The sequence below is a fragment of the Lepidochelys olivacea genome (genome assembly GCF_965140295.1).
Source record: "Lepidochelys olivacea isolate rLepOli2 genome assembly, chromosome: 18".
Taxonomy (NCBI): domain Eukaryota; kingdom Metazoa; phylum Chordata; order Testudines; family Cheloniidae; genus Lepidochelys; species Lepidochelys olivacea.
The window spans coordinates 15574615-15718190 of record NC_140428.1 but is presented as its reverse complement, the minus strand read 5'-3'; the positions used below and the strand labels follow the sequence as shown (position 1 = coordinate 15718190).

General features: G+C 45.0%; 4 protein-coding genes across 9 annotated transcripts; 3 read left to right on the top strand and 1 right to left on the bottom strand.

Moving 5' to 3' along the window:
• Positions 1-14763: 14763 nt before the first annotated feature.
• On the top strand, positions 14764-16421 carry LOC311532704 (basic phospholipase A2 homolog Gln49-PLA2-like; the record flags this gene model as incomplete). Its single annotated transcript, XM_084651408.1, is given in 4 exon segments — positions 14764-14823; positions 14827-14990; positions 15599-15705; positions 16279-16421. Coding segments are annotated over 4 exon segments (474 nt in total).
• A 15770-nt stretch (positions 16422-32191) lies between these two features.
• On the bottom strand, positions 32192-46309 carry OTUD3 (OTU deubiquitinase 3). The gene is made up of 8 exons (XM_084651430.1): positions 46022-46309; positions 44014-44162; positions 42585-42697; positions 38400-38522; positions 37479-37604; positions 36629-36725; positions 35587-35774; positions 32192-34516 (listed from the first exon to the last, which is right to left on the bottom strand). The coding sequence occupies exons 1-8, from the start codon at positions 46240-46242 to the stop codon at positions 34340-34342; spliced, it is 1194 nt and encodes a 397-aa protein (XP_084507556.1). The 5' UTR covers positions 46243-46309; the 3' UTR covers positions 32192-34339.
• A 43-nt stretch (positions 46310-46352) lies between these two features.
• Positions 46353-55743, top strand: RNF186 (ring finger protein 186). Of its 4 annotated transcripts, none has more exons than XM_084651434.1 (4): positions 46353-46499; positions 46906-47025; positions 48413-48832; positions 53996-55743. In XM_084651434.1, the coding sequence occupies exon 4, from the start codon at positions 54629-54631 to the stop codon at positions 55532-55534; it is 906 nt and encodes a 301-aa protein (XP_084507560.1). In that variant the 5' UTR covers positions 46353-46499; positions 46906-47025; positions 48413-48832; positions 53996-54628; the 3' UTR covers positions 55535-55743. The 4 variants fall into 4 exon arrangements, with proteins under 4 accessions (XP_084507560.1, XP_084507558.1, XP_084507559.1 ...); XM_084651432.1 differs by having other exon boundaries at positions 46844-47025; XM_084651433.1 differs by lacking the exon at positions 48413-48832 and having other exon boundaries at positions 46844-47025.
• Positions 55744-60527: 4784 nt separating this feature from the next.
• Positions 60528-141696, top strand: TMCO4 (transmembrane and coiled-coil domains 4). 3 transcript variants are annotated; one of them, XM_084651428.1, is made up of 15 exons: positions 60528-60694; positions 62023-62155; positions 69797-69981; positions 71981-72155; positions 77459-77486; positions 80325-80457; positions 90103-90200; positions 91260-91403; positions 91924-92043; positions 96352-96516; positions 97659-97795; positions 102415-102499; positions 108352-108469; positions 111231-111348; positions 139897-141696. In XM_084651428.1, the coding sequence occupies exons 3-15, from the start codon at positions 69803-69805 to the stop codon at positions 140356-140358; spliced, it is 1962 nt and encodes a 653-aa protein (XP_084507554.1). In that variant the 5' UTR covers positions 60528-60694; positions 62023-62155; positions 69797-69802; the 3' UTR covers positions 140359-141696. The 3 variants fall into 3 exon arrangements, with proteins under 3 accessions (XP_084507554.1, XP_084507553.1, XP_084507555.1); XM_084651427.1 differs by lacking the exon at positions 62023-62155; XM_084651429.1 differs by lacking the exons at positions 60528-60694; positions 62023-62155 and having other exon boundaries at positions 69797-69881.
• The last annotated feature ends 1880 nt before the right edge of the window (positions 141697-143576 follow it).

Here is a 143576-nt window from a genome sequence, read left to right as displayed (position 1 = left end):
AAGCATGTGAGATGGAAGAGTAGCATAACAACTCACCTGAGGAGAGACTGGGTTTTCTGCCAGATCATTGGAAAAGAGGAGAATTCTGGTGGTTAGATTCAGTGGCCACAAACTGCAGGGCTGTTGGGGGGATCAGTGCTGGTGCAGTTACCCTGCTATCAAACGGCAGTAAGCGAAAGGAGAATCAGGCTCCTGGGATCTGTGGCCTACACCCCAGTGAGACTGGCACTGAGTCACTTGTAACCCACAGTCATCCACTGTCCCAGGAGAGAAGACCGGGGGAACTGGTAGAAATTACCTCTTGCACTGCAGTAACTATTCATTTAATTAGGTATTAAAGAACTTGACACTGCTCTAGCTCTTTCCAGACCGAGATCTCAAAACACCTTTCAGTAGCATTATCCCCAATTAAAGAAGGGGAAACTGAGGCACGGATTATGGCCAGGATTTTTCAGATGCCTGCATGGGAGTAATTGGCAGTTCAGGTGGATAGAAAGGTTTGGGATGGGATCCTTTAGTGCAAAAGAGGTTGTCAGTGACCACAAAAGGCCTGACGGACCTTGGGAGGTGGGGGGTCTAGTCAAGGCCATGGCCACTCATCTTGCATTTTCAGAAGGGCCAGACTCTCACTCACACAAGCACGGCAGCTCCATCCGTGCTTCAGGCTAACTGAGCAGGAGCAAATTAACACCTGCATTTATTGGCTCAGATAGATACAGCACACCCCATTGCACACTGAATGCAAAGGTCACCACGCGTGGAGAGAGGAGCATGGAGATGGATGGTGAGCGACGGCAAACGTGCATTACGGGACTGGGGGAGAGGGAATAGGAACTCCCATCTCCTACACGCAGTGTATTCCCCAGCCAGTGGACTCCTTCCCACGCTGTCTTCTCATGGATGGCTATGCCAGGGCCCCTTCTTTCTGCTTCCCTCTATATTTCTCTCTGTGCCACTGTGGTTCACTACTCTGTGTCAGCAGGCCTGACAAACTTACTACACCTGACACGTTGCTGTCATAGTATTTATCTATGAAGAATGTCATGTAAGGGATCAACTAAAAGTTTGTCATGCTGGTCCTCAGCAGCAGCGTTCAGTGTATGTATAGGTGTCATGCAAGAAGTTGAATGTATGTACGAAAAATCTGTTTAGAATCCTGTTTCGAATCTGTGTCCTGGAGTTTTGCCAGACAATGAGATATGGAGTCCCCTATCTGCCCTGTCTCTTATGCAGATTAAGCACTATAAAACCAACACAAAGGAAACTCCATTTGCATATTAGGCCAACAGAAAAACAGGTTGATGGAGTAGCGGTGGGAGGCGGGGAGGGAGGATGTGAAATCAGTATGGGAGACCAAGGCTGGAGGGGTCAAAACAAAGAGTTTTAGGGAAATATAGGGTGAAGCAAAAGAACTGCTGGGGAATTTGTGAAAGAAGAGATTCCCTTCTGAGAGATGTGATTTAACCAGAGCAGTGAAATGTTATTGTTGGGAAGAGCTAAGGTGAGCTGTTTAACACAGCATCATATAGAGATGTTCTGGAACTAAAGACCCTCATGAAACAGGTCAGAGGATGAGGAGAGATCCTTTAAGACCAGAGAACTTCAAATGGATGTTACTGAAAGGCAATAAAGCTGTTGACCGGGAAACTTCAACCTGAGAAGGAACTTGGGGTTGTGCAAAGTTAATCAAAGAGGTTACTTCACCCTGAAATCTTTTTAAAGCCCACAGAGCCATGTATGGCAAAACAAGGGAGTTTGGGGTAGGTGGACATCAGTTACCTAAACCCTAGAAATTTTGAAAGCAGAACTTAGGCTTTAAGTGTAAGAGTCTTGAGACATCTATCAGCTCTGGTACTAAAACGACAGTAACCGTGTGCAATTACAACTGTGGAATTGTCAATGCAAGACCCTGTTTTCTCTGATTGGAATGTGCAAAGGCAGCACTACCTCTTACTCTGATTGGTCCCATTTTCAAAAAACCAATGTTGACCAATCAAATTACAGTCCAGAGAGTAAAAAGAAAAGGAGTACTTGTGGCGCCTTAGAGACTAACCAATTTATTAGAGCATAAGCTTTCGTGAGCTACAGCTCACTTCATCAGTCCAGAGAGTATGGCCAAACATGGACCCCCCGCCCCATTAGAATGGAATAAATAAGCCTAATCATCAGTCTGCTTCCCCATAGCCAACAAGTCTTGGAGCAATACCCTGGATCCATAGGCTGGCTGCTGAGGACTGTCTGTACAGGTAACAAACTAAGACTTATCATAGATAAAAGGCAGAGTTAATAGTATTTTAAAGACAGCAGTGTTAGTAGAACAAGTCTTATAATACTACTGGCTGAGGTCCACTGGTCTTCAGTGGGAAGGAGGTCAAACTAGATTATCCTAGTGGTCCCTTCTTGTGTTAAAATCTGTGAATACTACCTCACATTAAAACAGGCCACTGATGACCTGGAGAGTTCACCTACAGTACCTCCATTTGACAAGTAACAAGAACTTTTATACGGACATTTCTTTTCAGCCAAGTGGCCATTTGCGTAGTCTAAGTTAAATGTGTGAGTTACAAAGTTTGTAAATAACTTAGTTATATGGTGCCATGCAGGGGGGCTGGAACAATTTGTATAGTGGGGATGCTGAGAGCCATTGAACCAAACTGTAAACCCTCTATATGATGGAAACCACTTCAAGCCACAGGGTGTGACCGCACCCCGAGTTCCAGCACCTATGGCATGTCTTGATTCTGTTGAACTCGAGGGAAATTTTGCCACTGATTTCAATGGGGTGAGGATCTGGGCCTTGGTCCATTATGTGTAGTTGTGTGTCACTAACAAGTTTCATCCTAGATTTATTGTGGTTTGATGTCTTGTTGTTATATTTTAACACCCGGAGCCAGATCCTCAATCAGCATTGCTCCATTGACTTCAGTGGAGTTGCACTGATATACACCAGCTAAGGATATGGCCCCCTGTATTAAATTCATTCATTTGAACTCTATAAAGGCCATGTGACCTCTATCATATGACCATGTATATTTTACTCTCAGTAAGTACTGATTTCACTGTACGCTCTCTTTGGATTAATGTATAAACTTACAACAGTTCCTGAGACCACACTTTAACCATGCAAATTCATGAGAAACGCAGTATGGGTAACTGGCTAATTACAAAAAGAAAAGGAGTACTTGTGGCACCTTAGAGACTAACCAATTTATTTGAGCATGAGCTTTCGTGAGCGAAAAGCTCACGAAAGCTCATGCTCAAATAAATTGGTTAGTCTCTAAGGTGCCACAAGTACTCCTTTTCTTTTTGCGAATACAGACTAACACGGCTGTTACTCTGAAACCTGGCTAATTACAGTTGCTTAGTCCTTGTGTATTTTATATAGTATCTGTTTTCAAAGGGCCTCCACCCGTGTTAACAAGGGGTCTCGTGCCCAGCAGTGGAACCATTGGTAAAACCTGTGTAACCCTTCTGCCAGGGCTGAGTTCAATATCTAGGGGTTCCTCTTCAACAATACAACACAGAACTGGCTTGAGCCCTGACCCAGTAACCTGGGAAAATTACACACCGCCCCGGGGTGCCTCTGAGAGGCAATCCTTCCCCTCCTGCAAACACAGAGTCTGAGTGTAGAAAAGAAACTTTTAATGAAAGGAGGGAAGTCGCCTGACATTAATTAGGGAAAATGCCACAAACAGGATTCATAATCATAAAACTGTGAACAGGACGCCCACCCCAGAGTGCGTGGGGCAGAGTCTTCTGTCTCATGTTCTTGAGTTCTACAACCAAGAGTTCCTTTTCCGTGCCCCCCGCTGCTCCCTCATCACACCCCACTCACAGATGTTGTCCTTTGGCAGTGAGGACCCAGGGTTCAGAGGTACAGCTGTGTGAGTTCACCTCCCACCTGGGGAAGAATGCACCTTGCTTCTTCCGCCATCTGAGCACTTGCTCTGGTTGGCCGCCCTGCCAGCAATGGTTCCTCTCCACTGGCCACTCCTGCTCGCCGACTGTCAGTTACCTTCTGCGGCCACCTGTCTCTCTGCTGTGAGGTCTGCATGTCAGTCTGTTATTTTCAGCAGAAACACTGTCCCACCACAAGTGATTTCAGTTCTCATTAAAGTACTTAAAATAACAAAAGTATCAGAGGGGTAGCTGTGTTAGTCTGGATCTGTAAAATCGGCAAAGAGTCCTGTGACACCTTATAGACTAACAGACGTATTGGAGCATAAGCTTTCATGGGTGAATACCCACTTTGTTGGAGTCTGTTAGTCTACAAGGTGCCACAGGACTCTTTTGCTACTTAAAATAACAAAGGCTTCTAATCGAGCCTGTTTAGCGCTATCTTTGAACAACAGTGGAGAGAAACAGGTTAAACCAGGCCGGGGACCCTTAGGGAGAGTCCACACCTTCTGGCTGGGACACCTGTCCCCTCCCCTCTTAGTTTTACAGGGGTCTGGCATTGGAGCCCCTGGCTTAATAAGGTCCTTTCAGCTAAGGGTGACCCCCTCATTTGGTATAGGTTAAGCACAGTTCTGCTCCCCTTTATTCATAGAATAAAGACAATGACATTGATAACAGCATTTCACTACCCCTGCATTCAGCACTAAAGTGATTTGTGACCCAACACCAGCCAAAGTTGATCACTTTGAGCAACACCATTCTATCTGCTAGATAGCTAAGCAGAGTAGGTGTGTTCATGTAAATACAGTTTGCTCCTGATGTGTCTCCCCCTCCCAGCTAGCTGTCAGGGGAGAGTTCATTCAGACCCTGCTTATACTTGCTTCTCTTTCTCTTGTTAACAACAAGTCCCTTACTCCACTAAAAGGCCCATTCAGCTGTGGGAGTTTGCCGGACAAAGCGTTCCAGCATTGGGCCGTATGCCTCACAAAGCATTCCACTGGGCCATATGGAGTAGCCTGTTTTCTAAAGCCTGCGAGAAAACCCCTTGAACAGAAGATCAGGGTGGATTTGTTTTTTCTTCCAGGTCCTGACTAGAGGAAGATGAGGCTTCTCTTGGCATTGGCTGTGCTGTTCTCCTGCAGTAAGTGCTGTAATTTTGCAAACCCTCTAACACGTGCTAATTATCCTGGGCCTGATTCTGATCTCGTTAACACTGGAGGAGATGCCATGTAACTCCATTGAAGTCAGGGCAGTTGTCCCGGGATAGCACTAGGGTGAGAGTAGAACCTGAGGGTCGGATTCTGTGGTGCCTTGCGTTGCTGGTGCAGCCAGCTAGGTGAGGATTGCCACACAGTTAGAGACTCCTCTGGTGGCATAGAGCTAGTGTTGCGGATCCGGTGGCATTCCCTTGCCAGGTGCTCATATAGGGGGTATTGCCCAAGGGGGGGGGCATGCTTCCAGCCTCCTGACCATCCATTACAGACCCTTGTTAGAGCAGATGGGGGAGCATCCTTGTTTGCAGCTAGCCGAGGACGGGGTGGGCTATGAAGGTGTCTACATCTTCTGTTGCATGCACCCCCAGTCCAGCTCCATGCCACGCTCTCCTTTGCTGCTGTTTAGGATTGGGATGTGGTGTTTTGGGGATCCCCCACACCAGTTAGAGGTTCTGTCACCACCTGCCTTGTAACTTGGGTGCCTGAATGCCGTGCGGCTAGGGCTCAGAGCCCTGACACCAATAGCCAGCTGACAAGCGTAAAGGGTCTCACCCTGGCTTCCACTCACCTAGTTACTCCTTGCACAGTGACTCCAACAGCCTTACTACCCCAACTCTCCCCAAATCCATCCCCCCCACAAGTTCTGTAACTACCAGACGCTTGGTTGGACCTTTCCCTTCTGGTTCATCACCCCCGAAGGTGCCACAACAGCCCTCTCAAGCTCATTTTGGTGCCTATGCTCCACATAGTTTGCACCCCCAGAGACCTGCTTGGGGTACAAAATGAAAACAAAAAGTTTATTTAATAGAAAAAAAATCACAGCTTTGAAGATGAGCTCGTGATGAAAAGCAACACCAAACATTACACAGAAAATAAATCTGCAGACACAACTTCAGGTGTTGCACTTCTAGAGCAGATTAAGGTGGGGAGGGATAGCTCAGTGGTTTGAGCATTGGCCTGCTAAACCCAGGGTTGTGAGTTCAATCCTTGAGGGGGCCATTTAGGGATCTGGGGCAAAAAAAAATTGGGGATTAGCCCTGCTTTGAGCAGGGGGTTGGACTAGATGATCTCCTGAGGTCCCTTCCAACTCTGGTAGTCTGAGTCTAAGTCCCTTTTCTAATCTAATGCTCAAATAAATTGGTTAGTCTCTAAATGCTCAAATAAATTGGTTAGTCTCTAAGGTGCCACAAGTACTCCTTTTCTTTTTGCGAATACAGACTAACACGGCTGCTACTCTGAAACTTTTCTAATCTAAAAAAGAAAAGGAGGACTTGTGGCACCTTAGAGACTAACCAATTTATTAGAGCATGAGCTTTCGTGAGCTACAGCTCACTTCCTCAGATGCATATCGTGGAAACTGCAGCAGGCTTTATATATACACAGAGAATATGAAACAATACCTATTCCCACCCCACTGTCCTGCTGGTAATAGCTTATCTAAAGTGATTTCCAGCACAAATCCAGGTTTTCTCACCCTCCACCCCCCACACAAATTCACTCTCCTGCTGGTGATAGCAGGAGAGTGATAGCAGGAGAGTGAATTTGTGTGGGGGGTGGAGGGTGAGAAAACCTGGATTTGTGCTGGAAATCACTTTAGATAAGCTATTACCAGCAGGACAGTGGGGTGGGAATAGGTATTGTTTCATATTCTCTGTGTATATATAAAGCCTGCTGCAGTTTCCACGAGGTACCCCTCCCTGCCCGGTTACTTTACCACCCTGCTGTGAGGTGATGCTGGAGTTGCTCCGTGGTTGGGAGGTACCCCTCCCTGCCCGGTTACTTTACCACCCTGCTGTGAGGTGATGCTGGAGTTGCTCCGTGGTCACAATGCCGTGGTTACAATGTCATGCATTCAGCATTTCCTCACTGTTAAGCAATCAAGTGCTTGACCTTGGATTGGGAATTGCTTCCTATCCAGTGGTTCTTGACAGCTCCCTCCCTAGGCTACTGTGGGGCAGAATCCAAGGAACTGCTCTTAACTAACTGTAAGCAGTGTCAGGATGAGCTCCACCCTGACATCTGGTGGTGAGGTGTGGCAAGTTGTGGAAAAGAACTTCAGGGGCCGATCTCATTTGCATAGGCACACCCACCATGCCTAGAATGAGACCATAGCTGCCCAAATGGTCACTTTGGCTGCTGTGGGATCCCCAGTGTCTCTGTTATTGGGGCAGGAAGAATAAATTGTTATAACCCTGATTATGGGAACTGTGCTTGGAACTGTATGTGGCCTTTTGTTATGATGGAGGGATTCACCATCATCTAAGTAGCACTCGCTAGGCAAGGGTCATGGGTTCCAAAACTGTGTGAATGGAGAGAGGCTGGGGACAAGTATTAATACTTGGTGGCATGGGCCCCTTGGTGAGGGCCTTACATGCTGATTGCACTTCCTCCTCTCTCCACTGTGGAATATCAGAGCTAATTTTGATTTCATTAGAAGTCTAGTTATAGGCTGCTGAGCTCACTTTGGGCTGACAGTGCACCAGCACTGGGGCTCCCCTACTATAAGCTGAATTCACCTAAAAGCTGAAATCACTGAGTGTTGTGTTAAGTAGTGGGGGAGCCTGAAGATATATTGTGGAGCAGTTTGCCGGACGGCTGGTGAAGCAGTTCGACGCGGAGCAGTGTGTGGATGGCAGGAGCTGCTTGTGGGCCGTGGAGCTGAGTGAAGGAGTTCGTGGGGCGGCTGGCGGAGCGGAGCGGAGCGCAGCTGAGCGAAGGAGTTCGTGGGGCGGCTGGTGGAGTGGAGTGCAGCTGCGCGAAGGAGTTTTATGGGGCGGCTGGCGGAGCGGAGCGCCGCTATGGAGCTATGGGGCGGTCAGCTTCAGATCACGTAAGGTGCCTCTTACCCCCGTCCCATTTCCACCCAGGTTGGGAGGTAAAGCTCCGCCGATAAGCTTTCGAACTCTGGGGCTGCCCTGACCAGGGACAGAGACTTTTGGGGCATTGGACTTTTGGGACTTTGGGTGATTTGGGGTTGCTGGACTCAAGAACCAAAGGGAAAAGGGCATGCCCCAATTTGCCTGGGGTGGGGTTGTTTTTGCTCATGGGTTGTGTTATGAATCCTGTTGGTGGTGTTTCCCCAACATAATGCCACATTGTTTCTCTCTGTTATGATGTAAGCAGTGTCAGGATGAGCTCCACCCTGACATCTGGTGGTGAGGTGTGGCAAGTTGTGGAAAAGAACTTCAGGGGCCGATCTCATTTGCATAGGCACACCCACCACGCCTAGAATGAGACCATAGCTGCCCAAATGGTCACTTTGGCTGCTGTGGGATCCCCAGTGTCTCTGTTATTGGGGCAGGAAGAATAAATTGTTATTACCCTGATTATGGGAACTGTGCTTGGAACTGTACGTGGCCTTTTGTTATGATGGAGGGATTCACCATCAACTAAGTAGCACTCGCTAGGCAAGGGTCATGGGTTCCAAAACTGTGTGAATGGAGAGAGGCTGGGGACAAGTAGTAGTACTTGGTGGCATGGGCCCCTTGGTGAGGGCCTTACATGCTGATTGCACTTCCTCCTCTCTCCACTGTGGAATATCAGAGCTAATTTTGATTTCATTAGAAGTCTAGTTATAGGCTGCTGAGCTCACTTTGGGCTGACAGTGCACCAGCACTGGGGCTCCCCTACTATAAGCTGAATTCACCTAAGAGCTGAAATCACTGAGTGTTGTGTTAAGTAGTGGGGGAGCCTGAAGATATATTGTGGAGCAGTTTGCGGGACGGCTGGTGAAGCAGTTCGACGCGGAGCAGTGTGTGGATGGCAGGAGCTGCTTGTGGGCCGTGGAGCTGAGTTCGTGGGGCAGCTGAGCGAAGGAGTTTGTGGGGCGGCTGGCGGAGCGGAGCGCAGCTGAGCGAGGGAGTTTGTGGGGCGGCTGGCGGAGCGGAGCGCAGCTGAGCGAAGGAGTTCGTGGGGCGGCTGGCGGAGCGGAGCGCAGCTGAGCGAAGGAGTTCGTGGGGCGGCTGGCGGAGCGCCGCTATGGAGCTATGGGGCGGTCAGCTTCAGATCACGTAAGGTGCCTCTTACCCCCGTCCCATTTCCACCCAGGTTGGGAGGTAAAGCTCCGCCGATAAACTTTCGAACTCTGGGGCTGCCCTGACCAGGGACAGAGACTTTTGGGGCATTGGACTTTTGGGACTTTGGGTGATTTGGGGTTGCTGGACTCAAGAACCAAAGGGAAAAGGGCATGCCCCAATTTGCCTGGGGTGGGGTTGTTTTTGCTCATGGGTTGTGTTATGAATCCTGTTGGTGGTGTTTCCCCAACATAATGCCACATTGTTTCTCTCTGTTATTAAAAGACTTTTGCTACACTCAGACTATGTGCTTGCGAGAGGGGAAGTATTGCCTCTTGGAGGCGCCCAGCGGGGGTGGTATATATTTTTCCCAGGTCACTGGGTGGGGGCTCGAGCCGGTTTGCATTGTGTTATTGGAATGGAACCCCTAGATATTGAACCCGGCCCTTGTTGCTGCCAACTCTGACGGGCAGAAGGGTTACAATTAAAAGACTTTTGCTACACTCAGACTATGTGCTTGCGAGAGGGGAAGTATTGCCTCTTGGAGGCGCCCAGCGGGGGTGGTATATATTTGTCCCAGGTCACTGGGTGGGGGCTCGAGCCGGTTTGCATTGTGTTATTGGAACGGAACCCCTAGATATTGAACCCGGCCCTTGTTGCTGCCAACTCTGACGGGCAGAAGGGTTACATAACAATAAAGTAAAATAAAATAAGAGGCCCGATCTGCCTTAACTGCTTCACGATACACAGGGTCAGAAGAGAAATTCTTTAGAGGGAGAAAGCAACACGTGTCCCGTTTTTGATAAAAAATACTAGAGAGAACTGGCACATGTCCTCTGCCATGGTTAAGTTATGATGGGTGCTAGGAGGAGTCTCTCCATTCTCTTCAATAGTCTTTGGTTCAGGACCTAAGTGCTCGTGAACACAGAGAAAATGAACATAGAGAAAAGTCCATTTCCTTTGCTCTTGCTTCAGTGCAGATTTGCTTTGGGCTGCTTCTGAATAAAACGGAAGAGTATAACCATGTTCTTCTCCGGGTTGTGACTCAGGGGCGTTCGACCGAACCGAACGATTCACCCTTTGGCATGAGTGAGAAAGCTGGAAGGAGCTACCCCTTTAGCGTGGTTGCAAGTTAAAATATTCATAAGTCCCCTGATGGTTCTGAGCCACAATGTTCAGATCCTGAGTCAAATTTCACTCCCAAAATTCGTGATCCAGGAGTGTGGTTCAGTCCACTTTAGGTAATGGGGTTTGCTGTAGCGTTCTGATTCAGATCCCACAGCTGGGGTGGGTCAGATCTAGGTCTTTGGTTTAGACCCATTTCTATCACTTCTCTTTGTTTAAGGTGAAAAAAATCACACCACGGCTACTGGCTAAAGCCCAGAACCTGCAAGTCAATATGAACAGAGCTCCATGCTGCCGGCTTAGCTTAGGTACATCTCTGGGCCCAGCATCATAGTATCTGAGCGCCTCATCGTCTTTAATGGATTCATCCTCACAATACCCCTTGTGAGCTTAAAGCCACTTTCCCTATTTCACAGATGAGAAGCAGACACAAAGAGGCTAAGGCCCCAATCCACAGAGGCATTTGGGTGCCTAACCCCCCTAGGCATCCAGGCATCTATCTTCCACCTAAGCGTCAGAGCCATTCATACCTGGAAAACAGGCATTTCTCCACCTAAGTTGCATGCAGGGCCCAATCTAGTAGGCAAGCTCAGAGGTCACCTACCAGCTTGAGGCCCGCTCAAAATCTGGTTGCAGAAGGAGATGTTGGTGCCTCTGTCCCGTGGTTAATGCTCTTACTTGGGATGGGGGAGACCCAGGTTCAATGTCTCTCCCTCTCCACCAGCAGGGGAGAGAGGATTTGAACAGGGGTCTCCCTTTTCACCGGAGGTTCAACTGCAAACCATAACGCTGCCCCCATCTCCCAGCAACCAGCCCTGTAAGGGGGATGCAGGTAGGTACACTTCCCATGGCCGATTGGCTGGAAATGATTGTCTAGTTTTCCCTGGGTTCCATCACCCTCCTGTGTTAAAGGAGTTCAGTGAGTTCTGGCACAAGAGAGGTGTACATTGCACCCTTCCTGGATCTCAGGAAGGCTTCACCCACAGGGAGAGTAGCTGGTATGACTGCCTGTCCTGTCCCCACCTGGGTGTTCATGCTGGAAGGACAGCTTTAGATAACACCAGGGGCACCATAGGACCCATGTTGGGAAGAGGCTGCTAAGGGGATGCTCTCAAATGATCACATCCCATTCCAAAAGGCACCACTCTCTTTTTACCCTTTAACCATCACAAGAGAAGTCCTGGGCACTCTGTCATGTCACCTTAACCAGGTTCTCTTCCTTGGAGGCCCTTCCTCCATAGTTTCCATGTTCAACGTGCCTGGTGGAGGCAAGAGAAGTGCTCCCCCTCTTGGTGCAATGAAAGTGCGAACACTTGGACCTCATCTAGTTTTACCTTCAAACCCAAGCATTGTTCTCAAGCACTGAAGCAAAGAGCCCAGTGGGACAGAAAGGATAGGAGTGACTGGGTTCTCCCCCGGCAACATATCCTGCAGGAGGGTGACACATGCTTATGCCCTTATTATCATTTAATTATTGAAAGCCACCAGCGTGCTCCGCAGTGCACAGACGTAAAGGCCGACGTCATATCTGTTTCACGGAACTTATATTATATAGTAGACAATGCAGCTCACACACACAGTACATATAGTGCAGGACTAAAGGTTAAGCAGTGTTTTGTTGTTTTTTTTAAATGATATCTGCTCGATAGCTGATGCAGAAAAATCTGGATCTGATCCAAACAGCTCAAATCATCTACAACCTCCACTCCTCCAGGAACCTTCAGCCAGACAGTTCTGCCCAGTCCATGAACCCAGATCCAGGTCTCACTGCCATCAATGGGATTTTAGCAGGTGAATTTGTCCCAAAGTGCATTAAAAGTAGATTATTTCCATCCAGTTACTACAACAACCCCAGCTTGAAATCCATCCTTAGCCTCAAGTTACAAGCATTGTTGAGACTCGCTGGAGCTGAGCGACCTGTGGAACTCAATATGAAGGCGCTGCTAATCCCTCACAGCTCCCCTGAAGTGTAATGGAGATAAATCAGGACATAAGGGACAGGAGACAGGTGGTTGTTCTGGATCTTACAGCTGTTGGCACCTACATACTGACTTGAACTATTGTGACTGTCTCAATTCCTCTGACCACAGGTTGTCTGCATGCTCTTTACTGTCTGTGCACCTGGGCTGCCTATTGTCAATTAAGATAGGAATTTCCACCCCGGCCTGTGGGGCTCCATTGCTGTGTGCCCCTTGATTTAGCGCACTCAGCAGAACAAATCAGCAGTTGGAATAGCCGTGGGAACGGATGATGAAAACCCTTTCCGAATTTGGGCATGAAAAGGTTGACAATAACTCCATGTCAATGTGAAGAATCTCGTATGAGTAGTTAGTTCTGGATTATTGTAACACCTAAGAGCACTAGTCATGGATTGAGGCTCGGCACCTTAAAGTATTTCAACACCTACCTCCCACTGAAATCAATGAGAGTTAGGAACCTAAATACCTCGGAGGAGCTAAGCCCAGGACCGTCCTGCGCTTGGTGCTGTACAAACTGCAGTGGGAGGGTATTTTTGCTGTGTTAATCCCCTTCACATCTTGGCCTATGGTTGTAGCACCACCACCACCATTTAGTTGTGGTTAAACATAAACCTGCAGTCCTCACGCAGGCCAAACTTCCATTGGGTAGCCATGATTCTGGTCCTTTTCAGGTGTTGTTCCCTCGGACAATCCAGCACGATCTCACTCTTAAAGACACGGGGTGAAATCTTGACCCCATTGACGTCAGTGGCAAAACTCCCGGTAACTTCAGTGGGGCCGTGATCATTCTTCATTGTTCGGGGTGGGGGCGGGAGGGAATAGTTTCTTGCCAAACTGGCATCAGAATGCAGAGACTCTGCCAAACAGGTGTGAAACTCCAGCCTGTGAGTTCCTAGCACAGTGGAAGTGTTCAGAAAGGAGCAATGTGAAATCGCCAGACAGAGACTGGACTCTCTACTGGGGGTCTTCAGCATGATCGCTCATCCTGGCTTAAATACAATGGAAGAGTCCTTCAGACCCAGAGGAAAGAGGGAAATGGGCGACGCCTTCTATTACAGACCTCACCACTCATCTGGATCATCCTGGATAATGGACCTTGGAGAACAAGATCCACCTAGCTGGGGTAGCAGTGGGAGGGACAGAGTGGAGAATATAAGGGCAACCAGTGGCTAGCACACATCAGGTGTTACTCCAGCTGCCAAGCTTTTCCCAAGCCCAGAGGAGGTGAGTGCTTTACAAAAGAGACTGCCCTCTAGTAGGGACCTTGCTACACTAATTCATTTACCTGGGAAGTGGTTAGGTATTATGGTGATTGGTGAGATAGATATTATTTACTGATCTTTTTCTTGCATTATGGGATCAAGCAGCTGATGCCCATTCTGACAAGTTGCAGCTTCTGCTTGTGTGTCATTGTGGGTTATTCCTTCTAACTGGTAACCATAGTTCTCTGTACTGGGGACAGACTTCCCACCCTTCACTGCAGCTGAGACAGGCTTTGGGACCTCGGGGTTCACTAAAGCATGTCTACATTGCAGCTGGAGGTATAATTTCCAGCTCAGGTAGATACACTGATTGAGCTAGATCACTAAAAACAGTAGCATCCTGTACAGGGCTTTGACTCATTGCGATGAGTGGGTTCGTGCTTCAGAAGTTCGGACTTGCCCCTCTATCCTCTCAGCAGCAGCCAGCTATCCGAAGCCTGCCTGCTGACTGGAGCAGATCCAGAGATCGATACTACTGAGTCGTTTGCCTGAGTGAAAGATCCGGGTGTTTCCTCTCCCAGGTCCTGCACAAAGATGAGGAATCTCTTTGCAGTCATCTTGCTGATCGCCTGCAGTGAGTACAGCAAACTAGTGACTCCCTAGTCGACGCTAATTATGCGATCGCCTCTGCTCTGTATCCAGCAGGCCCCCCTCAGAGCAGAATCCCCAGCCTCAGGGCAGTGCAAGTGGGGCTCAGTGCTTTGTGCACCCGGCCGCAGCATGGGGTCTGGATGTCGGGTTTACTCAGCCCTTAACTGGGCGAGGCCCGCACTGAGGTCACTGAGAGCTTTACCCAAGTGAGGCATATTAAAGCCTCAGGCCCCAGCTTGTGCATGGCCCCACACAGCTGTGTAACCGCAGGGGAGCAGGTAAGGTGTTCCCCTTGCCCCTAGCATTGCTGCACAGGGGCCTCTTGCAATACAAGTCCCTGTGCTCCGGGGAAGGGCTGTGCATTCCTTCTCTCCCACAGGAGAATGAGCTGGAGAAAGGGGGCAGGGAGGAGTTGGTGTCCTGGCCCTGCGTCCTCCTGTGCCGGTCCCCAGAGCAAGAGCAGTACAACTGTGGGAAGCGTCTATGCCAGTCTAAAGGCTGGAATGAGCGTTGTGCATCCCCTTCGCAAGGAACACACCAGTAGAGGGCACAAGCTGTCTGGTGCCCCGTGTAGAGCAGTGCACCACCACAGCGCCCCCTACCACAGGGCTGTGGCATTAAAGCCACATGCTAACCCCAAGGATTCAGCTCCATGTTCTTTCATCAATGCAGCATGCTCCCCATGTGCATTAACAACAGGAGATGGGGGAGTGATCTTTCCTTTAGAGGAAACCAGCCTTCCTAGTGCTCTTGCTGGTTTGCAGGTCTGTCTGGGGCACAGGGGAGTCTTCTGGAGTTTCGAAAGATGATTAATCAAGCCACGAGAAAAAGTGCCATCCTCAGTTATTATGGGTACGGCTGCTACTGCGGGTCTGATGGCAGAGGGGAACCGAAGGATGCGACAGACTGGTAAATTGCCACTAGATTTTTTTTTTTTAAATATATCATTCCTCAAGCAGCACTGTAATTCCCATGGGACTGGTCAAATGCTTAAATATCCCTATAAAGTGCAGCAGAGTTTACTATCAAGGGTCCTTTGCAGGAGATCAACTGGATGGAAAGTCTCTTAAGATGCTCACTGCCTTCTGCAGAAAGCTCAATTTCTACCACAGCATTTCTGATCCTTAGTTATGGTTAGATATGGCCCTGATTCAGACATGAACAAATACATGCATTAGTGGGAATGTCCTGGATATGTACAGTAAATCCAACAAATGCTTAGGCAATGGCCATAGAATATCAGGGTTGGAAGGGGCCTCAGGAGGTCATCTAGTCCAACTCCCTGCTCAAAGCAGGACCAATCCCCAACTAAATCATCCCAGCCAGGGCTTTGTCAATCCTGACCTTAAAAACCTCTCGGGAAGGAGATTCAACCACCTCCCTAGGTAACCCATTCCAGTGCTTCACCCTCCTAGTGAAAAATGCTTGCATAGACAAGATCGTCTATACTGGATGATAGACTCTTTCATTGTAAGCAGACCTTTGACGTGTGCCTCTGCTCTTCCTTCTCCCCGGAGGTGCTGCCGAGCTCATCACTGCTGTTACGAAAGGCTAAAAGCTAATGGATGTTATGGGAACAGACAGCGATATAGTTACACCTACAAAGACGGAGACATCCTGTGTGGTGAGTTCTCTCCCCGTGGTCAGGTTGGGATGTGCTTTGCTTCTACTCTCTAATCAGCACACTGGTTTGGCTCTTTGCCTTTCTCGCTCGGCCTCCTCCTTGGCCTTATCATTGATCCAGAAGAGAAGGGTTCGAAGGGGAGGGTAGCACCAGGGTCCGTGGAAGGACCCTGGCTGTCTCTCCTTGTGTCATGGACCAAAGAAGTGCATTAATGGCCCATAAGTATTGGAGTTGCAACACCTTGATTCTTTGAAAGCCCTGGTTCAGCTTCTGACCCAGTGACTTTGGCCCCTCATCCAGCTGATGGAGGTAAATTGGGGTCCATGCAGTTGACTGTAAGGGGGTGTGAGGAGCTCACTTTTTAAGATCTCATCCAATCCAATGTAACCTACCACCAGTGTGAGTGAGGGTGCCTGTAGCAGTGCTTCATACCCACTTTGCAGTCACACTGCCCGAGTGTAAGTGACTCCACAGGGCCAGTGGGAAGTCAGGCCCTGAGAATTAGTCCCCGTCCTCCTCGTCGCTGCGATTGTCCCATGAAAACCGTGCACGTCTCTCTCTCTGTCTTGGCAGCTTTGGGGAGCTGGTGCGAAGAACAGGTCTGTGACTGTGACAAGAGCACGACTCTCTGCCTGGAAAGGAACCTGAAGACGTTCAACAGCCGCTACGTTCGCTACCGAGACAGCAAGTGCACAGGATTCACACCCAGGTGCTAGGGGCCACCCTGTCCCCAGCCCATTATTTTACTGACCGCCCAGCTGACAAGAGTTTGCACATGCTGTTTCCCCAGGACCAGTGAGCCAGGAGCGGGACTGTAGAATGGACTGTGACCTCTGAGTGCTTTGCTACAGAGGACAAGAGAAATTCCAGGGAACTGCTTTTAAATAGTCCAGCAGCTCTACCTTAAAGTGGGTCACTAGAGCAGACCAGACCGGAAGAGAACCACGTCAGATGGCTGGTCGCCAATATAAGAAGGATGGTTGAGATACTGGGTTGGGTTCAATTCCTGGCTCTGGCACTGACTTCCTGTGTGACCTTGGCCAAGTGCAGATTTTAAAAGGCACTTAGGCACCTAACTCCCATTGGAACCCATGGGACTTAGGTGCCTAAGTACCTTTATGAATCTGGGCTATAATTGCTCTATGCCTCAGTTTGCCCCTCTGTAACATGAGGATAATAGTCCTTTCTTTGCCTGTGTCTGTAGAGTGTAAGGGACTGTCTCTTCCTGTGTGTTTGTACAGCACCTAGCATGATAGGGCTTTGATCTCAGTTTGTCCCAGAAGTGCTACTGGGATATATATAATACTACAGTACTAAACATGGTGACTACGGACCATTTGGTTGAACTGGGATTCTCCTAGGATTGCTGGCATAAGCTCCCCATTGTTTAATATTCTGGTTACAGATTCATTTCCTTCACTTTAGTTACCATGCTGTTCCCTTTCCTTTGCTTCTAAATAAAAGTGAGCAGAACACCTTATTCTGCAGCACAGGACAGTCTGTTGAACCAATTCCCCCCCCAAGGGTTTTTTTTAGAGCAGGGTTTGTGCAGCACAATGGGGCACTGCTCTGGTTGGGTGTTGCTGTGAAGACTAGTGCAATACTAATCACAAAGCAGCCCGCCGGGCCATGACCTGGCCCACTCTTACCCTCAGTTGCAAGCATTGTCAGGAACCACTGGAGCCAAGAGACCTCTGGAGTGGAAAGCATAGGGCTGACTGATTTCTATAGCTGGCATCAGCCCTCTTCTGTGGAAGTGCCTCAGGCAAGGATGGGTGAGGCCACACACAAAGCATGACTCAGTTTTTACCTAGGGCAGGTACAAAGAGAAGATACTGCTGAATATTTCCCCCAAACCAGCAGAAAAACGTTCTGGGAACAAAAGCTCCTGTGTCCTTTCTGCCTTCCCATCAGCAGTATCTCTAGCTACAGCAAAGCGACACATACTCCTGCAAAGGTGGAATTGCATGTACAGAACAGGGGGCTGGGAAATGCGAAAGGTTCCTGTGTTTGTGTTCATAAGGACGCACGCTGGAGGCATTAATGCCTATTTTGGGTACCTCAGTGCATGCTTTGGCATGCTGCCTTATGCTTTGGCACAGGAATATTTTGCATGCAAAACTCAGGCACTGAGGTTTGAAAATCGGATCCATGGGAACTCATTTTAAGTCACACACACTGAACCTAGAAAGACAATGAAACCTATTTTGCAAAACGTTCTGTGAAAAAACAGGCCCATTGTTGAGACTCAAAATGTGGGGAAAACTTTGACTGTGGGGTAGTTTTGCATTTCACAATGCAGCTCTCACGCCCCATTAGACCCACGGCAAAAACACGAAGGCTCAACTCCTCAAAGGGCTTCTATGCGAGTTAGGTGCCAAACTACCTTTGTGGATCTGGGCCCAAACCCCTATGGCAACAGTGTCCGGGAATCCCAGACACACTGCTGCCTAACAAATACATATTGGTGAGAATTGTAAATATTTGTACCTCCTTTCTTTCTTTAGTTTAATAAGGAGGAGTGGAGCTATGGAATGGCCATGTAACCAACAGCAATAAAGGTACGGTTAGTACTTGGCACTGCATGCTAGGCTCTCTTTAATGTTTACCGCTTTCCCTGGCTGGACGGTTATTTTCTTCTCTAACCTCTCCCAATTGAAATGAAGCATTTGCCTGGCATCACTTTACTTTTCCTGTGCTGTAAGTAAATACCCAAGCCTGGGGCATGGTTTTAACTCTCCTGATATTCCTGTAAACTCTGACATTGCCTAGAAGCTGCTGTCATAAAAAGCCTAATGGTTTGCTTGAGACAAAGTAATCTAGTGAAATGGTGTGCAAACTGGAGGGGGATGGGGGGTGCAAGAGGTTCGTGGGGAGGGAGGGTGGTGCAAAGAAACTGGATCCTGTGCGTGCTGCAGGACCTGCTGCCATAATAGCAGGAGTGGGATAAAAATAGATTGGGTATTGCATGGCGGGACAGGAGTGAGATTGAAAAACCATAGTCCTCCCGCCCTGCAAATAACAAGAACGCCCCGGCCGGCAGCTGCCGCTCTCCAGCAGCAGCACAGAAGTAAGGGTTTACATCAGATTACAAGTATCGGGTGGGCGAGTGCCACGAATGGTAAGGGGCGGGCGTGGCTGGGAAAGTATGCACACGGCTGGTCTAGTGGACGGGGCCCTGGGCTGGAACCCCAGAGAACTGGGTTCTATGGCTGACTCTGCCACGGACCGTCTGTGCCTCTGGTTCCCCCTGTGTCTGTCCTGTCTCCTGAGCTTGGGAGCTGTCCAGGGAAGATGCTGTGTACGTACAGAGTGCAACACAACCGGGGCACCAGTTTTAGGCACAATTAACTTTATCTGCACCAGGTTAGGAAATGGTTCTCATCTCTGGCACTCCCTGCATTCTGCGGAGGACACGGCGTTGCTGGACTAGCTGGTGTGGAAAGGAGGGGGCGAGTGGGTACTACCCTGAGTCGATGATGCAAGGACCCAGCAGTCCATAGGAGGGGTATGGGGGAGCTGTGGATGAGATTCCTGATTACAGCCCTGCGTTCTGAGGGGATAGAGCTCCCCACGCTCGTTAGGTAATTCAGGCCCTGCCTACAGAATGATCAGAGAGCCAGGAGTGGGATGCAGTAGAACTAACATGAGAGGCAGGGGGTGTGTTTCCCCGATGTCCCTTTAGACACAGTTTAATTATCCCCAGCTCTTTGGTTGCAGTCCTTTCCTCGGCATGCAGTAACCTGACTCTGCTTGAAGACGAGACTTGGTGGGCGACTGGGCAAAACACCATTCTGTATTACCGTGGTTAGGGATGCTACTGTGGACAGGGAGTATCCCTAGAGTCAATAAAGGAGATCGACTGGTAAGGGCACTGGGAAGTGCTACCATTGTTCAGTGCCCATGCTGCCCTCCTCCCCTCCAGAACTGGAATCATCAGCATGGCCCTTGATTTGTTACTGAGGGCAACAACCTGGACAAGTGGTCAGAGCACAGGACTGGGAATGAGGAGAGCTGGGTTCTATTACCAAGGAATTGTGTCACTTAACCTTTCAGTCCTTCAATCTGTCCACAGGTAAAATGAGGTAACTGCATGTCCACTATTATGAAGAGCTTTAAGATGCTTGGTAGATACCCACAAAAGATCATGATGATGATGATGATGATTTAGTTCAGTAGCAATCAGTCAGAGTGGGCTGACCCCCCCACCCCGAGGAGTAACTATTCTGTCAGTGTGCATTGTTTAACTACTGGCATTTACCTTCAAAGCCCAGTGGCATGCTAGGAACTCAGAGAAAAGGGGCATTTCAAGGGAATCAAGGAACCACAAGGGGTGATTGGCTCCAAAACCTGCTTCTGGCTCACTTGTTCGTCCACCTTCAGGAATGCTGTCATTGATATAAGACTCCACCTTGTCTCTGAGCTATGTAGGTGAATATCAAGTCTGAGGGAAGCATAGGTTTGTGGAGTCCAAAAATAATCTCATAAGGCGAGTAATGGATAGTTGAGTGCCAGCAGGTGTTATATGCAAAGACAACAAAAGGTGTCTTCGTAGCCCAGTCTTGTTGGTCTCCGCTGACTATGCCCAAGCAAGGTGATGTGACTCCTCACTAACTGATACTTGTTTAGTACAAATTTAAACCCTGGCTCCGTAAGAAGCTCTAAGACCCATCCCACGCCTACCAGATGTCCCACCCATGTTTTGTGGGACCAAATGAAGTCATCTAAGTATGGGAGGATTTCTTCAGCTCTCAAAGCTTGGATAAGGCCAGTCACCAGCCTCTGAAATGCCCCTGGTGCGTTCATGAGTCCGAAGGGCGTTCTGAAGAATTGAAACAACCCAAAGCATGTCACAAAGGCAGTTTGTTCTCAGTCCTCAGCTGCCACTTTAATCTAATGGTATCCAGATGCCAAATCAAAACTACTCACGTATTTTACTCCTGACATTTTATTCATTTGAGTGTATCTGATCTGAGAGGAAGCTGCTAGCTAGTTTGAACTGTCTGTGAGTTAAGGCACCTGTAGTCAATGCACATCCTCAAGTCTCTATTGGGCTTTTTCACAACTACAGTTGCGGATGCTCAAGGTGATGCGGATTGCTCAAGGAGGCCCCCCACTCCAGCATGCCCATGAGCTCTTGCAACACTACCTGATCTGCTGTCTGCACTGATCAGGCCAGCATGCCTAACAATGCATAGGCCTCCAACTAGAGCTCAAATCTCTCCTGAGAACACTGAGCAATGACTCAGCCAGGAGACCTTAGTTACAGCAGAGAAACAGGAAATCGATCAAAGCAAATGCTGCATTGTTGGGAGGCAAACAATGAGCTGCATTTAATCATCCCCTTTGTTGTAGCTCTGCAGAAGGGGAATGGTAAGGGCATGTGTTTCACTCCACTTTCCCTGGGGGCCCTGAATGAAAACAGCTACGATATTCTGCTAGGAAGATGTACTGTAGATTGTGAGCCCTTTGGGGCAAGCTTTGGTCTTGCTGTGTTTCTACTCCCTCCCCAGGCGCTCTGATCTCATTCAGGGACCCGGTGTGCTACTGTAATTCAAATAACAACTAATCATGTTTTTCCTGCCATCCCCCCAGCACTGGACTAATGCTGACTCTGTTCACACCAGGTGCTGTTATGCTGCTAGAAGAAGTTGTTGGTACGTGGCTGTGATCCCAAATTGGAATTCTATTCTTACTCGTGGGGCAACATAGGCTGCGGTAAGTGAGAATGTAGAGACCAAGGCATGAATGGAATGGGTTTGCTCTCCGTAGAGACAGGCGGTCTCTGGGCCCCACTCCTCCTGTAGACTAGCAGGCTGGAAAATGCTATTTAACTGGTTAACAAGTGGAATGTGCTTGAAATAGGGAGCAGGCTGTACAAATCCTGGTTGCGATTATTATTCAGGTGACTGGTTAAGCAAGACAAGCTTCCCTATGGGTGAAACTCACCCCACAGAGAGGGGTCAGGACAAGGGCCTCCACACGATTTCAGCCCCGCTTATGCCTTATTTTAAAAACTGAAGAGGAGCAAAGGCGTTTTGATGACCCCATGCCCTGGGGTGAATTTCACCCTGAGCTGAGTACAGTCCCAGGGCCCTGCTGCACCAAAGGGAATATATTTTCTAGAGCAATTTGGAGAAGTTGGCAAACAGGGAGTCTGCACTCTCCCTAGCTGTGTCACATGCCGCATGATTTCTGGCTATTGTCTATTGCCAGGAGGCACTCACCCAGGAAATTCAGTCGTCACTGGGTGCATAGGAATCCGGGACAGGGAGCAGAATCTAAATGCCAACCTTGTGCTCCAAGTGTGCTGGGGTGAAATTCCCCTCTGTGCAGGGCTCCAGTATGAGGGCTAGGTACTGCTTAAGCTATTTTAAGGTCTTGCATGAGACTTAGCTGATGCGTAGGATATGTGCCAGCCTTCTGCACCAGGGTGAATTTCATCCTCTGTGCAAGAAAGGAACTGAGCACATTCCTCAACATGGTGTGTGCCCAGCTGCTTTGCAGCCAGCACAAAGTGGGGTGCTCGAGACCGGCTCGTATCGTTCCAATCTTCTCAACAGCGGCATTTTCCAAATAAACATAAACCAGAGAGAAACGTTCACCGCAGGCCCCCTGCACCTAGTTATGGATTCGTGAGCTTCCTGTTTGGGAAGAGGCTCTATGCACCATCTAGGTTGTTATCACAGAAACCTCTGTAAAGCAGCAGTAGGACTGGTAGGCAAGGGGCCGAGCCAAAACCCACTGCAGTCCATAGAAAGGTTCCCATGGACTACAATGGGCTTTGGATTGGCCCCAAGTGACTTTCCCACACATGCAGTGGCTTGGCTGCAGTACTCAGGCATGCGCTGAGAGGATCTGCATATGCTACAGCAGTTGATTCAAGGTAATTGCCCTGAGCTCTACTGTACTGTTCTCATGAGTCCCTGCTGGTTTATTTTTCAGGTGAGAAAACCCTCTGCCAGAAGCTGATCTGTGAATGTAACGAGGCTGCGACCGTTTGTTTCCAAAAGACGGGCTGTATCTACCATGGAAAATATCTCTATTTCTCACAAATGCTCTGCAAGGGACCCTCTCTCCCATGCTAGGCCCATAGCTGCACGAGTCTCAGTGCTCTGCAGTGCCAGCCCCACTTCTTTCCAGCGCTAGGTGCTGTTCCTTTTTCGGCAAGATATTACAAGTTCTAGCAGCATTCCTCGGCAGGGTTCTGAGCAACACAGCAGGGAAGTCAACGGGAGCCTTTCCATTGACTTCAATGGATTTTGGACCAGGCCCTTAGGTACAAGCAATACCTGCCCCTACTAGTAAAAATAAAAGACAGCTTCTAAAGGGCAACCAGTGTTTTCAGCTTCTAAGAATCAGTGTGAAATTCCAGCAGCTCTGCCTACAAGCTTGGGCCATTTTGTATGATTTAACTGCTGATGGAATATTTGAAATAAACCTTATCATAGCTATCGTCCTCTTGTGTCTTGTTATACCAAGCTGAGCTCTCTCTGTCCCCCTTCTCCAATGGAGACGTTAACCAGTCAGCTCTGCCGGGCAGCTGCAGGGAGGCTTGGTTTTAGCGCCAACTCTTATTTAAGACCAGCTGGAGAAAGATTATCCAGAGACAGAGCGGGTGGCTATATGGGTTTGCAACTGTAAAAGTGGGAAAAGCTGCAGAACTGGAATACTGGACTCTGCCTCGAGGTCCTGAGCCAAAGGGCATCTAAATCAGGCTTCCCTGGGCTTTGGATTGGGCCCAAAATGAACGGGCCTAAAGCGGTGCTGGGGAGATTAACTATGTGCTGGAGTGTGATTGGATGCATCAACCCCACAGTAGTTTCGCCTGGGCTAACAAAAGCCTGAGCCCAATTAGGCCCTTGGGCAGCACCTGGAGCGGTGTTAGGCAAAACCGGTGATCAAACCCAGCTGGTGGAGAGTGGGGTCTTTATAAAAGGAGCGCAGGGAGAAAAGAAGTCCAGGCAGGAGACCAGCTGGTAGTTTCCTCTCATGGGCTAAAGGTCGAGAGAAGCCTGGGAGGCCTGGAGCCAGAACTAGAGATGGCTGAGCCTGGAGGCAGTCTGGGAGGCCATGCTCTGAAATAAGAGCAAGAAAGAACTTTGCAGGCATTAGGCTGAGGCCCAGCAAGAAGCTTTGAGGAAGGAGGGCATGGGACTGGGAAAGGAAGCCTGAGAAGCTGAGGGTGTCAGGGAAGGCCCCTAGAGACAGGGCAACAGGAGATGGTGAGTTTCACGGTGGTAGGCCTGAAAGAGAGTTTAGTACAGTGTTGACAGACCGAGGGAGTCCAAAAAATGAGCGTTTTTTCCCCATGGTGAGCCCGAAACAGGGGTTGATTAAGTCCTGGGAGTTAGTTGAGTGGGACTAGAAGTACTTGAGCTTTCTTTGAGCGATCTACGTAGAAGATCCCAGGCGAGGACCCTGTGGGTCTTCGTTAACCCCAGGAAAGGGGTTGAAGAAACTGGAACTTGAGTGGAGTACCCTGAAAGGGGCGTGGAACTAAAACGGGACCTGGCTAGAGTGCTGAGTCGCAAAAAGAGGCAGGCCACCACAGATCCAGAAACAACTGTCAGCAGAGGGTGCCGGAGAGGAAGAGTCTCCTCCTCCACACCCAGCCACAAGGAGGCACGCCAGAGGTGAGTCAACCCTTCGACGTGTTGATTTCATGTTCGAAAATATTTTGTGCAAAGACTTAAATGACATTCCGGTAGCTCAGTTACAACAACCTCCTTGGCCCCGTCCCCACAAAAGAAAAAAGTGCTCTTTAAAATTGAGTTAGCTTAACGGAGTTACCTTAACATGATTGGAAATCTCCTTTCGCACCCATGTGGACACAATTTAACACCTTTACAACTGTGTCAGCTGGCTGTGTGGCTGCCCCACAAGGCTAACTCCATTGAACTAACTCAATTTTAAAAGCACCCTTCTTCAGGGTCCAGACAGACCCATCCAGCATCACCAGCATTATTCCCAAGCACTCGGATATAGGGAGTCAGGCCCCCACAATCATGAGATAAACATCACAATCAAGAGATTTTAAAAATAATAAAATGGGGGGCCTTTTTGTTGCCCTTGTGGTTTTTCAGCTTTTAGGGTTCATGTTTCCACAGGCTTTTCTCTACAACCATGAGAACTAGAAACTTACTTTCTCTTCAACTTCCCTGAGGGAGTCCTTTAAATAATCAAAGGATTGGCTGGATAACATCAGCTCGCAGTTGTTCATGGCTCCTCTATGGAAAGACATATAGAATAATTGCATTATTTATTTTGACATGTTGCCTAACCTCTTAGGCCCCCGGTTAACACCGTTGAGCTGGAATGTAAAATGTGGAAATAGGTTGTGAAAATGCTGTTTGGTCGTGAGTTAGTGATCTGACAGAACAGCTGAATTACAAACATTTTTATTAGCAAGGGGTATGTTACAGTTCTTGCTGCAGCTAACAAAGCTTGTAAGAGCAGGAGCACGGATGGATGAATGAGACACTTGAGAAATCACCTCTGCGGTTTCTTAAGCATGGGGAGCTTTGCAGTAAAATCACTGAATTCATAATGGGGAACAGTCACATTCATTTGGGTAACTCTATCTAGGGTTTTATACTGTACTCCTTTCTTTTGGGGGGGCTGACCCAGGGCGGGTGTCATGCAGATTAATTCTCACCCCTTTAAGTTGTGTGTGACTTTTGTACATTTTACTCAGGACAGACAGCAAAACTGAATCAATGCCGCTTTCAGATCTTCCTGCCTTAGTACAATTGCTATAACATTTGGGATCCTAACACTGCATGTTAGGGGTATGTTCAAATCCCTAAACCGGGCTTTTTTTTGTTGAGTTTCATGGCCATATTATTGATTGAAGGCCCAGTCCTGCAAATACATGCACATGTCAGTAACTTTGCACACAAGTAGTCTCGCTGATACTTCATAACATCCTGGTGAACGTAACGTGGTACGTACTGAAACAACAAGGTCTTAGTAACATGGGCCCAGATCTTCAAAGATATCTAAGCTCCTTACTTCAATTCATTTCAGTGAAAGTTGGGAGCCTCATACCTTTGAGGATCTAGGCCTCGGTACCTGAACGCAGCAGAGTTAGTGTGTTAGAAATGTAGTGGGGAATGAGATTCAATAGCAACACGCTGCTGTTGAATCTTTGAGAGGCAAGGAGAGACCACTGTTTTGGGAAGGTGAATTACGAGCTGTGTAAGGAGTGCAGCAGGGAGTAGTGAGGTTCTAGTGTACACTGGAAATCTGTCATCAAAAGCGTAAGCTCGCTCTGACCCCAAGTAAGCATTAAGATAGTATCAAACATTTAGAATCAGGGAGTGACATCCACTTAAGTGATTAACTTCCATTCTTTCTTGTCCTGAGTAGAGTACGCTTCCTTGCCAAACAATACCACCAAGGGATGCATTCTTGCAAGGAAAGAGTTTTTTTTTTTTGTTTTCTTGGATTCTCATGATTAGTATTGTACCAGTGAGGAGCCCTCTCTGAATGACCCTGATTAAACACCGCCTAGAAAACTGCATTCACTTCTGAGCACCTAGAGACATAGAAAGACTGAAGGGAATTAAGAGTCATGAAGGGGTTGGAGGGACTGTCTTATGAAGAGAGGTGAAAAGACGTATGGGACTGGATTCTCCATTGCCCTGCATGTCTTCATGTCATTTACACCAGCGTGAAGTGGGCATTAAAAGCCGCTAATTCCATTTGGTTGCATTTTATACCTACTTTGCACTGGTGTAGATGACGACACAAGGTTCATGCTTAAATATTAGTTAAATTGGAGCAAACATGAAATCTGAATTCCCAGTGATTGTGAATCAGACTGGACATCCGGATAGGTTCCAAGACCAGAGACAGTGCGGTCCAGTGGGTAGGGTGCTGAACTGGGGTGTAAAGAGATCTGAGTTCTGTACCTGGATCTGCTGCCAAATCATTCTAGCTCTCCTGCCCCAATGCTCACAGGTATTTAGGTTCCTAACTTCCACTGAAGTTGAGAACCTAAATAACCTGGGATGATCTGGGGCCTCCATTTCCCCTCCCACCTATTCTTTGCCTTGTCTGCTCAGACTGTGAGCTCTTCTGAACAGGAATGATCTCTCACTATGTTTGTGTTAGGAGCTGTACAATGGGACCCTGATCTCAGTAGGACATCCAGCCACTATTGTAATACAAATAGCAGCTACAGGGGTCTTGTACCCAGGCCTCCAAACATTGGCATACTATCCCTGCTGAATATGGTCACCATTTTTTGCCTCATGAGTTCCCCTGATGCAATCTCCGCACTGAGTGTATCATGCTGAACTGCAGGGACCACGCTGCAGCTGGGTGGGAGATCTGGAGCCAGATCTGGAGCATCCAGCTGAGTAGAAGCAGTAAGTGTGGCTGGCGTAGAACCCACTCCAGGAAAGGAGTGATGCTTCAAAGGGATTTGGACGTGGCATCTTGTCTGTAGCTATGCGGGATTCCTTTGATCCGCCAAGTGCAGTAGCGAGGAGCTATTTGTATTACTGAACCGTTCCGAGATCCAGAACATGTTAAAATCTGAACAGGAGATAAGAACTGTGGCAGCGTGGTTACTCCACCCCTACAGACGGCAAGGGGCAGCTCAGACTGCCAAAAGGAAGCTGCTCAATAGACCTGGTAGGAAGCGACTGCCCTGAGGTCAAGGGGAAAGGGCCTTATGGAAGGGAGTGGCTTGTACTTACTGCCCTTCTCCTAGTCGTATTAAATAATTGCAGCTGAGTTTGAGAAGTTGTTCTATCAGGTGTGTATGGGGGGCAGAGGTAGTTAATATTATTGCTGATAGTTCTATTCTTGTTTTGTGCCTAATCTTACGGCTCCTCTGGTGTTGCCTAGCAGGATAACAGCCCTCTGGGCCCTTCCCAGGCAGATCCCCGCTCTGAACACCTATTCCAATCTGTTGTTTCCACAGGGTTGTATCTTGCATGATTGCTGTGTTCTTTACCACTGGTTGGGGGGCTGGGAACAAGCCTAGCTGATTGTAGGCCTACCTGATTCTGTGCTGTGGGCAGCTTGACAGCATTCTGGCACCAGCAGCGATCAGGCACAACAAGGGGTGGCACTGGGAGGACACACACGGCCTTTCCAAGCACCTCTCCTCTACACCAGCACTGCATCAGTAAGAGAACATAGGCTAGGGCCACATGCTCCGAGTTGCGCACAGGAAGGCCAACAAGTGGTACGGAGGTGCATTTGGGGTGGTTACAGTAAACGTGAGTGGAGGAGCCGTGTGCACTAGAGGCTAATAATGTTGTTAAGCCTGGCCACAGTCGTACAGAGCAGACCAGACTTTGCCAATATCCATGCTGAGGACTTAAATAAACATGAAGCTGCAAGTGCACCAGCCAAGCAAGTACAGTCCTCTCTCCCCTCTAGTTAGCATAACGAGACCCTCCCACCTACTAATATATCTCCTACCGACCTTCCCCTCAAACTTACCCTTCAATTGAACATGTTGACTTACCCTTAAACCATTTGTTCACTTCTCCTTCTAATGAACACTCCAAACTCTTCTAGAGCCACTGAAGGGCTTTCGCTTTCCCTTGTAATTTAGGGACAGGGGCTCCTCCCATTATAGTGAGTACTTAAATTTCATCTTAATGGGAATTGCAAACAATTGTCACAGAGAAAGATTAGATGGCTCAATTGCTAGAGCAGATTCATCCTGAACTGCCTTCTAGTGTTGCATACGTGATGGAAGGCTCCAATTCTTTTAGTTTAGGCACCAGCACAGCAAAACAAGAGAGGATAAATGAACGGATAAATGAAAGCAAGTCAAACAAGCTGGATTTATGGCCCAGATTCAGCAGAGTACTTAAGAGAGATGGGATTACACACATGCTGCAGCTAAGTATATACTAGAGTCCCCTTACCTCCACCAAGGTAAAGTTTTTAGCTGCTTATAGTAACAAATGAGTTGAAAAGACAGATTAGAAAGAGGTGGTTTATCATTTCCCTGTATGTTTGGCAGTGCTTTGTATCCAGGCAGCTTCACCTGGTTGTAGGTTTTGGCACAGCAACAGACAAAACACATTTTAAAAAGGCTCACGATTTAAAAAAACCCACCAGAGTACTACAGAAATCAGGTCAAGCACACTCCATTAAACTCCTTTGAATCGGATGAGGTTCAATAAGGATAAGTGCAGGGTCCTGCACTTAGGATGGAAGAACCCAATGCACAGCTACAGACTAGGGACCGAATGGCTAGGCAGCAGTTCTGCGGAAAAGGACCTAGGGGTGACAGTGGACGAGAAGCTGGGTATGAGTCAGCAGTGTGCCCTTGTTGCCAAGAAGGCCAATGGCATTTTGGGATGTACAAGTAGGGGCATAGCGAGCAGATCGAGGGACGTGATCGTTCCCCTCTATTCGACATTGGTGAGGCCTCATCTGGAGCAGTGTGTCCAGTTTTGGGCCCCACACTACAAGAAGAATGTGGATAAATTGGAGAGAGTCCAGCGAAGGGCAACAAAAATGATTAGGGGTCTGGAACACATGACTTATGAGGAGAGGCTGAGGGAACTGGGATTGTTTAGTCTGCAGAAGAGAAGAATGAGAGGGGATTTGATAGCTGCTTTCAACTACCTGAGAGGTAGTTCCAGAGAGGATGGTTCTAGACTATTCTCAGTGGTAGAAGAGGACAGGACAAGGAGTAATGGTCTCAAGTTGCAGTGGGGGAGGTTTAGGTTGGATATTAGGAAACACTTCTTCACTAGGAGGGTGGTGAAACACTGGAATGCATTACCTAGGGAGGTGGTAGAATCTCCTTCCTTAGAAGTTTTTAAGGTCAGGCTTGACAAAGCCCTGGCTGGGATGATTTAATTGGGGATGGGTCCTGCTTTGAGCAGGGGGTTGGACTAGATGACCTCCTGAGGTCCCTTCCAACCCTGATATTCTATGCCCAGATTTCAAGGTGACAATACTTTTAGCAGCTGGGACTCATCTACAGGGCATAAACCACTTCCCCATACACATCATCTTGGAAATTGGGGATAACTCAGGGTCCATCAATCTCACTACTGCTCAGAGGAGCTGGGTCTTGCCTGGTGCACTTCCCTGCTTCTTATGCACCTTCAAAATTATTAATATCAGGGAAGAGTCATTTTGAGCTTCAGCTAGCTGTCTTAAGGCAGGCCTGCCTACAATCACTTGTAATTGGTTAGTGGTGTCTTCACTGAATGAAGTAACGTAACTCATGGATTGGCTTGTAAACCATGATCGTTAGTGGTAGTCTTTGAGCAGGTCTGGTGCGGATGTAGGAAGATCTTGGATGTTTACCACAGATAATTTCCTGGATCTACAGTGTAAGAGTAACTTGGTTTAAGGTTAGCACCTAGAAATGCTTAGAATTTTCAAACCACCTAGATTTTAGTGGGTAGTTTAAGCCACAAAGGTGGTAACCCTAGAACTAAGTCACTATGGGAAAGTGTACACAATCCGTGCCCTGCTTTAGCTTTTCTGCTGAAGGGTTGTTAATTTGGCCCTCTTCACAGCACAATACCATTGTGTAAAGGGGTGGCAAAATGGAGCTAACCAGCTCTGAATAGAGTTGATGCTGCACAGTTCATGCTTGCCTCACATTGGGCGGGTCACTTAGCATGTCTGGGCCGCTGTTCCTCCTCTATAAAATGGAGATTCCATTGCCCTACCACACTGGGTGTTGAGGATAAATACATTGAACACTGAAACACTCCCACACTACAGTAATGGGGACCAGATAAGAACCAGATTGCTTGGGTGTGTTGGCTAGTACATTCTTACTCAACAAAACGAAGTAAGCCAGTTTTTAGTAATCTGAAAATGTTGCCTTTAATCTGTACGAGCAATATACAAAAATCCATTCTCCTAGTTCATGGCACGTCTTTGCAGCTTCTATTGCACCAAGTATTAAATTAAAAGAGACAGACATTTGGTTTGACAGGGCAGGAGCCCCACAGAGCACTCTGAAGTAGGAAGGGAGAGAAGAGAAGATCCCTACTCAGTTTCAACAGAATCCAAGGGAAATTAGGGACATCTGGAGCATTACTATGGATGCAAATGCTACAGGTCATGTGACTCTTCTAATAGTCAGGCACTGCAGATGAGGTAAGACCATTGGTAAGTCAACAGATGGATTGAATGCCCTCCAGGGAGGGTTAAGGTATCACCAGAAAGGAACTAGAATTAGTGCACAGTTAAAGATAGGGGAAGCCTCCCTGCCACTTACTCAGACCCAAGCCTGCTTTTGTTACCATGTGCAACCTCCAGCCAAGTGTTTACTTTCAATGCCATTTAACTGCTATGGGGGTATTTTCTCTTTACGTTTACTGGAGGAAGGTATTGGACTGGTAGCATTAAAGAACAATTGACCACATGCTCAACCGGCATAGTTTGGCAATAATTGCTTGTCTACACTTAGTGCTGTAGTGCATAATGAAGATAGGAGAGTTTCCCCATTGGCATAGGTACTCCACTTCCCCAAGAGGCAGTAGCTATGTTGATGGGAGAAGCCCATAGCATGGTCTACAGTGGGGGTTAGGTCAGTATAACTAGCAACAGTTATACAGACATAGGCTTGGTTTACATTACCAATTTAACTCCATTAAAGTCAGTGGAGTTATGCAAGTTTCCACCTGCTGAGCTAACCCTCTATTCAAATAGGTATATCACAAGGAGCAGCGGCAGTAAAAGCTTCTGACAACGTTTGCTAAACTTCTCTTGAAGGAGCACCTCTCAGACTTCAAAGGAATCAATATTCATTCAGTCTCAGGCCTCAAAGTGCCCATGATGATAGCATCTTTCTAGCAGGACTCAAACGTATTCATTTCACCTAAGCCACTAAACTACCATTGGTAAAGCTGTATCTGCATCCAGAGAGATCTAGAGTTTGAAGTCTCCATATACCACTGCCTATCCTGAGCTATTTAAGTCCCATTCTAGCATTAAGCCCAATGAGTTTTGTACTAAGTAGCCACCTTGATAAAACCAGAGGATTCTCAAGCTGCAGGCTTCTTGAGATGGTGTCTGCTACATGGATGGGAACTGACCCTAATGTAAAATGGCAAGGGAAAAAATTGCTGAGCTCATCACCCCACTGCAAAGACACCCAATGCCATGTAGCACAGTTAGCTCCATACCAAAGAGCTCGACAATAAAAGCTGTAAGGGAATGAATTGGACTCATTCTCTGCTCATTTTCCTGATGATCTTCTCCCTGTAAAGGCTATTCACAGCCTGCCACTTAGAGGACAACTGCCAAATCTCGTTTAGCCAACAGGCACAAAAGGAAGTTCCTGGAGGAACAAAGTACAGGGAACTCCCTCTGTCAGAGATGTTCTAGATTTTAAAGGGAGGAGAATTTCCATCAGCCAGACCAGAGAGTCTGTACCACAGAGGGCAGGAGAGTTTGGGACCCTCAACTACTACAGGCTGGATTTCTTGGCACAGCTTGCTGGAGTGAAGTTGAGTGCTTTAACAAGACAATCAGCCCAGTGCAGCTTGTTTAATTCATTTACACTTACAAATGAAAGCATTTTCTATTGCATATTCCGTTTCAGGTACCATAGTTAAGTATCTGAATGTATGATCACTCTTCCCCTCCCACTAAAGATCTGATAGCACTGCATGAAAAAGCCAGCCCAGTGAATCTCTTCAAGAACAAGGTTGGAATTGCAGGGTCAATGATGGAGGAAGCTTCTGTGCTTATGGTAGAAGCTATATTTTCTTTCCGAACCACTTCCTCCCTACTCCTCATCCAGAATCGGATGGACAAACAATCCTCTAATCAGCTCTGACTCAAGAAAAAGCTACATGATTCACAAAGAATATCAAGAATCCAAATCCTAGTTATACAGCTGACGAACCAGCATTGTCACTTCAGCTCAGACATTTGTCTAGTCACTTACAGAAGCAGGCTCTCCTCCCTATATCAAAACATAGTGGGGCTAAGCAAGGAGGCAACCTCTTAGTGACCTGTAGATACAACCTTGCTAAAGCATTTTCCCCACTGCTGTAAATACCTTTTATTTGCTGCTGGTTAAGTGACATGCCCTTTGTCAGATTCACTTTTTAGCTCCCCCCCCACCTCACTAGCAATCAGAGCAGCAAAGTGCAAAGTTGCTAGGTGTTAGTAATCACTTCTGGAGTCTGTAGCCTAGTTGGAACAATGACTTCCAAAACTTGGACTGATCTGCCAGTAATGTACCTCCTGACCGGTTAGATGCAGCGTCACATCTCTCTAAGCAGAAGGGCTACTTTTCATTATATTTACTACCACCAAGTGGCTTTTTAAACTCTAAGGTCAGAGTTCACAGTTTTACTTTTCTACTGCAACCTTTAATATTGCTGGCATGCCAAATAGAGCACCATTTCTTCTAGTGCTTCAAATGTTACTAATATACAGTAAGAGGAAACCAAGAACCACTTAAGAGATTTGCCAATTAAGCTAAAAGGACATGTGTATCTTTCACGTCTATACATGTAGGATGATTAAGACATCTAGGATCACTTTTCAAACTCAAACATTCTGCTTAGACTTTATTCTGAGTAAGGGGCTTCCCCCCCCCATCCTTCACTTTTTAAACTTAACTCTTGATGCAGGTCCAAACACTTAAGTGCTGTCCAATGCTCCAACCCATCAAATTAAGAACTATGGAGTTTGGCCCTATTTTGGACTCTAGTGCTGAATGCTCAGGAGCAAGGTCGAGGATGGTCCAAACACCAGCACATCTTTGTTACTATACAATAGCAATCTTACACCTGCTTATGGTAAAAGATTATCTTCTTAAACCTCACCAGATTGGGTGAATCCACTCGGCAACGTAGGGAATACATTGGCATCCCCCTGCTATTATTGGAGCAGCATTGTCAGAAGGGGAACTCAGTTGCCAGCAGATCAGAGCATCTCCAGACTTAAGAGTTCACCCTCTCTGTGCAAAAAACACAAGCATAGACCCAACCATCCCCATCTCCCTGCATTTTCCCATCTCCTCTAATAGTTAGCAGCATTTAGCATCTGGCTTAGTGCAAAAAAAGCAAGAGCAGCTCTATCTGGACTATAACTTGCTATCAAGTTACAAGTGGAGAGGGAAAGATATCTAACATGTCTGGTATAGCATTTGGCTGATTTAGCTTTGAAAGGGATTTGGGAATTTTGTCCTAATCTATTTTAATTTAAATAGAGAAAGAAAAGTTCCTGAGTTGGGAGCAGTTAAAATGTTCCTGCACAGTAATTTAAAATAACAGCTCTTCCATGCTTGAGCTTTGTAAAATGTAGTCAGAGTTAACTTAAGTAATATTGTGAGATCTCCAAGCAAAATTCACACAAGGTGTGTTGGGTGATGGATCAAGGTTGAATAGACTCTGTTTCAGGAATAGTAAAAAGTGTCGGCATTTTCACTTTGCTTAACCTTGATTGCCCAGCTCTCACAAGCTTGGCTGATGCTCTTTAGTGTTACTGAAGAGTTGTTCTTCCCACAGCTGGAGAACCAAAGAGAACCCCACGGAAACATTGTTTAAAAATAGAGGGGTGTTGGGGAATCTGCTTTGAAGATGGTTTTGTCTGAAAGCTCAGTGCCCTTTCTATCAGTCTTATTTGCCATTCACATATTCCATCAAAGAACCCACAATACTATCAGTCATATGTTCAGAGCTGCAAGGGTCTTCACCAGGGTGACTTGCGTATCCGAGTCCGTCTCACTCCTGTTGTTGTCTGCATTGTTACTCCTGTTGGCCAGGACTTTCTGCCGGTGCCTTTCTTCCTGCCTCTTCTTCTTCTCTAGCCGCTGCTGCTCCTTCCTTTGTTTATTGGATACCTTAAAAGGGAAGAGTCCAACAATAAATACACTTTCAAACACCCATAGGTAGGGCCCTACCAAATTCATAGTCCATTTTGGTCAATTTCACAGACATAGGATTTTTAAAATCATAAATGTCATGATTTCAGCTATTTACATCTGAAATGTCACAGTGTTGTAGTTGTAGGGGTCCTGACCCAAAAAGGAGTTGTGGGGGAGGTCACAAGGCTATTGTAGAGGGGGTTGTGGTATTACGACCCTGACTTCTGCGCTGCCGCCTGCAGAGCTGGGCCCTGAGCCAGCAGCCGCCGCTCTCCAGCCGCCCAGCTCTGCAGGCAGCAGTGCAGAAGTCAGGGTGGCAACATCAGACCAGGCCACCCTTACTCTGTGCTGCTGCTGGCAATGGCTCTGCCTTCAGAGCCGGGTTCCCGGCCAGCAGCCGCCGCTCTCTGGCTGCCCAGCTCCAAAGGCAGTGCAGAAGGGTGGCAATATTGCACCTCCCCTAAAATAACCTTGTGACACCCCCCACCTGCAACTCCCCTTTGGGTCAGGACCCCCGATTTGAGAAACACTGGTCTCCCCCATGCAATCTGCATAGTATAGGGTAAAAGCACACAAGATCGGATTTCATGGAGGGAGACCAGATTTCATGGTCCGTGATGCGTTTTTCATGGCTGTGAATTTGGTAGGATCCTACCCATACGCCCTACTCAAGACAGAGGAATATGCTGTTCTATAGCACAGGGAGGAAAACAGGATGGTATTAAAGCACAAGGCTACAAACCAGAGGCCTGAATGTACACACATAGGCACTCTCCCAGGACTTTAGCATCTTCTCATTTGAGAAACAAGAGGCCACATGTTAGTGTAACATTCTTGTTCCCCTTCGTCAGAAGAGCATGGCCTGACACAGATCAGATCCCAGCAGTACAGCTAGCAAGTTCAGGGAGTGCATTTCTTGCAGCGATACAGTAAGTTTGTATACATGGGCAAAATGTTTCCAGGATTAAACCTTAATCAAGTTCACCAGAATGTCACAGTTCCACTGAACCTGCAGCTGACCTGCTCCCAGCCCTCCAGATAGATACCTTTGGGAAATGTTTTTTGTTGGTTTGATTCTCTTCATCTGGACTAGCCTGTGTCTTGTTGTTTTTTGTTCCATCCTGATGCAACCCCCGATTTCCAAATATTCTGGTGCCACTTCCATTCTCCTTCCACAAGGCTGAGCTCTGTGACTTCTGACCTTTGGCCTGGGTCTCACATTCCTCTTCAGAATCTATCAAGGGAATAGATTTCACTCAGACACTATACAATCCATCTCTTGGTTACAGAATGTCACTGGGTTCCCAGTGGGCTTTCTGCAAGGCTTTAATTTAAGAAAGTGGCATATACTGCTTAAACCACTTAGCTAGTTATGGGGCTGCTCATGGTAACCAATTTATGGAGCCCACACTTTTTTTTTTTGGGAACCCTCAAATTTCACACCCGTTGCATGGTTCAAAAGAGGACCATATATATATACACACAAGAATGTACTTGATCCTTGTTGCCTTTTAGTAGCATGCTTTTATTAACTTTGTGGTGAAAATATCCTCAAATATACCTAAAAGTCTCAGGTGGAGGGACACCAGAGGCCTGAGTGCAATAGCAGGTTTAGAATAGATTAGAATCAATGCGATCAATTAGTAAACACTGAAAATCCATTTATCTGAGGGACTGAATAGCATCAGTAATCTGAAGTGGAGCCTTATGACTGTTATGTCATCAGCACAAACCCAGCGCAGGTTGGTTGGGACTAGCTGCTCAGTGTCCTGGATGAAATCAGTTGGTGGGCTCACTCAAGTTTCTAGCATAGTCACTGAAACCAGCTTCATAGATGGCCCCACCCTGGAAGCCTCAGCTGAGTCACCAAGCATTGATCAGAGTAGAAATTTAATCTTATCCCCTCACAGGTGATCCTTTCAAGCTGGGGCTGAGGCACCCTGGTGGGACATGCGAGGAGAAGCTTGCACTGCTACTGCCAGTGCTACGCATGTCATGTGGATAAGGAGAAAACCTTTGTCTCCAGTGCCCTCCTGCCAGCATTTCTCAGAAACACAAGAGTATTTAAAAAATCCTCCATTTACTTACAGATTCTTTTCACTTCATTCACTTGGAGAATGCCAAATATTGCAGAGTCAATATCATAGTTCTTCACTTCCAGAATCTGGACGATTAAATCAACATCCTAGCCGCAAATAGAGATATTAATATGTGGGATAGATTTGAACCCCTCAGACCTGTTAAACAATTATCTACATGTTCTAGCTAAAAGCAAATCTTGGTTGGGAAATTCTTATAAATTTACACCGTTCTAGTTTTCAGTAGGGCAGAGTAAGTGACAAATCTGATTTAAACTCAGCAGCCGAATCCAAAAACTCTGACTGCACAGTCAAGCAGACGAGTGCTGATGTGCTAAGGTATAGCCCGCATGATCTAAGCACTTCAGAGTACTGGAGAATCCCTGTTCTGTCTGTATGTACCCCAGCACTATGGAGCCCAATTCTTGGTCTGCCCCTAGGAGCTACTACAATACAGATAATAATCTACAGGGACAGTATGGCTACTAATTACAGCTATTTAACAACGATGGCCAAAGTGACTAGGGATTTTGGGTGCCCACTTTACAATACCTTAAAGGGCCTGAATTTCAGCGAATGGGTTCTCGGCACTCTCTGAAAATCTGGCACCTTCAAGGGGCCTCAAGCTGAACACCCAAAAAAAAAAAATCCGGTCATTCCTGAAATACTTCACCTGTAGCTAATATATGGGTAGCATGACGCGTGTCCCTTGAAAGTCCTGACCAGCGATTTGCAGCTCTGGTGCTGAAACTGCTCAGCAGCACCAGCCCATGACCCATTTGCAGGTCAACTTTGATGTAATAAGAGGCGCCCTCCATTGAGTGCATCACTCAGAAATGAAGATTAGACAAAATACTGACCGAACACCCAGTTGCATTACAGACTTTTTGTACAGCATCTTCCACTTCATCCTCTAACTCCTCTTCAGATTCGGCCTTCTGTGGCCTGATTTTCTCCCTCTTATTAGATTCATTTTTACACAGCATCTGCAATGACAAGGAAACCATGAAAAGTACCAGCACGGGTCAAATCAGGGTCCCCTAGCATATGAAGATACGGTCATTTCAAGACATGACAAAAGGAAATCTAGTGCTAACCATTGAACTTGGCTAGAGAATTAAATGCCTTTGCCTGGAATGTCCTTTATTAAAAACAAACAAACACACACCCCACAAACTGGATAATTTTCCATTGTCATTTCCACTGTTGCCCGAGTCTTGCATTATACGGTGAAAAGCTTCTGATGCTGTAGGATTATGTATAGCAAGCAGACTTCAAGTACTTACCCTCACTTAGAAGGTGCATCTTGTAAAACTGAATGCACAGTGACTCCGGGACAACACACTCTAACCCTCCATAGTTAATGAGGGACAGAGATGGCTCTAGGGTAAGGCTGTTTCACCTTTATCTCCCCCCCCCGGTTTTTTACATTGGAGGTGCACGCACATCACGTGTTTACATGATTCAAGGACATTTGGGCACTCTGCACTGATCAGAGCCAGGACTAGAATTCAGTAGCATCCTAGTCCTGTAAATGTAGAAACTTTCTCCAACAGCCTGCTAAGTGGACATCACCAGCTATAACAACTGGGGGACATTTTTTACACCCCAATGCTCAACGCCAACACCGTCAATGAGAGGGTGCCGCATGCACGCGCACACACCATCGAAGACCATCACTTCTGACACAGTCAATCAAATCGAGCAGGCAGATCCCGGAGACCCAGACTCTAGTTTGATGCCCACACCAGACCAGAGGAGATTGTTCTGTCATCACCGACCTCTGTTTGAAGATGTGCGGGGGCTTCAGAGTTGTCATTTATTCTCCGCACGCTATCGTAGTGCTCGCCATACCGATAGGCGATGTGCAGTTCCCTTGCGTTGCTTTTATCCGTGCCTCGAATCTGAGGAACATGGAGAGATTCCCAAAGAGGCCTTGAATTTGAATCAACTTTACATTCTGAAGAGCATTTGATTTTTTTTTCTTTTTCTTTTAATCAAGCAGTGCTCAAGACCAATACAAAACATTGACCTAGGAAACTACCTAGATAGCTAAGACCTTTAACTAAAGAACATTTAGGCAGTAGTCCAGATGTACTTAAAATAATATCTATAATATGCAAGCTCTAGTACTAGGAAGCCATATCAGCTGCTTGATTCTTACGACTTTAGAAATGCAGTGCTGGTCAATTTTTGCTCTTTACTACTACAGCAGGCCTAGAAATTAAAGAAAACGAAAGTTCTCATTTGTGCCAGCCAAAGCTTAGCAATATCTGTAGAAAAGACACCTAGCCTGGGAATTAGCTGCTTCTAGGGATGTAACAGCTGCTAGAATAACTCAAGCTCTAAATATAGGAAGGCACCCTGATATTTTAAGTTACTTAAACTTTTTTACATAAGAGGTTTAAGATCCCAACTCTGAAATGGAATGCAGAGAATTAAATCCATTTTCATAACCAAATATTTATAAGTCAGCTCCTCCTTTACTTACTTGCCAAATCAGATGACCAATACCCAAAGCAGCACAAAGAACGCTCGCTCCTCCATGTTTCTGAAAGCAACTAAGGGTATGTCTACACTACAAAAATGTCGATTTTAGAGAAGTCGATTTTTAGAAACAGATTATACAGTCAATTGCGTATGTCCACACTAAGCGCATTAAGTCGGCGAAGTGCATCCTCACTACAGCGGCTGGCATCAACTTACAGAGCAGTGCACTGTGGGTAGCTATCCCACAGTTCTCGCAGTCTCCACCACCCATTGGAATTCTGGGTTAAGCTCCCAATGCCTGATGGGGCAAAAACATTATCGCGGGTAGTTTTGGGTACATGTCGTCAGGCCCCCCTCCCATCCTCCCTCTGTGAGGGCAATGGCAGACAATCGTTTCACGCCTTTTTTCCTGGGTTACCCATGCAGACGCCATACCACAGCAAGCATGGAGCCTGCTCAGCTCACTGTACGTCTCCTGGGTGCTGCTGGCAGACACGGTACTGCATTGCTACACAGCAGCAACTCCTTGCCTTCGCGACAGACAGTGTAGTAGGACCGACAACATTGCCAGGAGCACCCAGGAGACGTACAGACCTTGGTGAGGTCGAGCAGGGGCACCTGGACAGACATGGCTATCCTCCTCTTAGAGCACCGAATGGGAGCCAGATACTCCAGGTCATTCTCTTCTTTAAGTTTCATCTCATGGAGACTCAGTCCTGCCTGGAATATCATGTGAGCTGGAGGCTTCTGCCTCAGCCTGCTCTCCCAGCTGGTAGCACCGTGCGGTCACGCCTACCCCTTGCTCCCATGGCTCATGAAGCCTGGACAGTAGTAAGGAGCAGTTCAACTATAGGCTGAGCAAGTGCAGAATGGTGGTAGAATGTGCATTTGGACATTTAAAAGCTCACTGGTGCTGTTTGCTGAGTAGGTCAGACCTCAGCGCAACCAACATTTCCATTGTTATTGCTGCTTGCTGTGTGCTCCATAATATCTGTGAGAGTAAGGGGGAGACGTTTATGGCGGTTAAGGTGCTAATTTGTACTGGAAATAGACCTTGTTAGGGACAGCACCTTAAACCAAAGGAGAATGGCAATGGCATCATTAGGCACAAAGCAAACCCTGTAACTCCATGTGTAATATGCATCTCAAAAAGCATTTTTTCCAAATGAATCAAGAGGGCTGATCCAAACCCCAACGGTGTCAATGGAAAGATGTCCAGTGACTTCACTAGGCTTTAGAGCAGACCAAAAATGATTGAGAAATAAGTAGAGTGGGACGCGTTGAATACTTTCTCTACCAGGATTTTCTCAGGTTGGTTGCTTTGTGCTTAAGATGTCTCTCTTACAAGTCAACCCCCATCTGTTCTATTGCTGAGACCAAGGGCTCAAGTGAAGCATATAAAATAAACTCCCCTAAAGACATCTCTCTGAGGCACAATGGCAGTTGTAGGGAGAGATCTACACAGCTGCCCCAATATACTTGTTCTGTGGTAGGGGACTTCCATCACTGGGGCTGTCAACTAGCACCTTTCATCAGCACTACATTCAGTCACACAAGACAAGGAATCTCATCATAACCCCTGTAGTGAGGGCACTGAAAATGGTCATTGAATGAGGGAACACTCAGGCAGTAATTGTTGAGGTGATACATGATGTACTGATAAGAGTGAGCACATCAACTTGCACAACCAGCTCAAAACAATAACCTGAGTAACCTCTCCATGAGCTCCTGCATAGTGGTTGCCTCTACATGCTCTGAGAAGCCAAGTACAATAGAATCGCAGAGTTACAAACATCTCGGGAACAGAGGTTGTTCCTAACTCTGAACAAAACATTATGGTTCTTTCAAAAGTTTACAACTGAATATTGACTTAACACAGCTTTAAGACTTTATTATGCAGAAGAACAATGCTGCTTTTTTTTTTTTTTTTTTTTTTTTTTTTAAGTATTTTACATTTAACACAGCACTGTACCGTGTTTGTTTGTTTTATGTGGTCTCCCTGCTGCATGACTGTGTACTTCCGGTTACAAATGAGGGGTATGGTTGACTGGTCAGCTCATAACTCTGAGGTTCTACCACAGCTGAGCATTATTCTTGCTGGATTCGTAACTAGCTAATTTAGCATAATAGTAGAATGCTTTTTCTTTAGTATATGTGGGTTAGCTACCTAACTGTCATCGAAACTCTCTAAATGCACCTTTCTACTTCTGAAATCCATCCAACAGTTTACTTTACAGCATGCTGGAGTGCATTTAAAATGCCAATTAGACCTTCCAATTTATAACTTCTCTGACTCTGCAGTAGACCTAATCTATGCATTTTGTTGTACTATTTGTAAAGGAGGGCTACTCCTTTACCTCCACCTCACTAAAGCACAGACATACAGATGAATGATCCAGGACTGAAGATCCACACTCACATGCTGCTCCTCTGAATACAGAGGGGGAAGGTTCAGTATGGATTCATTCACTATGAGAATCCATACAGATAGCTCATTCTTCTGTCATCTCAGACTTTGCCAACCTCCCAAGGGAACTGTTTAACAGATATGCTTGCTGTTGCATTACAGAGGATTGAGGCAAGCTAACAAAGAGCTCTCTCAAACATCTCAGTCCCTGCATAGTCCACGTTCTTATGCTGGTGACATTTACCTGAATGTCATTCAAAATACCACTAGCAAACACACAGTACATGGTAGATCCTAACAATTCACTGATTTCAGTAAAACAGCAATGTAAAGCAGCAGTAGCTTTCAAAGCAGTTCAGTAGGACACAAATCTTAGGAAATACATAGAGAATTCACACAGGGGATCAACCCAACTGATTTCTGCACATCCCAGAAGTTCTACATCCATGTAGCTAAACCAATACTGCTTTGGCCAGTGCTAATTTGTCCTGCAGAGTTACTGCAAGAAGTTTATGGTTCTATCCACTCCATGTCACCCACAAAAACACTAACTCAGTCTGCACTTCTCCAAAACACCAACTAATGGAGCTTCACACACAACAGGCATCAAAGGGCCCTGCCACACCAACTCCTACATTAGGATGACAGCCTTACCACACTTATTTTCTAACTCCTAAAGCATGTCAGCACCAAGAACCTTCCCCAACCTTAACTCAATCTAATATCAAAACACATTCTACACATACGCCTAATCCTCAGGTGATGTAAGTCTCACTCAATGGAGATGTCAGTTTACACAAGACGATCTGGCCTGACATGCCTAAGTTTCAGATGTTCAATCGCTATTTATTAGCCAAAATTAGAGTGTCTTATCCCGCTCCTCCTTGCTTACATTTTGGGAGAAACTTTGCAGGAGGGAGGAGGGAAGCAAAGAGCCACTCAGCATCATTCCAAAACCCAGCCAAGAGTAATTTGAAAAAGAAACATCAGACATCAGCAAATTTAACACCATCTGTATTAGTCAGCATGAAGCCAGGCCAAGGTAAGAAAGTTCAGCGTTGATTCTTACCTGCCACAGAGGGGCATTGAGCTGATGAATAACCACATTCATTTGATTGTTCCTTGCAAATGCCACAATAGCATCATTGCCAGCAAATGTACCAGGCTTCGCCAAATTGGCAACTAAAAAAAAATAATTCAAAATGGATGCAGAAAAGGTTAGAGATTTGAATTTCACATCTACAGAAACACTGGTGGTGAAAGAGAACCACACCTCAGCAACAAGCCTGACAGACAAATGTGATTATTTATGTTGGAATTTGGCCATAACAAAGATCAGGAGGGTCTTTAATCACCATAGAAAATGCTTCTACCACAACAGTCTTCCCTAACACATGTGAGGTTGTCAGCTCAGCAGTAACTCAGAAAGAAGCATGCCATGTAACGAGTCACTAAAACCGTTTCCTGTATCACCTGTGTGTTAGGGCCTGTCTACACAACTCGCTGGATCAGCGGGCAGCGTTCGATCCAGCAGGGGTCGATTTAGACGTGGTAAATCAACCACTGAGCACTCTCCCATAGACTCCGGTACTCCACCAGAATGAGATGCACAAGTGCAGTCGACAGGAGAGCGTCAGCTGCGAAGACACCGTGGTACGTAGATCTAAGTACGTCGACTTCAGCTACGCTATTCACATAGCTGAGGTTGTGTATCTTAGATCGGCCCCAAGCAGTAGTGTAGGCAAGCCCTTACTTAAGGGTTTCTCCAGGCTCGTATAGCAAAGTCTAAATAAGGCTCTGTTTTTGCTCTTACGTAGAGTTAGCATTATATAATGTTATACAGCAAGGCTTCCACTTAATCTGAAGTCCTACTAAAACCAAGCAGTTTAGGGTGAGATTTTCAAAGGAACCCAAAGAGTTGGGCACTCACTCACTGAAATTCAATGGGAGTTGGGTACCTAACTCACTTACAGTGGGTCTACATTGCAGCTGCATGGTGAAATTCCCAACTCGGGTAGACATAGGTGTGCTAGCTCTGATCAAGCAAGCACCTTAAAAATAGCAGTGTGGCGATGAAAGCACAAGCAGCGGCTTGGGCTAGCTGCCTGAGTACAACCCAGTCCAAGATCCTAGGTACATATGTGGGCAGCTAACCTAAGCCACCACCCAGGCCACTGCAGCCACACATACATCTATCCAACCTGGGAATTATACCTCAGTGCTACAGTGTAGATATACCCTTAGGCTTCTTTGCCTCTCCAAACTGCTCCCGTATTTGTCCACATACCAAGACCAATTAGCAGCTCGCCTTCCTGGCTGGCCTCCCACCCTCCCCTAAAGCCTTGTTGGTGGAAAACTCTTGTGTCTACAAATTGCATCTGAAGAATGAAGCTCTACTCTAAGGTAGCTTTGGGTTGGGAAAATGGAAGGGCGAGAGGTTTAGCTAAGGGATAAATTACACAATAACTCCTTCTGCCAGGATCCTACAGTTTCCATACCATGTCTCTCAAAGGGAACATCATCCTCCACAAAAGGTTCAAAATCTTCCCTCTGCTTTATCATGTAATCCACTGTTTCCTGGCGGTATTTGAGGTGATTTCTGGAGTGCCCCTCAAGCTGGTCACCAAGGGCCCGGAACAAACAGTTACTGTAGAAAGACAACACTTCAGAATAGTCTGTTTGCCATGTATTTAACATTGGTGAAAGGTATCTGATTAATGCTGAAATCTGTGATTTACATATAGGAACAGTGCAGTCATGGCAGCAGGAAAGTAAGCTTCCCTGCACGTCATGCCTGTAGTGAGATGAGCACAACCTCCATGTTCACTCAGCATCTCTACTGAAACTGTAAGTGTTTACCTACTAGCAGCAAGAGTGTACTGCTTTTACTGAATTAGTCACCTATCCGCTAAGAACAAGATAGAAAACCACTGACTCATGGGCCAACAACTGTCCTTGAAATCAGGGGGATTTGGGCACCTAATTCCTTTAAATCGCTTCAAAAATCCCAGCCAAGACAAAGGATGGGATGCTACAAAGAGCAAGTTATTGAATAGCGACACTTTCCACACAGTCAACTATTCTGTTATCCCTTAATGCAGTAGTCACCCCCTACCCGAAGGGTTAACTATAGGTATATTTTAAAGAATTGGGATGTTCTCTAACATGATAATCTCTTCAAGGGGTTGAGTCATTCAACCTGCCCTCCTCAATCAAGTATATATAGTGACATTGTGTCTTTAGCATATATATGTATAAGTTACAAAAACTGGATTATTTATCAGGTGAGAGAGCATTCAACTGCTATTCAAAATACAGGTAACAAGACTGATGGGAACATATCAGAGATTAAAAAGTTAATGACACACCTAACAGGCACAGGCCAATGTAAAATATGAGGGTCAGTCCACCATTGAGAGCCTAATGTCCAGCTACTGGAACAGAAAATGGGACTGAGATTCCCAACACTGTGATGTCCCGGGACCCTGGTTCAGGGGCCTCCATCTTCCAGATCTGCCTTTAGCCAATAAAAATAATTTGATAAATTTGATAGGCTGCCCTCCCCAGACAAAGGACTCCTGTAGACACTAGAACGCACGCTCTCCCAACCTCTACCCCTGTGCTTCTGATTTTTGAGGTGTCTCCACACTTGTACCTCTGCCTCAGCTTGGATTCTGGGGGGTCTCTCCCCTTTCGATCAACTCCATTCCTTGCCTCTGCTGCAGCTCAAAGCTTTCTAAAAAAAACTCAAAAAACTGGCAAGAATCTTATCAGTTTCACTTTACAGTTTCACAGTTGCAATACTGTCCTCTCCTCTTGTCATCAAGTGGATAGACTACTACCTCCTAGTTCTACAAGGCAACCTACACGCACCCTCACTTAGTCCTCAGCCCCTATATGTGCTGCATTAACACTTCCTACAAAGCTGCAGAATTGAAGCAAGTCCAAGTAATTTTCAGTATTGTTTTTGGAGAGTACAGGAACCACTAGGTTCATGTTAAAACAAGGCAGCGTCCTTGTGGCACCTTAGAGACTAACACATTTATTTGGGCATAAGCTGTCGTGGGCTAAAACCAACTTAATCAGATGCAAACTTATGCCCAAATAAATCTGTTAGTCCCTAAGGTGCCACACGGTCTCCTCGTTGTTTTTGCTGATACGGACTAACAGGGCGACCCCTCTGAAACCTAGGTCCGTGCTGAGGCACATGGGCGGCGCGAGTGCTGTGAACCTGGATCAGGGAAGCCAGCGCGTGTGGTGCAGAGGAGCTGGAGGGTGGGGTCAGGCTGCCAGGGGTGGGTGAGGGGGCTGGTACCTGGGTCAAGGGCCGTGTGCCCAGGACAGCAGGAGCCGGCGGCCTGGGCTGCACCCCAGGGCAGCGTGCCCAGCGCAGGCGGGCACAGCTGGGTGCCCGGGCAGGGGGCGTGGCGCAGCGGAGGGCACGGGGGGGGCGTAGTGCGCGAGGGGGCCCGGCAGGGGGGCGTGGCCTCGCCTCCGCGCGCTCACCCGTCGCCCGGCACCTCGCGCAGCTTGAGGCCCAGCGCCTGCAGCTGGGTGCCGAAGCTAACGAACTCCTGGGCCGCGCCGCCGCCGCCCTCCGGGGGGGCCCGGTTCCTGCGCTCCTTGGCCAGCGCCCGGCGGGCCGCCCGCTCGTCCCGCTTCCGCTCCGTCTCCGCCTTCTTGCCCCCGCCGCCGGGCCGCGCCTTGGCCGCCTGCCTGCGGGACATGACCCGGCTGCTGCCCCAAGCCCCCAACGCTACACCGGCTGCTGTGCGGCCTGCGCCGGAACCCCGCCTCCCTGGCCGGCTTCGTCCCGCCTCTGTCACGTGACGGCCTTTCTACCGCTAGGACCATAGAGCGTGCCCAAGACGGGCCAGAGCGGCTCCTACTCAACCGTGGTCAATGGGGTCCGCCATCTTCAGGAGGCTGACTCGGGAGAGAGGACAGGAGGCTGAGTTTGGGGGAAAGGAAGAGGCTGAGCCTGGTGCGGAGGAGTGGAGGGGGGAAACTAGGGAAAGGGATGCTAAGCCTCAGAGATCAAGGGGGGCCTGAGCCTTGGGGGTAGGAGGCGCAGAAGCTGAGCCTGGGGGAATGTGGGGAGAGAAGTGGGAGAGGAGGGCTGAACTTGGGAAAGGAGGAAGGGAAATGTGAGCCTGGGTCTGGGGAGAAGGGGAGACTGAGCCTGATTGGTGTGACAAGAGTGGAAGGAAGAAATTGTGCAGAGAGGAAGGGGTGGGGGATGCTGAGCCTGATTGGGGTGGGTGGGAAGGGGAATGGAAATCAAAATAATTTAATATCATTATTCATTAATCCTTTATCTTCTTGAAGGAAAGAATTTCAAATCCACTCGCTTCTTTCACTCTTAGACGCTACTGGGCCTCTTTTCACAGGAGTCCATCTGCCTGGCCAGACTGTAGATAAGGGCTCTTGATGCAAGCCTTTGTCCACTGCACCTCCCTTTGCTGCTCTAGATATCCATAGTTGCTACCTGCTTTGATACCTTTTCTCAGGTGGGTGTTGGAGTTCTTCCCTTCCTGATCTCCTTTTGCAGCTATGATCATATAGCATGAACCACTTTGGAGACCTGGCTATCAGCCTCTACTTCATCCCTAAAATATTGCCACAAAGCATAGTTTGGTAGAATAACAGATTAATGAAATCCATGTGAGAGAGAGACTTGAATGCAAACTGTCCATGAGATGGCAGCAGAATAACACAGTTTGTGGTGTGATCCCATGATACTGGTGCTGGGAACATAGGGCTGTTAAGAGTTAGATCCAGGGTGTGAGATGAGAGTTGTGGATTAGCGGAGTTGGTATGGAGGTAAATACAAAGTCCCACATTAAGAATTTCATTTCTACCAGTAAAATGCTGTTTATCATCATCATGCTCAATGAGCAGCTTGTTTCAATGGGCTGTGAATCAGGCCCTTAATGCATCAGCAGCAGCAGCTTTAGTTAATAACAATAGAACACCGCATTTTAGGACCAGCTTTTTCAGGTAGCTATTTTACACCTGAACAACTCCCAAAACATGTGCACAAGTTGGCTAAGTATGAAATTGTACCTTGAAAATCCCTTCTTATATGTTTTACAAATATTAACTAAACTTCACAGTACCTATAGGGCATGAGTATTTATTAAGCACACAGTTAGCATCATTTTGGTGGCATTCATTTTGATATACATTGCCCAGTCAACATTAAAAAAATCTAGCTGGAACTCTCATGTGCAATTTAGTTGCAATACCCAGAGTGCATACTAGAGTATGAGGCCATTGACTTGGAAACCTAACAGTCCAATTCAACATTTTCCTGTGTCCATGAGCCAGTTGGTATTAATGATTTTTTTCTAGTTAGTTTTTTTTGTTTTATCTGCACAGCTGAGCCTGGGGAAGCACAGCTATGGCAGGAAAGCATCCTTCTTCCCTTTCCTAGTGAATAAGCAGATACTCACTGTTGTATTAATTTAGATATAATATATGAGCCAAAGGTGTTAAACAAGGTCCAGAGTCTGAGCTACAGAGACCCCCACCTGCTTAATACAGTGGAAACATAGTATAAAATTCAGACCAAACACTATGAATTTATTGATTGAAACACACAAAAGGAAAAGAATCAACACAAGGTAAAGAGCACTGATGCTGAAATTGATTGTGCAAAACAAACTTAATCAAAACCTATCCAAGTCCTTTTTGGAAATAGTGGATATTGGTTAAAGTCTCTTATTCTATCAAACAGTCCTTCTTGGTGCAGGAGGAAGGATTAATTCTGTTGTTCAATTCTGAATTGAAAATAATAGTCACTTTTGTGCTTTAGACAAAAAAGACAGACACAAAAGGGAGAGAAGCGATAGGATAGTAAAGATGGGGAAAATATTGCTTTTGTGATGTTCTCAGGATACAAAGCAGCTGATCAGTCATGGATGGATGCTTTGGGCTGGCAGTTGGCATGACAGCTCTTAATTTGGACTCCGACTCACCTCCCTGGTCAGGGACATCATCTTGTTGGTCTGGTCAGGTCCCTCTCATTCGCTGATCCTTCTCAGGCTGGGCAGACCTGGATGGCCCATCTCATCTCACAATGCTGGTGCCATGCATTACAGTTGATTTCAAGATCAGGTGAAAACTTGAGAGAAAGAGAGAGACAGGACAGTAGGAAAATGGAGGGCAGAAAGGAGCACTTGAGGGAGGGCAAGAGAGAGAAGGATCTCACAGGTATCATGTCGGGGTCGTCACTGATGCAGTGATGAAGATCAAGTGTCCCCATCCAAGGTCTGGTGTCACGGCAACAATCTTTCCACCACAGCCATGCTGATGGTAAGAGTTCTTGTTGTGTTCTCCCCCAGAGTCTCTTTTAAAGGGCCAAACAGGTGATGGGTGGAATAATCCATTCTCACTTTATTTTTTCCAGCAAATAGACCTATTTTCCAACACACCAGTTTGGTTCCTTGATTTCCAATCCTCCTCTGTGCCTCTTGTTTACCAGTCATCATCTTAACACAGTCCTTGAGTGGTATAATTTGACCCTTTCTGTTTAAATTAATTCAGTCTTTCTGCTTCCACCTTTTCTTAAACAGTTTTCTATAACAAATCATTGTGACAATTCATGACCCTTTACCCATTTTTCACTAGTTGAGCTTACAGTTAGGATAAATGTGTAGGCCCAGTTATCAGAATATCAACAAAGTGCAGCCTCCTGTCCTACTAATGAGGCCTCCCCCTAAGAGTTTTTTGTTTTGTTATCAATTTCCACCCCACGCATACACTTTGGAGGGCCCTGCTCTGAGCCAATGTCCTCCCAGCAAACAAACCTGCATTCTTGTGATCTCACCAACCTTTAGCTTCCATAGATCTGCTCCCCATACTAGCGGCTGACACCATAGACCTCTAGTGACAAGCACCCTATTATTCTGCCCATTTGTGAAGCCTTGCTGCTCCCCAATGTGCTATGTGGGTCGCTGTTGTCTGCCTGGACCCTTAGATGTCTTATTCCTCACAGATCCACAGAAACCTATGCAAGTGTTCCCCCTTCAGGGAGGCTCAAGAGGGGAGGTTCAGCAGCAAAAGTCCTTTGAGTGAAAGATGGGAGGCTGGATTTTATTAACTCATGGTCATTGTCCATTATGATCCTTGCCTGAGAGATCATTCTTATAAGCCTTACCCATGCTCTAAAACTTCCTCCCAAAATTAGCCAGAAATATGAGAACAATGATTGTGTCTCTTGCCAGAATCCTGAAGGTCACAGAGGGTGGATTTCTCTGTTTCCCTAGAAAGCTATAACTACAAGAAGCTTCCTCAGCTAGAAAACTAGCTGTCTATTCTGGAAGAGGGTTTGATAAAGAAAGCCTTCTGTAGTTTGACATCTAACTCTCCATGGATCATCTTGAACTGCACCACAAAATTCAAACAGAGTACAGTATATGAAAGCAGAGGCTTTTTATGCATCTCTAGAGCTTTTACAATCCCTGTTACGAACTGTGGGCAACAAAGGCATGATTTTTGATAGACAATTTCCCTTATCATGCTGTAACATTCTCAGTGGAGTTCCCCAGGCAGTATTGATGGCTGCTGTGCAGCCTTGAATGCTGTAGAAAAGGTCAAGGAGATGATAAAAACACAAGGACAAAAGGAGGAGGCCAAGCCACAGCTCAATCCTGAAGATTCTCCTGCTTAGGAGGCCAGAGAGAAACTTCTTACTCTTTTATTCTATTTAGTTCCTGATGAATATTCATTTACATCAAGCTCTCCAGCTCCTCTCTTCTCTTTCTTGCTTCCTTTCCTTTCTTTGTCTAATTCCCTCTCCTTCTCTTTCCACTCCTCTCCTTTGTTTCTGTCCCTTTAACCATGCTTCCACCCCTCAGATAATGCTCCACTTTGCCAGTCTCCGGGGGCCTTATCTGGAGCTCACTGAAGTCAAGAGGACTCCCATTGACTTCACTGGGCTTTGGATCAAGCCCACAAAGCCCTCCTTCATTCTCCTCTCCCAACTCTCTTCTAGAAGTGGGCAAAATTTTTCAGACAAAACTTTTGCAGAAAAACGCAGATTCCGGTCAACCAAAACATTTCACAAATTTGTGTTGAAATGAGAAAAAAAATCAGAAATGTCAAAAGAACCATGTCAACATTATCAAATTAAACATTTTTTTGAGCTAGATTCACAAGGGAATTTGGCATCAATCACAGAAACACAGGAGATGGAGATGCTCCTGGTAACCTCTAGCCTAGGGAATACGGTACTCGCCAGGGACATGGGAAACCTTAGAAGGACCCCACCACCTTGTTTTCCTTCTTCTCTGGTTGTTGTGAATGTGGTTTCTCATTTCCTTTGCTTTTATTAAAAATGCCCAAACCAAAATTTTTCTGACTGATTTGATTCAGTGAAAATTACATACACACCCCCACCAAAGAATGGGTTGGGTTTGAACTGAACAATAGTATTTATTTTTCAGAATTGGCTGTGAACCAAACAATCATTTATTCACACAGCTCTGTCCCCTTCTCCCGCTTCTCTCCATTCCTTTCTCAACCCCTTTTTGCTCACTCTATCTCAGAGATAAATGGCCGCCAGGTTTGGGGAGCTTGATTTCTTTATGCTTGGTTGAAAAAATATTGCCTCCATTCTCATCCAATCGACAGAACTTCTGACCCTGTACTCTAGCTCCCTACAGCCCTGGGTACTGACCCAGCTCAGCAAGCATTACTTTACAGGAAAGTATGATGGCATTCTGCAGAAATAGCCCCAATACAATTTACATGATATCCATGATATTGCAAGGTCTAGGGCTATTATTGTACAATAGTGTGATGTAAGTGGTGAGTTCAACTCCTGGTATGGTACTTGAAAGCATGATCTTTTGGCCACAGGTAAGACAAAATAATGGGCTGGGTGATGTGAAGTATGAAAGGCAGGAGGGACCCCTCATCTGTTATCTGTTTACCATCGTGAAATAGAGTGATCAGGACGTCTTTCACTCTGCTAAGAGCAAACAGCACTCCCACTGCACTCCGACCATAAAATATGCTTCCCACCTTGTCTGTGACAGCTGGTTCAAAGAACATCTGGCCATACACTACTAGTGCAATCATGTGCTGTCCCTACATCAATAACTCATGTTCAATTTATTTATCACCCCTGGACTCTGCACTTTATTTATTGCCCTGTTTTCTTATTAGAACTATGATGACCTTAGCAGGATTTGCCTGATATTTTCAGGACTGCTGCATTCCAGATGAATTGACAGCTGATTAATTTCTAGTTCCCTTTGTCTGCGAAGTTGATTGAAGTGACATTGTGTGATGGACCCCCAGGAAACGCTCAGAATGGTAAAAAAAGACATTGAGGCAGAAAAAGTGAGTCAATTCCCTTGGAATGAGCATTACAAATGTGCTGCATAAGCTCAGCCATGTATTCCTGCCCCAGAGCAGGACTGACGGGACAAGCTAAGGTTGCCACTAGTAACTGTGTGTCACAGGGTAACTGGTCCCTGTGAGTAAAACTGGGCCTAGCTCCCCTGTGTCAGAGAAAATGAGCCAAATCCAGCCAGTTAAAGGGGCCTGGGCTACACCTGTGCCTATAAAGGACTGCCAGAGGGCAGGAAATACTAGAAGTGGGAAGCTGCCAGGAACAAGGGCACCAGAAACCCCTGCGAGGGGTGACCTTGAAGCCTGAGTGAAAAGGAGTGAGTTAAAAAACTGGTTTCTGTTACTTTATTTGCCTGTGTTAAGAGACTAAACCTTTTTAAAGAAGACAGGGCATGATAGCAAGTGTTTGGAAACTAGGGAGAAGCCCTGCAACACTGTGTCTATGTGGATTTTCAGGCCTTGTCTAGCAAGTTGAATGAGTCTGATAGAGTGTGGTTTTATTTCTATGCTGATCTCCATCATCAGTACCCTCTTTTTCTTTGTGAGTGTAACAGATTCCTTGGCTTTTAAGGGTAGCCTAAAGGTCCAGCCATAACAACAAACAAGACCTGGGACTGTCTGGGATCCAATACATGGGGTGTCTCACCATAGCCTCAGTAATGCATGGCCTAGTTTCACCACTCCCAGCTCTCCACCAATAGGATCAAAGGGGTCTGTCCCATGCTTCTGGAGGCTTTGTGAGATTATTATTGTTTGGGATCCCACAAATCATGATGGTATCTCCAGTAGCCTAGGAGAAAGAAGAAAAGAATTGTGCTGTACTTTCTTCTCACTTACTCTGCTGAAAATCAGGAGTAACTCCATCGAAGTCAGTAGAGTTACACCAGTGTAAAATTGGTGTATAGGAAAAGAGAATCAGTTCTAATGTCTCTGTCTATAAAGATCTTTCTTTCCTCTTTTTTCCTGTGTTCTACATTGTATGTTGCATTAAAAGTCTGAAGGTGACTTTATATTCACTGAAGCTTGCTGCTTTATTCATAATTACTTTGGGTGACAGGCAACACGTCAAGACTCTCTGCATCTGAACTGACTTTACAAACTGACTTTTGATCAGCATTTCCGGGTTGGCAGATGGAAGGTGCTTACGTGCTCCTGGTAGCCATTTTACACTAAGGCTGCTGCCTAAGGCAGAAAATAAATGGTGGGGCATATTGAGGAATCAACACCACTGCTATTTACTCTCTTCACTCGAAAAAAAATCTTTTTTCAGAACATATCTGTTTCCAAGATCTGGGGAACATGTTAGGCCTGAGGAAAGGTGTGATCATTCCCCTATCCCGATGTTAGAACATCTGAAATGTATCCTGAACAGTAGAAGCAGCTCAGGGGACTATGAATAGGGCCCTACCAAATTCACAGTCCATTTTGGTCAGTTTCATGGTCACAGGATTTTAAAAATTGTAAATTTCATGATTTCAGATATTTAAATTTGAAATGTCATGGTGTTGTAACTGTAGGGGTCCTGACCCAAAAATGGGGTGGGAGGGTGTCACAAGGTTATTGTAGGGGGGTCGCGGTATTGCCACCTTTACTTCTGTGCTGCTACCTTCGGAGCTGGGCCCTTGACCTGAAGCCTTCACTCTCCGACCGTCCAGTTCTGAAGGCAGCAGTGCAGACGTAAGGGTGGCATGGTATGGTATTGCCACCCTTACTTCTGTGCTTCTGCTGGCGGGGTGCTGCCTTCAGAGCTGGGTGCCTGGCAAGCAGCTGCTGCTCTCCAGCCACGCAGCACAGAAGTAAGGGTGGCAATACTGTGACCCCTTTTGATTTAGATTGATTATTGAGCCTCACTGCTGTTGGTGTTTTCCTATCTCATTCTTTGTATTGTGTCATAGGCATACCCAGGGCTTTACACTAGATGAGCAGTGCCAAAAAAAGAGTAGTCCCTGCCAGAGAGCTCACAACGGGTTAGGATACAATCAAATGTCATGCAAATTCAGTGTTTAGATGAGGACAGAAGGGGGCTTGGCAAACATTCATCTTTCCATGTATTCGCTTTCTATAAATATACTCAAGGTGATAACATATTCTGAATAGTCATGCTTTTCATTTCTATAGTACCTTTCATCTGAGGATCTAGACAAAGAGTTTCTGGGAGGCATGTCTAGTACATGTTCTTTATCCCAGTTTTATACATGGAGAAACTCAGGCATAGAGAACTGAAGCAACTAACCAAGACCACCCAGCAAGTCAGTATAAGATGTGGAAGTAGAACCTGCTTCTCCTGACTTCCAGGCCCATGGACTATCCACAAGACTGCACTACATAATATCACTAATAATGCCATCAAGCTAATAACACAATTCGACCAACTCTGTCTCAGTCCAACAAAGTGGCATTTGAGAACTCATTGAAATTGCTTTTAAAAAAAACAAGTACTGCTTTTATGATTATAGTTGTTCTATTGCCATAGTCTGACCACCACAGCAGGACTGGTTTGTCATTTCAATTTTACTAATGCCACAAGGTCTGCTTCTTGGAGACGAATTGCTTAGTGATGTTATCAGGCATTATAAAATATCTTAGCCGTTAAGTTACTGATTAACACAGATTCCTGCCTTATAAAAACGTCACTGTCAGAGAGTCACTATTCAAACACACGTAACAGGAATAAAACACTGTATAAAGAGAGCCACAGAATCAGCAAACACTTTAACTGAGCAAAGCAAAACTGCACCAAGATCTTGCTCCATGGAGGGATCAATTGACAAGCTACACATTGAAAATGAATCAAGTTCTCCTGGACCATCAGCTGCAGAGATGGACAGACTGGGGTCCACAAAAGAAGCTGCAGACACAGACAGACTGGGGTCCAATAAGGAAGAAGCTGCAGACAAGGATTGTCCAGGCTCCTCTTCACCATCAGCCACAGAACTGAACAATCCAGATGCCTCTAAACGAACAGCTTCAGAAATGAACTGTCCAAACTCAATTAAGCCTCCAGAAACAGTAATGGACTCTCCAGACTCCTGTAAAGTATTAGTTTCAGAAATGGACCACCAACGTTCATCCAAAGCATTAATTGCAGATATGGACTGCCTAATCTGCTTCAACAGGTACAACATCTACAGGAGTCCTAAGCTCCTGGCTTGCCAACATGCCTTCTGTGAAGTCTGCCTCAAGCTCATCCTTCGGAACGAGGACAATACCTGGATGATCACCTGCCCTCTGTGCAGAAAACCCACTGTTGTGTTTGGAGGGCTTATCCGCACCCTTCTTGATAAAGAAGATATCATAGGCTGTTTGGAAAGCCCTTGTCCAAATGCTGAGATACACGTCTCTCCTGAATGGCTACATGACACCGGTGGTACTCAATCCAGCTGTGCCACTATCTTTGAAAACCAGGACATTCCCAGTATCAGTCAAACAGCTGTCCAAAGACTTGTGTTGCTCTTGCTGCTTATGGTGATCCTAATCATCGTCGTCCTCCCATTTGTGTACACTGGACTGATTAAATGGGTCCTCTGTCTTGTGCTTATGTTGGGGTTGATCATGTCTTTGGTGCTTTGCTGCAACCCTAATTTCAATTGCAGCTCTTTGGGGATTTCAGTTCCCTCAATCCACAAGAAAGAGAGCGATGTCATAGCCATTGCCTGAAAAGACTGGTGGGTATTATAGAGACAGCAGACTGGAGTTCTTTGTAAGTTGCCAAATGGGAAACCATGGCTGGTCATTACAATGTAGATCTTTAGCAACCACTGTTCTTAGAATAAATTCAAAACACATCCTTAAAGTATCCCAGTAAGGAGTAGCCACAACACACAATATTGCTTAATTTTATTATCTGACCTAGTGAAACATTTGTATTTAATATTTTTGATATGGGAGATACAATTAATAAGGATTTTCCTTGTTTGGGTTTTGTTTGTTCTGGCTTACTGCATTTTGACTTGTACTGCAGAATGTTTATTATATGAAATGCTTATCAGGTGGCTTCCTGGGAAGACCAGTATAACATCTGCCAGTGTGTTTGTAGATACTCTTCTTAGCTTGTGTATATTTGTTCTTGGTAGAAAGTCCTGGGATAAAGTTAAAAACAACCATAAAGACAATGCTCTCGGTGGGCACATTGAGTCTGTTTTTTAAGTAGGGTTTCTGGTATGTAGAATTTCTCAATAGCCTTAATGGAGACTCTCCTGTGTTCTTTACCAAGCAAATGGTTCCACTTACTTGAACAAAGAACACTAACCTGAATATGAATTTCTCACTGTTCAGTCTCATACCTGCCCCACCTCTCCTCTTGTCCTCTTCACATAAAGCCGAGAGCACTGGTTCTCAAAGCCGGTACGCTGCTTGTTCAGGGAAAGCCCCTGGGGGGCCGGACCAGTTTGTTTACCTCCCGTGTCCACAGGTTCGGCCAATCGTGGCTCCCACTGGCCGCGGTTCGCCACTCCAGGCCAATGGGGGCTGCAGAAAGGGCAGCCAGCATGTCCCTTGGCTTACGCCGCTTCCCACAGCCCCTATTGGCCTGGAGCGGCGAACCGTGGCCAGTGGGAGCTGCAATCGGCCGAACCTGCGGACGTGGCAGGTAAACAAACCAGTCTGGCCTGCCAGGGGCTTTCCCTAAACAAGCGACGGACCAGCTTTGAGAACCACTGGCCTAGAGTATGACATCATACTCTGAGATGTGTGGTTCCTTATGCCGGGATCAAAGAGAAGGAACTTGTTAATCACTAAAACACACCTTGTGGTATTTCTGTATGCAATGTGTCCATTAAAGTTTAATAACATTAATTGCTCTTTGACTTCTGTGTCTCAGGAGGTTTCACACATAAATTCGCTGTCAGAACACTTCAGAGCTCTCTTCCTGAAGAGAACTAGAGCTGATAAAGCACCTAAGAAATGTAGTGAAATAAGAATCAGCAATTAAAGATGAGAGATTATGGGCTACCTCTATTGGTGCGGTGCAAACAGTAATTGAGTTGATATGAAGAAAAGACCGTATAACCTAACTAAAATCAATGGTCAGTATTAAACTGGGGGAACTAAAGTTTTCACTAACCAGTTATATTTTTGGGAAGACTTCCACTGATGTCAGTGGGCTTTGGATCAGGCCTCTGGTAACTATTAATATTTGTTCAGGTCAAAACACTATGAAGGGAAACTGCAGTACTCTCGCTGCGAATGTCTGACTGATGGACAGACAGATTAGAGAGACAAACTGACTAAAATAGATGATGCCCTTCGAAAGGCATCAGCCTTGGCAGTACTAGTCTTCTCTGGGATAAGACAGAAATCTTTCTTCTGGCTTAAACTCTTTGATGAGCATAAGATCTCTGGGTCTTCCGCTATATTTGGGCACTACTGTAATATTAATAATCCCAAAAAGAATGGTGGTGTCCACTGAGACTAAGAAACACAGCTGCAGATTTGTGTCCCGAGTGTTAACTATTTCCATAGATGCTAAAAATCCATTTAGTGGGAATAGAAATAGAAACCTTTCTTATGCTTTGAAGGTTAGAAAGAGGGTTGGATAGTAAGAGACTGACAACCCTGGAGAATGTTGTTCTTTATGGATCCACAGAACATAATCACAGGCAGAGGCAGTATAGGTTTCCCTCCCACTGCCTTGTGTCAGTATACTTCAAGCCTGACTTGAAGGGCCTAGAGATCTATGGGATAAGGGGTAGTTCAGCTTAGATGTCTCTTCAGTCCTTGAGAAGACTGCTGACATGGAGAAGAAAGTGCAAATAATTGAACACTGAAAAAAGTGTGGTAAAAGCAGAATGATTAGTAGTGGTGTCCAGCCTCTGAAAAGGAAGGGAAAGGTGATAGATACCAGGAGGCATGGGCATTTATGTAGCACTTTTCATATTCAGCGCTTACAAACCCTGAGTAATCCTTACAACGTACCCATGAGATAGACAAATAAATATGATCATCCCTGACTTTACCGGCAGGAAATTGAGGAAGTGAAGTTAAAATTGCCTTCCATAAACCACAAAATGAGTCAGTGTCACAGGAAGAAGTAGGTCAAGAGAATACTCAGATTCTAGTACTGAACTCTGGTCAATAGGCAGTTATACCTTTGGGATGCATCACACATACCTTTGGCATATGGCCAAGTAGGGCAATAGTGACCAACCAGGACCAGTCAAGACCACTTGGTTGGGTGGGTTCATTGAACAACATGAGTTTTAATAAAGCCAAATGCAAGATCTTACATCTAGGATCAAAGATGATGGGGAACTGTACCCTGGAATGCAGTGACACTGAAAAAGACTTGGGGATTATGGTAGATAACCAGCTGAACATGAGCTCCCACTATGATGCCAAGTAGGAGTGGGGAGGAGGGATAATCTGTGAATATTGCATTAGTAAGACTACTATTGGAATACTGAGTCCAGTTCTCGTGTCCACACACCAAAAAGAAGGTTGAAAAATTATAAAGGGTTCGGACAAGAGCTACAAGAATTTTTTGTGGTCTGGAAAAAATGCCCTGCAATGAAAGACTTAAGAAGCTGTAACTATTTAATTTATCCAAATGAAGATTAAGGAATGATTTGATCATGATCAAGTACCGCTTATCAGAAATTTTCCAGCAAAACTACCAATTCACTGAGGCACACTAATTCATCGACTCTATTACAGATTCAACAAAACTTTTCTTGAAACAGGGTACGCAGTCTACAGCAGAGAGAGCCACTCAGGGCTGGGAGCTCCAGCTGAATAGCAGTGGTGGAAATGTCAATTTCACATATTTCCTTTTGGGAACACATTTCCCTCATTCTGAAATGAAATTTTAGGGGGGAATTTCCAGTTTGCTGAGAAATTTCAATACATTTACTTTCATTCTGAGTAAAGAACAAACAGAGATTGCAAAAATGTCAAAACGTCTTGTGAACCAAAGCCCCTGAGTTGGCCCGTTCTATCTACAAGAGTCTACAGGGGGAAGAGATTTCTGAAAGTAGCTGGCTCTTTAATCTAGCAGAAAAATGCACCATGAGATATAATGGTTGAAAGCTGAAACTAGAAATATTCAGACTCAAAATTGCGTGCATATTTTTAAGGTAAGGCAATTACTCATTAGAACAACTTACCTAGGGATGTAGTAGATTCTCCATCACTTGAAATCTTTAAATCAAGACTGAATATCTTTTTAAAAGAGATGCTCTAGCTCAGCGAAGCTACGGTTTTGATGCAAAAATTACTCGGTTACTAGAAATTACTAGGTTTCAGAGTAACAGCCGTGTTAGTCTGTATTCGCAAAAAGAAAAGGAAAACCTGGATTTGTGCTGGAAATGGCCCACCTTGATTATCATGCACATTGTAGGGAGAGTGGTCACTTTGGATAAGCTATTACCAGCAGGAGAGTGAGTTTGTGTGTGTAGTTTTTGGGAGAGGGGGAGGGGGTGAGAGAACCTGGATTTGTGCAGGAAATGGCCCACCTTGATTATCATACACATTGTGAAGAGAGTGGTCTCTTTGGATGGGCTATTACCAGCAGGAGAGTGAGTTGGTGGGGGGGGGGCGGAGGGTGAGAAAACCTGGATTTGTGCTGGAAATGGCCCAACTTGATGATCACTTTAGATAAGCTATTACCAGCAGGATAGTGGGGTGGGAGGAGGTATTGTTTCATGGTCTCTGTGTGTATATAATGTCTTCTGCAGTTTCCACAGTATGCATCCGATGAAGTGAGCTGTAGCTCACGAAAGCTCAGGCTCAAATAAATTGGTTAGTCTCTAAGGTGCCACAAGTCCTCCTTTTCTTTTTTAGAAATTACTACTGACCCGTGTTATGCAGGATCACTATTGTCCCTTCTGGTCTTGAAATCTATTCATCTAAAATTAGAAAGCGTATGCCCCTTGTAGCCTCAAAATCTCTCTCACAGTAAACTGTTATTAAATTTACTGTTCATAATATTTTGCTGCCCTAGGACTGTATCTGTTCTATTTACATGCCAGAGCAGATTTCATTTCACTGCTTCCTCCGCCCGATCTCTCTGCCGCTGCCCCCCACTCTCGCAAAACAACCCTGGCCTTTCCCATAGCCCTGGGGCAATGGCTCTGGTAGGGCAGCCAAAAGGCAAAGTTGCGGCAGGCCAGTACCTTTCTCTGGGGCACTCGTTGTCAGTGGTTCTGCTCCAGAGCTCCTGAAAGTGATTTAGGACCCTTCTACTGTGCTTGCGCGATCAGCCTTTGACACGCAAGTCTACAGAGGACCCGTAGGGCCGGGGACACCTGAAGCTGCGTGAAATGTGCTCAGCAAAGGCCAGGTTTGGCCTGCTTCCGGAGAGCAGCCCAGGCTGGCCGGGAGGATCCTGGCCCCGCTACGTTACCGCTGGGGGGGGGGGGGGCACTGAGGTTTCTGGCTCCGCATGTACCTGAAACGGAGGGTCCGGCTCGGAGCCCCCTGTTCTAGGCTCTGCAGCGATGGAGCGTTGTGTTGTGATCTCAGGCTACTACGACGGTGTTTAATGGGCCCGGCCCTGCCTGGAGCGAGCGGCCCCGACGGCGGCCCGGCCACACGGCCGAGCGGCAGCTCAGCGTCCAGCCGGCGCTCCCCTCTCCCGTCACGCACTTTGCGTAGCCCTTCCGCTCCCCCGCGCTGGCTACGTGAGGCAGCCGCCGCATTCGCCGTTTGGCCATAGCTCCCCCTACGCGAGCTGCGTAACTCGGGCCCTCTCGGCGTCCCTGAGCCTCGGGGTGGGATTGAGCACCGGGCCCGCCTGAGGAGACGGGAGAGCAGGGCGGCGACGGCATCTTAGCACGGTGCCGCCCCCCTTCCTCCCTGACGGTTTGCGGGCGGAGACGCAAGGTAGGACAAGGGACGGGTTGTTTCTGCCTGGACATGTGTTGAGGGGTCCCCCCCCAGACCGGGGCCCAGGGGGAGCCCCCCGCACTGGGGTCCCAGCCTGGGGGCTCCCCTCCCGGGGGAAGCGGATCAGGGCGGGGAGTTGCCCTCTCCCGCCCCACCCCCACCCGCGGGGCTCAGGGTCGGACAGGGTTTCGCTGCCCCCCCGGCCCCGACTCACCCCCTTGGAGGAGTGGGGATGCTGGAGCCCGCCCCCCGCGTCTGAGCCCTTTGGGGAGCCGTGCACTCTGCTGCCCCCCCCCCCCGATAGTCACCCCAGGGGGCGACAGGGGAGCTGCCGCCGTCGGGAGCAGAGCTGCAGGAGCCTGGACGGGGAGTGTAAAACGTTTTTGGAAAGGGCCGGGGGCAGGGGCAGCGAAACCCTGTCCGAACCTGAGCCCCGCGGGTGGGGGTGGGGCGGGAGAGGGCAACTCTCACCCCCAGTCTTGCACCCGTTCAGGGGGTGAGAATAGGTCACACGCACACACCCATTTTTTCATGTTCTGTGTGTATATATAAATCTCCTCACTGTATTTTCCACTGCATGCATCCGATGAAGTGAGGTGTAGCTCACCAAAGCTTATGCTCAAATAAATTGGTTAGTCTCTAAGGTGCCACAAGTCCTCCTTTTCTTCCTACGCCCTGGGTGGATCTGGTTTCTGGATCTAATCCTGTGTTTAAGCAGTCTTGTCCATCTGGGTGTTTCGGATTCTAGCCATAATAATTGTATTTGCACGGATGCATTCCTCCCGGGCTGATGTCTGTACCCACTCAGAGATCCACCATCTGCTTTACTATATCCCACGGTACGGCTCGACGTTTAACCATCTTCATGGTTTACTAAGAAGTGCTTTCTCCCCTAGAGTCTACTGAAACACTGCTGCTGCCCGTCACTCTGTCTGGCTCCCTTTGCTACCTTCCCGTTGACACCTTAGAGCAGAACTGTGCAGAGCTTGGTCTTTGCTCCCATCTGATCCTACTCTCCGTTCCTTCTGCCCGTGCCTCATACTTAAGCTCTCCCTTTCTATTCATCTGTTAGTGCTTCCCTCCCTGGCCTCCTGTGGCAGGCATCTACTCCTTTTTACCTCCCTCAGCAAAGTAGGTTTCCTTCATGTCAATTTCCTCCCAAGGGAAGTGCTGTGTGTTTTGTTTTGTTTTTGAATATTTTTCTTTATTTTCTAACATCTTATGGAAAACAATAGTTCCACTTATTTTACTCAAATAAAAAGCTCTCACAGAACCACACAGGAAACACTATCACATATTCATGGATTAATTTATATCCAATTTAGGATCGCATATGGGTCCCCTATCCTCTCTGGTTGATCCCTGAAAGTGAAATTCACTCCTGCGCAGAGGAGCAGCACAAAGCTGAAGATAGATAAATTCAGACTTGGAATAAGGCATACATCTTTAACAGAGAGGGTAATTAATTATTGGAACAATTTACCATGGGATGCGTTACCTAGGGAGGTGGTGGAATCTCCTTCCTTAGAAGTTTTTAAGGTCAGGCTTGACAAAGCCCTGGCTGGGATGATTTAATTGGGGATCGGTCCTGCTTTGAGCAGGGGGTTGGACTAGATGACCTCCTGAGGTCCCTTCCATCCCTGATGTTCTATGATTCTGTATAGTAGATTTTCCATCATTGAAATTTTTAAATCAAGATTAGCCATCTTTCTAAAAACTTGATCTAGCTTGAATAGTCAGTTATAGGCTTGAAACAGAGTTCAGTGGGTGAAGTACTCTGGTCTGAGCTATGCATGAGGTCAGACTAGATGATCATAATGGTCCTTTCTGACCTTAAAATCTATGTAAGGTCTATGCACCATGTAAATTCCACTTGATGCCTATTCTGAGGGTTTAAATTAGATGTAAGTGTTCATTGGCCTTTTGCTGGCCCTTTGTGCACTCCAAATGCAAAAAAAGGCCTGATCTAGAGATCAGTGAGCTTTGGATTAGGTCCCAATAAAATAATGCCAATACTGTCAACCCCAAGTGGTAAGATTTTGTGAGTCAGGCTGCAAAAATCATGAGTTTGTCTTTAAAATTATGAGTTTTTTAATAAAATATACTTTGGATTGTTTTTATTTGCCTCTTGGTTTTTCGAACCTTTAGGGCTTCTTAGGTGTGGGCAGAGTGAAGGGGGAGTACAATGAGATGTCAACGGAGACAACAGGAGCTGAGTTGTACAGAGCCTTGAAGGTGACTTGTTGGGGAAGGCAGTGGAGGGGCGTAATCACTGTCAGGTCTTTAGGTTGCTTTGTGTTTTTAAGCTTTTCTCCGCAACCATGAGTGCTAGCAAAAACTTTTTTTTTTTTTTAAAGAAAGCTGAGATTTTCCAGGTACTGTCCTGATTCCAGTACTGTGTGGTTTACATTAAGTATACAGCTCTGCAGTGGAATTCTACATTATATTTGTATGTTTTATATCAATGTATAATCCATTCTGAAAAGTAAATATGTTTGTTGTGTGATTGTGCGTAGGTGGACCTAGATTCTGCAGGCACATAAACGATGTGTGACTTTACTTATACGAGTAATCCAGTGGAAGTTAATGAGAGAACTCGTGCATAAAGCTGATTATGTTCATAAATGTTTTCAAGATTATGGCCTTAACTGGCTTTTAGAGAGGAAGGATGGTCTAGTGGTTAAGGCACTGACTTGCGAGATCCAGGTTCAATTCCCTGTTCTGCCACAGGCTTCCTGTGAGACCTTGGGCAAATCACTTAGCCTCTCTCTACCTCAGTTTACAGATGAAGATCATGACACTTCCCTACCATGTAGGGGTGTTGTGAGGATAACAAATACATTAAAAAGGTTGTGAGGAACTTTGAGATCTACTGATGAAATATAAGAGTTAGGTGGTGGTATAGCAAATGTCAATCTTCCTCTGGATAAGGTGTTTTTAATGTTGCATTGCATTTTTCTGTCAGCATCTGAAATAACTCTTGTGATTGCTATTTTAAAAGCTGTATAAATTAGAGTTTCCAAAATACCCATTTGAAGTTCCTTTAATTAATTTGCCCAAACGGCATTTACAGGAATAATAAGGCATTTGTGTGAATTATAAAAACATCCACAGTTACATTAGATAGGATTAAAAAATATAAGGGATACAACCTGCATGCTTGAAAGGATAAAGCCAATCACTAACTGCCTGAGGTTACAAAGACATTTCCCTTAATGGCAGTTTATTCTATAATTGCCCATTTCTGAGGTTTTTTCACTTTCCTCTGAAGCATCCAGGACTGCTGGAAAGAGGATAGAGGACTAAAAGGTCTGTTGGTCTTATACAGTGTGTCAGTCTTTGCATTTCCACATATCCGGATAATAGCCGAGCGATAGAAATCGACAGTAGTGCTTTTGTTTTATCATTGGAAAAGGCATAATTATTCTCTGATCAAAGACATCCATTAACCTTATAGTGCCTTTCTTCCTAAAGACTAGATCAGGGAAACCTAAATAAAATCTCCCTCATTCTATTGACATCAGCAGAGCTCTCTTATGGCCACGTTTCAGGACAGCATCCCAATTTAAGAAAGTGCTCAATACCATTGAAGTTTACACCATCTTAAAGTTACAAATGTACTTAAATAGTTTCCTAAATAGAAAGAGGCTTTCACGCATGCTAAAGTGCTTTTCTGGATTGGGGCCCATGTGATTACAGATAACTTACATGAATAAGGTTTTGCAGAATCAAGCCCAATGCTAGGCAATCTGGAAGTATTATTTAATGGTCATGAAGAAGAATATATTATCGGGTTGTAATTTTGTATGTTAAATAATCTGCTCTCCTGCTTTGCATTGAATCCATCATATGGTCACATTTCGCTCTGTGTGTCTAATATTGTTTAGTGTATGTCTATTATATCCTAATCTTGCAATTGGATCCATATGGGCAGATCTTTCCTGCCACATAGACCACACTGATTTCAGTGAGTCTCCACGTGGTCAGAAAGTCTGCCCAGGCCAACCCAGTTGCAAGCCTTGAGCTTTATATGCAAACTGGTTGGAATTTCCTCCGTGATCTATACAGCTCTGAACGTGCTGTCAGCTTTTAACAAATAACTCTGTGAGAGATAATACAGAGCCCCTCAATGCTACTCAGGTATTGTTGTGTGATGCAAGACAGTCCATCCCTCCAGCACCTGAAGTCCTGCATCTTACCTTCTAATCATTCCTGTTCTTTTTGTCCTTGGGGAATGAGACTCAGAAACTAAAAGTTAATTTGTGTCTTCCTTTGCACCAATGCAACCCCACTGTGTCAATGAGATGACTCAGGTGCATTTGAGGGTTCCAAGGATTTAACCCATTCTGCTGGTTGGCAGTTCCAAGTATCTATATTTTAGCATAGGCGCAAATGTGAAGCTAGTATGCCTATGTTTGCTTTTCCACCGGTAGGGAACACTCAGGTATTTTACAGCTGTGGATCTTTAATGTAGGATTATTATTTTACTTTTTAAATAAGATTGCTGAAGTCATTATATAAAATACAGCACCGTTCAAGACAACAAAGGGCACTTTATGTGAAAAGCTGGTGATAAAAATTTCTTTCAAGTGACAGCTCAGATTATGGAAATGCTTTGGACTGCTGGATTACCTTGCTTGAAACAGGGACACCTACTTCAGTGAAACAAGCTGAATATAATCCTCAGGATCTGAGCCTGGCTATGGGACCAATTTACTCTTGTTGGAGTCAGTGGCATAATACCCAGGCCAAAATTTTCAAACTTAGCACCAAATTAAGTGGCCTGATTTTCAGAGGTGTTGCGCTCCTGCAGTTCCCATTGATAGAGCCCTGCGTGGATACAAAATTTGTATCCACATCCGATCTGTGATCTGCAAACATGGTCTACGGATATCTACAGATTTGCAGGGCTCTACCCGTTGATTTCAATAGCAGCAGGATGTGACTGTTTATCAGGTAGGACAATATGTTGAATTTGACTAAACCAGATGTTGTTATTCCTGACACTGCACTTCAGAAAATCCAGCTGTTTCTAGATACCTGTACATACTTAGATACCTAACTGTAGGGACCCAAGTTCGAAAGTTATTGCCCATAATATCACCTCAAAGCTCTGATTTGTGGATGGGAGAACACAAAGAATAGGGCTTCTTAGAACCTTAATAACTTTTCCGGAAACTCCCAACTTTTTTTTTAAGGATCTGTTTGTTGAGTTTTATGGAATAAGGTTACAGACAAAGAAGCTATTGTTGTGTCATTTCTACAGTTGGTTGTATTGGTTACACTAGCAGGAAATAAAGATTAGATTGTGCAGGTGACTGTACTACACACTAGAGTCAAGAATGAGGTAGGTCATAAAAAGATTGAAAACAATGTGCAGAAACTTCCTGGACTAACAGGGGCTCCCCATGTGAAGGAGGGGAGAATGACTTCTAGTAATTGAGGGAGTACACGGAACTTTGTTCAGAATGGGAGCATTCATGTCCCTGGAATGTATATTCAGTCAAAAAATTAGCAGACACAGTATATCTGGAATTAAATGTAAAGGTGAAAACACCTACTGGGCAATCCCAGTTTCTGAAGATGGCATTTCTTCCAGGATGCTGTCTCTAGGCCAGGGGCGGGCCTGAGGCCCACATCGGGATTCCGAAATTATATGGAGGGCCGGTTAGGGGAGGCTGTGCCTCCACAAACAACCAGGCGTGGCTCGGCCCCCGCCCCCTAGCCGACCCCCACTGCTTCTCTACCCCTGACGGCAGTGAGCTGAGGCTGTGGGGGAGAGGGGACAGCAAGGGAGGGGCTGGGAGCTAGCCTCCCGGGCCAGGAGCTCAGGGGCTGGGCAGGAGGGTCCCGCGGGCCGGATGTGGCCCATGGGCCATAGTTTGCCCATCTCTGCTCTAGACCCTGCTCAGCTGTTCCATTTTTGGTGTCAGCCTATGAATGGTAGGTACCCTATAAATGTTACTCCCCGCACCCTTCTAGTGGCTGGTAGAGAGAAGGAGCATTTTGTCTCTTCAGAGACACCTGGATGCTATCTCCTCCCCCTGGAATCTGTCATTCTTAGGGTTTCCTGCAATACCAAGCATCATAGTATCCTAAGAGCCGCTCAGGACAGTTAGATCTGTTTTAAATTCTCCAGAAGTTGCTAGTTTGGGTCCTTTTGCTGGCCAAGGAAATCTTCTCTCTCGCTGGGAGCAAGTGGATTTTTTCAGTCATGTGTCTGTTATAATAATATGCTCACATCTGCAAGTCTGTAGGGCTGATAACAGAAGTGCCAAGCTATGGTTTGCAAGAACTGCTGGCACTTGAAATACGAGATTTCATGGCAACAATTTATTCAGTAAGTTGGAGTCAGGATGACACTTTAGGGGGATCAGACTCTAAAATAGATTTCTTTACCCAAAAGTAGAGCTTTGTGATTAGCCACAAGATATGAAGTGTGCAGATTTTGCTAAGCCTTGCACTAAATGGCGTGAGTGCAGTGGAGATCTGCAGGTCACATGTCCACATTTGAAAGACATGGCCAAACACGTGGCCTGTCGTACAGACGACAAGCTGTCTGAACTGATACATCAGCAGCATACGAGGAAAAGGACGTGAGTCAGTGAGACAAATAGGGACTCTTTTGTCATTTGAGATGTCATAGAAAACTGTTAGCGAGCAGGGAAGGTCTAGCTCCCTTCTTTAGAGTTACAGCTTAACCTAGCAAGTGCTGACTCATTGCCAACCCAAACGTCACATGTCCAAGATGGAACTTCACCCAAGGCCAGCAATGGAGCTGAGGAGTCCGCTCAATCCCTTGGGAAGCATGGTTCAGCACCTGCCCTTCTCGGTCCATACAGCGAATTAGGGCAGTTTTATTATTTTGTTCTTTCATGGACTTTGGGTTCCCGAGTTGTGTTGTTTTCATGGGAACACACTGAGATACCTCAGACCTGCATGGTCAAGTCACAGAACCGGGAGATGCATATGTGAGGGGCCTCTGTTCCCAGAAAGACGGGTGCATGAGTCATGCTGATTACCAGCTCTTAAGAGAGCGATGGATTTTCATGGAATTTAAACAGTAGCAATTGCATAGGATAGGACTTGAACTTGCATATTTCTAAAATAACTTCAAGGCAATTCTGAATCAGGAGGAGCCCTCTTCCCCCTTTGCAGACAAACCCAGGCTGCCTTGGGATACTGATTGATGAATGATTATTTTTAAACAGAGAGTTTAAGGTCCGAAGGGACCATCAGATCATCTAGTCAGACCAGTCTATCACAGGCCTCTAATACTACCCAGCCACCCACACTCTAAACCCAACATCTGGAATAAGACCAAAGTACTACAGCCCTCAAGAGACTAAGCTGTGGTGTGCCACAGGCAGAGAATAGGATGAACCGAGGTGCACCATTACCTGAGGTCCCTGCGGTGGCAGAGAATCAATTAGGTGAGATGTACCGATATGGTCCTAGCACATGACCCCCACAGTCCCTGCCCTGGGGGAAAATTTCTTCCCAACCCCACCCGTTGTGATCGGTCCCGTTCTGCACTCCTTTATGAGAAATTGTCATATGGATGCTGTCTGTGCACATCTGCCCCCTCTGAAATTCCTGGTCTGATTAATGCCAGCCACAGCAGCCTGCCTTAAAGCTTGCTCTGGCCCACTTAGATCCTCACCTAATGCCTGATAAAGTCAATGGGAGTCTCTCCGTTGACTCCAGTGAACTTCGAATCAGGCCTTTCATGCCTTGCCCAGCACACACAATGTGATGCACACCTAGAGGTAACATTTTTCACACCTTGATCGGCACACCTAGCCGCAGGTAGCACCCGGCTAGCAATTTAAGCACATGCCTAACTTTAACCATGTGAGCAGTCCCAGGCAGGAATACAACTTTCTTGCCAAATCAGGGCCCTAATGCCTTGTTTGGTGGTTTAAAAGCCTATTTGCCTATATGAACCCACCCTTTTACCATTGTGAAATGCCCTAAATGTTTGAAAATCTTCACCACTCTGATTTCCTTTGTTCTGGTTACTACCAAAATTATTAGCCTCTTTTCTCTAGCAGCATAGATGTGCCTAAAGCATTACGGTAGCAAAGTTGCATATATCAAAACAGAACAAAAGTTCCTGCTACCACAAATCTTACAAACGCTGATCCTGAAATCACTGCTGATGAAATTGGTAGCAGAACCCCGATCAACTTAATTGGGTGCGGGATTGGATCTTAAAAGCAAAAATAGATATGTTATGATTAACATATATAGCACACAATGGGGTTGTATAATCAACAAACATAGGCATTGTGGAACAGGTGGGTGGGAGAATTGGGGGTAATAGATGGGGGATTTGAAAGAGGAGCAAGGAGAATATAGGAGGAAATTTATCCCTGTGCAGAGGGCCAGCACAAGACTGTGCAGCACTTAGGTCCTATTTTGAGGAAATGTACTGGGAAGTTGAACCAAGCAGACTTGAGTTGGCTGTGGACAAAGGATGCAAAGTGAGCAGTGGAGAGGGAGCCTTGAGCATAGTATAGGAAGCAGGATGGGATGTAGAAAATCCAGTAATCGCAACAGGAAAGTCCGTTAGAAAGCAAAAGTTTTCCCTTTAATTAGGCTGCTTCTGAGCTGAACTTTCTTCCCTGAATAAAATGCTTCCAGCATAATGAACAGAGGGGTGATTTGGTTTTGGGGTGGCGTGGGTGTATAAATTCCCAGACTGCAATAAATTAGTCATTTTGATAAGTGGCAGTGCTTTTATACTAATGTTAATTTAGTGGTTTGCATGTGTGAGGCATATGCTTCATTAGTATTCAGTGAGCCCAAATCCTTTGCAGCTTGAAGTGGATTTCTGATCTGTTGTGTAAGTGTAAATAATTAACTGTATTGTGGAAACACTTGATAATTGTTGAAGGTGAAGACAAGGTGAAGCCTGAAGCCACCAGGAGTGTATTTTGTACAGTATCACACCATTGGGTAAACACACAAGGCTGTCCTTGGCAAACTCAATGAAAGACAGAGCCAGGAAGTGCAATCACTGGAAAGGAAAATCTATCAGTCACTTTCCTCACTGCTTTCAAATACCGTTGTTTTTTCGTTATTTTGAAATGGCAGGTGAGAATGGCTGAGGAACAGAAGTGGAGCAGGTGGGCTTGGAGACGACTCAGGATGGCTGAAGAGACGGATGCAAAGGAGCCATGTGAGCTTGTGGGCAAACAGCTGGGTGAACCAGGAAGGTTTGCATACGCAGCTCTCTGTGGGATATCTCTGGCTTGCTTGTTTCCTGAAAAGGAGCAAAGGTAGGATGGTGCACAAAGCAGATTTTGTGCAGTAGCTGAGGCAGATTCTGATAACAAGCCAATCAAGTGCGTGGGATAGATTAGATTATATAGAAAAAGAGCGCCAAACTGGCACTAGTGGCTGCATGAGGCTGTCCTTCCAGAGGTCAAGGAAGAGGACTCTGAAGCATGCCATAGGGGCAGGCTGGTTTAATCAGAGGGTTTAGACCAGATCCTTTGAGGTGCTGAAGTTTATGGGAATTGAGGTTCCACTCAGGATCAGATCCTTTGTTTCTGAAGGTACATCCCTGATTTAGGAAGGGCCTGAGCTTACAGAAAAAAGCTTTCACTTGGGAAAGCTCACAAGAAAGCATGCAGAAGTTTGTCATGTCCAAGATAACAGGGGCCTGTATTTTTTCTGATCAAAGAGGTTGCATTTACCTGGACCCTGCAAAAGGCCTATAGATCTTCTCAAAATGAAGAAAATGTGCATCAGCTGGGCATCCATGAAAGAGATTTTGGGTAGAATTTTTGGAAGTGCCCAAGTGACTTGGGCTCTTAAATCTCAAGGCTTGTCTGCACTAGAAAATGTACTGTCATAACTATGCTACTATGGTTATACTGCTGTAATTATAGGTGTAACACGTAGTGTGGACACTCTTATTATAAGCATGGGGCGGTATACCTGTAGAACTACAGCACTATAGTTATGCCTGTACATTTCCCCACATAGACAAGCCCTAAGGCATTTAATGAGACTTAGGCTCCTAAATCTCTTTTGAAAATGGGACAAAGGCACAAGTCACGTTGGCACTTTTGAGAATTTAACCTTTTCTCCTTACAGTGTCAAATATACCGTACAACTGTGAATAAAACATGGAAACAAATTTTCCCTTAATCTCCTGGACTATCAGGCTGCCTCAGTTGTGTCGTCAGATCCTGGGTCAGGACAGTGGGCATTGCATTCTGGTGGTACAGAGACAGAGGTTAACTATTCTTTCTTTCCTGCAAGCATATATATATATATATATCTCACACACACCCTTATCTCCCAGAACGTCAGTATAGAGCTTACACAAGTCAGAAGCATTTCTACATTTGATGCCTAGACAATGTTCATTTCTGGCAGGGAAGAAAATTAGGGGCTTGATTTATGTTTTCAGCTGTTTTAAACGCATTTTCTCTAATTCCTACAGTCAGAGCCTCTGAAATGTAACAGTATTATTCATATAAGTTTGTGCTTCCATAGCGCATTGGAACAGTAAGGAGAGATATATGGCCTAAGACTGATATTAGAGGTGTTCTTGGTTATTTTCTCGACCATATTTACTTTCCTTTACATCTAAAATTTCCTTGTGTTTCACGGCAGAGTGAGTCTCTTAACACTGCTCATGCCAAGCCCCAGGCCTACAAAGGGTAATGGTACTGTCCACTCCAGACTGCCTCCTTGCCTACACAACAGGCTGATCATGTTCAGATATTCTGCTGACTTTTCATTGGTGGTTTGATTTTTGTGTGAACAACTAGAGATCTTTAGAAATTGAAAGTAAGGCCTGGTGAAAGGCCAAGAAAAACCAGTCAAGATCTCTAAAGTGCTTTACACGCATTACATTATATCTTGCACCACCTTTGTGAAGAATCCAAGTGTTATGATCCCCTGAAACAGAGAGGGGCACAGACAGGTTAAGTGACTTGTCCTAGGTGACAAAAGAGCCAGGATTACAATGCTAGTGTAACTTGTAGTCCTGCACTGTAATATACAGACCACACTGTCACCTTTAAATAGCAACGTAAAACACTCGCTTGACAGCTCAGGACGTTTTTTATACCCCTAAAAATTTTTTTTCTTTGTTTTCACCGTCTTTCTTTAATAAACTGAAGCGGAGAAGCTGAAGGCTGAGGCTGTTCTTGAATGCCTTTTAATCAGTGTTTGAACTCCTACCTAGCATCTAAAATGAAGGTGACTTAGGAAAGAGGAAATGATGAACGTTTGACTCGTATTGCTTGTGTTGTCATGCAGCTCCTTTAGGATGGAGTTCATTGAAGACTTGGTGAAATGGCTGGAGCTGTCAGACGCCGTCTTGCCTGCCATGACTGCGTTCACCAGTGGTTTGGGTGGCGAGGGCGCAGAAACCTTTGCTCAGATTTTACTGAAGGATCCTGTCTTGTCAAATAATCCAGTCATCATTACACAAGTAAGTTCATCCCTTCCCCTCTTCCATTTGGCTTGTAGATAAAGGCCTTGTCAGAGCTGCCTGTCTGTTGTTGAAATTCTCTTTCTGTAGTATTGGGCATAGTAAATCCTAATTCTATATGTATTTAAAACATCAGGTTACCTTCTGTTTAAAAAAAAGGGACGGGGAGATAGAGTGACTGACTTTCCACTCTTCTATTCATTCATCCATCCATCCATTCCTATAGTGTGTGAGTCCTAGACATCTGACCTGGCTAGATTCCACTGAATAAGTGATGCCTAGAGTCTTTGATGTACACCACCCAGTGCATAAAGCCCTTCCTTCTAATGGGAGAACTATTAACCCTTTCACTGCTCCCATTCTACTGCTGCTCTGTTCTCCTCCTCCCCATTTGCATTTGACTGAAATCAGTGGAACACTTAAGGCAGGTCTACGCTTAAAAAGCTGCAGCTGTGCTTGCATGTTAGTGAAGATGCAACTTTGCCGCCAGGAGAGCTTCTCCCATTGGCATAGTTAATCCACCTCTGCAACATAGTTATACCGATGCAAGTTTGTAGTGTAGACCTGGCCTGAGACATGATGAGCCTGATTCTCATTTACAGTGAGTCCCCTTTACTCAGCTCAGGCAGTGTAAAGGGTCTTAAAGTAAACGTACATACCTACTTTAAGGCTATGTCCACACTACAGCCAGTGTCAGCGTAACTTATATCGCTCGGGGGTGTACAACAGAGACTCTTCTTGAATGTCCAGGGGCTTTGTGTCTTTGGTTCGAAGAGAACAGTAGAATATAGGAGCCTTAGCAACTGATTCTCTCGGTGATTCTGAGACGAGGTTTAGAGTAGTTGTATTTCTCACTGGAAGAACAGCTGAACTTCTTGAAATAGCTCACATGAGGAATTATATAGGGAAAAGGTCACTATATGTTGATGTCCCCAAGACTTTTTCTGACGTAACTGGCAAAACACTTTGGTGGGTGGGAACCGCCACATATTCAAACTGAGATCAGCGTTTTCTTGTGACTCGAAGGTAAACAACCTAAGAGACAGACCTTTGACTGCTTTTATCCAGCCATTCTGTGCTTTCCTGTTGACTCTGTATCCTGCATGTACTCACTTCACTTGTCAGAGTAGCAGCCGTGTTAGTCTGTATCCACAAAAGGAAAAGGAGTACTTGTGGCACCTTAGTCGCTAAGGTGCTACAAGTACTCCTTTTCTTTTCACTTTACTTTTGTGATTTATTTGATTGAGTTCTGATAACCATAGATTTCTGGAATTCAGTGACAAGTTCCTGTTAGTGCTATGGAGTGTGCTTTTTTAGGATTGTTGCTTGATAATTGTTGTGCAATGATGCCAAAGGGATGATGCATGAAGGCAGGTGGCTGAGTAGTCTATGGGGATGTACAGAAGTACTTCTTTTTACCTTCTGTTGCACATTGGGCACAGTCTGCCCAGGGCTGAGATTTTCTTTTCTTTGTTGTGAAGTGGCAGGGAGGACTGAACATAAGTCATATCTTGACATTTGTAAAGACACATTCTTGTGGATATTACAGATTAAAGGCCATCTTCCGCTGTCTGTTCTGAATGCTGTATTTTTCTCCCCGTTGTAATTTTCTTACACTTCTGCTCTTAAATTCCCAACCCTCTGATGTCTGTCCCCATTCCTTGAATCTGTGAGGAGAAAGGCCAATTTTTATCACTGTCGTTAGCGTTCTTCCCCATCTTCACAGCGTATTTTAAACAGAATCTGTCGATTGAGTGAAATCTTGAGGATTATGGGTATTATTTATGTTCATTTTGGGTGACTAATACAGTTGAGTGTTGGTATGCTGAATCTTTTAAGGACAGTTAGCTCTGGCAAGAAAGACAGTAGTGATACTATGAATGGAGATTACTTTGCACACATAAAGCAGCTCGGTAAAAATAAACCTTCAATGAAAACTAGTAAACTCTCTCTTGGAATGTGTTCAAATAATCTTTTTGTTGTAAGGAACTTAAAGTTGCTAGTAAACTTTTTAGAGAGAGAGTTATTAAAAGTGACCTGAAGAAAGGGCAAAATTGAGCTTGTGCCCTTTTTTATTTCTTTTTGGTATGTAAAGAAGAGCTGAAAGCTTGTTACTCCTGCTTGACTTGACTTAGAAATATCTAAAATATCTGGTTTACACTGTTTTTCTTCAAGGGACCTCCCTTGGGTGACCCTGAAATGTGGATTAGAAGCTCTCTGTTGTTGGGGAAAGAGTGTTGACTCTTGAACAAAACAACTTCTCTTCCTGCTGTTTGTTGGGTTTTTGGGTTAAATAAGTATTAACAAAAATATACAAAATCCAAAGAGTCTGAATAAAAATCACTTCCCTTTCTCCATTGGGTTTTTCACAAGTTTGGATTCTGTGATGTCACAAAACTACTAGTTCTCTAGTTCAGTGGCTCTCAAGCAGGGGTACATGTACCCCGGCGGGTATGCAGAGATCTTCCAAGGGGGTACATCAACTCATCTAGATATTTGCCTAGTTTTACAACAAGCTACATAAAAAGCACTAGCGAAGTCTGTATAAACGAAGATTTCATACAGCCAATGACTTGTTTATACTGCTCTATATACTGTACACTGAAATGTAAGTACAATATTTATATTCCAATTGATCTATTTAATAATTATATGGTAAAAATAAGAAAGTAAGGAATTTTTCAATAATAGTGTGCTATGACACTTTTGTACTTTTATGTCTGATATTGTAAGCAAGTAGTTTTTAAGTGAGATGAAATTTGCGGGCACGCAAGACAAATCAGACTCCTGCAATGGGTACAGTAGTCTAAAAAGGTTGAGAACCACTGCTTTAGTGGTCCATAGAGTTTTACAGAAGAAGCAGGATGTGAATTTCAAATGTAAAAAACAAGCAGTTGGAAGACTGTTTAAAAGAGCCCCTTATGCCAACTTCATACATGATAAAGAAGCAAACAAGGGCACAAAGCCAATTTCATTTTCTTTTGTAGATCATCTTAACACAACTTCTGCTGAGAAGGGGAGAGAAAGAACAGACTATTATTTTTGAGTTAAACTAATCAATACTTGTTTTGTTCCAGTTGACAGCACACACAAGTGTAGTTCAAAGTCTGAGACAAATAGAAACAGGTGGGCACACCTATAGCATCTGATATAAGCATTAGCCTCAGTTTGTCACTCAGTCAGTCGGAATATCTGCACCCACCTTTCAGCTTTTGAGACCTGCTTCGATCCACTAAACTGACAGGCCGACCGTTTCAAAAATGAGTGCCGGGAGTTAAGCTCTATATTTAGCCACCTAAATAAGTGGCCTTAGTTTAAAAAACGCTGAGCCTCCTACAACTCCCATTGAAGCCACTTTTGCCAATTGAATGTGCTTCCCATCTAGGTCAAACCTATCAAGAATTGTTCTCTTGCAACAATCACCCCAAGGGTTTGCTGCCCAAGTCCTTCTCTTTTCTGGGTCAGCAGGTAACATCCACTTAGAAGTGATGGCTGGGAACAATGTCCATCATTCACTTAAATTATGTGTAAAGATTTTAAAGTAAATTGACACTTGTTTGCCTGTTCTTCTGTGAAAGACTTTCCCCCAGTCTGTTTATTCCTGCAGGGGTGGCAGAACAGAGAAACACTGGGGTGGCTCCACTCCTGCATAAACTCATGCGTGTCTGGGGTAGGGGGGAGGTGAGAGCATGACCCAGAGGGGTTAGAGTGGCCACTTTGGGGTCCAGGATTAGGCTGGGGAGCAGGGAGCAGGACCTTGTGGGTCTGGTACATCTCAAAAACAGGTATGAACACTGGGGATCCTCCTTCCCAGCCTAGAGCCAGCTGCCCTGCCCCTCCACCAAATCTCAGTACCTCCCGTCACTCCCTTCTTATCCCTCAGCCCTCCCTATTTGCAAGAAGCTCCTTCCCCCATCTGTATTCATGTAACTGATTTGCACATCTGAATTATACAGCAGAACCTTCTCCAACTGGGAATAATATTAGAGTCCAGGGAGTTACATTGGGTTTGGGAGTATCTATATTTTCCTACTCTTGCATTAGCAATTGGCTAAGAGCAGCTTACTCACCATTTCAGATTTCCTATACTCGGGGGTGGAAAGGGGGTTGGAAGAGTTTCTAGAATGCAAATTATGCTTAGGCACAGTGGGACTAATAATCATAAACTCCCTGGCAGCATCCTGGTTCTTCAGCTGTGCTCCTCATTTCCAAAGAGATTCCAGGATTTTCCCTATAAAAATGCACGTCTGGCTTTTCTTCACAACGTCTTCCTGGTAGGCGAGAGAGAGGCATGTCAACTGAATCAGTACTGTATGTTGTGTGCACACAACCTTAAACATTGTGAGTGATGAAACAAAAGAAGAACACAGTAATAACAACAGCACTTTGTCCTTCGTTAGCACCTCCATCTAAGCTCATAATTAATCCTCACAGCCTATATGTGAAAGGCCTCTATTACTCTGTCCATTTTCCAGATGGGAAAACTGAGGCCCAGATAAATTAAATTCAAACATCTTTAAAAGTGACCATTAATTCTGGTACTCAGCCTGAGGGTATGTCTACACTGCAATTAAACAGCCGCCACTGGACCGTGTCAACTGACTCAGGATCACAGGGCTCAGGCTAAGGGACTGTTTGATTGTGTTGTAGATGTTCGGGCTCAGGCTGGAGCCCGAGTTCTGGAGCCCAAGCCCAAAAGTCTACACCACAATTAAACAGCCATGTGTTTTTAACTGCTGTGTAAACCTACCCTGAGAGACCTGGTTTTTCAGAGAAGCTGAGCACCCTTAGCTACCATTGACTTCAGCTAGACCTGTGGAAGCTCAGGACTTCTGAAAACCAGGCCTAATGTGCTCCAATTTAGGCACCCAAAACTTGGAGACCTCTGTTGAAAATCTGGACCTAAGTAAGTTGACCAAAGTCACACAACATGTCTGTGGCAGAGACGGAACCCACATCTCCAGATTCACAAGCCCTGTATAATTGGTTGGTGCAATCTGATGGTGATATGATCATCTGTGATAAATTTACACACTGTTCCTTTATACATAACTGAATTGTTCTACCATTTACGGGTGACTGTTTCTGCCCAATTACATATAGCAGGGTATGCATACCTTTGTGTTTAAAGCATCTGGCTTCGATATATATTGTTTTACTGAAATGATCCACCATGGCTTCTCATATTCATATACGGATATGCTGCAATCACTCAGTTATAGTGTATGTCTAATTCATTATTTTATTTAAGATTTTTGGGTAAAATGCCATCAAAATTTAACTTGTTTCATATTTTGTTTTAGGATCTTGTGTCCTTCTCTCTTAAGGATGGTGAGTGTTCTCATTTGTTTTTAACGAGCTTTTATAATATAGACTTATTGACATCACGTACTGTATAACAAAATCTTATTCCAAAGGTGACTATACCATCTCAACTATTATAATGTTGTTTCCATTCTTTTAATGTCAGCAGCACGCTGTTTCCTTGCTTTAACTTCAAGAAGACCAATTTTTGTTCTGTAATATAAATGTTTAATAGTAACCTACAGTTAATGAATCTGTCCTGCTTGATGATCTCCTTATCTCACTCTAACCTACAAGCCTCTTTCCATCATGTTTTAACATGCAAATGTGTCCTGTGTCAGAAAAGTTCTGATGCTAAATAATTTAAATGATTTATTTTTCAAAGAGGCTTGTGAAATTTAGGTACCCAACTCCCACTGAAAGTCAATCAGGCCATTTTGAAAGTCTCCAGCTAAACTATTTGTTCTGCAAGTTACTTCAAGTACTGGTGACCTTTTCAGGGAATAAATTCTTGATCTCCTGTGAAGCCTATTTTGAACAAATGATAATATTTTTGTTTTCTTTCACAAGCGAATGTTTTGTTTTAATCCAGGAGGTGGATTAAATTACTGGAAAGATATAAAGAATGCCTAACTGTAGCAAAGTCTTCATTTCAGATCAATGGCTGCACTTTGCAACTGTGTTTTCAATTCACCTTTGCACAGGACTGAAGTTAATTTATTGTTGTTAAACCTCATCCACCTCAGGAGAAAGTGGCTTTTTTTCATTGGCTTTCTCAGTTTATTTTTAATGGAAAACTGGAACGTTAGGCAGCTATTACAATAAAGGTTTCTACATCCATCTGAAATAATACAAAGTAGTATTTTCATGGCTTTGCCTCGCAAGTTTATTTATCCCTGTGCTGGAAAAGCAGAAACCAAGCTGTGAGTTAGCAGAGAGGCAGGATGGCGCCATGATTCTGGCACTAGCCTGAGACTTGGGTTCAATTCTCTGCTCTGCTACAGACTTCTTGTGTAACCTCAGCAAGTCACTTAGGCCCAGATCCTCAAAAATGTTAGGTATCTCATCCCAGTGAATCCCGGGTCAGGCAGCTGAGCCAGTGTAACTACAGACGCGGTCATTGCTCATAACTCGGGCACTACCAAATTCACAGCCATGAAAAATGCTTCACGGACTGTGAAATCTGATCTCCCCACACGAAATCTGGTCTTTTGTGTGCTTTTACCCTATACTATACCAGTTTCACGGGGGAGACCAAAGTTTCTCAAATTGAGGGTCCTGACCCAAAAGGGAGTTGCAGGGGGTCACAGGGTTATTGTAGGGGGGATTGTGGTATTGCTACTTTTACTTCTGCGCTGCCTTCAGAGCTGGGCGGCTGGAGAGTGGCAGCTGTTGGCCAGGCGCCCAGCTCTGAAGGCAGCACCCTGCAAGCAGCAGTGCAGAAGTAATGGTAGCAGTACCACAACCCCCCTAAAATAATCTTGTGACCCCCCACCCCAACTCCTTTTTGGGTCAGGACCCCTACAATTACAGCGCTGTGAAATTTCAGATTTAAATAGCTGAAATCATGAAATTTACTATTTTTAAAATCTTATGACCATGAAATTGACCAGAATGGACTGTGAATTTAGTAGGGCCCTATTCATAACATTATCCAGCCTTTAGTCTTTCTGTGTCTCGGGTTCCCATCTGTGAAATGGGGCTACTAATTCTTCCTTGCCATACAAGGATATTGTGAGAATAAATACATTAAATACATTCTCAGATCCTATAGTGATTGGGGTTAGATAAATACCTAATCTAAACAGATAGCACTTCACAGATAGTGGTTAACCTATCTCCATATCCGGTCTCTCACAGACTTGCTAGATGTTTCAAGCTGGTATCTTCACACGCACATCCTTAAAATGCAATGCCATCTTTCATGCCAAGTGCACCCAGAATACGTTATGAAAACAGGAGAACAATGCTGTGGAGATGTGCACAGGACAAGGAGTAGATCTGGCACAAAATGTTTAAAATCTAATCTGCTTAAAATATCTTTTTCTTTAGGGCTCCTGCTTCCTAGCCCCAGAGTAACTCTTTTTACCACTGAATGCTGTCAGATTGCATTGTCCATTCCTTCAGCTCATGCAGTGAAGAATAAGTGCAAACAGCTGTCAGCAATGTACATATACCAAAGCTAGCTTGTAGCTGGATCTGTTTTTATTATTAAACTCCAGTCTCCCTGTTATAACAAATGAGAAGCACCGAATTTAAAGCTTATATCTGGAGGGACATTTAGACAAGGTAATAAATCTTGCGTTGTCACTTAGATGTTGGGAGCTGCCTCATTTTCCCCACAAGTCTATTTCATATTGTTTTTGGCACTGGTCTTGCAGCAGCCTCTCCCTCCTGGGAATGAAGTTATGACCCACCTCTCCACAATTGCCAGTGCTCCCTTACTGTGAGAGGGTGACGAGAGGTCCTAAACAACTCCTGCTGTGATGGAGATTCTTTATCACGTAGGCACTCGCCTGTTATAGTGAATCTCTGCTGACAGTGAGGAATTTTGTGGGTAAGGAATGCTTCACGATAACATGACCTAGGTGGGCACGTAGGTCCTGATCCTCAGCTCTTGTAAATCAGCCCAGGTCCATTGACTTCAATGGAGCTAATGAATTCACAGTCCTGTGCTTTACCATGTTCTAATTGGTGAAACCTCATTTCTCCCAAATCCGTGGATATGCTGGCATGAACTGAAAGGATAGACAATGCTATCTCAGTACTGTATAAACAGTCACCACCCAGAGCAGAGTGCAACATTTGCTATTTGATCTGATCTGATTAAAATAGATCGATTCCCTGTGTTTCCATCTATTTAAGGCTATTATGATGCCCGAGCGAGGGTGCTGATCTGCCATGTCACTTGGCTGCTGAGAATCCCTTTAGAGGAACTGGAAGTCTTGGAGGAGTCCCTACTTGAGAGCCTGAAGGAGCAGAAGGAGGAAGCGTCAGAGTAAGAGTGTTTGTAATAGAGCTTTGCGTCAGCTATGGGTTTACAACAGGCTCTTCTCCCAGCATTTAAGCTCACCGTGAATTGCCTGCATTTTAGTTCCTTCTCTGACACTCCCTCCTGTGACCCTAAGCTAGTCAATTATGGGTTGATTTTTTTCAGAGGTGTTCACAGGTCCGGTTGACATGAGTTGGAGCTGTGAATGCTCAGCGCTCTGAAAATATGGGCACTGAGGACAAACCCTGCAAGATGCTGAAGGCCACCCAGCGCCTCCCTGGATTGGGTCCTTACCTCTCTGCCATCCTTACTTAAAGTGTGTAGCACCCTGGTCAATAGACAGTTTTGGTTATTTCAACTGGAATACTGACTAGTAAGGTCCTAATGAGTATAAGTAAAGGTGGAAGAATGAGGCCCCAAAGTAAGTGCTATGTATTATTATCATTGTTCAATCCCAGGCTAATCCCCATCTCTTCAGAAATGCCTCTGCCACTATGATATTACTACAAACTTTTAGCTTCAGTTCCTCAGCTGGTGACTTCAATGGAGCCACTCTGGTTTACACCAGCTAAGGATCTGGGACTGGGTTTAGAAAGGTGTTTAGGTGCCTACAAATGCAAATAGGTGCCTGGTGAGATTTGACTTCAATGGGAGTTAGGCGCTAATCAGTTTAGGCACTTCTGTAAATCTTGCTAGACACCTATCTGCATCTTTAGGTGCCCAAATACCTTTGTAAATCTGGTCCTTTGGTCTTAATATTTAAGATAATTCATTTCACCCTCATAATAAGAATCTTCATTATGAAACTGCCAAAGCAATAGCGCCCTTGGATTGTGCTGGCTTGGGGATAGAGTGGACAGTACTTTAGTTGTCGTGCAGAGGGAGCCGGTGGAGGCTCAGCAGTGTGGTGAATGGTGTGTTTTAATTCACTTGCAGGAGGTCTGCGTAAACACAACAAGTTTATTAGCTTAATCTAATCAAGTGCTAATAAACGCATTAATCAGTCTCGGTGACCCCGTGTTGTTCAGATGTCACCGTGGGTTTTCTGAACAGCTTGTCTCACGAACTTCTCGTTAATGACTTTATTGTAAAAATGCATAGTACAAATAATCTCAAAGGTTGTGAATGGCTGAGCAGGATGGGGTTTTACTGGAATCCAGGAGCAAGGGTCACTGTTGATGGATTTTTTTTGTACTGTGGCTGGTAGAAATGGACTCAGTCTCAGGCAGGAGTGTGTGAGAATGCACGTAGTGAGGGTGACATTTTTTGATTAGTTTGCAAAGTTCTTTACCCTTCGAGATGGTATTACAACAATGGGTCATTATATTTTGTTCAGACTGGAGCTCAGTTCCTGGGGTCTGATCCTTAGAGGAACCACAACCTAACCCAATGGATGTTGCACGTGTGCATGACTTCTTAGGCCAGTGTTGTGTGCAGAATTTCATTATATACGTTAGAAGCTTTGCTTTGAAAACTTTCCTTTAGGTGCTAACAACCAGATCATAAAGAAGAGGAGCCTTAAGCATTATTTGTGGGGGAGCGGATGGCTTAAGAGATTGGAAATTGGGATATGGAGTCTCTCGAGTTCACCTCTTAGTCATTGGTTCAAATTCAGCTATGGTCAGTCAGAATCAGACGTTGTTACTATTTGAAGCTTTTTGGCTAGCAGTCTATGTGAAACAATCTGGTGTCCAGATAACAAAAACTATTACTACCATTGGTCCCCTCGTTGGCAGTCTCAACAGAGAGGCCCCAGAGACTAAATAAACGAATGTGGAAACTGAGCACAACATTCATTCCTAAAGATGGTCCCTCCAGGTCTGGGCTGAGGAATATTGGCAAGGGACAGGGTGAGGAAAATGGCATTTAGAGTGTCCTACCTGGACTTTCGATAAATAGAAAATATATTTGCTAACACTCAGGAAGAGGAGTACATCGCTTTGCTATGCATCGAAATGAGAAGCTGTTCAGTGCATCTCTTCATTTGGATATATTCCAAAGGATCCTTTTCGGTCAACCTCAGCTCAGATACCACCAGTCTTTCAAGGATTCCTTCTAGCCTGAGTTAGCAGGAGGGCACGCCTTGGCTGCAGTGGGCCTTACAATATGGAACTTACTTCTGACTGGCGTCAGTCTTAGCCCATTCCTCATGCTTTTCAACAGCCAAAGTCGTCTTCTTCCCAAAGTGTGCTTTGGTATCTCCACAGTCAGCCCCATATTTATAGTCTTTCCTTCACCCCTGTCTTTTTTTTCCCCATGTCAGGTTTCCTCCTCTCTGTCCTGGTGCAGTCGCTTTGGCCTTTGACCCACTATCTGCCTAGTTGTTTTGATGGTATTTTAAGCACTCTGCCCTGGTCTTGTGATGATGATAATGATGGTTATTTCTGTTGTGCTCTTACGCTGCCATTCACTGATCCTGTCATCGAGTCAGATTGCCCCCAGAGATCCAAACATGGGTGTCTCTTCCCGCCCACTCCCTGTACATGAGTTCAGCTACCACTACGTCAGTGCCCACAGAGGGCTCTTCGCAACATTGGAACTTAGCAGGGAGAAGATGGCCCTATGGTGGTGGTGAGTAGGGCTAGGTGAGGGGTGGAAAATACAAAATCATACCCCACTCTAGCCTCACAGAGTTTCCTAGGAAAAGGAGTCCAGCATGAGGTTGCACTGCTTCTGCCTTTTAAAGGGGTTCCCTAGGACAGCCCTTGCCAGCCAAGACATTGGCAGCCTCTCCATATGCATTTTTACCCTGTACTTGTAACACAAAAGATTTGCTCCTGTATCTTCTGATGCAGAAACTTTCGCATGTGGCCCAGTGCATGCACAATTAGATTTTCAGTATATGGGCATCTGTGACATACCCAGGGCACAGTTTAGAGTAACGAGTAGCTGTGTCAACCCGCCCTCTTACCTGGGGTGCGCTTTACACTGCTTTGCTGCTGTAGCCTCCGGTCTGGACTGTTCACCAACAGCCTTCAGCAGGTCACTCCCAGCTATGTCTGTGTGCGTGCTGCAGCCAGCCACACCTTGGCTCTTACCAGCCTGGGTTAAACTGCAGGGTGACCCCAGAACACTCCTAGTCTTAGATTTCCCCCCAGATATGTATGTCCTGTACTGCCCAGCCTTCTCCTGGACAATACAAGTACGTTAAGTCCAGTGTTTCTTGAAGGTGATAATATGACAGCTTATTAATTCAAGTAGTTCTTCAGACACTTCAGTTTAAACACACTGGATTAGATAAAACAGAAAAACAAGTTTATTAACTACAAAGAGAGGTTTTAAGTGAATACAAGTAATGAGGCATAAAAGTCAGAAATGGCTACAAGAAAAATAAAGATAAAACTGAGCTAATGCCTAACTTAACAAACTATGTTAAATCAAAGCAGAGTTTTTCTCACCAGTCTTACTGGCCAAACTTCTTAGGCAAGGACCTCTTCTCCTGTTTAATGTTCCTTTGTCCCTTCTCATGCCATGAAATGATGGACAGAAAGAGAGGAGCAGATGCCTTGGGACATTTATTCCTCCTTTTTATGGTGTCAGTACCCCTCTTGGAAAACATTTCTAGCTGAGATTCAGGAGACAGAGTATCTATAGGTAAGTCTGTTCCTTGCTGGTTTTCCTACCTGTTTGAACTCCCATTGTCTCCCTTCCTGCTTGATGACTCTGTTTACTGCTTAAATGCACATTAAGCAGAGCACACGTTCTTTTGACAGACCTGCTTGTCAACCTCAGTTTGGAGCATATGTTAATAACAGCATACAGGGAAATCTTATAACTTCACATACAATGTTGCCATACACATTTTATCAGGACAGTATTGACTAGCAAATTGAGTCTTCAAATGACACCTTACAAGACATATCTTGAACAAACATTATTTCAGTAATGTGTAGGGAATGGATAAAGGGGTAGATTCTGTCACAGCATCTACATAGCAGTGTTCCAAATATTTAAATCACTGTTATCGGTATCTGACATGACAGATGTGAACTTCTGTGTTGTTGCATGGAGCACTAAATATTGTCTTACAAGAAACTGAAAAGTGTGACAAGTTATATATCAGTTGCGTAATAAAATCTACTTACATCCTTTCATCATCAAGGTCAGGCTTGACAAAGCCCTGGCTGGGATGATTTAGTCGGGGATCGGTCCTGCTTTGAGCAGGGGGTTGGACTAGATGACCTCCTGAGGTCCCTTCCAACCCTAATATTCTATGATTCTATGATCACTGGAGAATGAGCTATAATTCTACTTATAAAATCTGGCTGAAACAGTTTATGGTACAGGAGAAGTAGTTGCAAATCTGAAGTCACTGAGGGCATAGAATAACCAAACATAGGCAGGTAATTACTCGTGTGGAAACAACAGCCTTATAACCCAACTATGAACCATAAAGTACAAGCCACTGTAAAGGCAGTGTGAAATACCAGTAATGTAGGAGCTTTCAAAGGCAGTGGGTGCCTGCTGTAACCAGGCTGCAATGAAGGTTAAAGTTCTGCTGATGATAGTTTTATGATATTGTATTTATAGACAGGATTTAGCCGCCAACTATCCCTGAACCCAGATACCTCAAGCCCTCATTACCAGGCATGAGAGCTGGCCAGCTGTGTTCCTGTTCTCTTGATGTCTTTCAATTTCTGGTTAGGGAAACAAGAGGGAGATGTGCCTCTCTGCTTTGTAGAAGATCTGCTGGTACCACCAACAATTCTACTCTTTTCCATCCTCTGATGATAAAGCGTGGCATGGATAATTTCAGACAACGACAAAAGCCTTGCAAGCAGAAGATCATACAAACACCTGTGATGATGGACCATTTAAGGTCCTGCATTGAAAAGGGCAGCTATAACTCTTGAGCAGCTTCCCAATCTGTCCCCAGTAGAATCTTAGCATGTTCATTCATCCACACGGGAGCAAATACCATCTAGAACCACTAAGACTGAAGGAGTTCCATTAGGCAGTGAAGGTTCCAGTCCTGTAGGAGAAGGTACACTACCGCAGGAGAATATAAGCAAATGTTACCTTGGAATAGGGCACAGGAATATTCTCAGGAAATGTCGATGCTAGTTAGCAAAAATAATGGTATATTAAATGTCTTGTGTTCAGGGCCGTGACCTGGCGGGGGGAGATCTGCGCTCCTCTCCTGACTCTGACCTTACACAAGTCACTTCTCCATCTATAAAATGGGGGTAAAATCTACTTGCCTTTGTAAAGTGCGAAGAGATCCTCAGGTGACTAACACTGTCAAAGTGCAAAGGAGGAGTCTTATCATTCCGTGATAATGCTAGCCTCTTAAGACACTTCTGTAACTTGTAAACTCTTTGGGGCAAGGACTGTCTTTTTATTCTGGGTTTTTTACAGTGCCTAGTACAGTGGCTCCTGGCCCATGCCTGGGGCTCATAGGCACTACTACAACATTAACCATTGTGGGTTTGTCTACACTGCAATTAAAAACCCGCAGCTGGCCTATGCCAGCTGACTTGGACTCATGGGGTTCAGGCTAAGGGGCTGTTTAATTGCTGTGTAGACATTCAGGCTCGGGCTGGAGCCCGAGCTCTAGGGCCCTGCAAGTGGGGAGGGTTAACTGGATAATTAAATAACTGCACATATAATAGACAAAGTGTCAAAAGATCCATTTGCCTATGGAATCGTGCCACATGCACTTTTTCACGCAGACATTGGGAAATTGTAAGATGTTAAAGATGTAGCCCTTAGTGGCAGCACAGATGTTCTCAGCTTCTAGAGGTTTTCTGTTGCATAATATGCAAAATGAGGTAAAAATAAGTAATGTTTTAAAAAGGATATATATATTTACTGAGGAAACCTTCACCCCTTTGATGTTGAAGAGAGTTTTGCCATTGACTTCAATGGTGCCAGGATTTCACCCACTGTTTCATTCTCTGCCTGTCGTATTTAGCAAAACTGCACAGTACAAAAGTTTGGGACTTGCTCTAAAGTTTTCTTTATCAAACATAGAGAGTGCTTAGCAGGATTCCAAAAGGATTAGACAATTGTATGGATAATGAAAGTATCAACAGTTATGTTAGCTGGGATTTTTAAAAAATTCCAAGTTTGGAAGGGATATAAATTCTCATGTTTCAGGGCTTAAGCCAAACAATGAGAGGGTTAGGAAGAAACGTCCTCATCTTCAGGCCATTCCATAATTGTCCTCTGTACATATAACTTCATCCTAAGAAGCTGGTATTGGCCACTGTCAGAAATAGGTCAGTGGAGCCAGGGCTTTGGATCTGTGCTCCAGCTCCAGGCAAAACCCTGCAGCTCCACTGCTCCGGAGCTGCTCCACGCTCCAGCTCTCGGCTCCGCTCCAAAGTTCTGAGCGGACTAGTTTGGCACTTCCTATGATCCTATTTAACATTCAGTATTTCTTCAAAGACTGACAAATAAGGGCTGTGGTGTGAACCGATTGACACTGACTAACAAAACTGATATTGATTCCTTATGTTTCATGACTGGTTTATGGTCTTACTATATTGCAGCTTAAATGCCTACAATAAAGGGCAATAATGACTGTATTTTCATAATAACATATGTCACAGTTCAAGGCAACTGCACCTGTATTTCCCTCTTGTGGTCCACCAAGGGCACCTACTCCAGTCTCCTGACTCCTCAGCTGTCACCTCCCTTGGGCGGAGACCTGAATCTCCCTCCCTCCTGACAGGGATTTTTCCTGGCTGCACAGTTCCTTGCCTACACTGTATTATTCCAAGCAAGCCAGAGTGCCTAACCTGGCCAGCGTCTATGCTTTGCGTACTCTACGAAGGCTACGAACAGCATAATAAGTTACCACACAGCTCTTTCTAAGCAATGTGGCAAAGTTCCAAGCCTGTATTGGTGGGTCCCGCGCTTTCTGGCGGATTTGCTCGCTTCAGAAGTTTACGGCAGTCCTCAGTTTGGCTCCTTTTGTTAGTGGCACAAACCTGCCATTCACTCGGCTAACCTCATCACTGGCCAGCATGGGGAAAAGGAGGAGAACAGTCCCCGCAGCCTCTGCTGGCTCACCTAATGGGTTGGGGGAAAGGCCAGAGACCTCCCGCTCTGGTGGGACCCACAGTCCAGATCAACTCCTCTTATATCAAAGAGGGAGTTGGGAGAATGGGGGTAACCCGGGCCCACCCTCTACTCCGGCTTCCAGCCCAGGGCCCTGTGGATTGCAGCTCTCTATAATGTCTCCTTTAACAGCTGCGTGACAGCTACAACTCCCTGGACTACTTCCCCATGGCCTCTTCCCAACATCTTCTTTGTCCTCACCACTGGACCTTCCTCCTGATGTCTGATAACGCTTGTACTTCTCAGTCATCCAGCAGTACGCCTACTCACTCTCAGCTTCTTGCACACCTCTTGCTCCCAGCTCCTCACACACACCTCACTAACTGAAGTGAGGTCCTTTTAAAAACCAGGTGCCCTGATTAGCCTGCCTGTCCTAATTGATTCTGGTAGCTTCTTAATTGGCTCCAGGTGTCCTAATTAGCCACCTTAATTGGTTCCAGCAACTTCCTGATTGTTCTGGAACAGGCCATTATCTTACTCAGGGAAAAGGGATCTGCTTAATCTGGGGTTTATATATCTACCTTATATCACTCTCCTGTAGCCATCTGGCCTGGCCCTGTCACAGCAAACACATTTATTCTTAAGGTGAAAAGATTACAGAGAAAACATCTTTAAAACAATGCTAATAAGCTTACCAGAAACTGCATGCCATCTAACCTGTAACTGGCAAGACCAGACTTCAGAGCAGCCTGTGATCCATTGCTGGTTAGAGTGGGCCCAATTAAACAGGAGCCAGTGGGCACTGGCTGACTCAGCCTAGGTCTTACTTAGCTACGCTGGTACGGTTGCCTGAAACACTTTGGAACCGCTCTCTCCAGTAAGGTATGGTGAGGTCACTCTCTGCCTGAATTTTGATTGTTTAACAGATCTAAGAATAGAAAGCTAAGTCCTCTACTAACAACTTTTCCGCAGCACAGAGAAAGGAAATGATTTGTTTTCCACAATCATTGGTTCTTCAATATCGTTTTCTATCCCTCATATTACAATCAGCCCCAGTGGGCACCTGGCACCTCAGTATCCGTTAGCCAGTGGGGAGTCTCCAGCCGCCACAAAACAGCATCAGGAAGGCAACGCTCCAGCTTACTTCCCGCAGCGACTCTAGTTTTCTACTTTGATTTGATTTGTTGCTCGAAGGGCCTAGCAGGCAAGTAGCACTTTTTTCTTTTAAGTGTAGCTTTCATAAAAACAGCTATTAAATAGGATTGACTTGTAGCCAGTATCTAGAAAGAGAGGGAAATGAGATTACAAATGTGGAGCCTGCTTGGTTTTTTTATTTGGGGGAGGGGTGTTAAGTCCAATTCCAGCCTCACCACCAGACATAGCCTTTAAAACTTTATTCACTGAGCCACAACATTTGCTGGAATCCTAATTCTTTTCTGCTCGGCATCTAACAGGCCTGGTCCAAAAGTAATAGTCTGAATCAGTATCATTAACATTAAGGGGAGATTTACTATTGACTGAAGTGGGATCAGCATCAGGCCCATACTGTACACTTAAGGCAAACCCAGCCCCATGTCAGTGAATCACACAGCTGGGGTTTACAGGCTTGGGCTTGCAGAGCTCGTATGGTAGCACTAAAAACAGTGGTGTAGACATTTGGGCTCAGGCTGGGGCTTGGGCTGTGAAACCCTCCCCGCTTCCTGGGCTTCAGAGCCTGAGCTCCAGACTGAGCCTGACCATCTATACCACTGTTTTTCGCACCTTAGCGCAAGCCCGCATCTGTAGATCTGGGATCTGAGACTCACTGACACAGGGTTTGTTTGATTTTTTTACCATGTAGACATACCCTTAGGAGTGCAATGAGTGCTTCTGAATAGTGAAGGATTCTCAGCCCTCGAGACTGTTTATGCACAGAATGTGCATCCCCCCAACTTGGAAATGTCCTTCAAGTCTTAAACTGGAGAGGTCCTCTCTAGGGATGAGAACAGTTCAGTCCTTGGTGTCTCTGCAGAGACCGCCAAAGGGTGCCAAGTAGTACAGTCTCCATTGTGGGTACTTGTCTACTGAGAACTGGAGCTGCACCAGTTCTCAGTAGACAAGTACCCACAATGGAGATTGTATGCTCTAATAAATTGGTTAGTCTCTAAGGTGCCACAAGTCCTCCTTTTCTTTTAGCCCATAATAGCAATCCCTAAGCCATCCACCCTCATGTTTCATCTGTAGGGCCCCATCCTGCTCAGTGCGACATTTTTGAATGGCGTGATCTGCACAGTACTATAAAAAAGAGGTTGCGTATTCTGCAAACTTCAAGAGATCTTGTTTGATCACTGTTACGTGTATATAAGCAATATGTGGATGTTAAAATGCTTGCTTTTTTCATTGTACAAGCTGCGGTCCTGTGTTAGGATGGATTTTCCCGGTGAGTCACCTGTGTTGGGGTTTGTTATTAGTTACCTTGTTTCAGTTTAAATCTGTGGCTTTATTTTTGTGGTCATATGTCTAAGTGTGTTGCCGTAATGCACACCTGCATGACCGTGTTTACTGTTCCCAGTAGTGAAATTCTGTGCTGTGAATCAGGAGAACCCAAACGGATCTGGGTGTTGTGGTGTTATCTGTCAGGCTCTCACGATTTTTATTCCCACCCAGAACTGCAGAAGCATCAAGAAGAAAGAAAGAAAGGAAGAGAAAATTGAGGAGATACTTGATGATTGGCTTGGCAACAATAGGGGGCGGAACAGTGATAGGTGAGGCTGCCCTGCAGTTTCTGGGACCTGACTGGGTTACACAGATGGTGGCAAGCGCGGAGTGGGAGTTCTGAAATGATTCATTGAGCAACAGCAGCTGTGCTTCCATCTTTGTCCTAGTTCTAATTTTAACATGTTCATCGCTTGCAGTGTTGTCACGTTCCAGGTAGTAGTAGTAGTTCAAATCAGAAACAAGGGAAACTCCAAAAGCCAGGAAGATTCTTATGGGCTTTGCAAAAACAAAGCCTATGGGGCTAGGGGCAGTCAACCCTCATTTTTCTTCTCAGGCCAGCAGTAAGGTAATGTGACTCCAGTGACTTCTGGGGAGTTACTGTGGATTTACACGATGCAGAAGATGGGAGTAAATGTACTTTTCAGCCTTCCGAAGGTGATTTTCCAGACAAACTTGAGCTCAATCTCTCAGCTGGTCTATTAGGCAGAATTGTTTGGTGATTCAGATGTATACAAACTTATGGCCAGTTCCTCAGCTCATGTAAATCAATGTAGCTCCCTTGGGTTTGATGGAGCTACACAGACTCATACCAGCTGAGGATCTGGCTCTTTAAACTTATTTCTCCTCGTTTACCCTGGTGTTAGAGAGAGTCAGATGCAACATCTTCTCTAGACTCTCCAAAATTAGGATAATGTGGGATTGGCCCAGGATTTTCTAATAAGAGATGGCTGGAATTTACTTTCACTTACACCAATGTTTCTCCTTTGACTTCCGTGGAGTTAATCCTCTTTTATACTGGTGATAGTGAGAAAACAATCCAGGCTGGAGACTCAGCGAGTGGGGAGGGTCTCTGAAAATCAGGGTTGGGTTAGTTGATGGAGCAGTGTGGGGAAGACTATACTGGATTTCTGAGAGGAGGGTGATCCCTTCCAGCTTCTGGTTCAGGTCCTTCCATGGGATGTGGTGGGTTAGCTCACTTCCTGGTGTGTGTTAGCTATTCTCACAATAGGAAGTTATCCCTTCTGCTGACACAGCACAAAGATATGAAAATCTGTTTGTCTTCCACCATCATCGTGCACTGAAATTCTCACTTGCCGCACCTTTAGGTTTGACGGGAGGTCTTGCTGCCCCTCTCGTTGCTGCTGGAGCTGCAACTATCATTGGGAGTGCTGGGGCAGCAGCTTTAGGGTCAACGGCGGGAATTGCTATCTTGGCATCACTCTTTGGAGCAGCGGGAGCTGGCCTTACCGGTAAGATAACAGATTTAGATTCTGAACCACCAAGCCACGGAATAATGTATGCAAAGTCAGGTACTAATGGCTGAGCTCTAGAGTGTGAGGTCTGCAAAGGGAATTGTGGACTAAACAATCTACTTGTACACCAGCAGAACTCAACCTCTGGTTCTTCAGTGGCTGCTGATCTTCATAGCCCTGGGCTGGCCCTCTTCTTGAGCCTGAGTTAGATGTTGTGCCGCACCCTGATGACAATGCAGTAGATTTCCCTCGGTTAATGGCAACTGGGTTAGACAATGCAGACAGACACTCTCATGCTGACAAGTTGCCTTTGGGATTGTAGCTAACCACAGTAAATGGAAACCACCTCAGTTTTAGCATTAAGAACTATGGTGTAATAGAGGACAGTTATTAATTATAGCAGATAATGCCTCCTGCTGCCATCCCATCTGATCACCCAAGCAAAGCGCTAAGAATTTGTTATTAATTTCTGCTGTTGGCAGCCCCTACCATTACTCTGTGATTTCTATACATGCAGGCTACAAGATGAAGAAACGAGTGGGAGCCATCGAAGAGTTCGAATTCCTCTCTTTAACTGAAGGGAAACAACTTCATATCACCATAGCCATCACTGGCTGGTTGTGTACCGGCAAATATGGTAAAAGCAAGACAAGAAATCCTAGACACAATTTTGGAAAGCCACATTTGTATTGTCAAAGATGGGAAGCAGTGTTTATATATGAATCGTGAAGTATAGCAGGACCAAGCTGATTTATTGGAACTTTAAATCCCTATCTGCTTAGGCTAGCGTGAATAGGTTCAAAATGTAAAAAGGAACGTTGGATGGCACTGGAGGTTTGGAGTAGAATTTGTGGAGTCTCACCTCTGGTCATCACGTCAAGTCCATCCAATGTTGGTAGCAACCGAAAGTTGTAATGGCTCTTGGGTAGCCTGATGTAAGTTATGTGTTCGGCACAATGTGCGTGACTGTGAAGGCCTCAGTCCAGTTTCTCTGGAGCTGTGTTGACATCACAAAAACTACCATAGCAGCTGACGTTCTTTGGAACCTGAAACAGGACAGAATGACAGAAGAGAAGAATTTGCTAGAGATTTAAGGTTAAATACAAGTCTCCCTCTCTGGGTAGGCCTTTATTGCAAGTGTTCTGGTTTAACCCAAATTGGTGCCTTCTGTGAATGATAGTGCACACCAGCTATGAACTATCAGGTAAAGCTTCCCCTGCCCTCCTTCCCTCAACTGCAGTAGAACAGAGTTTAGTTACCAGTTAAAAGGTTTTCTTCATCAAGTGTTGACTATTCTGAAAGGGGAGCAGTGTTTAATGTAGGGGAGGGTCGTTACCTCAGCTCTTTTCCTAGGACCATCAGCCTTACAGTTGTAAACCACAGTGCATGTAGTTTATCTGGGCTACGGTGTCTTTCCAGCTGTTCTCATGTGCCCTTACTGGCAGAGGTGAGATTTAAGCAGTCTGAGGGTTCCCGACCCCCTTTAAAATGCAGATTGTAGCCTCATCCAGAAAAAAGAGAGGGTAAAGCACAGCAAACTGCTAGCAGAGATAGTTATAGAAAAAGGGGAGGTGTTTCTATTAATAGATCCTGCTTGTGTGTTTGCTAGAGATGATCTGACTTGTGGGGATGTTGCCTAGTACCTGGCACAAAGTGCTTTAGCCAATTATTGGAGCTTTTTTTGTGCCTCACATTTATCCACCGGCAATTAATAGAATGCAGTTTCTTTTTCTCTCCCGGTCTCTGCCAGCTAAAGAGGTTTATTGGCAAGAAGGCTCAGTCAAGTAAACCATGTTGCATACAGTGCCGAAGGGGTGAGCTAATAGCCTGCAACCTCTGAAAACTTGTAATGTTATATCGTCATTTCAAATACAGTCACAGTTGTAACTTGTCATATAAAATATGTCAGCCATCTGCTGTTAATATGTTCAGAAACCCTATTGAACAGTTGCCAGTGCATTCCATTGAGGAATATAATAATAAATATTCTATATCATTAATACAATAAGGACATTTTCTGTTGGCCATTGCTTGTTAAATCCATTATCCCATCAGAATCTGGGGTTTTAAAACCTCTGCTTTCCCGTCATGTTGTTCTCTTGTTGATACCACACAAGGTTTCAGAATTTTCTGGGATTGGAGCATTATCAGGGGGCTGTTACGAAGTCACTGTGTGTCTTTCGGTAGATTATTTAATCATTCTCGGTCTCACTTTGCCCTTAAAATGAGAGTTACAGAGGATCTGAATTGGGGAGGGAGTTTCCATACCTAGAAACACGATACACTGTTTAAAACAGCAGAAATAAAACAACCCTTCAGTTGTCTCCTGTAATGGTTTTATCTGTCTGTCTTAGGTATTTATATGATCCCCATCACCGTAGTATCTGAGGCCCTCTCTACACTACAGACACGACAGCTGCATGGCTACAGAGCCAAAGTGTAGACTCAGACTACAGCAATGAAGGGTTTTTTTCCATTTCTCCACCTCCCCGAGCGATTCACCAACCTAGCCACATCTACACTGCAGGGGTTGGTCAGCATAGCTACAGCGCTGAGGGGTATGGATTTTTCATACCCTGGAGTGTTTTATAGCTATGTCAATGTAAGTTTTAAGTGTAGACCAAGCCTGAGAACCTCACAGTCTTTTAATATATTTATCCTCACAACCCCCCGTGAGGTAGGGAAGTGCTTTTGTCCCCACTGTAGGGTTGGGCAACTGAGGCACAGAGAGATTAAGGGCCAGATTTTTAAAGATGTTTAGATGCCTAAACATGCAGAGAGGTGCTTAGTGTGATTTTTCAAAAGCACATAGGCACCTAACTACATCTTTGGGCATCCAAATACTTTCAAATACTGACCCTAAGAGACTCGTCCGAGCTCACGCAGGAAGTCTGTGGCAGAGCACAGTAGTGAGCCGTGGTCTCCTGAATCTCCCTAACCATTGACCCATCCTCAGTCCAGCTTTCTGTCCCCCTCCTCATGTACAAGAGGCCAGACTCCATTGTTTCCAATTATGTGACAGTAAAGCAGCCTCCCAGTCAAGCTCAGTAAAATCATATACTATAGGAGTGTAGCAGAGCCAGCTGGCACGTATTGTACCGGCTTTCAGTCACGGTTAGTCACAGCAGCAAGGAGTTAGTTTGGTTTATGGTATAAAAAGTACCTCATCATACACTTTATATGGTGATTGGATTTAAACTACTCAGTCTCCCGCAGTCTAACAGCTTTTGGGTGGTCTCTTTCCAAGTCACTGTCGTCCACATGACAGAACAATTTCAGTTTACACTATTTGCCCTTTGATGGCTGTTTCAGCAGAGAAGCCAAGGAGTGAATGGGCCATTAAGACTGAATCTCAGAGTTACGAACACCTCAGAAATGGAGGTTGTTCGTAATTCTGAAAAAAACATTATGGTGGTTCGTTCAAAGGTTTGCAGCTGAATATTGACTTAATACAGCTGTGAAATGTTACTATGCAGAAGAAAAATGCTGCTTTTAACCATCTTAATTTAAATGAAACAAGCACAGAAACAGTTTCCTCACCTTGTCAAAAAAATGTTTAAAAACTTTCCCTTTATTTTTTTAGTAGTTTACATATAACACAGCACTGTACTATATTTGCCTTTTTTTTTTTGTCTTTTTCGTCTCTGCTGCTTCCTGATTGCGTACTTCCAGGTGCAAATGAGGTGTGTGGTTGACTGGTCAGTTCGTAACTCTGGTGTTCGTAACTCTGAGGTTCTAATGTACCTCTGTCACATCTAGGTGTGGTCCCTTCTAGTCAAGATTGAGGCACGTTGGTAGGATATTGTGGTGGAAGTTTGCATGGCTTCTGCTAATGCTGTACTTATTCTGTGGCTGCCTCAGTATGCTATGCATTGTTCAGTAATGGAACAAGGAGTAGGTGACCGTAGTATTTTAGGAGGCTAAATTATACTATTCCTCTTTACAATTTAGCTGGCTTATATTAGAGTTGCTGGTGTCCCCTTCTGACCACTTAGCCCACACTTTCCCCCTCAGCTGGCAGCAAAATATTGTGCTGACAGGAATTGCTACTGCTCTTGATTTGCGTCTAAGAAAAACTTAGCCAAAGAAAAAGGGGTAGTAAACACACAGTTTGGGTCTCTAAATGGTCTTCATTCTCACTTTCAGACAGATCCATTATTTCAGTCTAAGCCTGCAAAACCCAAGTACCAGGAGGACAATTTACCGTAGCGTAGCATTTAGGACATTCACCGCAAAGTGGCGGAAAAGGAAAAGAGCCCCAAAATTGCAACAAAATTTATTAAGAGCATAGGAAGGGATCTGACAAGATCCTTAGCCCTGCTGCAAGATAGTGAGCACCCTCTGTTCTCATCGGAATCTCAGGGAAACTGTCTCCACTCATCACCTTCTCATCAGAAATGACTAACAAATGCATTTGAAAACACTATGAACAAAATCCTGCCATGTTCCTTCAACTACCTTGGGCTGCCCGCCCTTTGAGGTCAATCCAAATTTGGCCTAAATGAGGACACGGTGTGAACTATAGGATTTAGTCTTATCTTTGGTGATGGGAGGAAGGTCCTTAACTCCCATCATAATTAGCACTAATTGATCCCTTTTTGGCAGATTCCGCAGCAATCAAGGTGTGAATGGGCCACGGAAACTGAACCTGGAGGTGGTCCCTCCATATTGGAGGTAGCTGATCTGTTCTTTTGATAAACAAAAGCTCTCAGTCTCCAGTTTTGTCAATCCATCCTTTAACAACAAGAAATCCAGTTGAAATGAAGGACTTATGAAGATGTGTCCATCATTAATCGCATTTCAAAATATGATCCCTGAATAATTAAGCGGATTAAAGTATTCTGCAAATTGATATTATCATTCACTCCTTGTGACTCCTGTGGCCAGTCAACAGTTGCTTTTCCTCCTGTGAAACTGAATCCTTTGTGTTCCCATCCTTTCTTAGGCAGTTTCACAGCTCCATGGAGCAGCATGTTGCAGTCCAGTGAGCAGTACTGTCTGGCCTGGGAATCCAAGTACCTGATGGAGTTGGGCAACGCTCTGGATTCACTGCTCAATGGGTTTGTGAACATGATGGCTCAGGAAGCACTGAAGTTCACTGTATTGTCAGGTAAGACTCTGAGTTATACCGAGGCTGATTGGGTGCTGAATCTTCTGGTTTCAGCATTTGTGTTTGTTCAAAGAGGCCTTCCCCCAAATAGATGAATCTTTCATATTCATTTGTCGATTATCCAAGAAGCAGTGTCACTTGCAAACCTTGCGTGTGTTGACCCTAATCCTGCAGAGATTTATGCACCTGCTTCATTTTATGCTCTGGAGTTGTCCTGTTGACTTCAAAGGAAATACTCCCCGTGGGCAAAGTGAAGCCCATCCATAAACAGGATTGAAGGCATAGTATTCCAGAGCAACCCTCATTTCTTTCAAACAATCTCACCATCGTTAGTGTGAGAGCCTGCTCTTTTAGAAGCTCCTATCATGTGGAACAGACTTCCTGGATCATTCCACATCATCAGTTTGTCATGGCATTTCAAATCTCAGCTGAAAAAGTCTTTCCTCCCTTACCCGTATGCCTCAGCGTTTCTTTCCCTCTGCTATTTATTATTGTAACTCTTATCTACGCGATTTTACTCTGTAAGGAGTTTTGGGATACAACTGGCACAAAAGACTATCCATATTGCATTGCATTGCATGCTTCATCCACAGCTTCCACGTGTGCAAACTGCATCCATACGGGATGCCTGCCTGCTTCCGTTACATCTGTCCCTACATTACAAAGCATTAAGTGCACATGCTCTGCTTGTGCACATTGTATCTTTGCATTATACTTGAATGCACTGTATTCCCTGTGTTCTGCATGTCCACTCACCATCCATGCACTATACCTGGACACATCATATCCAACATTCCTATGCAGATGACATCAATGCATTATAACCTCATGCACTGTATTCCCCATGTTGTACATGGCCAATTTACAGCTGAGTGCATTAGGTTTCTCCTGTTCTGCTTGAGCCCAGTACACCCATGCATTACACCTGAATGCAGTGTATCTTCCTGTGCACGTGACATTTAACAGATTCTGTCGTCTTTTTAATTTTGCAAAACCCACCTTAAATCAGTCTTAGGAAAGACAAGGTGACAGTGGCAAAGATGCAGTGTTTTTTACTCCACCAAACTGTCTGACTTTTGAAATTGTCCCAGACCTGCCCAGATGTGTAACTTTGATTTTCCTGTTTGCTTTGTACCTCTCAGGCATAGTGACAGCCCTGACATGGCCGACTTCACTTCTTACTGTTGCCAATGTCATTGACAACCCTTGGGGAGTGTGCCTGAATCGATCAGCTGAAGTGGGCAAACATCTGGCACAGATATTGCTCAGTCGACAGCAGGTAATTGGCTGAGGGTGCAAAAAACGGCTCCAGTTATTACAGCTGGAAGGGACTGATATCTTGGGGAAGCTCCAGGGGTCTGACGTTTTACAGCATGCTAGTGGAACAGCAGGTGGTATTTGTCCGTGGGAAAGAAAATGAATTACAAGCTGAAGAATGGAAAATTGAGGCACGAGGGAGACCAGCGTGCAGGGAATGGAGGAGAACATGGGTTGATGAGAGGCTGCCTGCAAATGTTGGTTTAATTTAACCCAAACCTTTGCTAAATGCAGAAGAGGTCAGGCAGCAATCAGTCTAATAGAGAGCTCTGATAGCAAAAGAGATTGGAGCAGTCATTTGAAATGCTTCTACACCAATCCTTGTGTAACGCTGATAGACTCCGGTCGTCGGCGGGTGGGATCAAACCGGGGACCTCTGGAGCTTAGTGCACGACCCTCTACTGCATGAGCTAAAAGCCACCTGCTGGTTCGCTAGAGCTGTAGAGCAGGCTCATTAATTGCTTTCTTAAGTGGTATCAGTGCCAGCAGATGGGACAGAGCACCACGCTTAGGAGGTGTGCGGGTTACACTTGCAAACAGGTCTTACAGGCAGAGTCCAGTACTGAAGGGCAACAGACAAAATCATTGCTGGGGAAGTTTAACATGAGACATACTATGGCACCTATATTTTGTCAAGCACCCATTTAGTGACACGCGAGGGTAATAACAAATCTACTTTTCACTGCCAGAGACCTGGATTCAGGTCTAACCCAAGTCAGGAGTGCAAATTGGTATGATTTGTCCACTGCACAAAATTACCATACCACTTGGCCCAATCTTGACAATGGGGGAGTGAAAGCAGAGGATGAGGAGGGGGAGAAAGAAAGAGAAAAGGCAGACAGCTGAAATACCCATCAAGAAGTAGGAGGCATCAGCGGAGTGGGGCGAGGAAAGAGTGCATAGCCCTTACCTGCACTAAGGACCAAATTCTGCTCTGAGCTATGTTAATATAAATCTGGAGTCATTCCAGTGAAGGCGCTGAGTCTTACTTCCTTACTAATCCCAAACTGTCACAAGCCTGGAAATTCACCAGGCTTCATTCTAAAATAATTATTTGTAAAACCAACCGTGGAGGGGAGAGGGGAAGTAAAGAACTGTCTTATTCTAGAGGCAGCCACCTTCTGCCAAGAGGAATTAAATTGGGCACAAATCCCATTAGCCTGAATTCTCCTCCACTAGCCCCCATTTCTATTAGGCACCCAAGCAAAAAGTTCTCGCACAATGATCCCTGCTTCCTCATGGCACTGAGGCAGTGGCATAGAACTGGCTGGGGGTGGCAGGGTATTAGTCAGATTCAGAAGGATGTTGTCTCCTCTAGGAAAGTACTTTGAAGGGGCCAAGGCACAATTATGTTGAGTGATTGTCTGCTCCTGCTGGGCCCTGCTGGAATAAAAGTCAAGGGAAAAGAGGGGAATAAAATGGGGAGCAGAGAGGGAAAGAAACAGAAATGCCTAAGACTAGAATAAACAAGAAGGAAAGGAAAAAGGAGCCAAACAGACACATGGGATGGATTGGCACTGAAAGAAACAGCTCAGTATAACCAGCCTTCCTGCCAAGTCGTCTTCTTCATCCCCAGCTAACAAACTTGAAATTAAACTTCTGCCCAGGTCCTACCATTATTTGCTATGAGTGCAGGCTGATCTCTGTGTTTTTCTTACAGCTACACTAGTCCAGTATCTATTGTAGATGAGCTATTCAGGGCCGAGAGGTAATGGGCGACATAGCCAGACACCGGAATGTCATAAATAACTCTGTGAAACAGGAGTGTGAGCCAACAAAGTTGATTTCTAATAAAAGCACAGTGCCCAAAAGGTAATAATAAAGGCCTGGTCTGAAGTAAAGATTTTCCCAAGGGCATGTGACATTGTCTTTTAGCTTTAGTTATGGTTAAAGCACAAAATCGTGCTGTGCTGGAGAACCTAAAACTAGTTAACAGGATGTTTCTGAACCCTATTATACCTGGTGTGCATTTAGCCCAAGGAGAAGGCACTTCTGACTGTTAAAATCCCTCTCTGCTTGATTTAATAGAAAATCCTATTAAAGGTATTTAAGATAAAATCTTGCTCATTGAAGTAGGATGCCCACATCACATTTTCATGATGACCCCAAGAGTAGCAGCCATCCGCCCTTCCAGCTAATGCTGCTTGAAATAATATTTGACAAAAAAAATTTCTGCCAAAAAATATGGCTTCATCAATTATTTTGCAGGAAGATGTTGCTTTTGACACAATTTTCCAATGGGAAATTTCAGAGCAAACGAAAATGAAAAATTTTCGTTCAGTTTCCATTTGAAATTTTTATTTCATTTTGTGACTTTCAAAAACAGTTTGGTTTTTAAAATTTAAATTAGGGTTGTTAAACAATTAAATTAATTGCAATTAATCACGAGATTAAAAAAATAGTTTAATTGCAGTTTTAATTACACTGTTAATAATAGTGATTTAAATTTATTATAAATATTTTGGGATGTTTTTCTGTATTTTCAAATGTATTGTTTTCAATTACAACACAGAATGCAAAGTGTTCAGTGCTCACTTTATAGTAATATTTTATTACAAATATTTGCACTGTAAAAAAGATAAAAGAAATAGTGTTTGTCAATTCACCTCATACAAGTACTGTAGTGCAATCTCTGTATCATGAAAAATGTAGAATTTTTTTACATAACTTCACTCAAAAACAAAACAGTGTAAAACTTCAGCACCTACAAGTCTACTCAGTCCTACTTCTTGTTCAACCAATCACTAAGACAAACAAGTTTGTTTACATTTACGGGAAATAATGCTGCCTGCTTCTTATTTACAATGTCACCTGAAAGTGAAAACAGGCTCCCAGATGTTATCTCTCTTGGTAGAGACCCTGCTTTCTGACCAGGTTTTTCCACACTGCATAGTTGCCTGCCTGTACACAGTTGCCTGCAAGCCACAGTGCCTAAACAAGCCAGCTTCTGCACTTGGTTCTCTCTCCAGAAGCTATGAATAGCATAATGTCTCACAGTTACAAGTTGCCACACAGTTCTTTATAAGCAACCACATTTATTCTTAAGGTGAAAGCATTGCAGAGAAAACATATGAAAACAGTATATGCATACATGCATGTTAAAAAGCTTACCAAAGTTCATCCCATCTCCAACCTCGGTTCTGGTTCGTGTCAGTCCTTCAAAACCCAGAAATGGGTTTTTTCCATGACTACAAGTTCATAGCGATCTCAGATTCAGAACCAGAACCACCAGTTCAGTCTTTCCTTTATGCATCTTGGGCCTTTGATCTTGGCCTCATGTATCGCATGAACAGCAGACAGTGACTCATTCCCCAAGGCATAGCTTCAAAAGGCTGGGGTTTTGCATAACCGGAGGTGGGGAATTTGCATTCAGTTCTCCCGAGATAGATATTCCCCAGGAAAACCCCCATAACATTTTCTGTTCCAAAAGACCATTCTTGCCTGGCACATTGTTCACAATAGTCCTTTGAACCCCCAGGACTCACATCTGTCACATCTCCCACCTCAAGAGGTTACATAGAATCCTGGCGCACAATAATACACCATTCATTTCATACAATGGACCCCCAGAGACACTTAAATTTAATTAAATAAGGTCTCCCAATGATATTGCAGGAAATTGCCATATCTGTCACACAGACCACCACAAATCCCCAAGACCAAAGTTGGGAACCTCATTAACAAATGTCCAACACATGCTCAGTAGGAGTTGAATCCTCTAAACAGTTCCCCATCAAACCAGCATTAGCTCTGGTTTATCTGGATTAAGTTTAAACCAACTTGCTCGCATCCATATCTCCTCTTGGCTAGTGCTGGTAAAACATCTGTTAATGGTGGCTATATATGCATACACCCCACTGTTTACCTTTTCATGGAAATTGACTGGCTGGCAGTGTTACAAGCCATGGGAGCCTATTTCATCTGCCAGGTCTATTAACCCCGCAGGCATCAGAAAGGCATGGCACTGCATTTTCATCTTCATCTCTGCCAAAGATGTCATTACATTTCATTTCTTGGTGGTTGGGAGCCCCGAAAGAATGCTTTTGTAAGGTGGAAACAAGTTTCTCTCCTTGCTAGGAACATGGCAGCAGTTGCTCTAATGGTATTTTTAATACCATTAATAATAATAGCCCTGAAATTAATTGTTTGGGGTTGGACTCGATTTTCTGCCTTGAAAATGTTACTCATTTCCATGTTGTTATATGGGGTTTTGCCTTCTTTAAAATTAAAATAGTGGGGGTAAGGTGCAATGAATAGCAAATGGGCCATTCAATGAAAAGGAGCTTCCTTAGACAATGTGTGAGAAACTTGATATTAATAAAGCACGAAGAGTGCATTTGGACCCTTATCCAGCAAAGGACTTAATTTAAGTTAAATGTAACTGTGTTTAACTTTAAGAACATCAGTAATATCATTGAAGTCAATGGGACAGCTCACATACTTAAAATTCAGCACATGCTTATATGATTTGCTGCATCAGAGCCTAGGCACCTCCACTGGCCAGCCCTTTCTTTCCAGGTCTAGCAGAATGTTTGACAGCTGTACCATCCTCATTTGTGCCTGTGCCTCTTTGTTCCCTAGGGCAAACGACCTGTCACTTTGATTGGCTTCAGTCTGGGCGCAAGGGTCATTTACTTCTGCCTGAAGGAGATGGCTCAAGAAAAAGGTAGAGTTCAAACATTTAACTCTCTTATTTATTTTTTCCATCACCTTTTTTTATGAATTTAGTGCTGGTAGAAATTATCGTGCCAACAGCTCTGGAGATCAAAGTCCTCTAGAATAGCCACAGAAGGACAGCACAGCCACGTGGCATTGCCTTCATGCTTCACAGCCTGACCCTGATGGACAACCTCTAGGACAACCTCACAATACAGACTACTCCGGTCCGTAGCAGAAATAACCTGTGAGGGGGCTGTGGACCCATGGAAGGATGTAGACATGCTGAAATGTATGAACCACACCTCCAGGCCTTGCATCCTGCCCTGGGATACTCCTCCCCAGCTCTGGCTGCAGAGAGTCTGTGGAGCAGCATCTCTGTGGGTTTGGAGGGAAGCCTGAGTCAGCATGGATAGTTTCTACCCCATTGATCCCCACCTGGCCACAGCACTTGGATTATGTGCATTCCAAGCCAGTATGTGGCTGAGGGTATTTACTTCCTGAGGTGCAGCCTAAATAGAAACCTACAAAACAGTTCTGAAATATGTTCAGAATTGAATTCTGCTGTCTCCGGTGTAAACCTGGAGTAACTCCACTGACTTAAGTAGTTACTTCATATTTACACCAGTGTAACTGAGAGCAGAATTTGGGCCTCCATCTGCAAACAACACTCTTAACGTTCTGTGACATTTGTCTGGTGGATCAGTCTGTGAGCGGCCCACGCTTCGCTGTGAACTTGGCAGAAGATGCTTCACCTTTATTGGAAGCTCTCTGTAGCTACTGTATCTGATCCCATGAGTCGTCCCTCCCATTTAAGTCATTGAAATGCCACTGTCGTCAGCTATTTTCATGGTAATTTTTCCCTAAAGTCAAGCATAAAACCATCTGTCAATTTGTTACCAGTTGTGGTTTTGTTTATTAATAGATTCTATTCTTAATTTAGAAAAGGAATCAAGTCATTCTGATCAGTTGATGTAAATTGCATGTTGGAGTTGAGTCAGTAGTGTGTGCGCTGCTTATCCCTCCCCCTACCTAGCCAATTTTATTAATTAACATTTGCCCTCACAGAATGTAGCTAATAAGTAAGGAGCTTTACACTGGCAAACATTCATTAGTAGGTGTTGGCAGGTGGAGCAGATTAAACCAGCATGAGAGGCGGAGGTCAGCTTCCTTTCCGTTTACAGCTGCGTGCCAGGACTGTGTTTCTGGTTTAGGGTGTACAGCCACATAGAGTGAGGTACCCCTGAAATACAAGAGGCCAAATTCTAGTCTTTGTAGCACCAGACTGTATCCTAGTGACTTGATTAGAATCACTCTGAATTTACCCTGGTAGAACTGAGTTCTGAATCTGGCCCCAGATTTACTCTTTTCTCCTCAGTGCCTGAAAATGTCGAGGCTGTAATGTTTTGAGGCTTTCATTAGCCGTTAATAGCCCTGCAGTCTCTCTCAATGAGACTGCACAGCACTATAGCTAAGTAACAGGTGAAAGGGAATCGTTAGGGGCTGTCTGGTTATTTGCCATTCTAAAGAAATCTGAGCATCATAAATACATCTTGAGGCAGCCCCCCCACAGCACATTGATTTTCAGTCCTTTAATTGAATTATGAAAGCTGAGCTGTTTGTGGGATTAAAAGCAACGTGTTTAGTGCAGATTGCCAATGCATCCTTCCAGTTCCAAGCAAGCCACAGAAGGAATGGAGCAGCCACCTGGGACATCTGGGTCTGGACTCTGAAGATGCATACATAATAAGTACAAGGCCCAATCTTGCGGGCCTTTTTTTATACAGTCTTAGTGGCAGTTTCATGACAATATAAGAATAGAATGTGTGTGAAGGGTTGTAAAGAGCTTCAGAGGACAGTGATGAAAATTCATAGACAAAAAAGACATCCATATCAGGAGACATTAAAAAGATTGTGACAACCATACAATGGGGGTAAATGAGATGCGGCATGGTGGAAGTATATTAAAATGACATAGAGAGAAGGTCAGTCCAGAGATCCTAATAACCCTTTCTCTTAAAACAAGATCAAGGGCTATCCAATGAAACAAAAAGACAAACAATTAAAAACTGATAAAGGAAATACTTAGCAGCAGAATGCTTAATTAATTTGTGGAACTGCCCAGGCTGATATTTGAAGTCAGAAGCTTCATGGGAGTAAAAGAAGGATTATGCACGTACATCTGGTACTGGCCACTATCAGTGACAGGATACTGGACTAAAAAGACCACGGGTCTGATCTTGTATGGCGGTTCCTATGTTCCTAGATGATTAATAAGTATATCCATAGTTAAACTAGGGAGGGTAAAAATTGATGATGTATCTCAGCCCTAGTACTTCAGAACATAAGCCAAGATGGCTTGGGTTTAGGAGGAAGTTCATTCATTGGGCAGGTTATTGCATAATTGTCCATCACGGGGCTTTTGTGCCTTTCTCTGAAAGCTCTGATGCTAGCTGCTATCAGAGATGGGGGTAAGCTAACTGTGTGAGCTGCTGGTCTGGTCCGGTATGGCAAGCCTGTGGTGCTCCGGGATGGAAAATGGTACCTGTGCATTCTCTGGGGACTCAAGTTAAAAATAAATGATATTTTTGAGTGGCCGTTTCAAACGTTTTGTTTCAGCTTACTAATTACATTACTTTGCTAGGCAGGTTTGTCAGCTCGCATTAAATGAGTAGTTTTTAAAATAGTAGTAATACTTGTAAATAATTCCTCACATGTATATCATCCTGAGGAGCCCAATGAGCTTCACAAACTCTAAGTTACAGCAACACTGCAGTGCAGCCAACCAGCATTCCCAACAGTGTGAGGAGGGGAAATACTGCCCAAAGATACCTGGACGAACCCCTGTCAAGGCAAAACCTTTAAGTGCGTGGGATTGTTAAGGCACCAGAGAGCAGACACGACCTTGGCTTCTAAGATGTCATCAGAAACCAAATCACCTGTCAGACATCCAGTGCTGACACTGTTTGGCTCATCTAGACCTCAGTGCAGGACAGCACTTATTTATGTTTTTGACTTAAATCCCACTGGAGAGCTTAAATCCCACCTAAGTCAATGGGTACATCTACACAGCCCACAGGGGTGAGCCTCCTGGCCCCAGTCAAGAGACTCAGGCTAGCGGGGCTCATGGCAGTGCTCTAAAAATAGCTGTGTAGCCAGCGCGTTGAAGTTGTGGTTCAGGCTGGAGCTCAAGCTCTGAAGCCTAGGGAGGGGGTGGGCTTCAGAGCCTGAGCTCATGTCCACTGTTTTGAAGTTTTAAGCATCACCTAAGTGATGCGTATGTCTTGAACTTTCCCCTCTACAGAGGGGTGGATTTCACCAGAATGGCACACTAGTTCCCTGTGTGTTTAACACTTCCAGACCGGGGAACGTGGCAATATCTCTCCCGGCTTCCAGAGACTGGTCGGAGCCCAAGGCTCAGAGTGCATCGCATGGGCCTTTTCCAAGATGATTTGCCTGTCAGTTGGCAGTTATTGCCTCACGACAAGCAAATACAGCTGCTTTCATTGCAAAAACCCTTTTTAGTAGCTAAAGGCAATGGAAATTGCCAATCCTTGCCCCATTACTCTCCTATCGCATCCCAATACAGAGTTGTGTCTTATCTACTAAGAAGTTGGCCAAGTGGAATAAAAGCCTTTTTTTCTTTTTACACATCCTGCCAGAATTAATGATGTTCATGAGTCAGAGGCAGAAGGAGGCTGTGAAATGTATTATTCCCAAGGGGGGTTGACTGAGGTAGAATCTTTTCTTTTCTCCTATTATCTAGAATCGTTAATTTTTCTTTTCCCTGTGCACATGGGCTTTATTATTCCTTATCAGTATAAACAATTTGTAGCCCACGGGATAGGTATAATTAACTGGCATTGTAGTAACTATGCAGATCAGTGATCTATATTCTTAAGCGTCCCTCTTCCTCCACAATCATTCAAAAGAAATGCATACACAGCCAAGATTGAGCATCTTCATTTCAAACAGGAACTGAATAGTGCAAGGGAGGGAAAGAAACCAAACCTTCCAATGGTTAGCTCCGGTCTTCAGGAACCTGATATATGAGCTGCTTATTCTTGCTCTTTCAATTGACCTTACGCTAGAGACATGGACTTTATTATCCTGGCTAGAATTATTGCCCTGTCCACATGGCTCTGTTTTTTTCATTACCCGTTTACTGTGAAAGCAGTAGTCTCACTGCCTATCAAGTTAAGCTGACAAAATCGAATCACTGTTCTTTTATTATTATTATTTGTGTGAAATTTGCTTCATAATTAAGAAATAAAACCAACAGAACGCATTTCAGATTGTCATCGGGGGTTGGAATTTACATCATAGTAAAACGGTGTACAATAATGCTTCACTGCAGGGAGCACCGGGTTATTACTGCTGTTAGAGAAAGGAAATCAATGGCATTGATTAAAAAGCTATCCAGGCAGCATCTCCTTGGCCATGATTTCACGTGGTTTTTAATTGCTTTCACATTTATTACCTCATAATCCCAATCCCCTATTCTACAAACCAGGTACACTCTCCTGAAAATGACCAAAACCTACGTATGCTGAGCTGCGCTTTCCAAAGGTCAAGATTCTGGTTTTGGCAGAATAAGCTCTTCAGAGCAGGGACTGTCTTTTTGTTCTGTGTTTGTACAGCACCTAGCACCGTAGGGTCCTGGTCCATGAGGGGGGCTCCTAAATGCTACCACAATACAAATTAATAATAATAATATATATGGGACTCCAGCTGAAAGATGGAATTCCCAGTCATATCAACAATTACTATATTGGAAGGCACTTTACTGTCCCTTTTTCACAACTCTACATAAACAGAAAGTCAATTGTTAAAATTGCACCTTCTTTTTTGATACATACTATGTAATCAAACATTTATATCTATTGTTTCCGTAGACCTAATATGCGCTCATGCACACACGTTCGGATTTTAGTTTGCTTATTAGGAGTTGATTTCAACTTTCTCTAACCTGGGGGGCTCTGGAAAGTGAACTAAAAACCAGAATCTTTGTGTCCCATCCCCAGACTGAGACTGCCTTGTGGAGCTCTGTCCTGGTAATAGTGAATGTATCATAGCACGTATTTTTTTTAAAAACATTTTTATTGAAAAGCACAGAAGTGCTGCCCATCTTTCTCATTCCATCGCTTGCTACTACTGGAATTCGTTAGGTGCAGTTTGTCCACTAAGAATAAAAGAGGAGCGTTAATTTTGATCAGACTCCACACACCTTTTGAGCAGATTGTACCCAGAGAGTAATAAGAGCTAAACTGCTTCAGAGCTGTTGATTGGGAATTACCACTAGGAATTCTGTTGTCCTGGTGTTGAGTCTGTTGTTGTGCATTCAATGGACGAATGCATTAGCAACTTTCAGGTTTATTGAACTTAATTATACATTTGTTTCAGTTGTCTCACTTGGCCCCTCATTCCATATATTGTGAAACAATACCAATCTCATACTGACTCTATTGATTGGCAGTGTGAGAGGAATCTTCCACACTGCTGCTTGTACGATACCTGCTCTGTGACAAGAGAACTTCACTCCCCATTGCTGTCAGCCTGACACCTTTCACAATTGCCAGGACCCTGATTTTGATAGATGCTGGGCTCCCATTGGCTTCAGTTGGAACTGTGGATTCTCCATGCCTCTGCAGATCAGACCCGAGATCTTTTTACTTTATCTTGACAAATGAATCAACAGAAATAAAGTATTTCTCCAGCATAAGTGAACTACACTAAATACACTCTCATCCCTCGGAGGGCAATTCTCACTTGTCTGTATCGTACATAGATGCATTTTCTGAGCTGCCTTCCAAATCCAAGTAACACCCTTTGTCTTGTGGGGGGCTGTTCCCATCTTTATAGATTGTGAGGGGATCATCGAGGATGTGGTCCTGCTGGGAGCTCCAGTGGAAGGAGAAGCCAAGTACTGGAAAGCTTTCACAAAGGTGGTGTCGGGCAGGATCATAAATGGCTATTGCAGGTCTGTACATACACAACCCCAACGTCTCATTATGGCTGGGTCACTGTTAGTGGATCTTTTATTTATTGCTTTTGAACATTTTGACAGACCCAAAGATTGAAGTATTAAGGAGCTCTCAGTAGAGAACCATTTTCTTTAGAAGTCATTGCGTCCATTACTTGGATTTGAAAGTCTTCAGGAGGCAACATAAGGCTGTTCTGTCTTGGGCTTTGATTAGCTATTTACTATTTATGGTGAATCTTAGACTGGAAGCCTATGCATATTAAGGACTTAGTATTTGGGGACTGTATTTCATTTATATTTCAGTCTGCTTTACGACACTCTGGCAGTGTAGAGGGGCCTCAGACAAGGTGTAAATGTAACTTACATCCACCCTTAAAACTGTCAGAGTGGTGCCAAGGTGTAAATGAGAATCCAGCTCTTAAATTCACAGGGGGTATGTCTACACTACAGCAGCACTGCAGTGTAGATGCTTCTTATGTCAACAAGGGGTTTTTCCATCGATTGTACGTAATCCACCCTCTCGAGAGGCAGTAGCTAGGTCAACAGAAGAATTTGTCCATCAGCCTAGCTGCATCTACAGTGGTGGTTGGATCAACGGCCTTGAGCAATATAGCTTAGGTCGATCTAATGTTTAGGTGTCAACCAGGCCTGAGAGTTAATTCATGGAATTACTTGTTTTTAACATATGTTAAAGCACCTAATTGTCAAAACCTTAACGATGATGCAAATGTATCTACAAATAAGTATACGCAGAGAGAGAGGTGTGTGTTAATATCAAATATATTCTATTATTTTACATACCGTAAAACAATCAGAAGAGAGAAATTAAAATCACAGGCACTTGAGATTAAAACAAGAAATCTTCATTACTCCCATCCGTATGGCTGAGCTGAGAGATGCTGCTTTTGTTAATTTTGTATTGCTGAGGTTTCAGAGATGCAGGCTGTTTATGCAAATTACTGCATTTCTTCCTGTAACATAGTAAAAAAGCAACTGCTGTCTCCTGTAGAGTAGTTTCTGGGGGATGTTTCTGTTTTCCTCCAGGAAACCATTAATGATTAGCAATTTACGTGTATAACTGAATTTGCTATACTGACTATAGATCATTCCAGAACTGCAAGACAACCTCTACTTATTTCAGTGCAGAAAGCATAGTATATTCATTTCCTGTAATGTAAGAGAGAGAATCTTGTTATCGTTTCAGAGCTTGACTGAGCTACTGAAATAAAACGGGCTACATGTATATAATTCAAGTTAGTCTCTTTACTTTGGCAGCCCATATTTCGACTGTTCAGCAAACAGAGGGTTAATAAATTACAGCTCAGTGACACACAAACAGGAGTGAGCAGGCGATGAGGTTCCAGATAAATATCCTAGTACATTTAATCTCTAAAATCCCATGGGATGCTGTAGGTGAGGAGCACCAGGTCCACATGAAGGGTGATGTGAGATGCTAATTGGAGAGCTATAGGGAGGATTTTGGTGAGAGAATCTGAAACATGAATCAGGAAAATACGTTATTTCCTGATAAAACATTCACATGGGTCTGGAGATGTGGTGGTTCCCTGCCTTGGTGTTTGCATAAATATTGAGCCAGAGGGTGGTGGATCGGGAGTAACTTCACGGAAGTTTGTGAACTTACATTGGTGTAAAACGGGTATGAGATCAGAATCAGGCCCATTTACTTGAGTTTCAGTTCATAGAAGTTCGCACCTCTCAACATTGACGTTTGAATGAACCCAACATCTCGAAGTGAAAGCCAGTTGAAATTGCTACATTGGATTTCATATCATCCGAACTACCAATGTCCTGCGATCTCCCTGGAATACCATAAGTCAAGCCATGTTTGCATGGCTAGACCTTTCAGACAATCTGATCTGAGTAATGAGTTAGCAACAAATACAAAACCAAGTGAATTTCATGTGGCCTCGGGAGTGTTGCACACATTTCACATAGCTCCATGTGGGCTTTATTCACATCTGATAGTCAAGGACAGTGGTGAGTGAACAGGAACAGCTGGAAGTGGTAGCTCTTAGAGTAAAATTCACCTGTGCAGAAGGCCAGCACAAGGTTTTGTACACCACTGCAGTCCCACTTAAGCCTTCATCATCGAGCTCAGCTGGATGTAAGTGATGTACAGGCTTTGTGCCAGTTCTCTGCACTGGGGAGAATTTCACCTTTCCCAAGTGCCATAGGGTACAGCGTGTAGTCATTTTATGTAATCTTTAGACTAACCATGCCATCTCTACCCCACCACCCAATAATGGAAGCACGATCTTGCCACTTCTGCTATTAAAACCTTATATTTTTACAGCACCTTTAATCCAGAAAGATCCTAAATTACTTTATAAGTTGCACATATGTCAGCAGCCACAGTGCCTGTGCTGTACACGTTTACAGATGCTACAGGTGGCAAACTTCTACGTGTTAACGTATTGCAAGGAGATTGTCCAATAGCTGAGTTAAGCACTGTCTCCCTGTGAATCTGAAATAATTTTAAAGGACTTGATCCGGAAGCCTCTACTCATGGGAGTAAGTCCTGGTGAACTCAGTGAGGCTACTCATGTGAGTCAGGATTACTCCTAAAATTTTTACAGTTATACCCCAATTATTTTATCCAGCATGATATTCCAGTCTGGTCTGGGTATCTGCCTGGTCCTGTCATCTCTATCTTTTCCTATGTTCCCTGAATGTCTTCATGCATTTTATCAGTCTTCCAGCAAGGCTTATTAATACTTCTGTTTCATTTTCCTCGTAGGGGAGACTGGCTGCTGAGTTTTGTCTACCGGACCTCCTCTGCTCAGCTCAAGGTTGCAGGCCTTCAGCCAGTCATCCTGGATGATAGAAGGATGGTTAATATGGATCTTTCATCTGTAGTGAGTAGCCCTCTTCATTTCCTTAGTATTTCACTCCGTCCTTACCGGTGATAGCCTTGTGCTCATCTTCCGTCCACCTAGCCGCGTCTACACCAGGGACACTTAAAGCACAATATTTTTCACAACCCTGCGTGACGTAGCTAGGTCAATATTATTTTTAAGTATAGATCAGGCCTAAGAAGAGTGAATGACTTTGTGTAGTCTCTATTCTTCCCTCTATATGTGCACAAACCTCGCGGCCCCATGACTTTACCATAAACTCCATGTCAGATAAGCCTTAAGTCTGGACCGACACCTAATGGAAGCTAGAACCTGAATGTTATTTAATGTTGTAGGGACTATTTTGTTTCTATTGTTGCTTTTTTTAAAAATTCTGTAACATCCTGCATGGGAGAAAATAGTGTTTTTATCCCATCAGATCCTACAGGAGTGGCATCACTTTCAGAAAGACAGTGTGGCCTGGTGTGCTATCTACACTTGCCCTAAACTCAAACACTGAGGCCCAGTGGTGCTGAAACTAGAGGTGCCGGGAGTGCTGCCGCAACCCCTGGCTTGAAGTCGTAATAACAAACACCAAATACACGGTTTCCATCATCAGCACCCCCACTATAAAAGTTGTTCCAGCACCCCTGCTGAAACTTGATCTACGCTTAAAAACTGAGTGCCATAGTTACGTTGACGTAACCCCAAACGTAGACATGGCTACGTCAATGGAAGAAGTCTTCCCTCAACCTATCTACCACCTCTCAGAGAGCCCGATTAACGATATCAATGGAAAAACCCCTTCCGTCAATGTAGGAAGTGGCTACGGTATGGTGCGTCAGAGGCACAGCTCCCCAGCACTGTAGTGTAGACATGGCCTGAGCCTACTCCCCAACAGAATACCACACTTGTAAAATTGAACAACCACTTCATATTCTCATACAGCCCCTTCGCACTTGCGCACAGGTTACCACCAAAATATCTGCTTTCCCCTACCCACCATTAAACCCATAACTGCTTTCATATCCCACCTCACTACTAACAGTCCCCATGGCATGAAGACGCCAGTACCCTGTTACTTACACAACCTGCACCATTCTGTAATGAAATGATGCAGACTCAGCATACATAAGCATCTCTTTGCTTTGATGACACACACGGGAGATTCAGATCCTGATCTCCTAATATCACAATCACATCTCTATGAGGCTCCTCAAACGGATCCCCAGATCTCTTCATCTCATAATCACAGCTCTTCCAAGCTGCTCCAGCTTATTCGTCCACTATTCAGCACAGCTACACTAACACAGTGAACGCAGTTGGAGTGCCTGCAGATAATTCCCAGGAGCTATTGCCAACAGCAGGTTATCTTAACTTGGTATTTCCTGGTTCACAGAAGTTTGAGTTTTGCTGAACCTGACATTCTGGAAGGATGCGAACTATCACCGGGCGTCCTTAACTCTGCATTAACTAAGTTTTTGCTATTTAGTTTCCAATATGGTCAGAGACTGCTTGCAAACTATTAGTACTCTTGGGGACCAGGCACAGCAGCCTAGCCCAAGAAGGGAACATCTGCAAAGTTGCAGGGCCCCCCTACTTTGTGTCCCGTAATTCGAGCACCGCTATGAATAGGGGCCAGGAAGAACCTGCGGTCTCATCTAGCTGGAGCTTTTCATGGTCTTGAGCAAGTCATTTGGCCTTGTGCCTCGGTTCATCCAGCTGGCTTGTCAGGTTCACGGTTGCAGTGCTATAGCTGGGGTTAGTACGGCCGGATCTGAGCTTGGAGTTACAGAGCTCAGCGATATTTGTGGCTGGTTTGATGGCCTTGAATTTCTAGGGCTAGGTCACAGTTGTGGCTTAGTAGTTGGATGCTGAGTTTCCAGGGAACAGAGCAGGTTTCTGAGTTCTGTCCTGTAGATCAGGCATAAATTAGATTCCCCAGAGCTGTTTAGTGTTGTTAATGCTAAGCTGCTGTTAGGGGTGTAATATCTTCAGCACTATTCAGCTCGGTTGCCCGAAGCAATCTAATGACATAGATGCCTTCCCTTCCCTCCGGGTGACCTCCTCTGTGGATTCATAGATTATAAGGTCAGAAAGGATCAAAGCGATCATCTAGTCTGACCTCCTGTATAACACAGGCCATAGGACTTCCCTAAATTAATTCCTGTTAAACAAGAGCAGATCTTTTAGAAAAACATGCAGTCTTGACTTAAAAAATAGCCAGTGATGGAGTGTCCACCACCACCCTGGGTAAATTGTTCCAATGGTTAATTACCCTCACTGTTAGAAATGTACACCTTATTTCCAGTCTGAATTTGTCTAGCTTCAATTTCCAGCCACTGAATTTTGTTACACTTTTTTCTGCTAGATTTACAAGCCCATTATCCAATGTGTATTCCCCACAGTAGGTACGTATAGACTGTGATCAAGTCACCCCTTAACCTTCCCTTTGTTAAGCTAAATAGATTTAGGCTCCTTGAGTCTATCACTGTAAGACATGTTTTCAACCCTTTAATCATTCTCATGGCTCTTCTTTGACCCTTCTCCAACATGCTTCAGATAATCAGGAAGAACACAGCTTCTTCACACACATTCACAGTAATCTTGGGATCACAGTCTACTATGACTGAGCTGTTTTTCTCCCCTGGCCTTTTGGGATGCTTGGCAGATCTGTGAAAACAAATCTAATAACAGACACTGTGTAATCCAGACTGCTTCCTCTGTCACTTCTCAAACTGTGACCTCTTCTGAGCACCACCTGCAAACTGGCACAGATTACTCTCATAGCATTGCTCTGGAACCCCAGAAAATGTCTTAAGCACGTGATCAGTTTCACATTTTATGATGCGCAAACACATCAAGCCTGCAACTATTTAGCTGTTACCCACTCATTTAATTCATACTGACTGAACATTGCTGATCCCATTGCTGGAAAAATGCAGGACTGATGAGGTGTAGATAAAGTAGAGATGTCCCAGAGCAAAGTGTGGACAGCCTAGAAGGGACTGGGTTAACAGAGGCTCTTAGAAGCATATAAACCCCTGTGTGACATAGTTAAGGTGATATAAGCCCTGGTGTAGACCCCGCAAGGTCGGCAAAAGAATTTTCCCATTGCCTTAGTGACCCCCCTCTCAGAGAGGCGGATTTACTGCAATGATGGAAGCACCCCTTCTGTCGCTGTAGTAAGTGTCCACACTACAGCACCACAATGCTGCAGCTGTGCCATTGTACCGTTTCTAGAGTAGCCATACCCTTAATCCCTTGCTGTCTCTTGCTTTTCCCTGAAGAGCCCTTATCTGTTCGTTTTATACTTACTAAACTTCCAAAGCGGCAGACACCGCTGGGACTGACTCCCAGTGGCCTGCCTGCTTTCGCTGAAGAAGCCGTATGCACATTTAGGCTAAATGGGTGGCCCAAGCGCCGGGTCATCACCCTTCCACCGTTAGGCACCTGTGTACACACTGCGTGTATCCAGTAGAGAATCCCAACACTGCTGTCATGGCCTGCCGCTTCCATGATAGACCAGCCTTGCCTAACCTTACTGGAAAGCATGGAAAAGAGGAGCAGTCTTGAAAAAAAACAGAGTCTAGGAGACAGGAAAACAGTGAGTTATATGGGGCCTGCAAAGAAAAGCTTCAGAAACCAATGCTTTAACAAATGGCATGAAAGCAAAGGTTGTTTGCACTGCAAATGCAATGGAATAGGGTAGCATAAAGGTATATAGAGGTGTTCTCAACAGAATACTAGAAGTGTAGTGCTAACAAGGCACTTTACTACTTTCTTTTTACTTAATCGAGTGCAATAAATCCAGCTCTTTCTTATAAGATACAAAATCAAAACACCCTTTCTGCAGGTGTGGATGTTTGAACAAGTATTAAAGAGCCTCATTAGTACTAGAATCTACTCAGTAGTAGTAGAATCTATGATTCTACTAGTGAACTAGTATCTTGGACTAGCTGGATTCCTTGAAGATTTCCTGACTCGGATCCATGAAAAAAGTTCAGTGCCACTGTCAGTTAGACGGTTGCTTTGTTTGAAACGTGGCTGACTGGTATCTCCACATCTCATTCTCATAAAGGTCCATGGGTATGGAAATAGCAGCAGGTCACATCATGCGGGGAGGGATAGCTCAGTGGTTTGAGCATTGGCCTGCTAAACCCAGGGTTGTGAGTTCAATCCCTGAGGGGGCCATTTAGGGATCTGGGGCAAAAATTGGGACTTGATCCTGCTTTGAGCAGGGGGTTGGACTAGATGACCTCCTGAGGTCCCTTCTAACCCTGATATTCTATGATTCTATGCTAGCCCAGTACAATGCAAGTGATCTAATGCTGGACATTCAGTCTACCCTAGCAGAAAACACTGAGCCACAATTTCAATTCCTTTTATGCAGACAACGCAGCTTAAAACCAAGGTGTTAGATGTTTCTTAAAACGACGTGGGTGCCTGTTTCAGTGGAACAGGTTGCTTATTGCAACTTGCTGTAGCATTATCTCCCCACAGTTGCCCTGGTAGTCAATTTTAGCTCTAGGTAATTGAAAATAAATAGACCAGTTTGAGAGAAACCATGAAATAATAAAACACTTACGTTAATGCAGCACAGCAAATCAGAGTGTTTGCCTGTGTTTGCAGGGACTTGGCCCACTGAGGTGATTGCAGAGCCCACTGTGATGGGTCCTGAGAGCATAAGAAAGTACAGTTGATCCTCATCATCATCATATATTAAGCATCAAAGAAGCTGGTTGTGCTTTTATATTAAGCTCTCGTTGCTTTAGAGTAGAATAACGATGGGCTCCCTTGTTGCCTGCTTTCTAGCACGTCGAGCAGGCTCTGAACCGAGCCCTTCAGGCCGTTGGTCATTTCACATTTCTGTCCTGCCCTCTTGCAAAGCATCTCAGGATCCTGTAGAGAAACTATGTGAAAATATAAATGACAGAATTCTGGAGGAGGCTGGGAGTGCTTTGCAGTGGCAAGCTCTGCATCTGGTGAGGGCAGGAGTCTCCTGTGTCGTGCCAGCAGCAACTTCTGCAGGTTCCAACATTGGATGGGTTCAGAACAGATTTCTAGTTATGGTGACACAAGGCCATGGGACAGAGAAGGAGGGGAGGTTATCAAGGAGCAAAGTATGGACTTCAGGAAGGTGCTTCTTGCAAAATTCGTTCTAGCACCCTTCACGTTCAAGCCATCTCACAGTTTATCCATGGTGAGGGCCTGTGGGTCCTTTCAAACTTCAGAACTGTGCACAATGGTTAGAGTCTTCCTTTCAGTCTGGTGGGGGAGTGGGATGCTGGAGTCCAAGGGGCCTGATTCTTGCAGCTGTGACAATGTAAAGGAGTCTCAAAGTGCGTGGGATATAAGGGATATATAAAGGGCCTTCATGTAAATGAGAATCAGGGCCCAAGGTATTTAGCCTGTGTCTGTTTTGATTAGTATGGTCTGCTTTATAGTTTCCATTTGTCATGCCAGGGCCCTCTCCTTTCATTCTCCTCCAAACTTTTAAGGCCTCATTTCTCTAAATCTGTCAGTGAGGAAACTAACAAAATGTCCTCCCACTCAGCAAATGAAGTTATAAAGCTTCCCGAGCGCTTACAATGAAACTGATTGGTTCAGCGGATTTATTTGACAGTAACTGAAACTGAGGAAGTAATTGAGTTGTAACATATTAGGCTGATTGCTGTTTGTTCAAGTGGGATGTTGGAGATTACATTTTACATTAGCATCTGAATATCGAAGAAATGTTGTTAAGAGTCTGAATGTAGGCAAAATGCTTTTCGTGTGGGCTTGGAAGTTACAGGCATTCGCTTAGGTTTCTTTAGGCAATTTTAATGTAACCAAAATCTGAGATGAATTTACAGGCATGAAAGTAGATCTGAAGGTCTGTGTCTGTAGGTCTAGTGATGAACTTCATGAAAGATGCAGGAAGTTAGTACTGCCATATTGTCAAAAGTGGGAGAAGGGCTATGCATATCTCTCTCCATATACTACCCCAATAAAAGAATCACAGATTATCCAGGGCTACAGAGTTTAATTTCTGCTTTACATACCCACATAAGCAAACCCCAATTTCCACTTTGGGCCAGTTGTAAAATATCTGTTATATAAAGTTTAAAGACCTTTAGCCACAATTAGGACTTGCATTGACCTTGAAATTCCCTGCTTTCCCATGCATGCAAATGGCAGCTGAATTCTCCTAGTCCTACTCTTTATCATTCAGATGTCACCTTCCTAGATGATATTGATGATTATTATTAATTTCTCTTAAGGTAGCACATAGAATGCCCAATTGAGATCAGGACCCCATTGTGCTAACCACTGTACATACACAGGAAAAGAGACGGTCTCTACCCTGAAGAGTTTTAAAGGGTTGATAGACAAGACAAAACTAAGGGTGTGAGGAGAAACTGAGGCAAGGAGCGGTGATGTGACTTGCCTATGGTTATATAGCAGGTCAGTGGCAGAACCAGTAATAAAACCCAAGTCTCCTGAGTCCCAGTCCAGTGTGCTACCCAGTGGACTCTACTGCTGTTTGTTAAATATCATTATGGATATAATTTTGTCACAGTAAAATTAGGCAAAATTCACAGAACAGTCATGGTAAAAATGTACAAAATCAGGGTATGGTCTTGGCAATATATTGTGTATCGCAGAGGCTTTGATGCTGACCCACAGGCTGAGTGACCCACTGAGGTGAGTCGGGGAATAGAGGTGGCACTCTGTCTCTGAGCCCTGCCGCCCAGAGCTGACGCCAAAGCCCGAGCCCCACCACCCGGGGCTGAAGCCAAAACTCGAGCCCACTGCCTGGGGCTGAAAGGGGAGCTCACAGATACCTCTTAAAATCATGAAATCTATGTTCTCCATGACGGAATCGTAGCCTTAATTACCATTGTAATAACAAAATAGAAAGAGGTGTTGTCTGAGCACCACACTGGGAGCCAGCTACTCCCGAGTTCTAATCCCAGTACTGGGACTAATTCCCACTGCAGCCTTGAGCAAGTCACTTCCCCTTTGTGTGCCTCAGTTTCCCCATCTGTAAAATGGATATAATAATGCTGCCATCAAAGGAAGGTCATAAAGATTCATCAATGATTACTGTGCTTTGAAGACTGAAAGCATGTCAGACCAGCTAATTATTATTACTCTGTCATTTAAGACCATTTTAAAAGCACTGATTTACCCTTCTTTGCAATAAGATGTAGTGATGAGATTTTGTGACCTGTTTTACACTCCGATGTTCCTCTAAAATTGGAGAAGTAAGAAAAGGCTGAATAAAAGAGCTCTGTTTGGAATATGCTGCACCAGACATCACCATAGCTGTGGCTTTTCCCCTTGAGATAATTACAAACCTTTTTTAACTTGCTCTTTTCTCTGCTGAAACTGAGCAGTGAAATGCCAGATCTGTGACAGTGATGATTAAAATGGAATTCCTGCTCTTGCCCTCCAAAACCTTTCTTAGAAGTGATGCCTTGTTACTGGGTCTCGAGTAGTTCCAGGGCAGCCTGGTTCACCACCTGTGTGGGCTCTTTGGATGCAGCAAACAGACAAAAAAGGCAGTGTTCTAACAATCTATTGATTTGGCACTTGTGTGATTCAGGCTTTTCCTCAAAGATGCATTAAACGGTGTTCTTGTCGTGGGCCCAAAACTTGCAGCAAAGAATGAATTCTAATGCTGAAATTCAGGTTTATTAAGGACCCTGGGGACTGAGCATGGAAGTGGGTTGCCTGGGTCTCGTTGCTCCCAGGTGGAATGACTTGTTTCAGATGAGCCATGCTGCCTTAGGCAGGTGTGACAGGAATGAATACAATCCAAAGAAGAAAAGCAAGAAAGGGAACTTGATTCAATCAGAAGCTAAACATTTCCCTGGATAGGAACTTGTAGAGATTCTATCACACTGCAGTAAGGAAAAGAAGCTAAAACCACCACTTCTTTGGTGATGTTGTGGGAGGGGGAGGGACCAGGGCAAAAAACATCACCAGGAAAATTTCATTAAGTCCCTGTAATGTCAACTTTGAGTCCAGCTTCAGTTCTGTTTCAGGGAAGTGCCAGCTCTCACAGGTTCTCAAAAGAGAATAGACTTGTGGTTACATTTCACAGGAATAGGTCTAAACAGCCCTATCTCCCCTCCCCCCCAGTCACTCACTCTCAGGGCTGCACGGAGTTTTTTGGGCATCTGGAGCACAATCTGAAACTGAGCAGCCCCCCTTCCAAAAAGGAAGGGGGAGGCCCCTGGTAGAGGAGTTGGAGAGCAAGCCCACCCTCAGTCACCCGGCAGTAATGGCTCCTGTCCCGTGGGGCTCTGCCTGGCTCCCTGCTCTTGGCGTTGCAACCTGGCATGCAGGGTTTCAGCGTAGCTCAGGTTTGGCCCATAGAGGGTCATCTGAGCTCAACCTGAGTGGTGCTGACACCCTGCATGTCAGGTCACAATGCCACTCTTTTTCGGGGTCCTCTCAAACCGGGGCTCAGGGCAAACTGCCTCTTTTGCCTTCTCCTCCCCCAGGTGGCCCTTTCCTCCCACACAGCTACCAATTTTCCACCCTGAAATTCCTCATTGTGAGCTGTGCTTGCTAGATGGTCAAAATCTGGAGCTTCTATGGACAGACAAGCAGAGACACCGGCTCTCTCATACCAACTGCAGATGTGCCCTCTTCGGACTGTTTTATATAGAAAACCACCCTCTCTCATCACTCTTCCCTGTTCCGTCCCACCACTTGGAACTGACTGCTTCAGGGCAGGCCCCAGAGTTACCAGGGCAGAGGCCAGCTGCTGAAGCCATCAGATAACCAGGCCTGAAGGAGCAAAATGAGCCAGCCTCTCAACTAACTGGTAAACAAAGGTTGTTAGCATCACAGCTTCGATTCAAGCCTGCAGGGAGTTCGCCTGTCTGAGCTTTTTTATCTGTTGAACAACTCATTCTAGCTAATTTTCCACCTGATTAAGCTCTTGGAAATGACGGCGCTTCTTTACCATCAGTCGTCACACCACTTATTCTTTCATCCCTTTGACAATCTGCAGAATAGAGAAATACTTTACAGCCACATTTCCTTAGAGGCTTTTTAGTACAACAGCAGTCAAGCTAATAACTAGGAGCCCTGAACCTACAGGATCCTCAAGCACTTCACCTGCGACTAGCCTGCAGCCACCTCTGGATGAGAGGTAGAAGCTGTTTAACAAGCATTTCACAGCAGTGTAGGTCAGAAAGTGAAAGATACTACTGCATCCATTTGAAAATGCCAGGACAATTTAGGGAGGTGTAAAGTAAATACTGGACTCGGTATTTGGTAGGACACTGGTATTAACGCCCTTGCTCTTGTAGAAAGTGCTGTGGCATGTTAATTATCAGTATCTTGCTGCCAATACTGTAATGCACTAAGCCTGAGTTATCCGAGTTACAGGGGCCTTATTAGATAATTGTTGGTTCATTTGTAGACTTCCAAGCATCTTCTGAGTCTGTCCAATGCCATCTGGAAAGGGGAGCAGTTTTTCATCAGAACTTGTTAGACTAGAGAGAGATCCACAGCCACATGTCAAAGGAGAATCCAACAGCTTAAGCATCCTTGTTCCCTTCCATAGATTTGTTAAGAAATTAGAATAACTAATAGACATACAGAGCCCAAATTGTGCACTGACAACAGACTAGCCTTAACTACAGCTGTTCAGTGAACTATGTGAGTGAATTGGTTTGTCCTGCTCCTCAAGGATAAGATTTTGTGTAGCAAAAAACTCCATCAAATTTGCTGGCATCCTCAGTGGATATGCCAAAGGTTTAATGAGAATGTGGACTTAATTACCCTTTTTCCCCTTAGAGGTGATCCATGCAGGTCATGAACCAGACACATTGGTTAGGGGCAGGGCGTGGCTTGGAATTTAAGGGAAGCTTACGCTGCTGTTTCCCACGGTCTGTCCCAGGGTGGTCAGCTTAGCACCAGCCACAAAACGCTGCGGAAATTATTTTGAAAGAGAGAAAGCAGGGGCGGGGCAGTGTCATATTTTAAATAACCAACACAATCCAAAGTATGCAGTTTCCCAGCTGAGGTTCTTGGTTAAGTAACCAGGAACAGTATTGATATGCTACAGGACCACGGGTTCTCTTCCCTACAGCACAACAGTTTGCAGCGTCTTTGTTACCCATTGGAGATGTTTTAAATGTTAGAGAACATTGCATTTGAGACAAACCCTCCTAGTAGATCCCAAAGGCTCAGACTCCGTCCCTGACTGGGCTCGCAGTATATAGGAATCACTAAGATTGTCACACAGTTATTAATGTTACAAACAATTGTCCAGATCATGAAGTCTGTGATCATGATGGTCCCTTCTGACCAGAAAGTCTATGAGTCCATTTGGGCAAAACTCCCAGCGAAATCAATGGGAGTCTTCCCTGAATAAGGACAGCAGCATCAGGCCCCATCAGAGTCACAGCAAGGTGCTTTTAAGGACAGAGCACGTTGTATGTTGCCTGGATATTTTTGTCTTGTGTTTACATTAACTGTATTGCAACAAAGTATTTCTGTTTGGGTTTCATTTCCTTTCTACTGTGTTTTCTTATGCCAACATCTGAGAAGAAAATTCAGATTTTAAAGCCAATTAAAAGTGTTAATGAAGTAGAAAACACGCCGTGTTTACAAGGTATTTCACCCATCACATAGTTTCCAGTCATGTTTGAGATTTTACAGTTGTACCGTAACGTGTTATTGACGCTCATAATGTAGATAAAGGAAAAATCGTGGAAAAGTTAGCACTTCCTGTTAGCCTCTGAATTCCTGTTACCTCAAATGGTAATCTCATCGGAGTTTACAAGCCAAGCAGAATCAAGCCCAGTCAGGATAAAAGCTGAGGGAAATCCCTGTGCAGTCAGTAATGGCATTGATGACTAACAGCAGCGGTACTCCTCTCTCTGAGTCACTGTTGCTGTCCCCAGAGTAATCCTATGGGTGCTGCGTTGCTGGAAGGTGCCATCTTTCAAGTGAGATGTAAAACTGAGGGCCTGATGCTTACGGTCTCCTGGTCAAATTCCAGCTTGGATAATTATATTCTGTCTGCTTACAATTCCCCCAGGAATTTCAACTCTGTATGGAATTCCTCAGTTCTTCTCCTAAACCATTGTGTAGAGTTGTTGTATTTATAGTTTATATTGTGGTAGGGCTTAGAGGACTCCACTGTATTGAGCCTTATCATGCTAGCCATTGTACAGACCTCTAGTAAGTGACCGTCTCTACCCCTGAGAGCTTACCATCTAAAACAGGGGGATGAATAGAGTCCTGGAAATCCGCAGGTATCCATCCACTTTATATCCACAGATAGCCAAATCCACGGCTACAGATATCCGCAGACCTTTTTTGCGGTGTGAATGCAGATACAAATTTTGTATCTGCACAGGGCTCTATGGATGAAGAAAACAAGGAGGTAGAAGGACTGATCTGTAGACACATGAACAAATGGATATAAACTGGCCATGGATAAATTCAGGCTGGAAATTAGAAGACTGTTTCTAACCATGGGCGGGGTGAGATTTTGGAACAGCTTCCTCGTGGGAGTTGTGGGGGCAAACAACTTAATTAGTTTCAAGAGGGAGCTGGACAAATTTATGAGTGGGATTGTATGACAGGGTTGTTTATGATGGTAGAGGGCAGGGTTCAGCCGCCTTGGGGCTCAGTTCTGGTTTCTGTCTTATGTTCCTGAAAACTCAGGCTTCAGCGTTTCAGCCAGCCACCAGCTGGGATCAGGAAGGGATTCACTACCCCACTACCACCACCCACCATGTATTCTGATTTGTTTCTTTTATGGCCTTCCTCTGAAGAGTCAGGGGTGGCCATGGCTAGCAATGGGACATCGGGTGGGGTGGCCAAGGGCACCAAGCAATTCTCTCATTCAGGTCCGTGGCTGGCTGATCCTGCTCTCATGGTCAGGGTCTAACTGATCGCCGCATGTGGGGTAGGGAAGGAATTTTCCCCCAGGTCAGATTGGCAGTGACACTCAGGCAGGTTTCATCTTCGTCCACAGCATGTGGGTACAGGTTACTTGCCAGGATTATCTGGGTTCATCTTAATTCTGTCCCTGCCATTGTGAGGACTCCCGCACTAGTGCATGTTAATCCTTTCTGTTCTCTCTCCTGTGGCACATAACAGTCTAGTCACCGGTGGGCTCTAATACTTTGGTCTAATTTTGATTGTTGGGTTTAGTGTGCGGGTGCTGGGCAGTGTTGGTGGGCTGTGATATCCAGGAGGTCAGAGTCGATGATCTAGTGATCCCTTCCAGCCTTAAACTCTATGATTCCATGTAGCTGTAATCACAAGTGGTGTGTGCAGATTTAGCTATGCTGCCTGTCACCCCAGAGGCGGCTGCATATCAGTGGAGGGCAACGTGTACGCACAGTACGAAATTTGTAACACATGAAGGGATTCATTTGGATGACAGGCACTAGAGAAAGGCAAGCTCATTATCTAATAATTACAGCAGCACAGTTACCAGCCTTAGCAAAAAGCAGCAATTCACACAAAGGACGAAATACCAACATTTCAGAAGTGAAATGAAGCTGTTTTTAATGCATGGTGATTTTTTTTTAAACCGCGAGCTATTCATTCTTTGACTGTTCAAGATCTTGACTGTTTGAGCTACTTATAGAAAAACTATGTGGAATCCAGGCTGACCATCTGCTTTCCAAATTTTAGCGTGGTGCAAGTTTAAAGCAGCTGAGTTAGAAACCCCTGTAAATGGAGAGGGTCATAGAAACAGCAAGTACACTATAAATCTGGTGTCATGAACGTTCTGCTGAAATAACACTGCTTCCTCCTGGAAGTGCTCCTTACTGTAAAGAGGGGAGTGGAAATGGGGCAGTTTGGATTCTGAATGTGTGATGGTTCTGAAGGGGGTTTTTATGTGTGACCCTGCCAGGGGAAGGTATATCTTCTGGAACTCCAGTAACTTTTTCTAAGAGCCACTGGCAGACTGGCAACCACCATCTGCTTTCCTCTTATCACCATCTGCAATCATTTCTGTCTTATAATTTTCCTTGACACATGGGGAGTCAAGGGAAATGCAATCTAGAGCCCATGAAAAGGTGTTCAGATGTGACAGTAGAATTAATGAATCTCCTCTTGAGCGGAATTTCGGATGCTGGTGGAGTGGCAGTGGCTGTGAAGTTGGTTATTGTGGTCCAGCTGCAGATGAAGAGATTGAAGGAGGCTGCTTCAAATAGACCCATCTGAAGTTATCAATTTCCTCTTCTTTCCTGGCATCTTTGAGTTTGAGTCATGATTTGATTATGGAAAGTTAGCAGGATCTCAGAGTCAACAGAGCATTAACTGGTGCCTGTGCTAGAGACAGACATTTCTAGGAGATTGTGGGGGAAGGATGGGTTGACATCACAATCTGAGAAAGCTCACGTATTCTCTCCACCATGGGGCCAGATCCTCAGCTGTTTTAAATTGGCATGGCTTCAGTGGAAGTCAGTAGGACAATTCTGACTTATACCAGCAGAAGATCTGACTCGGAGAGCCCTAAGCCAATGATATTCAGATGCCAAATCCTGTACACTCCTGAATAAGCAACAGAATGAAAGAAGGAGCATATGTGTTCCTTGATCAAGAATGGGATGAGAGGGGTGATCAGTCCCCTCCATGGTGACCAAGAAGGAGGCTTTCTCTGAGGTAGCTCCTTTCAGGTGACAGAGTTGCTGAGTAGGATTGTTGCCACTGATCTGTTGTTAAATGTGTTGGAGTTGCTCCTCGGGGAATTCTGCGGCACTGCGCATGCGCAGAATTTATGTCCCCCACATATGTCTTTGCTTCCCTGCAGAAAAATGACTTTCTGATGGGGGAAGCAAAGGGAAGACACAAGAGCGGTCATGCAACCCTCCCCAGCAGTATGTTTCAGGTGTCCAGGGCAGCCGGCGGAGAGGTAAATCATTGTGGGGCAGGAGGCAAAACTGGAGAAGACCCGGCTGGTGGCTCCTTCCCTGCGTCAGGCTCAGCTGCTAGTCCTGGTTGGACTGGGGAGGATGGAACTTCCTCTTCCCCTGCATGGCATCTGGGGCTGAGTCAGACCCATCCCCAGATTTCTCCCCCAGCTGTAGGATGCTCCACAGGCTCACACACACACACTTCCTGCACCCATCACTCCTCAGCTGCAGGGGGAGGGATCACTGTACAGGAAGCTGCTCCCCCATCTGCCCAACCCCCATGTATTCAGACCCTCCCACCAAGCCTCACCGCCCCACACCCAGAACCCTTACACCGACGAGTCTCACTCCCCCTGCACCTGGACTACCCCAAAGAGCCACCAGCACCTGGATCCCCAGCCCACTGAGCCCTATTTCTCCAGCATCTAGACCTCCACACTGAGCCTCTCACACCCAGACCCCCTTCCGAGCACCCCCTGACACACGCACACACACACCCCACTGAGCCCCAAACACCTTCACCTGGACCCCCCTTCAGAGTCCCATTACTATTGCACCCAGAACCCTCCAGCAAGCCCCTGTGCATCCACCCCCTGACACCCAGATCCCGCACTGAGCCACCCACACCCAGATTGCCCCACACAGAACCCTCTCAACACACATCTGGATCTTCCCACACTAAACCACACTTGGATCCTGCCTTGCTGAGCCTGCCTGCACACACCTGGTGCACCTAGCAAGGAGGGGCAGGGCCCTGGGATTTTTCTGGGGCAGGCCCAGTCTTTGCGCGGTGTCAGGGTTAGGTGCAGCCGCACTGCTGAGTCTATGTCCCGGGTAGGAGCTGTGCAGTGATCTCCCACCTCTGTGCAGCCAGTGGCCTGTGCTCCCCTCTACCATGCTGGAGCCTCCACATTTCTTTGACAAATAAAATTTGCAGATTTTTGCAGAATTTTAAAATATTGTGCGCAGAATTTTTAATTTTTTGTGCAGACTTTTTAATTCAGTGGCGCAGGATGCTCTCAGGAGTACACCGTGATGCTCAAGGGTTACAGAAGGCTCCCAGAAAGTGTGCTGCAGAGAAATCCTGCCTTACAATCCCATGGGACAGGCTTTCAAAAGAACTCTGGGACAAATGTTCAAGTGCTCAGCACACACAGTCAGGGCTAGGTTTTCAGAAGAGCTCAGTTCCCATCCAGCCACCTAAATAAGAGCCAGATTTGCAAAAGATTGTGTGCTGAGCTCTTTTGCAAAGTTGACCTCGAAGTCTCTATCTCTGTCTCAGTGGGAATTGGTGGGTGCTGCGCAGTTTGAAAATCTGGGTTTAACTCTTTTTCAATCTGTCTCTTTTGAAAAGAGGGGATCCAGTTAGAAGCTTTGTCACAGACCCAAGTCAACCCAATAAAAGGGTTAAGCAAAGACCTGATGTTTTGGGTCACTTGTGGGTCACTGTCATCTTTGATGCCAGTAAGTTCTGCTCTCCCAAATTATTTCCCAGAGAACTCTGGCCAGATACTCCAATCCGACCCTCCAAGCTCACACTTGGGGTTCTTTTTCCATCAGCACCCCCGTGGGGCATGCTCCAGTATCATGTATTCTCCTTTGCTGAGTCTTTTAAACACTCTTTGCACCATCTAATTTAAAGAACACAGATTTGGGTTGGCATTCAGAGCCAAGTATTTGATTATAGCAATCTTGGAAATAAATGGCACCTAATGTGACCTGGGTATAGCTGGAAAAATTTGGAGTGCTATGATACCAGCTTAAAGGCTAAAGAAAAAAGCCTGATTCAGCTCCTGGTACCAGCTAAGAGTCTCAGCAAAAATAGCCAACAACAGCTCTGCATATACTTGAAAAATTTGTACAAGCAGCTCTTCACTTCAGCCTGATTGCCTGGTACATAGAGTGCACGCACTGCAAGAAGGGCATCAGGGAAAACATCTTCCCCCTCAAAAGACTCTCTGGAGCCCTCTGATCAATTTTTATGCGTGGCGTTCCTTCCTTTTTTCTTTGTCCCTCCCCATAGCTTTCAGAATGTCTCAGTAGGCTTGAAAGGTTAGATTTTTGACAGTAAAGGTGGATAAAAGTCGATTTCACTACACGCACAAACCAAAAAAGTATTTTATCAATAGTCATCAGAATGTGCAGGTGGGCAAAGTAAGAAAAATGCTGACTGAGAACTTCTTAGAATTTGATTTAAGGATGTATTTTAAGGGTGATAAAGCTTTAACTTTTTGAATATCAACATCCGCTGCTATTCAGTAATTATTGTCTGACCCCCCTCCTCCCCCCGCCCTCATTGACTGAGAGAATGTCTTTTAATGGACCAACTTCTGTTGATGGGAGAGACAAGCTTTCGAGCTAAACAAAGCTCTGCTTAGACCTGAAGAAGAGCTCTGTCTCTCTTGAAAGCTTCTCTCCCTCACCAACAGAAGTTGGTCGAATAAAATTACCACCTCACTCACCTTGTCTCTCTAATATCCTGGAACTGACACGGACAGCTACAAAGCAGCCCATTGGCTGGTAGCCCTCCATAATTTTCCACAGCTGTGAAAATGTAAATCAGTGAAAATTTTAAGAAATTAAAACATTGATGTTATCTGTTGAAATTGTATAAAAAAATCCAATTCTGCCATTCCTGTGTAGGAGCTCTACCCCAATTCACCTCCGTAGTTTATCAATGCATCTTCTCTTCTCTGTCATCTTTCTTCCCACCCTTAATCCCTCTAATTTTTTTCTTTGTCATATTCTGTCTCCAGTCTTTTTTCGTCTCTTCTCCTCTCCATTGTACTGCCACTTTAGATTCAGTATATGTAAGATGAGAAGTAGAGCTCAAAATTTTTCAACAGAACAATTTGCCATCAAAAAAATGCAGTTTTGTTGAAATCAGAATGTTGATTTTGACACTTTTGATGGAAAAAAGTTGAAACATTTCATTTCAACATCATTATTTTGATTCATTTAGTTTCAACTTTTACAGTCTATTAAAATATGAGTGTTGATATATTTATATTTAATACTATATATACAATATGTTCTATTTGATATTTGAAATGACATGTATCTAGACAACGCTGTCAGTTACATTTTTTTGAATATTCATTTATGAGAAATGTCTGGCTTTGTCTTTCAATTCAGAAGTCATATGTTGTTTTCTCCGCCTCCCCCCCCGCCGAAATGTCAGAATTTCCCAAAGAATGGAAGTTCCAGATTCCAACCAAGTCTAGTAAGAAGGTCCCTTTTGAGATGTCTCAGATGCTCTGGTTGGAGTGGCTGATAACTGACACATTCAGATCTATGTCTGGCATTTGGCAGTCCTATGCTGTCAAAGTGATGTGGCGTTTCCGAACAGCCAGGGTGGCAAGTCGTCTGAGCGAATCATTGTAGCGTTTGATTAACACTCAACTTGCCTTTAAGATTTGACTCTTCCTGGAATGAGAGTGAATTTGATCTGGTGTTGGAAAAAATTAATCAAAGCAAACTAAGGAGTTCTATGCTGTTAATTTTTAGGTCTGAAAATTGCATTCAGAGAACCTATTGCTGAGCCAAGCTCAGATGTGATGTAAGCAGGTATGATGCTCTTGATTTCAGGGGAATTACACCCATTTACACTGGGGTTAAATTTAGCCTGCTGTATGGATGCATACATTTAGATAGTCTGTGTTTCTTGTACTAGCCCTTTGCCACGACGCCTGCTGTGAGAAAACTCTATATGACAGAAAAATTCTTCCCTAGCTCTCATTTCATAGCCAAGACTGTTCTCTCAAGTTAGGGTCTGGGAAGATCCCAGAATGAAGGGCAGCGTGTATATCACTCTTTTGCTCTTTCTTGAGCACAAACATTCAGCCACAAATGTTACCCAACTCCTTCCTTGGGCATTCCCACTCAAACAGTTTAAAGTGAGATCTCCGTGTGGTTTCCACTGTTGCATGTCAGGTGGGTGGCTAGAATTAAAGCTAGCAATCTCTGGGCTGGATCAGCCTCTCACTTACACTAACTGAAATCCATTAAGTCAACTGAGTTACAACCATATACAACTGGTGCAAGTGAAAGAAACTGAGGCCCACAGCTTGCATGAAAGAATTTGCAGAAAGCTGGGACAAATAATTTCACTGTGTATGAATATTGTTTTTGGCAACAGCAGCCGTATTTTTAAATGTCCAGTCTGTCTTCTGCGGGGGCAATGTGGGCCACAGAATGAACTGCAGGTGCAAATCTGAATAGTCACACCCACCATTAATTTCGCAGGCATCAAATTGCAGGTGCAAACAACACTTGCTAAAAAGCATGGGCTGGCCTCAGCCCATCTGCAAAATCAACCCCTAATTAGCAGCCAGAGAGGACACTAAAATGAGAAGTACAAACCTCTGAGGCATGGGGGCGGGGTTGCCCGTTGCCCTTTCTATCTGTTTCTATGGAGAAGTGCTTCAGATTCCATCCATGTGAAATTGACCTGAGCTGCATCTGGGTACAATATCCATCAGTTAGCATCTCTTACGTAAGAATGACTTTCTCAGTAAGGCTTGGGTCAGAAAGATGATTGCACATAATGATTATGTGCCCCTCCATCTCCACCTACTCCAGAAATGTCATGGTAATTAAAGGGCCACTTTTATCTTCATTTCAACCTGCTTTGAAATGGAGAAAAAAAACAGGGATTGAGTGGTTTATTTAATGCATAAGAAATATATCCCTGGGAGAGCACAATTCAGAAAAGAAGATAGACCCGCTGGGCACAAGTTATCTTTGATTTAGCTCCTTTGACTTCAGATGAGTCACACTACAGATTAATTTGACCCCCTGTTTTTCACTCCATCAGCTTTTGTGTCAGGGAGAGAAACAATAGCAAGGGATAATGTTAATAACTTCAACTTTAACCCTATAACTTTCCTGTACATGAGCTTTTGAATAAATTCTCTTCTCCTGAACATTTGAACTGTTAAAACTAGTAATTTTTAAGTGAGAGGGCTCTGGAAAAATGTAGATACCAGATCTACATTTTTTTAAATGCTCATCGAAGATTCACTCCAGCTGCTGAACTGAAGAGATTCACTTGCAACTTTTCCAGAAAGTCACTTCATGCCCTAACATACACTTCAGTCCTGACAGACCCACTCCCCCTTTCCATTTAGTGGCCTGTTCCTCTGGTCTAAAGCCACAAGTCCTGGTAACTTTTCCATTGGGTCCCTCTGCTGCTTCTTTACAGTTGAAAAGTCACTTCATATCCCTCCTTACTGCCATTTCTGTGAGAAGCACTAATCAATCTACCTTTCTCTCTCTCACCATGGGGGGAGGGTTAGCTCAGTGGTTTGAGATTGGCCTGCTAAACCCAGAGTTGTGAGTTCAATCCTTGAGGGGGCCATTTAGGGATCGGGGCAAAAATTGGGACTTGGTCCTGCTTTGAGCAGGGGGTCGGACTAGATGACCTCCTGAGGTCCCTTCCAACCCTGATATTCTATGATTCTATGATCTCAGGGTTAGATCCACAGCCCACTGAAGTCACTGGAAAGATTTCCATTGAATTCAGTAGGTATTGCATCATGGCCTAAGAGTGCTGAATCAGTTTTTCTCCCAAATTGGTTGGGTGCTGGTTCTTCCCAAGGGGTGACCCAGAATGAAGACCGGGTCCAGCCCAATCTAGGAATGCAGGTTGCTAGAATGACTGAGAATTCCATTTCTTCAGATTCTTTCTGCTTGTAATACTCACAGGAGGCCACCCAAGCTCCCATGGGTTTGAGATTTGCCCATCAGTATTTCTACCAAGCCACGGAGGGACCCAGCCTCTGTGTCCACACATTGTGACAGATGTGTGTGTCTTTAGGGAGGGGGTTAAAGAAGCTACAGTGGCATAATTTCACACTTAGAGCTGGCCAGAAAGAAAGGGGATCTCTCCCCCCCCCCCCCACCAGCATAGACCAGGCCTTAGTATGCTCTCTGGAAGTAACACACTCAGAGAGAAAGTAACGCTTTGAAAATGAAAGAAACACTTTCAATATTTAATATGGCTAAATAGAAATTTTGAGGGGGAAAATCGTTCTTTACAAAACCCCACTTTCTGACAAAAAACCCTCTTTCTGTACATGACGTTAAGAATGAGAAAATGGATAAAAATCTTGGGTCTCATTCTGATTTTATACCAGTGTGACTCAGAAGTAACTCTGCTGAAGTCACTGGGAAGGCACCAGTGTAAAGTAGGTGTACTGGGGTCAGAATAAACCTCTAAAACCCAGAGCTGCACTTTCCAGGTTATATCTGTCTGGCCCTCAGACCATGTATTTCACCAGGCCCTGCCGATGTGAAGACATCTAACTTGTCTAAATAATTTGTAACTTGTTCTTTCCCTATTTTAGCTTCAGATCCTACCTCCTTTTTTCTGGCGTTCACTGTTTTAGACGTCCAATCACTACTAGCCTTTTTGGTGAAAACTGAAACAAAAAAGTCATTTAGCTCATCTGCCATTTCCACATTTTCTTTTGTCTTTCCTTCCTCATTGAGTAACGGGCCTACCCTGTTCTTGGTCTTCCTCTTGCTTCTAATAGATTTGTAGAAAGTTTTCTTGTATAGACAGATGCATGTGTCCTTGTCTCACCCACCATGGTATAATACAGGTCATTGTGCATAGAGCAGGTCAGCTTCAGTTTGATTAACAATGTCAAAGGTGTCAACGATCAACACAGTGAAAGGTCTTTTTACCTGGAGGCTGTGCACCAGAGAGGAGATTTGCTGCATTATATGGTGATAAGAAATCGTTGCCCTTTCCTTTCAAATAATAATGCCGCTTGTATAGCACTTTTCATGCCTAGATCTAAAAGGCGCTTACAGAGGTGTGTTGGCAGCATTATCCCTGTTGGGCAGATGGAGAAGCTGAGGTCCAGTGGGATCAAAGGGCACAAGTTCCCCCTAGGGGTTGGTTCTGGTGCCCTTGTTCGCATTTAATAGCACCTTACTTCATGAGAAATCACAGTGATAGCAGAGGGATTTCTTGGTGAGTAAGGTCTCGTAAATACAGCACAGGAATGGAACTCGGGAGCCATGGGTTGTGTTGTGATGATTTACCCTAGCTGTGAGCTCGACTATAAAAAATGAGTGAACGTTTATAAAATGTCACAATAACCTAGAATATCAAATGTCAATGGGAAAAGGTGCAAAAGAGAGACAGACTGGATTAGTCCAAACAAAAAGGCCTCCTGATGTAACTCAAGAACTGTGTTAAGATCAGGCTGGGTAAACAAGAGAGGCATGGGGTGAGAAATCAGTGAATTGGTATATCAGAAATTAGACCTAATTGGTGAACAAAATAATGAGGGGATGGGCTATGCCGCCCTTCACTGCCTTTGGAGTTCTCAAAAAGACAAGGCTTGGGGGGATTAACAGAAGAAGCTGTCTGACAACAACTGCTCACTGGGAGGTGGGAGAACAGGAAGAAGCCACCCCCACCATGGCCTGGGGATCCACTTTGACACCGCTGGGCCTTTGTCATCCTAATCGTGAGCGCTGTTCTGATCAGACTGGCCCAAAGAAAGGAAGCCCAGATGGCCTCACCACTTCCACCAGCTATAGCTAACCCCCAAATGCCAGCACTACTGTAAGCCTGTGACCATGGAGGCAGTGGAAAGCAATGCCCTGAATAGCCCAATGCTGGTATGCATTAGCCAAGTCTTGGCGTGGCTAAGAAGACCAAGTGCCATGCTTGTGTTTCTCCAGCAGTGAGGTTGCAAATGAGAGTCAGCACCAGAGACAGAAGTTGCATGTTCAATCTTTTCTTTCCCTTCTTCTGTGTTTGGTTTTGTCTTTTAGGAAACAAGGTTGGACTTCAAAATCTCCAGCCCATCACAACTAACGTTTCTCATTTCTCCAAAAAGAACAGTTATTACCATCTAAAAGATGGTCAGATGGTGGGGGCCTGGGGAAAAACTCCTTCTAAAAACTCTCTCCAGCTGAAGGGAAAGGGAACAAAAAATGTTGTTAAATGAAAATCGTACTTGATACTTTACATTTTAAAGGCTTTCACTGTTTTTCCTTCTTTTTCTGTATCTTTACAGAAAGGTTAAAAGGACGTTGAATGGCGTATTGCCATGGTACTAAACCCCAACCTTTGTTTAACAGAGTTTAATGATGAACAGCAATTGGGTTATGTTAACACTTTTGAGTTTCTGGGCCCATCTCTTCCATCTGAATTAATACAACAATTGGGTTCCTGGCTCTGACACTGGTCTGCTGAGTGATTCACTTCCCATCTCCGGTTCCTCTCTCATGTTCTGTCTTGTCTGTTTGGACTGCAAACTCTTCCAGACACTGACTTTCCCTTGCTTTGTGTTACAGTGTACAGCGACTAGCACAGCAGGGATGCAGGCAGGGTCTCTAGCTGCTACTACTAATGAATGAGATGCAGCCTGACTAAGGGTATTGAAATCTGGTTCATACCCATAGTGAGTCAATGACAAAGCCAAAATTAGAGCTGAGGTCGCCTGCCTCCTAGGTCACTCCCTGTCCACCGCGCCATACACCCTCTCAAGTGTTGCCTCCAGGTTGTATGCAGTTGAAGGTCACGTTTTGCAGTCATATAGCCAAAAATGCTTAAAATTGTAATTATCCCTTCCCTGTTCTCAGAGGCTGATCCTTGGGCAAGGATCCTCCCTTATACATGTGCTGTTGCTTTATCTGTTCCTTCTCAGAGCTTCTCAAACAGCCCAGTCAATTGAGCAGAGCTGTAGGACCAGCAACAGCTTATGACTAACAGAAGGCCATGTGATAACTACAAATTGATTCCATTGTCATCACTTTTCAGACACTGTTGTGTATCCCCCTCTCCTCTCCACTGGAATTGCTGTCATTAATCCAGTCAACAGCATCCAGGGCAGAAGGCCCATCACTTGTCTCCAGGCAGAGACCTTCAGTGGTTTGGTTTCAAGCATAGGACAACGTTTTGTTTTATTTTAAAAGCTCCTGCAAATTGAACTGCGTCTTTATGACACCATAACACCAGGCACGTGTTACACAGAGCAGAAATAATTCAGCCTGAATTTATTAGGCACAGCTGAGAATGTACAAGGACATTTCTGGCACTTTTGGACGGGTCTGAATTTTAAAACATTTCCAAAATGTTTGTGATGGTGACTCCTTTAAATTGTACTGTAGTTCAGAGGAGAAGTCGGTAGCTACACCTGCATCTTTCTGCACCCTTGTTCTGTGCTACTAGGGCAGAAGTAGTGGTCCAGTCCAGCAGCGCTGTGCCACTCTGGTGATGCAAGTGACTGTAAAACCCGCTGTAACGGGGTAAGGCCACCAGTGCGTACCGGCGAATCTGGCCCATGATTTTTATTTTCCTGCCACATGCTATAAAGTAATAACTTTGGCTAGAAAAGCACTTCTTTAATTGCATTTCTTTTTACAGTTCTGACTGCAGCTGGCCACGGAGAATAATCAAATAGGTGTTTTCATTTTACACTCTCTAGTCTTCCATTAAAGCCTTATAACACTTTTTGAAAAGCTCCCTTTAGATTCCCCCTCCTTCCCTGTTTTTAAGGCTCTCCTTGTGCAACGGCTGAGGTCCAGCCGCCGAGATTTCAGAATGAGGGATTGCATTTCAAAAGCAGGCTGTCAAGGACGTAGAACAGCTGCACTTTCTAGTCCTGATGGCAGAGGAATTTCCCTGAAACCCTGGTTTCTTCCATTTTGCTAACAGTTTTTGCGGGTGATTCTTTGCTCAGCTCTACTGTATGTAGTGCACTTTTGGGGAAGAGTCCTGCCTACCATTAAGCTCTGTACATCACTTGTATTTATCTGGCTTTGCAGACTCCTGGTCAATCATCTCCAGTTCCATACTGTGGCGTAGCCAGGTGGAGAAAACACGGGGAGCGGAGATTTAAAAAAGGCGCCACCCTCTTGTACTCACCCAGCGGCACTCCAGGTCTTTGGCGTCAGGTCCTTCACTCGCTCCGGTCTTCGGAGGCACGGAATGACCCCCCCGCCACCAAAATGCCGCCGAAGACCAGAGCGAGTGAAGGACCCGACACCAAAGTGCTGCCGAAGACCCGGAGCAAGTGAAGGACCAGACATATAAGACTTCATGGGGGCATGTGTCCCTTGGGACTACCTCTTTTCCTTAAGGCCCCAATCCACATCCCACTGAAGTCAATGTAAGTCCATTCATTGACTTCACTGGGCTGTTGAACAGGCCCTTGTTCCCTGTCTCATGGACTCTCGTACTATATCGGGTTTATCCTTGCACACTTTTTCTTTCAATCCATGTTTCTCACGTAGCGCCTAATCCACAAGACTTTACCCAGGGCCAGATTGTGTCTCTGCATCAGGCATGGCTGAGGACAGATACAGTCTCTGCACCCTCCCCTGCTAACGAAGCAGGGTGCAGGCAGAGCTTGTTGGCCACAGTGTGTTGTGTGTGCTGTGGTCTCCTCACAGTGGCATAGGAAGCTGTAGGAGGTTCATTAATGGCACGATCTGGCAGTCCGTGATCATTCGCTGCTTCTCCTCAAGCTTTACTGAAGTCAGTGGGAGTCAGAATGAGCCAAGACCTCATGAATTGAATGTTAGTCCAAGAACTAACGTTATGGTCCCATCTCTGTCGCTCTAGACGAGAAATGCAAAGTCAGCACTCCACCCTCAAAATAGAACAGGTTAATTTCAGCAGCCCTCCAAAAGTGTACCTGCACAGGTTTAACAGGTCCATTTCATCTCCTGGTGATGGTGGCAGGGAATTGGACACTACTAAAATAAAGTGTTAGCAGTGAAATTCTGTCTTGCCCAGAAATGAGTGTGCACAAGACATAATTCATTTTAGCCTGTTGGCTTTTCTTGTATTATTGATGTTGGCATCACAAAAAGATACTGGGGTAAATTAATACCTGAAGTAAACACTATTTAGCTTCAGTGGAGTTATACCAGGAATGAATTTAGTCCCTTATTTCGAAAGCAAAATAATTTGCAATAGCCTGCTGATTTGAAGAGATAAGAGAGAAAAATGCTTTTGTATCCAATACATTTTGGAGGCACATCAATTGTTGATAGAATTACTTTTTATGGACTTTACTTGGCAAGATCATTTCTCATCCATTCCCCTGCACTGGGGATTGAACTCTGATATCATCAGTGTTATCAAGGCAGGAAATGTGATAAAAAACTGGAAATGCCTCCAGTTTCCTTCTGATTATCTCTTTCGTCTCGCAGTCAAACCCCATCAAACTCTTCCTGTCTTGGGACTAGAGACACCTGCATTAGTCACTCATTTTTAGCAAGCATGGCCAATAGACCCATTTTGATAATGTCTCCTCACAGGGAAATGGGCAGTTCCCCAAGAGACCTGTTTGGTGTGTCTCCTCAATGATTTTGGGGGTTCTTCTCAATATGGTTTAGAGGTTTATCCTTGAAATTATCAAAAGACCATCTCAATTTGTGTGCTCATGTGGTTTGATGATGACATCGCAGAGTGGTCTTTAGAATATTTCGGGGGCATCTCAATGCAGTGGTTTAAGGTTTTTGATCAGTTTGGGTGTCTTTAGTATCTCACCGAGCCTGGTCTCTGAATGGCATGGGAAAGGAGATAGAGCAAACTAGGTCTCTGAACAGACACTTGCGGTGTCATCTAAGATAGGTGTTCAGGGTGTGCTTTCAGTGTGTTCTCCCACAGAGCTTTCTAGGACATCCCTTGGAATAGATTCAGGTGTATCTTCAAAGGACTTTGAAATCTCTCTTGTGATTCATTTTGAGGTTGTCTAGAGTGTCCTTTTAAGTTAGCCTAGGGTTTTCTCATTGGATTGGGGAGGAGGGAGTTGGATGCTTGGGACTATTGTTTGTGATGGTACTTGGGAGATCTACATTAGATTGTTTTTTTTTTGTTTGTTTAGGCACCTGAATGAAGGAGCTAAATGTTCAAAAGTGTTCAGTGCCCAGCTTCTCCCATTGTTCTCAATAGTGGGGGAAGAGGAATTCTCCCTTGTTCTCAATGGGAGCTGCTGTGTGCTGAGGACATCTGAAAATCTGGACCTTAAGCTCTCTTCAGAGAACAAATTCTCTCTAACTAACTAGTGATTGGCTAACACAGTGAGAGGCACCAAAGAAATACCATAGCTGGACAGATCAGCACAGGTAGATCAGGTGGAGTGGTTTTCAATGTCTCCATAGAAGGTTTTGGGGTGGTTACTATGAATGGATGGGCAACATTTCTTTGGCGTTCTTTTAGGATCTTCTCACAGTGATTTGGATCTCTTTTGTGCCTCTAGAAGGGAGACAATAATCTTCCCTTACATCACACAGTGTTGTGAAGGTAGATACATTCATGGACGTTTGTGAGGCAGTCACGTGCTACAGTGATTACAGGAAACTGTATTACTGTCTAGCTAGGTGTCCCATCAGAGTGGCTTTTGGAGATCTCTCTGCATTGCTTTAAGGGGTGAGTTCCTGGAATAATGTCCATGCAATCCCCTCACCCTGTAGGGGTTTTCAGGAAATGCTTTTGAGGCTATGTTTCTGGAGTGGTTTGAGTGAGTCCCCTCATCACCACGTTATCTGAGCCAATAGTGTTTACCTGTATCTCCCCTATGAATGTCTCTGTGGGGCAATTCTCAAAGTGGATTTGGGAAGTTCTGTAGGTGGGGAACAGTAAGAATTCATGTGCTCTTGGACTCTGGGCTCTGTACCATATGGAATCAGCCCTGTAGTAAGAATGGTTTCAAGAGTTGTCTCACTGAGCAGTGTTGCCCAACTAGAGGAAATGTAACAGCTGTCTTTAAAGGGAGCACATCTCAGGGTGGAAATGGAGCCAAACAGCAGACTTTAACTATTTTATTTTGCAGTAAATCCAGTACCTGTTCCTCTCCACTTAATCCACCTCTCCACTAACGTCCTTTATTTCACTGCCTCCTAAACCCCATGCTGATGAATAAAGGATTCCTACTTCTTCTGAGAACAGTGTGCACATCTGAACAGTCAATCCATTAGGCCTTCAGTGGTTATTTTAATGAAAGTACTAATCTGTTGAAAATATAACAAGCCTGTTGAGCCATCTGGGCTGATTAAAGTTGCATAGTGAATTATTAATGTGCTGATTAAATCCTTCAATTCGCTCCAAGTTCTAAGTGCATCCAAATGTTACCACTCAAAAGCTGCTTTATACAAATGGCTAGGTCTGAGTTTGACTTCACATGAAATAATTCTGGACTGGTTTAGTATCCAGAGACTATTCACTTTGCCAATAAGTGGACCAGATCTTTGATTCTAACGAACTCTCCTTTGCAGCACTTAAAAGTATACTAAGGGTGCAGCTGGGGATCTCCCCATCCTAAGGAAATTCCCCAATGGTTTTATGCCACCCCCTGCAGCTCTGTATAGACTTAGGTGGTCAGACATTATTCTAGTGAGGTAAATATCTTAGAAAAATGAAAATCAAGTGTTAGACATATTTATTCAAATAACAAGGCTGTTAGTGTTCATGCTTCAGGGTGTTGCTGATTACCAGCTGGGGTAAGGAAGGAACTTCTGTCACAATGCATTATGAGCCAGCTATTGGAGAGAGGATTGGCTGTAGACACCAAGGACCCCTAGGATTCAAAATCACACACCTTTAGTCTCTGCTAAAATCTCTAGTGCCAGCGGAACTGTGGGCCATGAACGCAGTCATGACTCAGGCTAATGGCGTTTTCATCTCAATGGAGAAACCCACTAGTAATTCCAGTCGGTTTCTCTTCTGCTGGCAGATGAATCCGCACATTTGGCTGAGTAGAATAGAAAAGGATATTTAAAGACAAGTCTTTTCTATTGAGGATCTTAGCTGTACTGCTTCAAAGCCTCACCCAGCAGATGCTGCACCTTGGACTGAAAAGGCAGCTGGCTGCCATCAGACTGGCGGGTTAGGATCCTTAATGTTCCCTTGTTCCTTTTAAACTGATTATACTTAAACATAATTATTATAATTAAACAGAGGGAAATTTGACTATTCTCTCTCTTGCTTGCACTGATTTAGGGAGGAATCTAATATGCCTCTCAGAAGGTAGTTATCTTGTAATTCCATATGATCGCAATGTAAGAGAGCCCTGCCTGATTTATACTCCAGACACAGGCTTCGCCCAGAACATTCTTAAGGCTAGAACAGTGTTTCAGTAACGTGTTATCGCAGGTTCCATCCAACAACCTTAAAACTCTTAATACTTCTTAATTCTCACTACACACCTGTGATGTAGAAACAATTATCTGCATTTTACAGGTGGAGAAGCTAAGGCACAGAGAGGTGGGGACTTGCCCACAGCAAATCAGTTGCAGAGCCAGAAACTGAACCCAAACCTCCTGACTCCCAGCCTTGAACTCTAACCACTACAGAACACGCCCCCCTTAGCCTGACAACATGCAAGACTTTTTCTTAAAATCTAGAGGTGTCCAAGCCTTTAAACATGCACTATAAATATTGCTCATGGAGCAAAGGTGATGAAGAGGGTGGAGTGATGCAGGAGTGGAGCAGCCAGTGGAAATCTGCATGTGGCTGGGGCAATGGTTAATCACCAATAGTCTTGGGGAACTGAATTTTTCAGACATAGTTCTCCCAGTCTTTCAAGGCCGAGGCTGAATCTCCTTGCAGCTGCTGGCCCCAGTGTGCAGCGCTCTGCTGCTCTGGCATAGTTGGGCATTAATGGGACTTTTCATACTCACTGGACTATGTTGTCCTTTGCAGGTGAATGGCCACCTGGACTACATGAAGCAAATGGACACTATCCTGAAGGCTGTGGGCATTAAAACCAAGGAGTGTCGTCTGGAAGAGAAGGGGAATCCCAGCCCTTTCTCCAGTCAGGGTGAGAGAAGGGAGCCGACTGCAGACGGTGAGAGTCAGGAAGAGGAAAGCACCTTGGGAGATGATGATTCCATCAGCCATGATCACTGGTCCTGGCAGCCTGTACCCAGTGAAGGACTGCACTCTAGCGACAGGAACTCGGATCTTGCACACCCTGAGGATTCTGAATTTCCAGGCTCTTTGGATGCCAGCAGAGACGAGAACCCAGCCGGGCTGGAAAAACCTTTACCAACCAACCCTCTGCCCTGCCCTGATTCTGCTGCTCACATCCTGGGAGGAACCTTCCTTCCCTGCCCAGACACTAATGACCTCAAAAACCAGGCAACACACCAAGGTCTGGACTGAGTCCCTGCCTCAGGATGAATTACTGGCTCTTCCATTGGTCGCTGCATCATGGCCACAGCACACGCTCTGTCTAGCACTCGAGTGCAGAAAGGCATCTACCAAGCCCCTCCCCTCAAAACAGCCCTGGTGCCATTGGTCAGTTGTAGGGGCAGTTACTACAGAACATTCATCCCAGGGGAATCCCAGGACTTGTGGGGCTATAGGACACTCCAGAAAATGGATGTGACAAACCGGTTGTTAGCAAAGGTAATAACATCCATAGCTGCTGTGTTATTGGATTAGAGAGGCACTAGACCCATCAGATAACCCAGAGTTGTATGTCTTGATGGGGAACAAATCAGGGATCCTTTTGAGTGTGTTATGGTGGGAGGATGTTCTGCTAGGATTAAAGGCTCTCTCACATGACTGTACAACCCGATGAGCTTCTCAGCGGATGGGGGTGGGATGCCATGGTCACTGCTTCCTCCTGTTTTCCCATCACTTCATGCTACATAATGGGAAACGCCAGCAGCTAGTGTTTAGAGCTGGTATGGAAAGGCACATGGTCAGCCAGGCTGCTTTGCTCTAATGGGGGAGCAGCAGTCTGCTTTCCAGAGGGGAATATTGATTGCTGTGACAGGTGGGGCTGAAATCTCACAGCCATTCCTGCAGCCTCTCGGGTTGGTTCTGTTTCCTCCCCTGCTACCCATGAAAAATGCATGACTCCGTGGGAGTTTGACCCAAGACATTGGGCTCTCTCCCTTCTCCCTCTAGCTTCTGCTGCTGCCCTAGGAGTGGCTCATGGCTGGCTGGTGGGACTGTGGTGTCAGTGGTGAGCTCCCCACTCCTTCCTTCCCCTCAGCGCTTTTGTGCACAAACTAACACAGAGACTGACATACCAATGTACTGACCATGTCATTGATGCTGCGTAGAGATGCTTTAACAAGGTGCTGTCGCCCTACACTGGAGCCCTGCACGTGGAACAGAACACCAAAGAGAACACTTCACCTGCTGCTTTCAGGACCACATGGAAACGGGCATACTGCATAGGAGCGTTATTGGATCAAAGCCTTCAGAGCTCCTGTCGATTGGTTCTCCCATGTGTGGAGGAAAGGACCCCGGGGCAGATGCTCAGCTGCTGTAAATCAGCATAGCGCCCCTCAGTTCAGTGATTGATACACACCAGCTGAGGCACTGGCCTTTATTCTTTGGGGAACAACTGTCACCTTCATAGGGAAATGCTGCTGTACCTTATGAGTCTTAGGGAACCACGTGACTTGATGGGCATTGAAAGAGTATCTTGGGAACTCCCTGTTTGGTATTCTCACTAGGAAATTAAAAGGTTTAATTTGTTTTGCATTGTTGGGGGGTTTTGTTTTATTTTAAATGTGGCCGGGTATGTTTGGAGTTTTACATGTACAGTTGGGCTTGATTCATCTGTGTCTGTACATCTCAGATCTGTGAACCAGCCTTTCATTCGGAGGCACTAGAGGGCAGAAACCGGGGTTCATTCATCATGACTCTGCTACTGGCTGGTTGTCAGATGTTGCACAGGACATTGTGCAAACTCCTTGCCTCAGTTTCCCCATATGTAAAAGGGGAGGAATGATCCTGAGCATATCCCCGGTGGGGATTGAGACAGTTTGCCACATGTTTCGCGCTCCATGGGTGAAAGGTGCTAGAGAAGAACAAAGTTTGATTCTCGTGATTTTACCATTGAGTTGCGTCACCAGCTTGAACTGTGCAGTTTCTGCCTAAGCTCTGAAGGGCAGTAACCGCAGTACGCTTTCATTGCGTGGCCCTCCTGCAGCTCCTTTCCACGTAAACAAGGGCATCTGTATTGGCAGTTTCCAAAATGCCACACACTCCTGTACCTGCTCAAGGGGACCGTTTGTCGGCTTTCAGGCCACTCCCCAAAATCAGAGGTGAGGGGGAACCATGCACCACAGGCTGCACCATGCACAGGCATCAAAAGCTGCCTGGAACGGAGAGGTCTGTGTTCCCTAGAGAAAGCAGGTCACTGCCTAGCTTATGAAGGACAAGCCTGCTCCCTGGAAAGCCCCAAGCACTGGATTTTCTTGAGGTCGTGTTGGACATTCATTATGATCTCAGCTTTGAGGTCATCAAGGAGCTCAGCCTGTCCTGACTCTTAAGTTCTCGGCCTTCATGCCCTTTTTGGCCACAGGGGCAGGGCTTCATCCCCTTGGCTGCAGGTCAGAGGTCGGAGGAAGGGTTCCGGCGAGTTTGCTGTCCCTGTGCAGGAGCTCCAAAGGGGCCATGCTCCAGCATGATCCCTGGTCTGATTATTCTGGCTCTCAGCTAGAATTCCTCCCTGGGGCTTCCAGAAGGTGTATGCTGCTACAGCTCAACCATGCCTTTGCAGGCTGTGGTACACTTGCCCCTCCACGGCTGGCTGGTGCAGCAGGATTCAGTCCCGCGGGCTTTCGAAGACTTACGCCCCATTCTAATTACAGCTTCAACTTTTATGTTTAAAACAATATACATTGGTAAAAGCTTCAACTTTTATGTTTAAAACAATATACATTGGTAAAATCTTGCTCCAAATGCAGGCTTAGTAGGAAACTAAGCCTGTTTGGGGGGTGGGAAGTGGGGGACATAGGCTGGTGCGGCTGTTGTTGACACACAGACAGTCTTCCCTTACTCCCCTCCATGGACAGGCCATCACAGCAGTACTAATATAATAGCATATCTTTTATTCCAACGCTTTTTACAAACCTTATGCACCAATCACTTCTCCCACCGTTGGAGCACCGCAACCATTTCACAGGGCACAGCTATAGTAGCACGAGGGTTTTGTACACAGAATAAAACTAAACCTTGTCTCCAAAGGGCCGGGGCCGTTGTAGGTAGGAAAGTTGCAATTGCCCACCTTAAAGTGCAGCCAGGACACCACCTCTACTGCGACCCCTAGAGTATTTTGTGCTGCACCGTGACTTGGGGCTAACGTCACAAAGAGCAGCAACAGCAGTGCCAAAATGCAGAGCCAATGTGACTTTTTCCCCTTTCAAAGAGTTTTCTCCTAACACAAATGCCACTTATAATGAATCCCTTCCCTCCAACAGCATCCAGCATGACGACAGCTTCCCTGGCACCGTCACTTAGCCACATTTAATCTGAGGCTCTCAAAACACTTTACAAGAGTGGGGGGAGCATTTTTATCCCCCACCTTGCAAGTGGGGAAACTGAGGCAGAGAGCAGTTAATGGTCTGATTTTCAGG

Excerpts from the sequence above, each read along its gene's own strand:
- OTUD3 (XM_084651430.1), bottom strand. The coding sequence starts at position 46,242 with ATGTCCCGCAGGCAGGCGGCCAAGGCGCGGCCCGGCGGCGGGGGCAAG. Across the intron at positions 38,523-42,584 it reads TCAATGCCCCTCTGTGGCAG|ATTCGAGGCACGGATAAAAG; the intron begins GTAAGAATCAAC and ends CATGTTCCTCAG. Across the intron at positions 34,517-35,586 it reads ACAAAAAACATTTCCCAAAG|GTATCCAATAAACAAAGGAA; the intron begins GTATCTATCTGG and ends TTCCCTTTTAAG.
- RNF186 (XM_084651434.1), top strand. The coding sequence starts at position 54,629 with ATGGAGGGATCAATTGACAAGCTACACATTGAAAATGAATCAAGTTCT.
- TMCO4 (XM_084651427.1), top strand. The coding sequence starts at position 69,803 with ATGGCTGAGGAACAGAAGTGGAGCAGGTGGGCTTGGAGACGACTCAGG. Across the intron at positions 91,404-91,923 it reads AGCGGGAGCTGGCCTTACCG|GCTACAAGATGAAGAAACGA; the intron begins GTAAGATAACAG and ends CTATACATGCAG. Across the intron at positions 111,349-139,896 it reads ATATGGATCTTTCATCTGTA|GTGAATGGCCACCTGGACTA; the intron begins GTGAGTAGCCCT and ends TGTCCTTTGCAG.